Source organism: Cetorhinus maximus, chromosome 20 (assembly GCF_964194155.1).
Source record: "Cetorhinus maximus chromosome 20, sCetMax3.hap1.1, whole genome shotgun sequence".
Lineage (NCBI taxonomy): Eukaryota > Metazoa > Chordata > Chondrichthyes > Lamniformes > Cetorhinidae > Cetorhinus > Cetorhinus maximus.
Window position 1 is genome coordinate 54,568,042 of NC_135898.1, and position 120,884 is coordinate 54,688,925.

A 120,884-nucleotide genomic window follows, 5' to 3' on the forward strand; every position below is an offset into this window, starting at 1 on the left:
CAAAGCGAAAAGATAAGTCATCCATTGTTTAAGATTCTTACTGTTGGCTCCGACCTTATTGAATAAAGAAAGGTTACCTTTTAAATGTAATTAACTCAGGCTTGTTTTGCACTTTGGATGTTTTTTTATCAGTTTTCTTTCAGGTGTTGCTATTTATCTTACATTATAAAAAATCCAATTACCAGAATTATAAGTGAATTTCTAAAACATATGAATTATAAAACTAGGCAATCGCCAACACCTTCCTCAGGAACAAATACATCATCCTGGTGATGTGTTTCCATTTATTGTATTTAAATAGTATAACTTACAACATGCTATATATCTTAACAACTGTTTAATAATAATACATTTAATAATCCCCTCATTGGCCACTTAAAATTCACAAGTCCATTTTGATAATAGTACATTGCTGAATTCCATGCCTGAGCATCACAGTACACTTAAGATGTAAAATATTACTTTTTGCTGTGTTTTCTGAAAATTTTCACCTTACAAAAATTATAATCCAAAGTTCCTTCTGCAAGAGGAGAGCCCTCATTGCTGTTCATATGTGAAATTTTAAGTTCAGCTTTCAAAAGTTCAGCCTCCAGTTTTTGAATGTTATTTTCTTCCAAGTTTGTAGCTTCTTCATTATTTAAATCCAAAAAGGCAGCCCTGGTCAATTTCACATTTAAACTGTCTTCTCCTTGTTCAGCTGTAGGGGCATCTTCACTTCTAAGTTCATTTTCCAGACTCAGTCGTCTCAGATTGTCTTTTTGAGTTAACAAATTCAAAGTGGTTTCTTTTGTGCCAGCAGTTCGTTCCTTCATTGGCCAAAATATTCTTTAGTCATTTTAAGAATAACATTAAAATGCTTTTTATCTTCAAGCAGAAAGGTTTCATATTCCTAAACAGAAACAGAATTACCTGGAAAAACTCAGCAGGTCTGGCAGCATCGGTGGAGAAGAAAAGAGCTGACGTTTCGGGTCCACATGACCCTTCAACAGAACTGAAGTATAGTTAGGAGAGAGGTGAAATATAAGCTGGTTTAAGGTGGGGGGCGGGGGGAGAGAGAATTTGAGGGTGGGGTGGTTGTGGGGACAAGCAAGCAGTGATAGGAGCAGAGAATCAAAAGGTGTCACAGACAAAAGGATCAAAGAGATGTTGAAGGTGGTGATATTATCTAAGAAAAGTGCTAATTAAGAATGGATGGCAGGACACTCAAGGTACAGCTCTAGTGGGGGTGGGGTGGAAAGACTAACAAGGTATTAGTTGTAGATTTAAAAATAATGGAAATAGGTGGGAAAAGAAGAATCTATATAAATTATTGAAAAAAAAACAAAAAAAAACAAAAGGGAGGGGGAAGAAACGGGATGGGGATGGGGGGAGGGGGAGTTTAAGATCTAAAGTTGTTGAATTCAATATTCAGCCCGGAAGGCTGTAAAGTGCCTAGTCGGAAGATGAGGTGCTGTTCCTCCAGTTTGCGTTGGGCTTCACTGGAACAATGCAGCAAGCCAAGGACAGACATGTGGGCAAGAGAGCAGGGTGGGGTGTTAAAATGGCAAGCGACAGGGAGGTTTGGGTCTTTCTTGCGGACAGACCGCAGGTGTTCTGCAAAGCGGTCGCCCAGTTTGCGTTTGGTCTCTCCAATGTAGAGGAGACCACATTGGGAGCAACGAATGCAGTAGACTAAGTTAGGGGAAATGCAAGTGAAATGCTGCTTCACTTGAAAGGAGTGTTTGGGCCCTTGGACGGTGAGGAGAGAGGAAGTGAAGGGGCAGGTGTTGCATCTTCTGCGTGGGCATGGGGAGGTGCCATAGGTGGGGGTTGAGGAGTAGGGGGTGATGGAAGAGTGGACCAGGGTGTCCCGGAGGGAACGATCCCTACAGAATGCTGCCAGGGGGGGTGAAGGGAAGATGTGTTTGGTGGTGGCATCATGCTGGAGTTGGCGGAAGCTTTTATCTCTGTGTTTAATTGACTCTCACTTCTCTTCAAGAAATGCCCTCCCTGAAGAAGTATTGCTCTGTTCTCCGACAGGATTTCCGCCTGTCTCTTCTGCCCTGTTCACCTTCATTGCTTTCCATTTCTCTCCTGGTGTTTGACAAGGTGTTCACTAAAACCTGCTTTCACAGCCATATTTCCTTTCTCAGTGACTGTCTCCGTCTCCGACTCACCCCACGTGGATTTCAACTGAAATTCCATCCCTCTTGTTTCGAACCCACCCAGGATTACAGGTATCTCCGGGACATAAAACGTTTCTCGGACTGCTGTTCCCGTCACATTCTGAGATCCACACTCAGTGCCATGCGCCGTCATATGAACACACTCGATCTCTCCCTCCAGTAGCACCGCCGCACCCTTTTTCAAAGCTGCGCGTGCCCCCAGTTTCATTTTATTCTTCGCCTCATCCGACGCCTCAACAAGAAACTATTTCTCTTTCTCTCAAGTGCTAAGGAACGCAAGCTCCAACAACTCATTGACACCAACACCCATCTGGGACCCTCCACCCCTGCTTGTCCCTCTGTCCCCACCCCATCTTCCAATCCCAGCCCCAGCCGCGTATTCACTATACCCCCTGACCTTCCCCTCTCCGATGCTGAACGTTCAGTGCTCAGCAAAGGACTTAGTTTCATACCCTTACGCCCTCATCTCAATGAATTTCAGGCTCGGCATGATGCTGAACTCTTCTTCCGCCGTCTTCGTCTCCATGCTCACTTCTTTGGGCAGGAGTCCTCTCCCCGTTCAATGGATCCTTTTACCCACCTCCAATATTCTCCCTCCACCTGGACCCCTCCCTCTGGATTCTTACCTTCTCTTGATCTTTTCATTGAGAACTGTCGGCGTGACATTAGCCGTCTCAATTTCTCTGCTCCTCTCACACATTCTAATCTGTCTCTCTCTGAACTTACTGCACTCCGTTCTCTCAGGTCCAACCCCAACATTGTCATCAAACCCGCTGACAAGGGTGGTGCTGTTGTTGTCTGGCGCATTGACCTCTACCTCATGGAGGCTGAGCGTCAACTCGCAGACACTTCCTCCTACCTCTCCCTGGACCATGACCCCACCACAGAACATCAAGCCATTGTTTCCAGGACTGTCACTGATCTCATCTCCTCTAGAGATCTTCCTCCCACAGCTTCCAACCTCATAGTCGCCCAACCTTGGACGGCCCGCTTCTACCTCCTACCCAAAATCCACAAACAGAACTGTCCTGGCAGACCGATCGTGTCAGCCTGTTCCTGCCCCACGGAACTCATTTCTCGTTATCTTGACTCCCTTCTCTCTCCCCTTGTCCAGTCCCTTCCCACCTACATCCGTGATTCCTCTGACACCTTACGTCACATCAACAATTTCCAGTTCCCTGGCCCCAACCGCTTCCTCTTCACCATGGATGTCCAATCCCTCTACACCTCCATCCTCCACCAGGATGGTCTGAGGGCCCTTAGCTTCTTCCTTGAACAGAGGCCCCAACAATCCCCATCCACCACTACTCTCCTCCGTCTGGCTGAACTTGTTCTCACACTGAACAACTTCTACTTTAACTCCTCTCACTTCCTCCAAATAAAAGGTGTGGCTATGGGTACCCGCATGGGCCCCAGCTATGCCTGTCTCTTTATGGGGTATGTGGAACATTCCTTGTTCCAGTCCTACTCCGGCCCCCTCCCACAACTCTTTCTCCGGTACATCGATGATTACTTCGGTGCTGCTTCATGCTCTCGTCGGGACCTGGAAAAATTTATTAATTTTGCTTCCAATCTCCACCCCTCCATCATTTTCACATGGTCCATCTCTGACACTTCTCTTCCCTTCCTTGACCTCTCTGTCTCAATTTCTGATGATAGACTGTCCACCAATATCCATTACAAGCCTACCGACTCCCACAGCTACCTTGACTACAGCTCCTCACACCCCGCTTCCTGTAAGGACTCCACCCCATTCTCTCAGTTCCTTCGCCTCCATCGCATCTGTTCTGATGACGCTACCTTCAAAAACAGTTCCTCTGACATGTCCTCTTTCTTCCTTAACCGAGGTTTTCCACCCATGGTCGTTGACAGGGCCCTCAACCGTGTCCGGCCCATATCCCGCGCATCCTCCCTCATGCCTTCTCCTCCCTCCAAGAAACATGATAGGGTCCCCCTTGTCCTCACTTATCACCCCACCAGCCTCCGCATTCAAAGGATCATCCTCCGCCATTTCCGCCAACTCCAGCATGATGCCACCACTAAACACATCTTCCCTTCACCCCCCCCCGCGGCATTCCATAGGGATCGTTCCCTCCGGGACACCCTGGTCCACTCCTCCATCACCCCCTACTCCTCAACCCCCACCTATGGCACCTCCCCATGCCCACGTAGAAGATGCAACACCTGCCCCTTCACTTCCTCTCTCCTCACCGACCAAGGGCCCAAACACTCATTTCAAGTGAAGCAGCATTTCACTTGCATTTCCCCTAACTTAGTCTACTGTATTTGTTGCTCCCAATGCGGTCTCCTCTATATTGGAGAGACCAAACGCAAACTGGGCGACCGCTTTGCAGAACACTGCGGTCTGTCCGCAGGAAAGACCCAAACCGCCCTGTCGCTTGCCATTTTAACACCCCTGCCCGGCTCTCTTGCCCACATGTCTGTCCTTGGCTTGCTGCATTGTTCCAGTGAAGCCCAACGCAAACTGGAGGAACAGCACCTCATCTTCCGACTAGGCACTTTACAGCCTTCCGGGCTGAATATTGAATTCAACCACTTTAGATCTTAAACTCCCCCTCCCCCCATCCCCACCCCGTTTCTTCCCCCTCCCTTTTGTTTTTTTTTTGTTTTTTTTTCAATAATTTATATAGATTCTTCTTTTCCCACCTATTTCCATTATTTTTAAATCTACAACTAATACCTTGTTAGTCTTTCCACCCCACCCCCACTAGAGCTGTACCTTGAGTATCCTGCCATCCATTCTTAATTAGCACTTTTCTTAGATAATATCACCACCTTCAACACCTCTTTGATCCTTTTGTCTGTGACATCTTTTGATTCTCTGCTCCTATCACTACTTGCTTGTCCCCACAACCACCCCACCCTCAACTTCTCTCTCCCCCCGCCCCCCATCTTAAACCAGCTTATATTTCACCTCTCTCCTAACTATACTTCAGTTCTGTTGAAGGGTCATGTGGACCCGAAACGTCAGCTCTTTTCTTCTCCACCGATGCTGCCAGACCTGCTGAGTTTTTCCAGGTAATTCTGTTTTTGTTTTGGATTTCCAGCATCCGCAGTAGCTTTTTGTTTTTATCTCTGGGTTTGATATTCCTGTCTGGCTTAATCTTTAAACTATTTGTAATCTTTCAGTTTTTCCTGATCCTATTCAGAAGGAGCTATATTTTAATTTCTTTCCAGCAATGTTGACAGCCTCTTCATTTTGGACTTTTTTCTAGGACTTTGAGTCTTCCACGTAACTCACAAACCACATTGTCTCAATCATTTGGAGGCTTGGTAATGCTTTTATTAGTCTGTCCATTTGCCTGAACTTCTGCCATTAATATAGCTTTGTTGTTGCAACTAGCAGGCACATTTAATTCAGTGTTAGACGTCATTAACCCTTCAGGGTTACTTTGAGATCTTAGTCCCTTCTGTGAAACTTTTAAATTGAAATGCTTAAAGCACTTTTCTTGCCTCTGTGTTGTCCATTACTGAGGTGGATACATCAGTGCCTTTACTTGTGCCAACTAATTGCTTAACTGGATCACAAATAGGTGAAAGGATTTTACTCACAGGTACATCTTCTGCAGTGTGGCATATGGCCCCAAAAAGTAGAAATACACTATCCCCGCTATATAATTTCCCAATATAAAATACATATGATTAATGGATAATTTAGAAACAATATCAACAATAACAGACCGTTTTACTAAAGCACAGTTTAACTTCACTTTACACAATGGGATAGACACACACTTCCCATCAATACCCCATACCAATACATTTTTCTTCAGCAAACGCTTTGAAGAGAAATCTAAGGGTGGAATTCTCCCATGTTCCTGTCAGTGGGTTTAATGGTGGGTGGGGTGGGTGGGGGTGGGGGTGGGGGGGTGGAGAATTCAGTGGGAAGTCCAAAAACTGGTTTCAGACCGGTGTGAAGTGATGGTGGGATCTTCCACTACTCCCCGCCATGGTGGGTTGCGGTACCCACCAGACTCTGGTGTAAAACTGATTTGCATCCCGCTAATGGGATGCAGATGAAGGCCTGACTGGAATCGTTCCCCACGCCCGATTGTGTGTGATGCCAGTCGGAAATGACACCAGTCCGGAACAAGTCTGGACCAACATGGCATGCAAATTCAGGACTTACCTTAAGAAGGCCTTGGGCAACTTGTGGAGATCTGAGGAGAAGATGGAGGCCTCCAGCGACTGGACCCTGGAACACCATGTGCAGCACTGAATGGGTGGAGCTTCCACCACATGGAACTTCTCCTCCAAACAGCCTCCAGAAGGTGGGAATTCTTGCCCAGTCATTGGACCTACTTCCAGAAACTTCACCCAGGCAACTGCAAGTGGAAAGCAACAGGAGGTACTGTTGGGTGGTGAGGGTCTGCTGGGGTGTTGGGGGAGGTTGAAAGAAGGGTTGGAGAGGGGTCTTGTAAGGCAGCAGATGGAATGGAGCAGGAGGGTGGGAAGGACTGTGGAGGGTACCAGGCTGGCAGGGGGTGCTGGTTATGTGCATGTCTGAAGAAGCATGGGTGGGGATGTGGAGGTGTGAAGGGACATGGGAGGGTCTCGAGGTGTGAAGGGATATGGGGGTTGTTGAGGTGTGAAGGAACATTGGGAGGGGGGTCTCAAGGTGTGAAGGGATATGGGGTTGTTGAGGTGTGAAGGAACATTGGGAGGGTCTCGAAGTGTGAAGGGATATGGGGTTGTTGAGGTGCTAAGGGACATGGGGGGGTGTCGAGGTGTGAAGGACATGGGGGGGTTGTTATGAAGATATTAACGTATATTGTGTTGTTGGAAATTATTTTTAAATTGAACTTGTAGTAGGGTCTGTGTCTTTGGGTGTGTGTGTGTGTCTTAATTGGATTAAAGCCTGCTAGTCTGGGTGCTTTGATGTATAGTAGTTTGAAATGTCAATTAGATAAATGAAAGGCTAGAAGGTAAAGAGTACATTTGCATTTGTTGAATAAACCATTCAGAAAAGAGGGAGTAAAATCTTGCACCTAGCTAGGAGACACCAAGCAACATGTTTATATTATTAATAAAATTGGTGCTATGAAAGGAGTTTTATTGTTAGAAGAGGTGGAGTTCAAAGACCTAGGGACACCATGAGAATTTACAGTCAAAGGGAAAGCTAGGTATAAAGAAAGGAATTTTGTATGTGCAGGTCAGAGGTATGTAAGATTTAAGCAGCTGTCTGCAAAGGAAACAACTTCAAAGGAACCTCATTTTGAATTCATAAGGTTAACTGTGCTTTGCCTGGTACCTGTTTCAAATCTATGGGTTGTTGTTGCCATGGTGAAGGTTTACCTGGGAGTGATTAATTTAGGGATTTGTCTAAAAGTAATTATGGTAGTAATTTATAGATATGTATATGTGTTTAATTTCTTATTAAATTAATAAATGTTTAATTTAATTTATATATAAAACCTCTTGAGGCTTAGTGGTTTCATTCCTGAATTCAGAGCTGCATCTCAAACATACCAATTGAAAATATAGGTTATGACAGTTGTTCAAATTTCCCTCTGGGATTTAAACAACTCAGCCTTTACCAACTGCTGTGTCATAACAGGGGTATTGAGGTGTGGAGGGACATTGGGGGTGTCGAGTTGTGAAGGGATATGGGGGTTGTTGAGGTGCTAAGGGACATGGGGATGTCAAGGTGTGAAGGAACGTGGGGGGTGTCAAGGTGTGAAGAGACATGGGAGAGGTTTCAAGGTGTGAAGGGACATGAGGGGGTTGTGAGGTATAAGGGACATTGGGAGGATGTTGAGGTATTAAGGGACATGGGGGTGGTGTCGAAGTGTGGAGGGGTTCACAGCGAAGTGTTAGTGGAATCAATTATGAACTCCTGGGGTGCAAACTATGGGTGGCCATGATATGGAGGAATGGTAAGAGTTACAGGGGGAAGAGGGAGCCAGGAGGGTGGGAGGGTCATGTGAAGGGATGCTGAGGATTGTTGGTGGGGCACAGAGATACATTCAGGCTTGGGGGGTGGGCAGGAGGAGGGCGTGCAAGTCAACGGTAACGGGCGTGGGATTTTGGGAGAAAGGGTTCTTGGACATTGATCTGAACATTATCGAAGGAGAAGGGAGAGGGTTGAAGGGTACCTGTGGGGAGGATAAAAGTTATGCCAGGTGGTCAATGATTATGGGGGATAGAGTATGATGACTGGGGGAGGGAAAATGGTGCCGGAGTGTAAGAAAAATGAAACCACCACAATTGTTGGTCTGGTCAAAACTATGCAGAACCTCATGATGGAGATCTCGAGATACAGCATGGGAGTCGGGCCAGTGGGTGGGTGGAGATGCAGATCATTTCACTGAACTCAACTGAGAAAGAACCCAAGCGTGTAGTATTGACACTGCCTGGGCCCTGGGACACATGAGACTTTGAAGGATAAAGGCTCAGCATGTGCAGGACAGTGCTTGTACAAGGCTCGCAAGGGCCCTGGCACATACCCTTCTCCCTGCAGATGCTTCATTCCGAGTGTCAAGTGTCCACAGGCAGAGAAGGGGGTGGGGCATGATTGGTGAGTCTTAAGGTCCACACTGAAACAAGACAGTAGACGTTATTGAAGTTAAAGTGATTATATTTATAAATGTCCTCTAATTATGACATTCCATTGATCACCCGGCCAATGGAAGGTGCCTTTAAGTGTTGGTTATCCAGAAGGACACAAATCAAATTTTGACAATTAATGGGAGTTTCTTTTTAAAAGTCAATTACAGATGTTGACACATTGTGCTCTTGATATTCCTTGGCCTGCAACTTCCCCCCCCACACACCAACCCCCCGCACACACCATCCCCACACACACCATCCCCACACACACCACCCTCCCCGCACACACCACCCCCCCCCCACACACCATCCCCCCCCACACACCATCCCCCTCGCACACACCACCCACCCCGCACCCCATCCCCCCCCCACACCATCCGCCCACCATACACCAGACCACCCGCACACACCACCCCTCCCGCACACACCACCCTCCCCGCACACACCAACCCCCAGCACACACCACCCCCCCCCTCACACACCATCCCCCCCACAACACACCATCCCCCCCCCACACACCAACCCCCCCCACACACCACCCACCCCCAAACACCATCCCCCCCATACACCATCCCCCCCACACACCATCCCCCCCCAACACACCATCCCCCCCTCGCACACACCATCTCCCCCCACAACACACCATCCCACCCCCACACACCATCCCCCCCCCACACACCACCCAACCCCAAACACCATCCCCACCACACACCATCCCCCCCCCACACACCATTCCCCCCCAACACACCACCCACCCCCAAACACCATCCCCCACCACACACCATCCCCCCCCCACACACCATCCCCCCCCACACACCATCCCCCCCCCACACACCATCCCCCCCCACACACCACCCCCCCCACACACCACCCCCCCCACACACCATCCCCCCCCACACCATCCCCCCACCACACCATCCCCCCCACACACCATCCCCCCCCACACACCATCCCCCCCCACACACCATCCCCCCCACACACCATCCCCCCCCACACACCATCCCCCCCACACCATCCCCCCCCCACACCAATCCCCCACACACCATCCCCCCCCCACACCATCCCCCCCACACACCATCCCCCCCCACACCATCCCCCCCACACACACCATCCAACCCCCCAACACATCTTCCCCCACCACACACCATCCGCCCCCCACACCATCCCCCCCACACACACCATCCAACCCCCCAACACATCTTCCCCCACCACACACCATCCCCCCCCCACACCATCCTCCCCGCACACACCATCCTCCCCCCCACACACCATCCACCCCACACACCATCCCCCCCCACACACCATCCCCCCCCCACACACCTTTCCTCTCCACACACCATCCCCCCCCACACACCATCCCCCCCCACACACCATCCCCCCCCACACACCATTCCCCCCCCACACACCATCCCCCCGCCCCCACACCATCCTCCCGCCACACACCATCCCCCCCCACACACCATCCCCCCCCACACACCATCCTCCCCCCACACACCACCCCCCCCCACACACCATCCCCCCCACACACACCATCCCCCCCCACACACCATCCCCCCCACACACTCCATCTTCCCCCCACACACTCCATCTTCCCCCCCACACACCATCCCCCCCCACACACCATCCCCCCCACACACACCATCCCCCCCCACACACCATCCCCCCCACACACCATCCCCCACCACACACACCATCCCCCCCCCACACACCATCCCCCCACCACACACCATCCCCCCCACACACCATCCTCCCCCCCACACACCATCCTCCCCCCCACACACCATCCCCCCCAACACACCATCCCCTCCCACACACCATCCCCCCCCACACACCATCCCCCCCACACACCATCCCCCCCCACACACCATCCCCCCCCACACACACCATCCCCCCCACACACCATCCCCCCCCACACACCATCCCCCCCCACACACCATCCCCCCCGACACACCATCCTCCCCCCCACACACCATCCCCCCCACACACCATCCCCTCCACACACCACCCCCCCCCTCACACCATCCCCCCCACACACCATCCCCCCCTCACACCACCCCCCCACCCCCGCACACACCATCCCCCCCCACACCATCCCCCCCACAAACCATCCCCCCACAAACCACCCCCCCCCCACACACCATCCCCCCCTCACACCATCCCCCCCCCACACACCATCCCCCCCCCCACACACCATCCCCCTGCATACACCCCCCCCAACCAAGCACACACCATCCCCCACCGCACACCGTCCCCCCCACACACATCCCCCATCCCTCCCACACACCATCCCCCCCCAACACACCATCCTCCCCACACACACCATCCCCCCCACACACTCCATCTTCCCCCCATACACCATCCCCCCCACACACACCATCCCCCCCACACACCATCCCCCATCCCCCCCACACACCATCCCCCATCACCCCCACACACCACCCCCCCCCTCACACACCATCCTCCCCCCACACACCATCCCCCCCACACACACCATCCCCCCCACACACCATCTCCCCGCCACACACCATCCTCCCCCCACACACCATCCTACCCCCACACACCATCCTCCCCACACACACCATCTTCCCCCCACACACCATCCCCCCCACACACACCATCCCCCCCACACACCATCCCCCCCACACACCATCCCCCATCCCCCCCACACACCATCCCCCCCCCACACACCATCCTCCCCCCACACACCATCCCCCCCCACACACACCATCCCCCCCACACACCATCCCCCCGCCACACACCATCCCCCCACACACACCATCCCCCCCACACACCATCCCCCCTACACACACCATCCCCCCCACACACCATCCCCCCCCCCCACACACCATCCCCCCCCCACACACCATCCCCCCCACACACACCATCCCCCCCACACACACCATCCCCCCCACACACACACCCCCCCTGCACACTACTACCCCCCCCCCCACACCCCATCCAGCCCCTGCCGCTCGCAATGTCGGGAAACCCCTGACTGCATAATTAATGAGGTTGGCAGCACAAGGGATTTCCCGTCAGCCTCCGCACTGGGAAACACTCCCCATCCCCACCCCTGCCTCGGGACTTAGTCCCGGATGGGAGAATCCCACCCACAGTCTTTTGCTAACAATAAGCTCTGAGCTGAACCAATATCTCCGAGGATAAAAAATTTCCTCGGCTTGTCATTGGATAAAAATGGAGTAACTTCCCCCTTCAAATACGAGTCCTCCATAATGCATCCCATCTTTATTTCTCTCCATGAAACCATTCGAAGGGATGTGTTTCTCATGTTTCAATTTTTGGTGTAGCGTTTTCTGGAGAAACATCAGCCACTTAAACTAATGTCACCGGTTCAGTTTTTTAAAAAATCTCCAACAATTTGTTTTTAAATGTCCAGCTTTAAGACTGGGTTCTACCTTCTCCACTCTCTGTTTTACCACCTTGGGGAGCATCTGTTTTTTTTTTGTTTCTACTTTTCCTTTCCCTATAAAGTCTTGCTCATTTTCAAATGATTTATTTTCTACCCTTTTCCACTTAACCTTTTTTAGTCAGTGCAAGCTGAATCATTTTGTTCTCTTTTGATCTCCTTATCTCTCTCTTCCCTTGCTAACCATTCTGTCTGGAGCTCAATCTCAAGCCTTCATATTTCCTTTTCTTTTCCTCTTTCCCCCTTTCTGAGTTTGAGTTCTCATTTTTCTTTTTCCATTTCAAGCCATTTCATCTGCAACTGAATTCTAGCCACCTGAATCTAAGTATTGTTGCAAAAAGACATTTTGTTGAAGCTTTTCATCTTGCACTCGTCAGGACAATCACATGAATACCAATGTCAGAGGAAGCAACAACTTTATACTGTATGAGAAGAGAGTACTGATTCGTTGGCAAGTGGACTCTGATTGGCAGAGGCATTGCCATGAAGAATTAATGGTGACTGACAGTTAACTGCCAAGCATTATTTGAAATTTAAACCAGGCTGCTTGACCTTGATTGGTCAAAGCATTGCTCTGAGGAATGAACCAGTGAATGGCTATCACTTATTTTATTTAGCTAAAACAGGCACTATGTGATTTTTCGGTCTGCAAAGAACAGGGCTCTGTGTATTAACATAAGTAGCTCCCAGTGCATAAATTGCTTGTCAGTGTAGTTTTTAGTTCATTGAGGGTCATTTAGCAAATGTTGCCCAATCGCAGAATCACATTCTAATGTTGGACACTGTTTTGAGTTTTGTAAGCATGGGCTGGGTACGTACGGTCTGTACCTTGCCCGTTGTGAACAGCAGCTGGGACATGCTGCTTGATACGATCCACCAGTCTTTGGGATGTACAGCCTACATGCCTAGCATCACACTGGTACTGAAATTCATATACCACATTACTCATTGTGTGATAGGCTGATGTCTTTTTGGCTAAATGGCAGCACCCTGTTAGGGGTGAATACCATTTGTGTTGCTATTATGTAGTAACAGCTTGAAACAACTAGCTTCATGTATTGCTCACATTTCTGAGATAGCTTGCCCTTCCAGGGTAATCTGAGGGAGACTGGGTATTTTTCATGGCCAAAAGTCTCGGCCTTAGGCCCGTTCATGAGTTTGCCTGATATACAGTGTGAAATGATCTGATCAGGGCAGCCATTATCACGCAGAATGTCTTCGATATGCCCCATTTCAACATCAAGCTTGCAAGGGGAGCAAATGGCTCAGGCCCTATTTACAACATTACCAATAAGACTAACCTTATAAAACCAGGAACTGTAAGAATCCCAATGTGATCCCCATGAGATTTCACATTTTTACACAAAACAAATTTTGCCGTATATAAAAAAAAGCAAGCACCACTAGCATAACACTATAATTTATAAAGACTTATGCTATAAGCTCAGTTCTACTTTTTTACTTCCTCCCCCAAGCATTCCCTTATACTTTACACAAATCTTGAAGGTCTATTCACTCCTTTTCCTGAGACCAAACCAAGGTATGACATGGCGCTCCAGAATTCCCTTTAATTCTCCTCAGTATTCCAGCTAGTCCTTGAGAACAATATTTTTATGGGGATCCTTCCATTAGCTTTTGGCTAAATGACCCTACAACTTTCCCTTAAGACGCCAAAATTCTGGATGTCTCAGTTCAAGCATAGGGCCTTGCCGCATTCCTACTTAGTGGTTTAAAAATTAGGAACACCCCTGGTTCCTAATGGGTTCTATGCTTCTAGTCCCACAGCTGGTTCACAGCTTCTGGTCCCACAGCTCCTGCCTGCTAACTGACCAATATGACTGCTTGGAAGCTAACATCTCTATGAGCAAATGCACTCACACAGAAAAATTAAACAAAGGAATCATCCTAAATCCCACAGCCCATCTCCATGACAATGTGGCATTCTCTGGGATGCTCTTAACAGAAATGTAAACTTAATTTTTCTGCTTCAACATAACCCTTTGAATTTCTGATCCATATGAATAATGTGTCTCTCTAATGGGTATAATTGCCCTCTCTCTAGACTCCCTCGGTCCATGAAGAAACCCTAATGTTTAGAAGATAAAATTAAAATACTGCGGATGCTGGAAATCTGAAACAAAAGCAGAAAATGCTGGAAAAGCTCAGCAGGTCTATCAGCATCTGTGGAGAGAGAAACAGAGTTAATGGGCTGAATTTTCTGGCTGATGTGCGGGTGGCGGAGTCCGCACGTCAGCATTTAAAATGTTGCACGCTGATGTTGCGCAAGTGTCCCGATGTCAACACATGGGATCGCGATGCTTAGGTCAGTGGGCGCACACGCGCCCGCCATTAATTAAAGCCCATTAAGTCACCAATTGACAACAATTTTGAGGGTCCCGTGCGAACTTCAGCTCGGCGCACAGGCCCAACGGGCAGGTGGGTAAGTGATTTTTTAACAAACCTCATCCACTGGCGGGATGAGGTTTGATTTCGGATTTTAAAACGTTTAATAAAGTTTTTGTGTACTTCATTAACATATCCCATCTCGTGTGATATTTTCACATGAGGGGGACATGTTAATGATTTTTTTATTGTTCTATTTTTAATCTTTCACAGCCTTTCAGTGATCTCCCTGAGGCACCACTTAGCCTCAGGGAGATGTGCGCACTCTCACAGTTAGGGAATACCCACCCCCCTCCCCCTCACCCCCCCGCCCGCACAGGAAGCGCATAGCGCTTCCCATCGGGCGTCACGCTGGACAGGCCTTAATTGGCCCACTCACTTAAAATGGCGGTGGGGCCTGTTTCGGCGGCAGTGATCGGTTGCCCGCCCGCCCATCAAGGGCAAAATTCAGCCCAATGTTTCAAGTCTGTTTGACTCTATGAAGTATGAAACTAGACACGAATACTTTTCTTGATAATAGTTTATTCACAGAATGCAGCATCATATATGTCTATTTTCTACCTACCAATGGTGGAGAGGGTGTATAGTGGTATAGTGGTAATGTCACTGAACTAATAACCCAGAGACCCAGGCTAAGGCTCTGGGGACATGGGTTCAAATTCCACCACAGGTGTTAATGGAATTTAATTTCAGTTAATGAGTCTGGAATATAAAGCTAGTCTCTGTAATGGTGACCATGGAACTGTCACTGATTATTGTGAAACTCATCTTATTCACTAATGCCCTTAGGAAAGGAAATCTGCCATTCTCACCTGGTTTGGCCTACATGTGACTCCAGACCCACAGCAACATGGTTGACTCTTAAGTGGCCTAGCAATCAAATCAATGGCAATTAGTGATGGGCAACAAATACTGGCCTTGGCAGTGATGCTTATATCACACAAAAGAGTAAAGAAAAAAAACCCGGTCACCCAGCAGTTTCACTTCAAGTACTTAATTATGCAACGCCCTTCACCTCAGAGTCCAAACAATATAATTAAAATACCATTAACAGTAAAAACTTTATTATTTCCCCACTTGTTATGTTTATCCTACTCAATATGCCATACTCCCTCTCCTTAACCACAATGTAATTTTGTCCCTCTGTTTTATGAAAACTGACACAAAGGCTGGAATTTTCTGGATGGCTGACCTTCTCTGTGCTCTGGCGGCACTGACCGCTGCTGCCACCACTTCCCAGTGCAATCGGTGACTCTGGTGACCCTGCGGCCAGAGTGGGGGGTAGAGGGCATCGCGGCGGCCTTCCATTGCGTTCAGCAGGCACCCCCAGAGAGGGATCGTTAAATTTGGGGGCTGCCGTCTTCTTTGCTTTCGGGGCCAACTGGAGCAGTCCTGGTCTGGAGACATGAAGTAGCCATGTGCTCCGGTGTGCTTTAAATGTGGTGCCCAGAGCGAGGAAGTGCTGAGGTCACGGCGTGGCGGGGAAATCCAAGCCCACCCGCCAGCGATCCGGAGTGTTTCCCGTGAATGCATTGTTAATGAGGCGGGATGCGCTGGGAATGGGATGATATGGCGCGGCTGGTGGGTAAAATGACTTTTTTCATGCCCACTATCACACTTTGTGCAATTCTGAAATGATTCCGCCCAAAGTATTTATTAAGAACCATGTCCATGTCTTGCGCCTCCACCTATCAGCCCTAGTCTTTCTTTAGTTATCCCTTGGTTCTTTATGTATTTATAAAACATCTTAGGATTTTCCTTGATTTTACTTGCAAATATTTTTTCATGTCTCTGTTGCTTTAGCAATTGCCTTTTTAATTTCAGCCCTGCACTTTTTATACTGCTCTAGGCCTCTGCAGTATTGAACTCTTGGCATCTGACATAAGTTTTCTTTTTAATGCCTTATCCTACCCTGTATGTTTTTTGACACCCAGGAGGATCTTAGATTTGTGAGTCCCACCCTCTTTCTTGGTGGGAACATATTTGTTCTGTACGTTCTTTATCTGCTCCTTAAATGCCTTCCACTGGTCTGGTATTGATGTACCTTCAAGCAGCTGTTTCCAATCCATTTTTCACCATGACATTTCAACTCGGTAAAATGGGCCTTTTACGAATTTAAAATTTATACTCTTGATCTATCTTTATCCTTTTCCATTACTACCCTAAATCTAACTGAATTATGATTACTACCACTAAAATGTTCTTGTGCCTGCCTGGATTCATTCCTAAAACTAAATCCAGAACATCCCCTTCTCTTTTTGGGATTACCATGCACTGGCTATCAAGTCCTCCTGAATATATTTCAAGAGCTCTGTGCCCTCTTTACCTTTAATGCTGGATTTATGCCAATTGATATTAGGGTAGTTGAAATCCCTTATTATTACTGCTCTTTTGTTTCTGTGCTTTTCAGCAACTTGCCTCAATATTTGCTCTTATATCTCCCTCTGACTGTTTGGGGTCTATAGCATACTCCCAGCCCCCTTTTTGTTGTTAGCTCAACCCATATTGGCTTCATTTAATGCTCCTTCTTCCATATCATCCCTCCCCACAGCTAATAGTTCTTTAACCAATATTGTGACATCCCACTCCTTTTTTAGCCCCTTCTCTATCCTGTCTGAAAAGCCTGTAACCAAGAATGTTGCACTGTCGCTCATGCTCTTCTTTAAACATGTTTCAGTAATAACTGCTGTAACATAGCAGTTTAAGTATGTAGTGGCAGTAATAGCATGGTCCACATCTGCTCCTATTTCTTAGGCTCTATCTCAGAGCTTTACTCGTTTTTCTTCTTAACCAGATGTTCAACTTCCTTGAGAAAGTTGTTACTGAACCTGTAATTACCACCTGTAATTAATCAGGCAATGCGTTCCGGGTCATAACAATGTTTAATTTTTGGCCAAGTACAGGTGGAAAATAATTACCAAAAAAGAAATTGAAAAATTGAAACTTAATCACAAATCTTCGGAATTGTTTGACTTATTTTTTTAAAAAAGTGGGGCGGTGGGTTTGAATGGTAAGAGAAATAGAACTCAAACATTGTAAGATTGTGAATCTTGCACAAAAAGTCTTTGAAATTCATCTGATTAACTGGAACTTCTATTATGCCTATTATGCTTTGCAAATAGAATGAGAAGCCTGCTAGGAATGTTGAAAGGCAGGAATGCCAGGATCTTGCTCATACTTCCAGTTACTACACTTTGATTGTTTGCCTGTACAGGTATAGATATATTTCTACACAGTTGGCTTTTAAAATCTTTTTCCTTCAAAAACTTCAATTGTTTTCTGGTTTAATTAAAGATATAATAGTCCAGAATTTTGCTGTGGCAGGTCATGTTTGTCATTAAAAACAAAAACAGAATTACCTGGAAAAACTCAGCAAGTCTGGCAGCATCGGCGGAGAAGAAATCAGTTAACGTTTCGAGCCTTCATGGCCCTTCGGCAGAACTGCAGCATAGTTTCAACAAGGGAGAAATATAAATTGGTTTAAGGTGGGTGGGGGGCGGGGGGGGTGGGGGGGGTGTGGAAGAGACACATTGAGGGTGTGGTGTGAGCAGATAATCAAAAGATGTCACAGACAAAAGGGTCAAAGAGGTGTTGAAGGTGGTGGTCTTTGTCTGAGAAAAGTGCTAATTAAGAATGGAAAACAGGATATTCAAAGTACAGCTCTAGTGGGGGTGGGGTGGAAAGACTAAAGGTTTTAGTTTTAGATTTAAAAATAATGGAAATAGGTGGGGAACAGAAGAATCTATATAAATTATTGAAAAAAAAAAAGCGGGTGGGGGGGGAAAAGAAACGGGGTGGGGATGGGGGGAGGGGGAGTTTAAGATCTAAAGTTGTTGAATTCAATATTCAGCCCAGAGGGCTGTAAAGTGCCTAGTCGGAAGATGAGGTGCTGTTCCTCCAGTTTGCGTTGGGCTTCACTGGAACAATGCAGCAAGCCAAGGACAGACATGTTGGCAAGAGAACAGGGTGGAGTGTTAAAATGGCAAGCGACCGGGAGGTTTGGGTCTTTCTTGCGGACAGACCGCAGGTGTTCCGCAAAACGGTCGCCCAGTTTGCGTTTGGTCTCTCCAATGTAGAGGAGACCGCATTGGGAGCAACGAATGCAGTAGACTAAGTTAGGGGAAATGCAAGTGAAATGCTGCTTCACTTGAAAGGAGTGTTTGGGCCCTTGGACGGTGAGGAGAGAGGAAGTGAAGGGGCAGGTGTTGCATCTTCTGCGTGGGCATGGGGAGGTGCCATAAGTGGGGGTTGAGAAGTAGGGGGTGATGGAGGAGTGGACCAGGGTGTCCCGGAGGGAACGATCCCTGCGGAATGCCGTCAAGGGGGGTGAAGGGAAGATGTGTTTGGTGGTGGCATCATGCTGGAGTTGTCGGAAATGGCGGAGGATGATCCTTTGAATGCGGAGGCTGGTGGGGTGATAAGTGAGGACAAGGGGGACCCTATCATGTTTCTGGGAAGGAGGAGAAGGCGTGAGGGAGGATGCGCGGGATATGGGCCGGACACGGTTGAGGGCCCTGTCAACGACCGTGGATGGAAAACCTCGGTTAAGGAAGAAGGAGGACATGTCAGAGGAGCTGTTTTTGAAGGTAGCGTCATCAGAACAGATGCGACGGAGGCGAAGGAACTGAGAGAATGGGATGGAGTCTTTACAGGAAGCGGGGTGTGAGGAGCTGTAATCGAGGTAGCTGTGGGAGTCGGTAGGCTTGTAATGGATATTGGTGGACAGTCTATCATCAGAAATTGAGACAGAGAGGTCAAGGAAGGGAAGAGAAGTGTCAGAGATGGACCATGTGAAGATGATGGAGGGGTGGAGATTGGAAGCAAAATTAATAAATTTTTCCAGGTCCCGACGAGAGCATGAAGCAGCACCGAAGTAATCATCGATGTACCGGAGAAAGAGTTGTGGGAGGGGGCCGGAGTAGGACTGGAACAAGGAATGTTCCACATACCCCATAAAGAGACAGGCATAGCTGGGGCCCATGCGGGTACCCATAGCCACACCTTTTATTTGGAGGAAGTGAGAGGAGTTAAAGGAGAAATTGTTCAGTGTGAGAACAAGTTCAGCCAGACGGAGGAGAGTAGTGGTGGATGGGGATTGTTGGGGCCTCTGTTCAAGGAAGAAGCTAAGGGCCCTCAGACCATCCTGGTGGGGGATGGAGGTGTAGAGGGATTGGACATCCATGGTGAAGAGGAAGCGGTTGGCGCCAGGGAACTGGAAATTGTTGATGTGACGTAAGGTGTCAGAGGAATCACGGATGTAGGTGGGAAGGGACTGGACAAGGGGAGAGAGAAGGGAGTCAAGATAACGAGAAATGAGTTCCGTGGGGCAGGAACAGGCTGACACGATCGGTCTGCCAGGACAGTTCTGTTTGTGGATTTTGGGTAGGAGGTAGAAGCGGGCCGTCCGAGGTTGGGCGACTATCAAGTTGGAAGCTGTGGGAGGAAGATCTCCAGAGGAGATGAGGTCAGTGACAGTCCTGGAAACAATGGCTTGATGTTCTGTGGTGGGGTCATGGTCCAGGGAGAGGTAGGAGGAAACGTCTGCGAGTTGACGCTCAGCCTCCGCGAGGTAGAGGTCAATGCGCCAGACAACAACAGTACCACCCTTGTCAGCGGGTTTGATGACAATGTTGGGGTTGGATCTGAGAGAACGGAGTGCAGTGAGTTCAGAGAGAGACAGATTAGAATGGGTGAGAGGAGCAGAGAAATTGAGACGGCTAATGTCACGCCGACAGTTCTCAATGAAAAGATCAAGAGAAGGTAAGAATCCAGAGGGAGGGGTCCAAGTGGAGGGAGAATATTGGAGGTGGGTAAAAGGATCCGTTGAACGGGGAGAGGACTCCTGCCCAAAGAAGTGAGCACGGAGACGAAGAGGGCGGAAGAAGAGTTCAGCATCATGCCGAGCCCGAAATTCATTGAGATGAGGGCGTAAGGGTATGAAACTAAGTCCTTTGCTGAGCACTGAACGTTCAGCATCGGAAAGGGGAAGGTCAGGGGGTATAGTGAATACGTGGCTGGGGCTGGGATTGGAAGATGGGGTGAGGACGGAGGGACAAGCAGGGGTGGAGGGTCCCAGATGGGTGTTGGAGTCGATGAGTTGTTGGAGCTTGCGTTCCTTAGCACTTGAGAGAAAGAGAAAAAGTTTCTTGTTGAGGCGACGGATGAGGCGAAGAATAAAATGAAACTGGGGGCACGCGCAGCTTTGAAAAAGGGTGCGGCGGTGCTGCTGGAGGGAGAGGTCGAGTGTGTTCATATGGCGGCTCATGGCACTGAGTGTGGATCTCAGAATGCGACGGGAACAGCAGTCCGAGAAATGCTGACAAGGGTGGTACTGTTGTTGTCTGGCGCATTGACCTCTACCTCGCGGAGGCTGAGCGTCAACTCGCAGACGTTTCCTCCTACCTCTCCCTGGACCATGACCCCACCACAGAACATCAAGCCATTGTTTCCAGGACTGTCACTGACCTCATCTCCTCTGGAGATCTTCCTCCCACAGCTTCCAACTTGATAGTCGCCCAACCTCGGACGGCCCGCTTCTACCTCCTACCCAAAATCCACAAACAGAACTGTCCTGGCAGACCGATCGTGTCAGCCTGTTCCTGCCCCACGGAACTCATTTCTCGTTATCTTGACTCCCTTCTCTCTCCCCTTGTCCAGTCCCTTCCCACCTACATCCGTGATTCCTCTGACACCTTACGTCACATCAACAATTTCCAGTTCCCTGGCGCCAACCGCTTCCTCTTCACCATGGATGTCCAATCCCTCTACACCTCCATCCCCCACCAGGATGGTCTGAGGGCCCTTAGCTTCTTCCTTGAACAGAGGCCCCAACAATCCCCATCCACCACTACTCTCCTCCGTCTGGCTGAACTTGTTCTCACACTGAACAATTTCTCCTTTAACTCCTCTCACTTCCTCCAAATAAAAGGTGTGGCTATGGGTACCCGCATGGGCCCCAGCTATGCCTGTCTCTTTATGGGGTATGTGGAACATTCCTTGTTCCAGTCCTACTCCGGCCCCCTCCCACAACTCTTTCTCCGGTACATCGATGATTACTTCGGTGCTGCTTCATGCTCTCGTCGGGACCTGGAAAAATTTATTAATTTTGCTTCCAATCTCCACCCCTCCATCATCTTCACATGGTCCATCTCTGACACTTCTCTTCCCTTCCTTGACCTCTCTGTCTCAATTTCTGATGATAGACTGTCCACCAATATCCATTACAAGCCTACCGACTCCCACAGCTACCTCGATTACAGCTCCTCACACCCCGCTTCCTGTAAAGACTCCATCCCATTCTCTCAGTTCCTTCGCCTCCGTCGCATCTGTTCTGATGACGCTACCTTCAAAAACAGCTCCTCTGACATGTCCTCCTTCTTCCTTAACCGAGGTTTTCCATCCACGGTCGTTGACAGGGCCCTCAACCGTGTCCGGCCCATATCCCGCGCATCCTCCCTCACGCCTTCTCCTCCTTCCCAGAAACATGATAGGGTCCCCCTTGTCCTCACTTATCACCCCACCAGCCTCCGCATTCAAAGGATCATCCTCCGCCATTTCCGACAACTCCAGCATGATGCCACCACCAAACACATCTTCCCTTCACCCCCCTTGACGGCATTCCGCAGGGATCGTTCCCTCCGGGACACCCTGGTCCACTCCTCCATCACCCCCTACTTCTCAACCCCCACTTATGGCACCTCCCCATGCCCACGCAGAAGATGCAACACCTGCCCCTTCACTTCCTCTCTCCTCACCGTCCAAGGGCCCAAACACTCCTTTCAAGTGAAGCAGCATTTCACTTGCATTTCCCCTAACTTAGTCTACTGCATTCGTTGCTCCCAATGCGGTCTCCTCTACATTGGAGAGACCAAACGCAAACTGGGCGACCGTTTTGCGGAACACCTGCGGTCTGTCCGCAAGAAAGACCCAAACCTCCCGGTCGCTTGCCATTTTAACACTCCACCCTGTTCTCTTGCCAACATGTCTGTCCTTGGCTTGCTGCATTGTTCCAGTGAAGCCCAACGCAAACTGGAGGAACAGCACCTCATCTTCCGACTAGGCACTTTACAGCCCTCTGGGCTGAATATTGAATTCAACAACTTTAGATCTTAAACTCCCCCTCCCCCCATCCCCACCCCGTTTCTTTTCCCCCCCCACCCGCTTTTTTTTTTTCAATAATTTATATAGATTCTTCTGTTCCCCACCTATTTCCATTATTTTTAAATCTAAAACTAAAACCTTTAGTCTTTCCACCCCACCCCCACTAGAGCTGTACTTTGAATATCCTGTTTTCCATTCTTAATTAGCACTTTTCTCAGACAAAGACCACCACCTTCAACACCTCTTTGACCCTTTTGTCTGTGACATCTTTTGATTATCTGCTCACACCACACCCTCAATGTGTCGCTCCCCCCCACCCCCCCCCCCACCGCCCCCACCCACCTTAAACCAATTTATATTTCTCCCTTGTTGAAACTATGCTGCAGTTCTGCCGAAGGGCCATGAAGGCTCGAAACGTTAACTGATTTCTTCTCCGCCGATGCTGCCAGACTTGCTGAGTTTTTCCAGGTAATTCTGTTTTTGTTTTGGATTTCCAGCATCCGCAGTAGCTTTAAGCTTTTTGTTTTTATCTTTATGTTTGTCATTAGTTTGACCTGCTCTTGAACCCTTTCAGCTCAAAATAAATTTGCTGAAACCAGTTCAGCAAGTACAAGGCATCTCGGGGGTTTTTTCTCTCTCAGGACATGGACATCGCCGGCAAGGTCAGCATTTGTTTTCCATCCTTAATTGCCCTTGAACTGCCACTTCAGAGGGTAATTAAGAGTCAACCACATTTCTGGGAGTCACATGTGGGCCATGCCAGGTTCAGACAGCAGATTTCCTTCCGTGAAAGGACATGACTAAACCAGATGGATTTTTACAATCAACAGTGGTTTCATGGTCACCATTACTGAGAGAAACTTTCAATTCCAGATTTTCTTTAATGAATTTAATTTAAATTCCACCAGCTGCCATGGTGGGATTTGAACACATGTCCCCAGAGCATTAGCCTGGATCTCTAGATTATTAGTCCAGTGACATTAATGCTTTGTCATCATCTCCCCTTCGTTCTGAGTGGAGTGAACAGGGCAACCAGCTCGGTATTTTAATCAGTGAGATTGAAAGATTGAGAAGTAAACAGCAACAAAGGCTGAGGAGGAAGTAAATTAGAGTGGGTGAATTCAGTCAAATCAGGTACACAAAGAGAGGGAAGGACAGACTGGTTTAAGAGAGAAAGAGAAAGGAACAGACAAAGGAAAAATAAAAAAAAATAAAAGTGGGCATTTTAAAATCATCTCAGAAATTCAAAACCTGAGCCTCCATGATTATAGTGGCTACATGGTGACAGAAAAGTTGGTTGGCAGTAATTAACAATTAACCAGCTACTTACGCAATCTTATTCTGTGATGAATTTAATTTATATCTACCATACAAATAAAGTAACTTCATGAGGTTCAGTCCTTTTCGATAGTGGGGCAGACAGTGAAATACTGTTTTACATGAGGCTTACAGCAGAGCAGCACAATTCAGATAACAATTTGTGGATATTTGCATTTAACCACACATTTGTTCTTTGTCTAAAGTTTCTGTAGCATTTACCTATAATAACAGGGAACACTATTATTTTCAGAGCAATTCTGTCCCAATGTTGCCCTTCATTGTTCTGAAAGGGGTAGAGGTAATTTGTGGGTGTGATCTTGTATGCTTGGTATAACCAAGGTGATGATTGCTATAGCTATCTGTTACTGGGATGCTTTTTGAGGGAATTTTGCTGGAAGCTTTTGATGACTTGTGCTGATTAATGAACTTTTCAGAGGAGGTGAAGCATGCTTTTATGCAAAATCTGAGGGGTGTAACATAGTTGAGATAAAAGTTAATGCTTCGATAACATTTTTGCAAGTACATTATTTAATTTGGACTGTGAGAGAGCAAGCATGCCAAGTTCCCCTTAAAAAAGGCAAAGGTAGGAGTAGTTTCTCACTAAATTGAATTGAATATGGGGAATAGAGTCCTAGATAAAGCAGCTAAAGCTGTGAAAGTGAAAACCCTTCAATAAAACAGGATTATCCCTTGCATAGATATGCCTAAACAGCACTATTCTGTGGAATTTCATACCTGCTATTGGTTTACTCCAAAACACAGGATCAATAAACCTACAGACTCTCTGACTTCAGGCTTGCCATGTAACAAAGGAAGGCTAATGAGACTGAATATCCATAAGGAAGTGCTGAAACTATTATCTACTTTCTATTGTATACCAATGGCTTTTAACCATGTGACTGAAACTCCTTCTTCACTATGAAAGACTGTCATTTGCCTTCCATCGTGTAAAATTGGCCATTCATCATGTCATTGAAACTGCCCTCTGATTTTCAAATCCTTTTATCCAAAAACTGAGAGAGAGACCGGGCAGTCTTCAGAACACCAACACCAACGTCACAGCTGCAAAGAAAAGGCTGTGTCGTCTTGCCTTTTCAAAACCTGTGTTATGACCGATCCCAAACAAGGTGCCTAATTTGTTAAATTCCCGGACGAGATCCCCAAGTTGTTACGACCAGGCTGGGAATCCAATTTTGTTATGATACCGGGTGAGGAGGAATGAGTTGGCTCCTGTCTTTATTCAGCCCCCTCGGTTGGTCGCAACAAGGTTAGTTTTTAAAAAATCCTTTCCTTGTGGATACCTTTTCCCAATCCAAATGTATTTACTTTTATTAAGGAGCCAATTTAACCAGGCTTTCTTGGGTCAGAGAAAGAGTAAGTTTATTAGTTACTAAAACGTGAGGAAAAATAATAAAATGATGCAACACACACATACACACTCTGATCAGAAATGAGAAGTTAAGAGTCCAAATGAAAGTTTAAAAATATACCAATCAGTCCTTGGCTTGTCCATGAGGCATAGATGGTGGATATGTTGCAGCCATTAAGTTGGGTGATTTTGGTAGTTCTAGCTTTGGAAGATTCATAGTCTGTTGGAGATGCTTGTCCCAGGGGGAGGAATCCTGGTTCAATCTGCAGGGCAGCTGAAGAAGCTGCCTTGTTTCTTTTTACTTGTGGTTGCTGCTAGAACACACTTGCCCCTCAGCAAAAGAGAGGAAGAGAGAGAGAAATTACCTGCCTGCCTTTGTGGGGGTAACTGACTGTGCTTCTTCTTGTTTCTGTCATTCATAAACACCGGTCTGCAGCCAGCTTTTTAATCCATTTTTCTTTGTATTCCCAGAATAGGAAATAGTCATATCTGGTATTCATATTAGAACTTCTTACACATTCTGAGCTATAAATCAACAGGAGATGGATATTTGGATGGCTACTGAGACGTGGCAATCAATCTCCATTGTCTCACAAACACAGGAGGTTAAAAGTCCATCTTTTGCATTTTCCATATCTTCCTTTCAAGCGTCTGAGGTGGGCAATGACACCTTTTCAGGTGTGAAATTCCGTGTTCTCTCATGACCAGTCTGTCAAGTATAATGCACGTAGGAACTTTCCAGAAAGTGGTCACTTTACATTATCAGCCATCTTTTGATCAGTCTTTACTTGTATTTCTTTTTAAAAAACACAGGTCTTCCTTAAAAAAAAGTCTCATATGCCTCAAGGTAGTTGGTAGTTGTAGTCTGCTGCTGTGGCACCTGTGAGGCTTAAAGTCTTTTGGAAGCCTCCTCCAATCTGTTTCAAATAGCTCTGAGCTCACCTGTAAGATATTGGACTTTCCATTACAACAGTCCTCAGGGCCTGTTTACATGACCTGCCCAACAGCCTTTACTTCAAAGGAACCCCAAATTTAATCCGGGTTTGACTCCAACCATCTGAATTTACCTGAACTTCACTTTCAGAGTGGGAAAAGCTCCCTCCTTCACTGGACTGTCAAAGACATTTGAACTGCTAACTATTCTGTTTGGTTTTAATATTTATAGAAGTGCACTTCTGTCTTTAACTGTATCTTTCTTGGGCATGTGTTGTGTGATTGATGTAGCGATAGACCTTTCTGGGGTGAGCGTGTGAATAAATAATGTTCCTTTTGTAAATCCATAAAAGTCAGCTGCTGGTGACTTTTAAATTGACCATACACTAACAGAAGGGGTTTGGGAACACACATCAGCCTTATCAAAATTAAACTACACTGATTATGGACAGAAGGATAAAAGTATTGGGGTTTCAGTCCATCTCTCCCCCCTGCCGTACCACTAGTTATTAAAACTCCTAGTACAAAGAGGCAGATAATAGGTTAAAAGTTGAAAAGAAGTGTGAAGTGCTGGATGACAGTGTTACGAAGATCTTCCCCTTTATTTTGGAAAGCATGATTTTTCAACTGACTGGAACTTTTGCAACTTGAACTGAGACAGAACAAACTGCTTAAAAATGCAAGGCCACATTTCAAGTTGAAGGTGAGAAACTTACAAATCACCCTCAAGGGAGTGCGAAGAGAGAGACATTTCCAATAATGCAGACACCCATCGAAACTCATAACTGTCTAAGGAAGAGATATTAAAAATGCAAAGTACTGGATATTGTAACAATGGCTGCCACTGACAGACTTACCCTCTTGGAAATACACAATGGATGAAATATTTCAAGGCAAGGCTGCCAGCCATTGCAGAGAGATTGTAAGTGGCACAGGCGGTGACCAAGAAGCCTTCAGCAGAGGAAACAAACTGAGGGCTGCTCACTGTCTACCTCTCTCTGTTTTGGAATAAGCACGTTACCCAGTTCAAAGAGCCAACTCTACCAGAAACCAGTGAATCGAGTTCTCATAATAAATGCAACATCTTCTATATCTGACCACATCCAAGAAATTAGCCGCAATGTTTAAAAGGACATTGCCTCAAGGACAGTCAAAGGACATTTAACTACATATTATTTTATCTTTGTTTCTAATTGGACTAACTCCCCTTATTTCTGATAACTGTTTGTGTGTGTGTTTGTTTGTGTGTGTGTGTGTGTGTTTGTTTGTGTGTGTGGGCCCTAATGACTGCGTGAGGGCCGAATGCTGAACCTCGCATTGGGGTTAATAAATTTGCTCTTCCTTTGACTCAAGAAAACCTTGTTTGATTGACTTCTTATTGCTTACAGTTTAAATAGTTAAATGCATTCTGATTTGGAAAAGGGATACCCTTGTGAAAAAGAAACTTAATCATCTGTTGTGACCAACTGAGGAGGTTAAATTGAGGGGAGCATGTTCACTCCTTCTCACTTGGTCGTAGCAATAGGGAAAAGTTCTCTTAGTCAAACTGTGATAAGAGATTCGAAATGTTTAGTAAAGGGAAGAAACTAGCAGCAAAATGAAATAGCTAAGGGTTAAAATTGCTAAAGGTTAATGTTCTGACCAGAAGGTTGCAGAGTTTCCAGGGGGAAAGGTAAAGCATTACATTTGTAATTTCCATTCTTCACATTTTCAAATGGCTTCCATAGAATATTACATTAATTGAGAGAAAATGTCATGGAGAACTGTGAAGAAATGGAATGATTTATTAAAGCTCAGTATATGACCTTATAAGTTAGAAGTAAGAATAAAAATAGGAATAAAGGTCAGTTGATAAAGGGCTAAAAGTGGATCTAGCAAATATTGGCTTTAGATATATTAGATCTACAGAATATGCTTCCAGGCATATAAGTGACTATCTGAAACTAATGATGTTTGAAGGCACAAATTTCCACTGTAAGTATTGAATACCATAAGGGAAATGAGTCCAAATCGTGGAGAGGTGCTGCAAGAAGTTCTCTATTCTTTACATGCTTGTTCAAAATGAATAACAATGTGGATTTATTGAAAAAACGGCTGTGATAATGTTAAGATGATGCTTAACATTAACTAATCTATTAAATTAGTCATCTGAAGGAACTTTTGGAACAACAGGATAAGCAATATTGGGATTGAAAGAAATATTATTTTGTGCTGCAATGAACAGGTTATTTTCTGCTGCATTTATACTGCAGTTACCAATCTGAGAATGTTAGTGGGCTCCAGTTTACACTGCTTGGTTGGAATTCTATGACAGAGCACTATGAATGAATGGTTACACATGTGTGCAGTGCTCCTCTCCCAGTGATTTAAATTTAAAGAATAAATTCTCCTTGTCCTGTACCTAGGACTATTGGATTGTTTGGATGCAGTAAGTACAGGAAAGTCAGGTGTATTGTTCACACTCCCAGTAGGGAGTAAGTAATTTTTCCATTCTTTAAAATAAATGGGTGGCTATTCAGGCTCTCTTAGGAGCATGTAACCCTCCCCTCCTGATTTTCCTCTATCCATAATCACACTGGTGACCAAATTGTTCCAGGAGCAGGACCAGGAGCAGGAAATTTACTTCTAAATGTTTTGAGATTGCAGGTGTTAGTGTTCACAGCTTCTGAGCATTTACTTTAGCTGCAGGTAGATTTAAAAAGAGTTAAGATCTAAGCAACTCCCTTGGAGGGCCTTTAAAACCCATTTTGAGACTGCACTTGAAACACACTGTCCTCTGAATCAACCATAGTATTGATAGAGTATCCCCTGCAGAAAAACTCACACCATGTCTCTCTGCAGTCAGGTGACTCTGTAGTTTTAGTGCAATTATAGCAAAGGATATTTTCCAGAAATTCTAAAGTTAACAGTAGTGTAAGAAGATACATAAAAACCCAAGTTTAAAAATGAAAATAAAAAGTGAAAACTGCAAGTGTTGGAAATCCAAAACAAAAACGGACATTGCTGGCAATACAAAGCAAGGCAATCAGGATCTCTAAAGAAAAAACAAAAACAGAATTACCTGGAAAAACTCAGCAGGTCTGGCAGCATCGGCGGAGAAGAAAAGAGTTGACGTTTCGCGTCCTCATGACCCTTCAACAGAACCCTTCAGTTCTGTTGAAGGGTCATGAGGACTCGAAACGTCAACTCTTTTCTTCTCCGCCGATGCTGCCAGACCTGCTGAGTTTTACCAGGTAATTCTGTTTTTGTTTTGGATTTCCAGCATCCGCAGTTTTTTTGTTTTTATCTCTAAAGAAAAATATGTTTCAGGTAAATTAAATAGTAACTGAGAAAACAATGGTTGGTGCCTCTGAATAAATATCTGCGAAGAAATTTCACATAGGAATTACAAGTTGTGAAATGTCACATAGCACATAATATCGGAGGGCCTTTCATTCTGCACTGTAAGAGAAACCCATAAAGTCTGTATGTAAAATGTTTTAGTGTTACTGATGTGCAAGGTATATGTCTTTGTTTCATACAAATAGCCACCACTCCTCATCCTTCTGCAGTAGCACTATCAATCATATGGACAAAACAAAAACAAAAACAGAATTACCTGGAAAAACTCAGCAAGTCTGGCAGCATCGGTGGAGAAGAGAAGAGTTGACGTTTCGAGTCCAATGACCCTTCAACAGAACTGAGTGTAGTTAGCAGAGGGGTGAAATATAAGCTGGTGTAAGGTGGGGGGTGGGGTGGGGGGAGAGAAGTTGAGGGTGGGGTGGTTGTAGGGATAAGCAAGCAGTGATAGGAGCAGAGAATCAAGGGATGCCACAGACAAAAGGATCAAAGAGGTGTTGAAGGTGGTGATATTATCTAAGAGAATGTGCTAATTAAGAATGGATGGCAGGACACTCAAGGTACAGCTCTAGTGGGGGTGGGGTGGAAAGATTGACAAGGTATTAGTTGTAGATTTAAAAATAATGGAAATAGGTGGGACAAGAAAAATCTATATAAATTATTGAAAAAAACAAAAGGGAGGGGGAAGAAACTGGGTGGGGATGGGGGAAGGAAGTTTAAGATCTAAAGTGGTTGAATTCAATATTCAGCCCGGAAGGCTGTAAAGTGCCTAGTCGGAAGATGAGGTGCTGTTCCTCCAGTTTGCATTGGGCTTCACTGGAACAATGCAGCAAGCCAAGGACAGACATGTGGGCAAGAGAACAGGGTGGAGTGTTAAAATGGCAAGCGACAGGGAAGTTTGGGTCTTTCTTGCGGACAGACCACAGGTGTTCTGCAAAGCGGTCGCCCAGTTTGCGTTTGGTTTCTCCAATGTAGAGGAGATCGCATTGGGAGCAACGAATGCAGTAGACTAAGTTAGGGGAAATGCAAGTGAAATGCTGCTTCACTTGAAAGGAGTGTTTGGGCCCTTGGATGGTGAGGAGAGAGGAAGTGAAGGGGCAGGTGTTGCATCTTCTGCGTGGGCATGGGGAGGTGCCATAGGTGGGGGTTGAGGAGTAGGGGGTGATGGAGGAGTGGACCAGGGTGTCCCGGAGGGAACGATCCCTACGGAATGCCACCAGGGGGGGTGAAGGGAATGCACTTCTGTCAAATCTTAAACCACCAATTCTGATGGTTCCTCCCTACCATTCTGCTGTCAGAGTTATTGGAGGTGGGGAATTAAAACAATGTAAATGTAGATTGTCATGAGTATGTAATCACATCAATAAGGCCAATGTTTAACAGCAGTATGATATCAAGCATGTGTGTTTACATCAATTAGCCATGCTTGCTACTATAGGAAAACATATTTTGAGGTAAATTTTCTTAAGTGTCTTGTACGCTTGAGGTTAAGGTTGTAAACTTGAACACAAATGACCTCTCTCACTCATTCCATTGTGCGCCTGATTTTATTTGGGGTAGTTTGAAGATTTTAAGTTTTGGCATGGGCAGTCTCCTTTACACATGTTTACGCATCTGGTTCACTAATGCCCATTTGGGAAGGAAACCTGCCATCTTTACCTGGCCTGGCCTACATGTGATTCCAGACCCTTAGTAATGTGGTTGACTCTTAATCGCCCTCTGAAATGGCCCAGTAAGCTACTCAGTTCAAGGGCAATTAGGGATAGGCAGCAAATGCTGAAAATTGCCAGTTACAATCACATCCCATCAAGAATAAAATAAAATACTAATTTTTGGTCTCACATAGAATTTCTCAAGTTTGGGTACAGTTCTACGCACCATGTTACAGCTGCAGGTATGCCATGTCTTGGGCATGCACAGCCACTAGCTTTTACAGTTTTACATGGTCGAACTTGTATTTGCTAAGATAAAAGATTGATTCAAGCAGGATGTTCACCCCTTCATTATACCAAAATTATACTTTTTCTGTCCCAATTCTAGATCTTCTTTTACAATTCTTCTCAGGAGGTGGGCAGTTGACTTATTCCATGCAAGCCTCTGCCACTCATACGAGCTGGCACTGGGAGCTCACAGAGTGGGATAAGGGGGTCGATGAAGTGGGAGTTTGTATAATGGCCTTGAGAGGGCTAAAAGGCGATGGCAGGGGAATGAAGGTTTTTGGAGGTGAAGGAGGTAATTAAGTGAGGGGGAGGTGAAGAACTAGGGCTGACAAGTGGCAAGCAACATTCATGCTACACAAGTGTCAGGCAATGGCCATCTCTAGCAAGAGAGAATCTAACCATCGCCCTTTGACATTCAATGGCATTACCATCACTGAATCCCCACCACCAACATCCTGGGGGTTACAATGGGCCAGATACTGAACTGGACTCACCATATAAATACAGTGGCTACAAGAGCAGGTCAGAGGCTGGGAATCCTGCGGCGAGTAACTCACCTCCCGACTCCCCAAAGCCTGTCCACCCTCTACAAGGCACAAGCCAGGAGAGTGATGGAATACTCTCCACTTACCTGGATAAGCGCAGCTCTAACAACTTTCAAGGAGCTCAACACCATCCAGGGCAAAGCAGCCTGCTTAATTGGCACCACATCCACATTCATTCTGCCCAGTACTTACGCACTACTGAGTTCTTCGCCTCCCCCTCACTTAATTACCTCTTTCACCTCCAAAAACCTTCATTCCCCTGCCATCGCCTTTTAGCCCTCTCAAGGTCATTATACAAACACCAACTTCATCAACCCCCTTATCCCACTCTGTGAGCTCCCAGTGCCAGCTCGTATGAGTGGCAGACACTTGCATGGAATAAGTCAACTGCCCACCTCCTGAGAAGAATTGTAAAAGAAGATCTAGAATTGGGACAGAAAAAGTATAAGTTTGGTATAATGAGGGGGTGAACATCCTGCTTGAATCAACCTCTTATCTTAGCAAATATAAGTCTGACCATGTGGCAGCAGTGTGTACCATCTACAAGATGCACTGCAGAAACTCACCAAGGCTCCTTAGACAGCACCTTCCAAATCCACGACCACTACCTTCTAGAAGGACAAGGACAGCAGATAGATGTCAACACCATCACCTGGAAGTTCCCCTCCAAGTCACTCACCATCCTGACTTGGAAATGTATCACCGTTTCTTCACTGCCGCTGGGTCAAAATCCTGGAACTTGCTTCCAGACAGCACTATGGGTGTATCTACACCACATGGACTGCAACGGTTCAAGAAGGCAGCTCACCACCACCTGCTCGAGGACAATTAGGGATGGGCAATAGATGCTGGCCTAGCCAGCGATGCCTACATCCAATGATCAAATAAAAAGGTTATAGAAGAAACTAGTCATAAACTTTAATAGAGAGCTCAGGGCTAAGAAACACCAAATGCAACATACATTCCCTTACAGGGAAATAAAGCATTGCACTTTATTTCAACTTGTCTTGAGAGTTTCTTTATGTTCATGTACACAGGAATATAAGAAATAGGAGCAGGAGTAGCTCCCCCACAAGCCCGCTCTGTCATTCAATAAGATCTGGCTGATCTGATTGTGGTGTAACTCCACTTTCCTGCCTAAACTCCCCATAAGCCTCGACCCCCTTGTCAATCAAAGATCCGTCTAACTCAGCCTTGAATATATACAATGAGCTAGTCTCACTGCTCTCTGGGGAAGAGAATTCCAAACACTAGTGACCCTCAGAGAAGAAATTCCTCCTCATCCTCATCTTAAATGGGAGACCCCTTATTTTTAAACTGTGCACTCTAGTTCTAGATTACCCCACAAGAGGAAATATCCTCTTAGTACTTACTCTGTCAAATCCCCTCATTCTCTTATTCTTCGAAACGCTACTGAGTTTGGGTCCAACCTGTTCAAGTCTTTCATCCCAGGAAGTAGCCTCATGAACTAGTGTAGAACAAGACAGAAACATGGTAAAAGATAGGCATTCATGGTAGAGAATAATATAGGCGATATGTATACTGGGGTGCAACAGAGTGCACATGTGGATAAGAGAAATAGTTAAAGAGGTAACGTAGGTGCCAGGCTGAACATTGTCTCTTTAAGAGACCAGCATATCCTTCCACTACCTCTTCCATGGATGCTAACGTTATGCAGCATACAGTAAAGATTATGTTGGAGATCCTGGCAGAACTATATGGAAAGACACCTCTTCATCATCTGGACAGCTGAAAAATGCAGTTCTCTTATCATCGGGTTAGTGTTATGGGCCTCATTTATTCTGCACTCTTTTTTGCCATGGCTACAGTTGGACATCTTGGTGAGTCATATGTAGGAAATCTTGGAGAGTTAAGGGCTAATAATACTTCCCTGTATCTCGGAGCAACCAGCTTTCCAAGATAGCCAGGAGAGCAGCAGGGGGCTATGAAAAGAAAGCATAGCTTATCTTCTGTTTTTAATGTCGGAATATTCTCTACAAGAAATGCCATGGGTGATTAAAGTATGACATTAGTGGCAAGCGTAATATACATAGGCAGAGGAATCCATTAACTATAGTATAGAGACTTGTTTAGGGAGGTAAGCTGTTACTAAAACTATTCAGGAATCTTGTCTGAGGAAAGCATCTTTGAAGTCTTCTTCTTATCATGTCCACGAACAGTCTATACATGGCCCAGCCAGAACTGGACACATTTTTGCGCCTTGTTGTTGAATTCGGCAAGATCTGCAACAGTGCACGGTTCCTCTAGCGATAGGCATTGCAGGAGATGTTGCATAGTCTGTGGCTCAGTTCCACATTCACAAGTTGTCGGGCTGGTTGTATATTCCCATTTGCTTAGTGACACCTTTGATCGACCTACATCAGTCCTAAGTCTGTTAAGGCACTTCCAGGTTGCCCAGCTGCAATTAGCTCCTGGGGGAAGGCTTTCATCCGGTGGAATTTCCATCGCTGGGGGTTGTTCGAGACTGGCAAGCCGGTCTTTCCACAAGGCGATGCGGGCTTCAGATGGGGTTGAATGTAATGGAACAACACTGTTCATGAAGCTCTTCCTTGACTTTAGGCGGCTGGGTGTAGGTGTATGACCATGTAGAGGGTGCCTCTCATCGGATGTTTGACGGAGTCGCTCTGTCTTGCTGGCTACCATTCTTCTTTGAAGTAAACAACAACAATAGTTTATGTAAACAGATGTTTTCAAAGGATTCAGGAGCAGATACGTCATGAGATTTTATCTGTGACATGCAGCTTTGATGTAGGCAAACAAAGGCGTATAAAGGAGCATGGTTTTCAACAGTTATTTGGAGCTCAAAAAAAATAGAGAAACCTGAAAGCTATCCTCAGTGTGCGGTTAGATTGATCAGCTATGCTGTGTTTCATAGGCCAGAAGTTTTAGCTCATCAGGTGGGCGTGCACCCAACCCGAACGAGCGTAAAATGACGTGCGATATTTCAGTCGGTGGGAGCCGGCAGTGTGCCCGCTGACAATTAACGGGCCTATTAAGGCCATTAAAGTACTAATTAAATGTAATTTTTCGCTGCCCATCCAACCTTGTGGTTGGTGGGCAGGCGAAAAGACCAAGAGGCCTTTGCATTTTTAAGGAAACCTCATCCGCAGGCAGGGTGAGGTTTCTAACAGCAATTGAAAATAAAATAAAAATTTTAGCTTTTCACTAATAACATTTCCTTGCTCATGTGCAAGGAGTCACATGAGGGGACATGTTTTGAAACATTTTTAAAATCTTTATTTTCGATTTTTTACATCTGCAGCTCCCTGAGGCAGCTCTGTGCCTCAGGGAGTTTTTCCTGCACGCACTTGCGCACATGTGCGAAGTTCCCCCTCGCCCTCCTCCCTCCCCCCGCCCCTACCCCCACACAGGCAGTGCTGAGCGCTGCAGCGCACGTTTCACACTGGGCGGGCCTTAATTGGCCCACCAGCGTGAAATGGTGGTCCGGCCCCGATCGCGGGCTGTGGCCACGGACCTGTCCCACCCATCCCCGCCGGGCGCGCCCAGCGAGGGCAAAATCCTGGCCATAAAGCCTGTTCTATGTACCTCACCATCAAGTGTCTCTTTCTGATTTAAAGCGTGGCAATGCGGATCATGTACAGAGGGAGGTTGGCTAACAGCTTCTGTAAGGGTGTGTTAAGCAGGCTTGAAGCGGGTAGTTTTGGTGTTTATGCAATTATCCTTTCAGTATGTCATTGCTCCCAATGATTGATATACTGGTAAATGAAACATTGTGACCATCCCCTGGGTGCAACCACTTATGATGCAGTGTTACTGATTGTTAATCCATTGATGGAGTGGAAGCCCTTGAGTTTATTTAAGCCCTGGCATTTTGCCCAGTGGCCAGAAGCAATATTAGTGATACCCTGCTTTGATGCAAGTGGGAAATCATTTCTGTTGCTGTTGGTATTCAATGAAAAACCAATAGTAATTGGCTGAGAATACAAATGAAATCCCTATTAAGTTGGAAGGAGGCAGAGGGATCGGGTGATCGTCACTTGGCTGTCACTGATCATTATAGCAAATGGCACAGCTCTGTTACTGCCTCTGGGCTGACATGGAAACTGTACAGGCAGTTGTTTTAGGCCATTCCCAGCTAGGTGTGCCAGGCATGGTCGGGGCATTCTGGCTCTGATGCTAGCTGATTTTCTTGACCCTCACTTTAATTTCATACAACTTTAATCATTACATGTTGGTTCAGGGGTGCTTTTCAAGAAAGACTCATTAATAAAATAAGTAGACTTGCCAAAAAATATTTCTGCCTCGTAAGTGACTCCTGTCCCTATAATGCTTACCTGCATCAAGTGGGGACTGGGCAAAATCCCTGTTCCTGCATGATTAATTCACACTAATGGGAATATTCTCACAACTCAGAAATTGCAGTTTAGTAACCTCCCACATCCATTACTTTAAATTTTAAAAACGTGCCACAATTTTTGTTTGCCTCTTGTCCACATTGCTTTTCCAAATAGACTACAAATCTCAGTGTGGTAGCAGAACTTGTACATAGATCTATTCGACTCTTTTTAATCATGTCAGATGTTCTTCAAATACTTCAGGATCACCAAGTACAATGATGATGGCCAGATTTTATGGTCAGCAGTAAGTCGATGGCACTCTACTGATCTCTGTGGTAGGGATTTCATTTTTCTCAAACTTATCTTGAATCTGGCGCCAGCTTTGGGGATCATCGGGTGTCGCGCAATGGTGTTATTATCATCGGGCATCCAGTAACGGTGGTATCATCACCGGGCGTTTCGCAACGGTGGTATCATCACCGGGCGTCCAGCAACAGTAGTATCATCACCAGGCGTCCCGCAACAGTAATAAGACCATAAGACATAGGAGCAGAAATTAGGCCATTCGGCCCATCGAGTCTGCTCCGCCATTCAATCATGGCTGATAAGTTTATCAACCCCATCCTCCCGCCTTCTCCCCATAACCTTTGATCCCCTTACCAATCAAGAACCTATCTATCTCAGTCTTAAATACACTCAATGACCTGGCCTCCACAGCCTTCTGTGGCAATGAATTCCATAGATTCACCACTCTCTGGCTAAAGAAGTTTCTCTTCATCTCTGTTCTAAAAGGTCTTCCCTTTACTCTGAGGCTGTGCCCTTGGGTCCTAGTCTCTCCTACTAATGGAAACATCTTCCCCACATTCACTCTATCCAGGCCTTTCAGTATTCTGTAAGTTTCAATCAGATCCCCCCTCATCCTTCTAAACTCCATCGAGTATAGACCCAGAGTCCTCAAACATTCCTCATATGTTAAGCCCTTCATTCCAGGGATCATTCTCGTGAACCTCCTCTGGACCCTCTCCAGGGCCAGCATATCATTCCTGAGATATGGGGCCCAAAATTGCTCACAATATTCTAAATGTGGTCTGACCAGAGCCTTATAAAGCCTCAGCAGCACATCCCTGCTTTTATATTCTAGTCCTCTCAAAATAAATGCCAACATTGTACTTGCCTTCCTAACTACCGACTCAACCTGCAAGTTAACCTTAAGAGAATCCTGGACTAGGACTCCCAAGTCCCTTTGCACTCCAGATTTCTGAATTCTCTCCCCATTTAGAAAATAGTCTACGCCTCTATTCTTCCTACCAAAGTGCATGACCTCACACTTCCCCACGTTGTATTCCATCTGCCACTTCTTTGCCCATTCTCCTAACCTGTCCAAATCCTTCTGCAGCCTCCCCACCTCCTCAATACTACCTGTCCCTCCACCTATCTTTGTATCATCTGCAAACTTAGCCAGGATGCCCTCAGTTCCTTCATCTAGATCATTAATGTATAAAGTGAAAAGTTGTGGTCCCAACACTGACCCCTGCGGAACTCCACTAGTTACCGCCGCCATCCTGAGAAGGACCCCCTTATCCCCACTCTCTGCCTCCTGCCGATAGCCAATCTTCTATCCATGCTAGTACCTTGCCTCTAACACCATGGGCTCTTATCTTACTGAGCAGCCTCCTGTGCGGCACCTTGTCAAAGGCCTTCTGGAAGTCCAAGTAGATAACATCCATTGGCTCTCCTTTGTCTAACCTACTCGTTACCTCCTCAAAGAATTCTAACAGATTTGTCAGGCATGACCTCCCCTTGATGAAACCATACTGACTTTGCCCGATTTTACCATGCACTTCCAAGTATTCTGAAATCTCATCCTTAATAATGGACTCTAAAATCTTGCCAGCAACCGAGGTCAGGCTAATCGGCCTGTAATTTCCCGTCTTTTACCTCACTTCCTTCTTAAACAGGGGGGTTACATTAGCGATTTTCCAGTCTTCTGGGACCCTCCCTGACTCCAGTGATTCCTGAAAGATCACCACTAAAGCCTCCACTATCTCTTCAGCTATCTCCTTCAGAAATCTGGGGTGTAATCCATCTGGTCCAGGTGATTTATCCACCTTCAGATCTTTCAGTTTTCCTAGCACCTTCTCCTTGGTAATGGCCACCACACTCACCTCTGCCCCCCGACTCTCTTGAACTTTGGGGATGTCACTCGTGTCTTCCACTGTGAAGACTGATGCAAAGTACCTATTCAGTTCCTCCGCCATTTCTTTGTTCCCCACTACTACTTCTCCAGCGTCATTTTCCAGCGGCCAAATGTCCACTTTTGCCTCTCTCTTAGCCTTTATATATCTAAAAAATCTCTTGCAATCTTCTTTTATATTACTGGCTAGGTTACCCTCATATTTAATCTTCTCCCTCCTTATTTCTTTTATAGTTGTCCTCTGTTGGTCTTTGTAGGCTTCCCAATCCCATGATTTCTCACTGCTCTTCGCCGCATTGTATGCTTTCTCTTTAGCTTTTATGCTGTCCCTGACTTCCCTTGTCAGCCATGGTTGCCTCGTCCTCCCTTTAGTATGCTTCTTCTTCCTAGGGATGAAATTTTGCTATGTCTCCCAAATTACTCCCAGAAACTCCTGCCATTGCTGTTCCACTGTCTTTCCTGCTAGGCTCATCTCCCAGTCAATTCTGGCCAGCAATTCCCTCATGCCTCTGTAGTTGCCTTTATTCAACTGTAATACCGTTACATCTGATTCCAGCTTTTTCCTCTCAAATTGCAGGGTAAATTCTATCATATTATGGTCACTTCCTCCTAAGGGTTCCTTCACCTTAAGCTCCCTTATCAAATGTGCCTCATCATCATAATATCATCGCCGGGCATCCCGCAATGGTGGTATCATCACCGGGCGTCCCGCAATGGTGGTATCATCACCGGGCGTCCTGCAACGGTGGTATCATCACCGGGCATCCCACAATGGTGGTATCATCACCGGGCATCCCACAATGGTGGTATCATCACCGGGCGTCCCGCAATGGTGGTATCATCACCGGGTGCCCCGCAACAGTAATATCACCACCGGGCATCCCGCAATGGTGGTATCATCACGTAGGGCATCCTGCAATGGTGGTATCCTCACCGGGAGTCCCGCAATGGCGGTATCATCACGTAGGGCAAGAGAAAATCACATTGAAAAATTCTCAGACCGCAAATCTGGAAGTAAAATGCACTAATTAACCTTCATGTTTTATAAATTTACCACTGAGCAAAATGAAGATTGGGACATACACTTTAAAGCTGAATTATCATAAACCAGTTTTAAAATAAATATTTTTTATTATCTTAAAAAACTATGGGATTTTTCTCAATGGAAAATGGCATTACACAGATATAAACTTAGCTTTCCAGGACCAAAGTAATTGTTCAGTAGTTGTTAGTATGCCATTAAAAACCCAGTTAAAACTCACGAGCAAGGCACATTGTTTTAATGGGGTGGTGTTTAACAGTGGTATTACAGTGTAAAAGCAGGAGTACTCCTCAGTTCAGTGATTTCTAGATTGCCATCCGCTGGGACTTCAGCAGCACATCCCATATAGGAGCAGGGAATCATTGACAGCATCTTCTGCGTTTCTGTGTTTAACGTGCACATGTGGATTCCAGACATTGCTGTCAGTTTCATAGGTTAATGATGGCAATTGCTGGTAATTACACCATCGTTGCAACTGCAAAACCTGGTTAATGTTTAACATCCATTTCACCAGCAGTCCGCAACACCAACACTACTGACTCTGCATGTTAAGAAAACCTTTTGTCCACTCATAGCACCGTACTGCCATGACTGGCAGAGTTTTTGAATATGCATGATTCCTGACAGATGACACAAAATCTCCTTAAATCTTTTCTTAAAATGGTCAGTTAATCCATACGTTGTGGTTACACTCTTACATAAGCGCAACTGTTTCTGGAGGCTTAAGTGCGTGGCACAGTAATTTGAAGTATTTTAATTTTAAAATATTAATTTAAAAATATACAATTTTTAGTGATTTTATGAAGGTTTGAACTTGTCATGTCTTGCTGTCTCTTTTAATTAGTTATCAAAGAATCACAGAATTCTTACAGTGTAGGAGGCCATTAGGCCCATCATGTCTGCACCAGCTGCCTGAGCATTTTAACTTAGTGCCAATCTCCTGCCTTTTCCCCATAACCCTCCACATTGTTTCTATTTAGATAATCATTCAATGCCCTCTTGAATGCCTCAATTGAATCTGCCTCCACCACACTTCCAGGGAGTGCATTCCAAACCCTAGCTACTCACAGTGTGAAAAAGTTTTTTCTCACTTTGCATTTGCTTCTTTTGCAAAAAAACTTTAAAACTGTGCCTTCTGGTTATTGATCCGTTTATGGGCAGCAAGAGTTTCTCCCTATCTACTCTGTCCAGGCCCTTCATTATTTTGAAAACTTCTATCAAGTCTCCTCTTAGCCTTCTCCTCTCCAAGGATAACAGTCCGAACTTCTCCAATCTTTCCTCATAGCTGAAGTGTCTCATCCCTGGAACCATTCTCGTAAACCTCTTCTGCACTCTCTCCAATGTGTTCACATCCCTCCTATAGTGTGGCGCCCAGGACTGTACACAATACTCCAGCTGAGGACTAACCAGTGTCTTATATAAGTTCATCATAACCTCCCTGCTCTTGCACTCTATGCCTCTATTAATGAAGCCTAGAATACTGTATACTTTAGAAACAACTCTTTCTCCCTGTCCTGCCACCTTTAATGACTTAGGCACATATACACCCAGGTCTCACTGTTCCTGCACACCCTTTAGAATAGTATCCTTTATTTTATACCGTCTCTCCCACGTTCTTTATATCAAAGGACAGGATTTTCCCCCTGTCGGGGGCGAAGTTGAAGTGCGGGCGTGCACAGGCACGCTTCTGATTGGTGCCCTGATTGGGGGCGCGGCGCCATTTTATGTGAGCGGGCCAATTAAGGCCTGCCCAGCGTGACGTCCACATAGAAGCGCCTCAGTTGGCCATTGACAGGTCAGCGGGCGCGCAGCTGATGTCACTGCTCCCTCGCCTACCTGAAAATTTAAATGGGATGCGGTGATGTCGGGAGTTCCACCTGACGTCACTGCACATCATTTTACTCGTTGGCGAGCGGGGCCTGCCCCTGCTCGCTGACATGTAAAATCCTGCCCAAAGTGTATCACCTCACACTTCTCCGCACTGAACTTGATCTGCCGCTTATCTGCCCACTCCAACAATGTGTCAATGTCCTTTTGAAGATTTACACTGTCCTCCTCACAGTTTACAATTCTCCAAGGTTTTTCTGTCGTCTGCAAACTTTGAAATTGTCCCCTGCACACCAAGATCTAGATTATTTATATACATCAGGAAGAGCAAGGGTCCCAATACCGACCCCTGGGGAATTCCACTACAAACCTTCTTCCAGGCCAAAAATACCCATTAACCGTTACTCTCTGTTTCCTATCCCTCAGCTGATTTTGTATCCACGTTGCTACTGTCCCTTTTATTCAATGGCCTATAACTTTCCTCAAGTCTATTGTGTGGCATTTTATTGAACGCCTTTTGGAAGTACATATACACCACATCAATGGCCTTTCCCTCATCAACCATCTCTGTTACCTCTTGAAAAACCTCCAGCAAATTAGTTAGACATTATTTTCCTTTAACAAATCCATGCTGACTCTTCCGAATCAATCCAAATTTTTCCATGTTACGATTAATTCTACCCCGAATAATTGTTTCTAGAAATTTCCCCACCACCCAAAGTTAAACTGACGGGTCTGTAATTGCAGAGCAGATCTTTACAACCTTTTTTGAACAAGGGCGTAATGGCTGCAATTTTCCAGTCCTCTGGCACCTCCCGCAAATCCAGGGAACATTTAAAGATTATTGCCAGTGCCTCTGCAATTTCCATTCTCACTTCCTTCAATATTCTTGGATGCATCTCATCCGGTCCCGGTGACTTATCAACTTTAAGTACCGACAGCTTATCTAACATCTCCATATCAATTTTAAACCCTTCTAGTGACTGAGTTTCCTCCTCTGATTTAATATAGTAAACTAGATTTAACATAGTATAATTTAGTATAACATCATTGCATAGCTGACAAAGTTGTTCAAGCCAGCTAAAAAGATACATTGCACGCTCTTCTAGTTAACAAGTATTGCATGTAGAAGTTTTTAGATTTTTTTAAGCTCTTGAAACAGTTGCTTGATAATTGATAGGTTTGGAATGCAAAAACCGTGACCTCACTTTTTCACAGACAGCAAGAGTCATCTTTTTAATTTTATTCTGAATGAATTTTGTACTCCTCAGGGCAAAGCATCTTTGCAAGGACCTTGTGTCCCTTTTTGAAAGATATTTTGGTATCATGTGTTGCTAAATCAAGCAGACTATCTGTAGATTATCAGGTAAATCATCTACATCTGCATCAACATTACAGATTGCCCCAAGAGAATGGCTGAATTTCTATCTCAACTCTACTTTCCTGCCTTGCCCCATGTTCTGTGAATCCATAGTGTCCAAAAATCTATAGTTATATTAAATCTACATCAACTATTCACATTACGTGGCTGCAGAACAATTGAAAGGCTAGGGATAATTTCTTATACAGCCAACGAATATATATTTGCTTTGGATTTTGTTCAACTGGGGTTTTTTTCTGCTGGTTCTATCCAGCAGTCAATATTGGGTCATCTACCACACCCATCATAAGGTCTTATAGGAATTATGATTTTTATCTCTCAATTCAATCCTTAAAAATAGTGGGAAACAAAGATTCAAAAATCAACCTACCTCACAAAACCCAATCTTAACATAAATAATGAGCAGGAATAGGTCTCATGAGTCTGCTCTGCCATTCAATAATTCATGGTTGAATTTCTATCTCAGCTCCACTTTCCTGCCTTGTCCCAGGTTCCTTGAATCCATAGGGCAGAATTTTTCCGTCAGCGAGCTGGGGGTGGGGCCTTCTCGCCGACGTGAAAATGACGCGGGATTGCATTGGGGGAACCCCTAACGTCATCCTGCCCCATTTAAATATTCAGGAAGGCGGGCGGACAGCGAGATCAGCTGTCCGCCCGCCGACCTGTCAATGGCCAATTGAGGCCATTGACAGGGTAATTAAGCCAATTAAAGACCCTGCCCGTCCAACCTTAAGGCTGGGGGACAGGCCAGGAGCCCCAGTGGGCTCCTGATAATACATGAAACTGGCAGGATGAGGTTTCATGTCTGTTTTAAAAATCTTTAATAAAGTTTATGTGATATTTATTAACATGTCCCATCTCACGTGACATTGTCACATGAGGGGGACATGTTAATAATTTTTTTATTTTTCTATTTTTGAAGTTTATAAAACTTTCAGCGCTCTCCCTGAGACAGCACTTAGTCTCAGGGAGATGTGGACTCTTTAGTGCGCATGTGTGAAAGAGCGCACTCTGACAGTTGGGGAATCCCTCCCCCCCCCGCACAGGAAGCGCATAGCGCTTCCCATTGGGCGGCCCACTAGCTCAAAATGGCAGCGGGGCCCGTTTCGGCGGCGGTGATCGGCTGCCCGCCCGCCGCCGAGCTGGTGGGGCCCGCCCGCCCATCAAGGGCAAAGTTCTGCCCATAGTGTCCAAAATTCTATCAGTCTCATTCTTGAATATACACAGACTGCAGGCATCAGCAACCCTCTGTGAAGAAATTTCTCCTTTTTTGAAAGATATGTTGGGTCCTTGCAAAGATGCCTTGCCCTGAGGAGTACAAAATTCATTCAGAATAAAATTAAAAAGATGACTCTTGCTGTCTATGAAAAAGTGAGGTCAAGGTTTTTGCATTCCAAACCTATCAATAATCAAGCAACTGTTTCAAGTGCTTAACGAAGAACAAAATAGCTGACCTCTTATCCTGAGACTGTGACCACTAACTCTAAATTCTCCAGTCAGAGAAATAGACACTCTCAGCATCTACACAGTTAAGTCCCTTGAGAGTTTTAAACGTTTCAATGAGATTACCTCTCATTTTTCTCAACTTCAGAGATTATGGGCAGAATATTGGGCTCAGTGGGCAGGCGCGCTCCCGACCCGGCCAAGCGTAAAATAACGCGCGATGAGGTCGGGCGAGTGTCCCACGCTATTTCATTCGGCGGGAGCGCACCAGAGTCGGCAGCGTGCCCACCGACAATTAGAAGACCTATTAAGGCCATTAAAAAGCGAATTAATTTCAAATTTATGCTGCTCGTCCAACCTAACGGTTGGCGGGCAGGTGAGAATGCCAAGCGGCCTTTGCACTTTTTAGGAAATGTCATCCACGGGCGGGATGAGGTTTCCTAAAGCAAATAAAAGTAAAATAAAAATTTCACACTGGAATTAAAAGCATGTCCCTGCTCATGTGACAGAGTCACACGAGGGGACATGTTTTATGGCATTTTTATTCTCTTCATTAATTTTTTAAACAGTGCAACATCTCTCTGAAGCAGCTCCGTGCCTCAGGGAGATTGAAGCGTTCTTTCACGCACATGCATGAAGTTTGCGTTAGGCCCGCTCGCCCTCCTCCCCCCCGCATGCATAGCGCTCGGTGCTGCCACTTGTGTACCACGCTGGGTGGGCCCTAATTGGCCTGACCCTGTAAAACCGCGGTGCGATGCCCATTTCAGGTGGTAGTCGGTTTCCCGCCCGCCCCCACCGAGCACCCCTGCCCAGGGCAAAATTCTGCCCTACAGGTTCAATTCACTCAATCTCACCTTGTACAAAAACTGTCGCATTCCAGGATTTCTCATGTCAGGTATTAGCTTCAATGCTAATGCTATTTTAAGGATTATTCAACAGCAGGATAAATCTGTTGAAGATGTGTGCATCACACAAGAGGTAGATTACAATATTGTATTGTGTAGAATTTTATTATACTTAAACAACACATTTCAAAGGGTGAATTACTGAAGTGCATTGATGCAATGCTGACAAAGATAAGAAGGTCTAGATTGCATTCAGACTCATTCATCGAGTTAATAACAAATTGCACCCAATTTCAAAAAAGGTTTTTATTTTCAAGTTTATTAGACCAGGGCAGTGGACATCTTTTCTATCATGTTATTACTGATACAATAGCAAATACAATAGATTGCAGCATGGAGTGGGAACCAGATGGTTCCAATCATTAAAACATGATGACTTCATCCTGGACCTGGGTATTAATTCAGGCTAGTTGATAAGGAGTTGTTTTTTTGCTGGCTATTTGATTCACAAGTGAAGTCAGTTTATGCAGTCTTCCTGTAAGAATAATATGCAGCAATGCCTGCACCTTTGCAACCTTATTTAGAGGCTTTAGGAAAACCTGGGGCGGAATTTTAAGGCCCTGTTGCGGTAGGGGAGGGCCCGTAAAATGCAGCGAGCCATTCAAAAGTCCATTGACTTTGGCAGGACTAAAATTCTGCCCCAGGTGTGGGAAATGGGTACTATCACAACTGGCACATTTGGGGTGTTTTCTGCTCTTGGGGTAATCTGTAATGTTGATGCAGATGTAGATGATTTATCTGATCATCTACAGATTTAGCAACACATGATACCAACATATCTTTCACAAAATAACACAGGGTCCTTGCAAAGATGCCTTGCCCTGAGGAGTACAAAATCCATTCAGAATAAAATTAAAAAGATGACTCTTGCTGTCTGTGAAAAAGTGAGGTCACGGTTTTTGCATTGCAAACCTATCAATTATCAAGCAACTGTTTCAAGTGCTTAAAAAAATCTAAAAACTTCTACATGCAATACTTGTTAACTAGAAGAGCGTGCAATGTATCTTTTTAGCTGGCTTGAACAACCTTGTCAGTTATGCAATGATGCAGCGTTCCAATTATAACGAAGCAGTAATTATGGCTCACTGTACAGCAGTTAATGGATTTGAGAGATCTGTAAGTCAAATGGTTGTCATAACTCAGATTCTTTAGGAGACCACATTACAATGTTACCAGTTGACTCAAAAATATAGGACCACATTGAGACTGTACATTTGCTAATGACGCACGTTCAGCCATGGAGTTTTTATAGTGTTGTTGAACACAGAGCAGCTCAGATATTGGGAAATATATTGCTATCTGCCTTCCAGCATATGACATCATTTACGCTCAGCTAATGTAAATTAAGCTTATTTGATAAACACTTACGCTTAGGCGCCCTATCCACGTCTTTACATCGCTTGCCGATGTTAATACCTCCAGGAGTGACCACAGTTGCGTGTGACTATACAGAGGCCCAGGGCAAAATCTTGTATGAAATGACCAAATTCCATGGGATCAGCCAAGCAAGGAAATTCACACCACAAAGAATGGAGTCGGCTCAGATAAGTTGTTTGAATAGACGTTTGAATAGTCCAGAGACGTTTATCCATAAAGGCATCATTTGATGCATTAAGTAAAAAATACAACAGCACATGAAAAATGAGAAGAACAAAGAAAGCTACAATGCAATGCTAAAAACCATACCCAGCAACCAGGGATCTGGCATTCCACTGTAAACCCTTACCCAACCCACTGGAGATCAGGTTTGTGTCATATCCGGAAAAGTCTCTTTAGTTCCCGTGAATCAAATCCTAATTGTCATCACCAGCGAATGCACTTTGGATGGCCACCCTGGATTGGGGAGGGACATTGACTTCCATCCTTGATACCACCTTTCGCGGACTGCTGGGCTTTTGCAAGATGCTCATTGACTTTCCTCATGATTGTTGGCCTGGGTTGAGGCTTGTCCCTGGAAGTCCTGCAAACATGCGTATCTCCATGTACAGCCAATGCTGTATACACGATTACTTATCTGCAACCAGCGAAGTTGAACTTGGTGGTTGACTATCCAGGACTTTATTCTCAGCCAGTCGCCTTCAACAACACCGTATATATGCTAGCATGCAGTGGGACCTCATGGGGGTGCGACTCACTGTGGTATAGAACAACCAAAATTCCCACAGCTACAGTAACAAGGCCTCAACGTTAGACATTATTGAAATGACAGAGGATGCATTGTAGCAACCTCTGCTCTGGGCGCCGAATGACCTTACTCAGAATGAATGGTCTGAAGGCATTTCAGCCTATAGTTCCCCAGCTGTAGGTGGCCATCAGTGGGAAATACCAGATCTAAGAGAGGCATAGTTACCTCCACCAGGGCTTAATGCCTAGTTTGCATTACAGATACTGTCCAATTAACTTTACACAATAACCTCCTCAGTCCGGAAGGCAAAGTGGCTGGGGAGCTGTTGGCTGAACCAGTTGCCTCTGCAGTCAGTTTCCCAACTAAACTGGTCTACCAGCCGCCTTCACCACAATACAGAAGGTCTTCCAACCAATATTTCAAAGGCATTCCAGTGTCAGTGTGGGTGATGCCAAAGAACGGAAATGCTTAGTGGTAGCGCTCTCCCCTCGCGTCAGAAGATAATGGGTTCAAGTCCCTTTCCAGGGATGATTACAAAGTCTAGGTTGATACTCCAGTTAGTACTGCACTGTCAGTGCTGCCATCTTTCCAGTAAAACATTAAACCAATGATCTCTCTGCTCTCCCCAGTGAGCGCAAAAGTTCTCATGGCACTATTTCAAAGCAGAACAGAGGAGTCATCGCTGGTGCCTGAGCCAACACTTAACCCCAACATCACTAAAACCAGACAATCTGATCATTATCACATTACTGTTTGTAGGACTTTGCTGAGACCACTTTTCTTTCAAAAATTCGTTCATGGGATGTGGGCATCGCTGGCTAGGCCAGCATTTATTGCCCATTCCTAATTGCCCTTGTTCAGAGGGCATTTGAGAGTCAACTACATTCCTGTGGGTCTGGAGTCAATGTAGGCCAGACCAGGTAAGGACGGCAGATTTCCCTCCCTAAAGGACATTAGTGAACCAGATGGGTTTTTCCAACAATTGGCAATGGTTTTGTGGTCATCATCAGACTTTTAATTCCAGATTTTTACTGAATTCAAATTTCATCATCTGCTGTGGTGGGATTCAAACCTGGATACCCAGAGCATTACCCTGGGTCTCTGGGATATTAGTCCAGTAACAAAATACTATGCCACCACCTCCCCAACTGCATTTCCTGCATTGGAACAGTAACTGCACTTCATAGGTTGTAAAGCACCTTCTGACATCCTGAGGCTGTGAAAGACGCTATGGAAATTCATGTCTTTTTTTCCTATCATTCAATGTGCTTTTCTTCCTGCAAACATCAAGGGCAGAATTTTCTGCATGTCGGGCGGGCCAGTCGGGACCGGGCGTGGAACCGTTAATTAAGGCCCACCCAGTGTGACGCACAACCGGTAGCGCTCAGCGCTACCTATACAGGTGGGGGGAGGAGGGAGAGTTAGACCTGCGCTCTTTCACAGGTGTGCAAAAGAGCGCAGAAATCTCCCTGAGGGACGGAGCTGCCTCAGGGGGATTATTATTTATGAACTTTTATTATGTACTTAAATTAAAATTATTTAGACAAGTCCCCTCATGTGACCGTGTCACCTGAACTGGGACATGTTGATGAATTGTGCAAAAATTATTTATTTATTTAACAAAACCTTCAGGAAATCTCATCCCGCCCATGGATGAGGTTTCCTGAAAAACGCAAAGGCCGCTTGGGCTTTTTGCCTGCCCCCCAACCTTAAGGTTGGACGGACAGCGCTGTTAATTATCTAAACTGCTTCCCTGATAGCCTCAATAGGCCGTTAACAGTTTGGTGGATGGGCAGCCACCTCTGGTGTGCGCCCACCGAACGAAAGATCTAAATGATGCGCGATGACTTCGGGAAGCACATCCGACGTCATCTTGTGTCATTTTGCACGTGGGACTCGACCCCACACACCGACGTCAAAATTCTGGCCCAAGTAATCATCAAATGTGTGAAGGTAAAATCTTCATAAACAAAACAGCTCAATAAAAGGTACTTGTCACATCTAGAAATTAGTGAACTGCACTCATTTTTGTTTATAATAGTCCTGTATCAATGCTTTTCCCATGAGGCATGTAACCAATCACATTCATTTTTAAATGAAACTGAAACCATCATATGAGTTGCCCAATATCTTGTTGCTTCCCCCTCTCAAATGTTTAGCCACATACGATGTTCCTGCAGTCTCCAAGTTTACGTCCTTCCCTGCACACAGTAGCTCTCTGTTTGCCGGGTAATCAATATGAGAAATTTGATACTAACTTTTTTTTTTACTGTCATACAATATAACCATGTTAGATAGCTTCTGTATTTTGTGGGCCTTAAATTCCTGGGATGGGAGAGGGCATAAGTTGGGCAGATAGCCTAGTGAGGTAAAGGAATCTGAAGTGGAACCTGGGTTTCACCTTGTAGAGCAAACTAGAGAAACTGAGGTTGTTCTCTTTAGAGCAGAGGTTAAAGGGAGATTTGATAGAGGTGTTCAAAATCTTGAAGGGCTTTGATAGAATAAGGGGAAACTATTTCCAGGGCCAGAAGGGTCATTAACCAAAGGAAACAGATTTAAAGTCATTGGAAAAAGCAGAGGCGATGTGTGGAAAAGGCAATACACAGTGATTTATGATCAGTGGTGATTGCAGATTCAATAATAACTTTTAAAAACAGGAATTGGATACATACTGACAAAGAAAAAAAATAATGCTGTTCTATGGAGAAAATGCAGGGGGTAAACTCATTGGATAGCTCAAAGAGCCAGCAGAAGCACAATGGACCAAATGGCCTCTTTCGGTGCTGTTTCATTTTATGAAGTCTTCTCCTCCTCTGAAAAGCCTCAATAATCGTTTTGAATGTGTCTGGGGCCATTCCCAGACTACCCTGGAAATTCCACCCCACACAGGGCGCATTGGCCCTACCTGCTGAGGGTCTGAAGGCACCCCAAGGAAGTTGCAGAGCAAGATAACTTCCCTCCAAATGCAACCTATTGGGCAGAATTTTACGGCCCCGTTTCGGCAGGGACCGTGCCGTAAAATGCGGCGAGACATTATAAATCCCATTGACGACAGCGGGAACCTAAAATCCCACTGTGGTAAAATTCTGCCCATAGTCTTTGCTTGGGGAATTAAAATGTCCTCTATCCCAATACGGGTCCTGTGGCTCCCTTCCACTGGAGCTTCAGGAGACTGCTGCGATTCTCTTACCGCACACTTGGGCCAGGATTTTCAGCTCAGCGTGTGGGTGTGTGCCCGACACGCCCGAGCGTGCGATGACGTCAGGTGAGCGTCCCGACATCATCGTACGATATTTCGGTCAGCGGTCGCATGCAAGAGTCGGCAGCGCGTCCACCAACAATTAAAAGGCCTAGTAAGGCCCTTAAGCAGGTAATTAAGTTGAATTTTTCACTGCCCACTCAACTTTACAGTTGGCGGGCGGGTGAATAGGCCAGGTGGCCTTAGCATTTTTTGCAAAATCTCATCCACGGGTGGGATGAGGTTTCCTGCAGTGAATAAAACATTTTTAAACTAATTTTCAGCATGCCCCTCTTCACGTGACTGAGTCACATGTGGGGACATGTTTATATTATTTGTTGATCCTTCATTTTAAAAACCTTCAGCTCTGAGGCAGCTCTGTGCCTTCGGGGGAGCTTTCGGTGAGCGCACCCCTGCGCGTGCGCAAACTTCAGCGCTTGGGCTCCTCCCGCCCCTACCCTGGCAGCGCTGAGCATTTCAGCGAGCGTTTCATTAATTGGTCAGCCAGCGTGAAATTGCAGGCGGCGGACAGTTTCACTGCCACTCCCGGGCCCGCCCGTAGAGGGGAAAATCCTGCCCTTGCTGAGGGAGGCCTCGGCTGTGCCTCTGTGGGCATAGGCTGCCAGCCTGAATATTGATATCACACCAAACTCAGGACTTGGGGCAAAGTCAACAAACTTTAGAGTCAGCGGTCAGAAGTCCTAGCCTGTCACAATTTCTGGCCACAGCTCGAGTCTCCAGGGATCTTGGTCCTCATATTTGTAAATGAGATCATAAAAAAATGCATACGATTTACACATCTTTCTGCTAGCCTGTAATTAAAAATAAACAATGATACAGCTTTTTTTTTCAAAGGAACAAGGCAAACAGTGAAAATGCAAATCAAACATAGCTCCAAATTCAGTGGATGGCTGATACTTCTGTTTAATCTAACAATACAAGCTACTTCTGGTGCAGGAGAAAAATATCAGTGCCAGAGCCACCAGTGAACTTGAAAATACGCAGCCAATATTTAAGTTTTTATAATATCGCCATTCGCTCAGTAATGAGATGGAACACTGAGCTGCCCTAATGAGATTTCCAAGCAAGATTATGGCTGAGCATTAGCAGCTGTATACTCAGATTGTGGCCATCAGGTCTGATACAACAGCAGCACTCGTTGCTTTGATCTGGCAGACTGAAGTTATTCATTGAATTTAAAGTGATCAGGTCAAGTGCACAATTTTAAGGTCATGATTACAGGCTTAGTTATTCTGAGCATTAAATATGTACGGCTCGGAAATCTAACCCTGTCATTCATAGGTATTGGTTGCCATTAACCGGATAAATTATTTCTTTCCTGTCACATGTTTCCTAGCTATTATATTTGCTTCCTTATCAAATGACTCAAAACTCTTCACACAATTAAATTTTTTTTTGCAGTGAATGGACTGCTGCTATGTGAGCAAATAATTTGGATGTTTGCACTGGCGATGTCCAACAAGCAGCCATGAGATAAAAGAGCAGTTAGTCTGTTTTGGTGTTCACCAAGACGACAGTGCCACACAGGACATCAACGTGTACATGTATTCCTTGTCCATTAGGAAATCAACAGTTCAAAGAATGATAGATTAAATTTTGTTAAAATTAGGTTCCAAATTCCACTGCATGCTTGATATTCATCAACATGTTGTGAAACACAGGAAAATCCATTAAAAAGGGTTCAAAGTCAGTGAAAAGTATGCTTAAAAAAAAAAGTTTTGTTTCTCATAAGTCATGCAGTCAGCCCCAAGTACAAGAGTTTGATAAAATAAGTTTAAAAAATACATCAACTTTGGTTACATAAATAGTGTATGAGATACTGCATTCTTTGCTTATTGTAGAGAATGGATTTTCTTGATAAGAAAGGAACTGAAAAAAAATTGCATTTGCTAAAAATTGGTGCACATTAGAAAGGTATATGAAGGATTTAAAAAAAAAATAGACCCCATCCCAAAAGTTGATTGAGAAACATAAATCAAATATATTTGATTAATATTTTTTTTCAAGTTTAAAATTCATAGTTCATGATGCAAACCGTACCGAAATTCACACAGCCAAGGTTGTAAAAACAAGCGTTGTAAATTATACCTTAAAACAAGAAATCATAACAACTGAGACAAATCCATATCAATCATACTTTGCATTTTGCAATTTTACAGTGCAGCCATTTATAAGCTGCATTGTGAACTGATCCAGACAATATCAGAGCAGACAGTTCATTACCTTTTTTATGCTCCAGAGCATGAAACACAAGATGATCAATTACAGAGATAGCAAATGGTTTTCCTGAATTCTGCACTTTGCTTCAGCTCAACTCTAAACCTCCACTCGAAAGTCTGACCTAAAGAGCAACTTAAGCCTTACAATTCAAAACTTCCCTGAAATGTAAACCGAGATGTTGTGCTTTATTTCTTTTTAAAGTAAAGTTCTTTAGTCAGCATGGAGACAATGCAGGGTATCTGCTTCTTCTCGCTGAATCGTGGATCTTCGGACCAAGACTCAAAGTGCATGGCCACCATGTAGTTGACTCTGGTTAGGATCTGCATTATCTCAAATTCTTTACCATATTCTTTGAAGGCATTGCACAGGGCCTGTGCAAACCAAGAACCCTTGCCTGGATTCCTCCATGAGTAGTAGCCTGCAATGACAGACATCACATTTTACAGTTCTCAAATATGTGTTGAGCAAGGGTACAATAATTCAAACAGTCAGTCACTTGGCAGCATAGAACTTGAGTATTGCTGAAAAAAAGAGACATCCTGTCAAAACTTTTCATCTTGCACTCATCAGCACAGATTCACAAGAATACCAAATCTCAGAGGGAACACAATTTATATTGCATGAGAAAAGGGTGCTGATTGATTGGCAAGTGGACTCTGATTGGTAGAGGCATTGCCATGGAGAACGTACCACGAAACAGTTAACTGCCAAGCTTTTCTTTAAATTCAAACCACGTTGATTCTGATTGCCAATACCTTGACCATCGGGAATGAACCAGGAAACAGCAGTTCCCCCAAGCATTTATTTAGGTCAAAAGGGCATAATGCATGGATCTTTTTTTTTTTGTTTGCAAAGGACTGGGCCCTGTGTGTGAATATACATAGCTTCTGGCACGCATAAGTGAGCCACACTTTGAGCCCAACTGATTAAACTGGTTGTTAATCTAATTCTTAGTATGACCGGGATTGTTTCATAAGTATTGTCCAACGGCAGAATCACGTCTCATGTTGGACATGGCCTGGTATGAGTATGGTCAGTACTTTGCCAGCTGTGAACAGCTGTAGGGATATGCTGTTTGATATGACCCACCATATGGCCTACATACCTGGCACTGATATTCATATACCAGATTTCCCATTTGTGCAGAAGGCAGAATGTCATTTTGGCTTGAGGGCAGCATCCTGTTAGTGGCAAATACCACTCATGCTGCTGCTGCATAGGAGCAGTGTGAAACGGCTATATTTGAATCTGCAGCTGCATGCAAGAATTTTCTTACACACCTTAATGGGCTCCATCCTATGTTTAAGTGCACCTTTGAAATGGGACTATCAAATGAGCTCCCTTTCCTCGACGTGCTAGTTGAGAAATCTGCCAGGGGGTTCTCTACTATGGTCTACCACAAGCCTAGCTTCACTGGTCAATGTACACAATTGGATTCCTACAGTTCCAAGTGCTATAAATTTGACCTTATCAGCAATCTCGTAAATAGGGCCCGAGTCATTTGCTCACCATGCAAGCTTGATGCTGAAATAGCCAAAGTCATCCTGCGAGATAATGGCTACCCCATGAATGGGCCTAAGGCTGCCACCTTTAGCCCTGAAAAGTGCCCAGTCTACCTCGGGTTAAAGTGTCTCAAAAATTTGAACAACGGGTTATGCAGCTACTATGTGGTAGCAACACAAGTCGGTACCTATCATGCAGGTGAGTAACATGGTGTATGAATTTCAGTGCCGGTGTGATGCCAGGTATGTAGGCCGTGCATCCCAGTGACTGGGGGATCGTGTTAAACAGAACGTCTCTTCGGCTGTTTGCAACAGGCAAAGTACTGACCGCACCCAACCAGCCCATGCTTCCAAAACTCAAAACATGGGCCAGGATTTTCCGGATGGCGGGGTTTCCCTTCCCGTTATCCAAGGAGTCAGCGGCCTCCACATCGCTGCCGGTCCTGGCTTTCCCGCAGGCACTTAAGGCTCCAACGAGCATTAATTGACTGGAGGCAGGATTTTGACCCTTCAGTTGGGAGGAAGTCCAGCCTCAGAGAGCAGCCAGCCAATCTGATGGGCTGGCAGTTCTCTAGCCCCAGCAGTGCCAGAAGCTGAAGTGGACAGGACTGGGACTGCAAGCAGTACACAGAGTCTAAGTCCCAGGAGTCCAGGACCAGTTAAGTTTTGGGGTCTCAGGGCAGGAAAAAGAGGTAAGGCCCAGGGGGTGGGCAGAGGGAGTTGGGCGTATTAGCGAAAGGTCGCTGGGGGGAGGAAGCACCTGCAAGGGCCAAACCTTTTTTGTGGGGGGAGGGGGTGTGTCCGATGGTTAAAAGGGCCATAAATGGTGGCATCCCCCCACCTTCCTGGCCGAGGCCTGAGCAGGGTTATTTTTTGGGCTTCCCCCCCGCCCCTGAATTTCTCCTGCCAGCCTGAAAATTGAGGCCAGGCAGGAAACTGCCCATAAGTGGTCAATAATTGGCCACTTAAAGGGCCTCAATTAGGGCAACAGCGGACCAACCACCTAGACCTTGCCCACCCCTTGGTAAAATTGCAGAGAGGTCAGGGCGAGAAAGAGCCCAGTGGGGAGGCCATCCGAAAGGTTTTATGACCACCCCCCCACCTACAAACCAGTCGACGAGGGAACGCAAAATTCTACCCAGTGTCCAACATTAGATGTGATTCTGTGACTGGACAACACTTACTAAACAATTCTGACTGTGAATATATGTAGCCTCTCGCACACAGGGCCCTGCCCTTTGCAAACAAAAAGAACATGTACATGCATTGCACCTTTTTCAACTAAATAAATGCTTGGGGGACATCCATTCTCTGGTTCATTCCCTATGGCATGCCTTGACCAATGAGAGTTGACATGCATCTTTGAATTAAAAAGCCTGGTAGGTAACCATTCCCTGGTACATTCTCCATGATAACACCTCTACCAATCAGAGTCCACTTGCCAACCATTCAGCACCCTCTTCTCATGCAGTGTAAATTGTTGCTCCCTTTGAGATTTGGTATTCTTGCATCTGTCCTGATGAGTGCAAGACTAAAAGCTTCAACTGCATTTTTCTTTTTTTAGCAATACTCAAGTTCAAACAATAGTTTGAACCTTCACTTTGGACCTACAATTAACAAAACAAGCTCTTACTATAGTCATATAAACAACACCAACTTCAAGTGTATTATTTAGTTTTAATATTGTTCTCATAGAATGATTAGAATGTACAACCTTTTTAATATTTATTTTTAAATAGGAGGAAAATATACCAAATTCTAGGAACTTGTTTTAATTGTCCTTCATTTTCACTCTCTACAGTTAGCACCAGACATCGACTACACCTTCAAGTTAGATGGGTGCGTCAATTCATCAACTATATGTCTTCAAGATATTCTTCAATAAACTGGCTAGATTGTGCACATGAACATTGGGAAAAAGGCAACTACTTTTCATACTGTAGTTAATCCATCGAAAGTAGACAAAGATGTGTTAGGGAATGAAACAATTAACTGTTAAGAAGTTTTTAAGTGGTAATTGTAAGTTAGCAAGCTAAGTACTTCACTCGGTGTGTATATAAAGGCAAAGCAGGTGAGACAATTGTGGGGTTGTCCCAGATTTGCACAAAGTGCGGTAGCAGGTGAGAAAAAGAATGTTTTACCCGCCGGCTGCAATGGCGGCTTCTCATGCCTCATTAATCCTGCATTTCTGAGTAACACACTGTTTCGATGGTGAGTGGGCTCCAGTTCGCCCGCCACACTGTCACCTCACTGCTTCATTTCACCGGGTGCCACATTTAAAGTGCACCTGCACACACACCTCTCAGTGCTTCCAGGATTGCTGCAAAGAAGACATGGCATCGAAAGGCAAGACCCCAGGTTTAGTGACACATCCCTCGAGTGCCTTTTGGAGGCCCGCTGTGATAACCTCTATCCCCACTCTGGCTGCAGGAGGGACAGCAACATTACACTCCGGCTTGGTAGGGCGATGGTAGCGGTGATCAGTGCAAATGTTGCACAGAAGAGGTTGGCCATCCAATGCAGATAGAGGATGAATGATCTCATCCGTGCAGCCAGGGTATGGCAACCATTTCATCACTCTAAACTCACACGCTCGAGCCCATCACACATTCACTGGCATCTCACTCACTGCCAGCTCAAGGGACATCACCACTCTCTCTCACACACACACCTGCACATCCCCATCTGGCATCATCTCCTCTGGAGACTGACTTCTCAGCCCTCACCATCTTGTGACCACTTGTACAGATCAACTTGTGCCCCTACACACACCCCGGGATGCCCCACCTTCCGCAGTACAGCCTTCATCCTGCAGCCTCTTCCCTTGCCTGAGGCCACTTCTCCCCCTTCCCCAAGCAAGGCCTTGCCCTGCAGCTGTTGAAAAGCCACCCCTCGCCTTATGGCAGGTCTGGTAGGTAGAGACCTGCCAGTGAGCCCCCCTAAAGGTGCAGTGGTCCTGTCCGTGAAGCCTGGCGCTGATGACTGTAAGTGCTGCTCGAAGCAAGGTAGGCAAACAAACCTCAAAGTCCCGAGCGAAGTGCAGCTCGCTGGATGCACATCGTTTATGTACAGTTGTGAAACAAGTCGGCGTGGTGCACAGGTGATCCAGTGTGGGGGGATCATTCCAGCGGGCTGGGCTTATGATGATATGCAGATGTATTACAGTGAAGCTCCCGACGTCCGGCAGTGGGAAACGTGGCCCGCCATTGTTGGGCAGAGCGGATGATTGCAAACGACTTTCACGATGTCATGAAACTGATTTTTGGCCTTCTCGCCATATTGCCTGCTCATACCACCAGACACGTCCGACACCAGCAGGCAGGGAAAATTCCGGCCAACGTGTCTGTGGAGTTTTATGCATTAGAATAAAACTCTGTTTGGAGAAGTCAGTCTTGGTCTCTGTCTCCGTTATCAAACAGCTATTGGAACGTAACAAAATGTATCTGAATTAGAAGCTAAATTATCAGCCAAGATTGCAACTGCAACTCATATCCACTACCTTAGGAGTCTGATGCTGTATCATTATGACTATAAGTAGCAGCTAAAAACTACTGAGGGCAAGACAAAGATTGCATTATAGCATCTTAAAGTGTAATCACCAATTCACATCAGGTCAAAATATACTGTGAAGAATTGTGGGGGCAAAGGTTATTGTTCTTTTTTAAAGGCTCTAATATAATTTAATTCATTGATAAAACATGAAAATATTATGCATTCAGGACAATAATCTTTGCATTACCTGGTACAGTGGAGTAGGCGTACAAGAAGTCAGCTTCTACTGGGATTTTGTGTCGAGGATTTGCATCTGTTTCTACATCACCAGTAGGACCTGAATCAGTCTGTATCCCTTGATCAAATTCTGAACCTCTACAAGCCTGAAGCAAGCCAGAAAAAAAAAGTGTTTAGATTAAGTATGTATGAAATGCAATTGAACAAGGCACTAAGGGCTTGAATGTACACTGTATAAAGATTGGAATACAAATACTTAAAGCTGGAATACCACTCGATTGCACTAGTTTTCCCAGATCAAAGGTCACAGACTGGAAACATTAACTCTGTTTCTCTCTCCACACACAGTGCTAAATCTATTGAGTATTTCCAGCATTTTCTGTTTTTATTTCAGATTTCCAGCGTCTGCAGTATTTTGCTTTTGACACTAATACGTATATCTTGAAAGGTTTGAAAGTTTAAAAAAAAAACTTATCCAGGAACTGGCCACTTTACCAATTGTTTGCATACCCCTACAGGTAGTTTCATTCTTAACTACCCCTCTAATAACCAAGTTTTGTAAAAATTACAACTAAACATGTTCCAAACATGTTCCAAAAGGGGCAAAAAGTTTGACGTCATGTTGTACGATTATTGGATACAAATGGTACACCTAATATTTTTCTGCATTCACTGTGTACAGTTGAAAATAATTTAAGTACTCCAGTTAATCTAACCTCCCCCCACTACAGAATCAACCAGCAGCTCTCTCACAACCCCTCCTCCCACTCACTCACTCAGAAACCCCTCCCCTTACCCCCACTCACTCAGCAACCCCTCTTCACAACCCCCTTACCCCCCGCTTACTCCTTTGTGCCTTTCTGAGGCAGCTCCGCCAGGGTGATGGCCACAGCCAGGCATCCGCCCAGCAGTCTGCTGACCTGCTGGTCAAGCAGATGCCTCCCTTGCTCGGACGTGTTTTGCAGCTGCTGCTCCCGCGCCATGCAGTGCTCAGGCGCAGGTGCCACCACTCACCTTCTTGCTGCTCCTCCAGTCACAGGTTGTTTCCCTCCCGCACTTGCTGCAAATAGGCACAACTGCATCTCACTAGTGTGAGCAGCGGGATGGGGAGTGGCAGCTCATGAGCCTGGGCACCAGAGCCGCTTGAATTCGGAACCCCTGAACTAGGGAGAGGGGTGGGCGAGGGTCGGAAAAAATTCTCATTCCTGAGAATCTGCCATGCAACAATTAAGAGAAAGTAGACCCCAGATGCCCTTCCATATGAACATACATACAAACAAAATAAATAGGAGCAGCAGTAGGCCATTCGGCTCCTCAGGCCTGCTCTGCAATTCAATAAGACCATGGCTGGCTTGTTTGTGTTTTGAGTTCCACATTCCCAGCTACCCCCAATAACCTTTGATTCCCTTACCTAACAAGAATCTGCCTTAAAAATATTCAGTGACCCCGCTTCCACTGCCTTCTGAGGCAGAAAGTTCAAAAGTCGCACAACCCTCAGAAAACATTTCTCATCTCTGTCCTTAAAGAACAGCCCCTAATTTTAAAACAGTGCCCCTTAGTTCTGGACTCATTCACAAGAGGAAACATCCTTTCCACATCTACCTTGTCAAGGCCATTGAGGATCTTACATACTTCAATCAAGTCACCTCTCACTCTTCTAAACTCCAGTGGAAACAAGCCCAATCTGCCCAACCTTTCCCCATAAGGCAACCCGTTCATTCCAGGTATCAATCTAGTAAACCTCCTCTGAACCGCCTCCAATACATTTACATCCTTCCTTAAATAAGGAGGCCAAAACCGTACAGGGTGTTTGAGATGCAGTCTCACCAATGCCCTGTATAACTGAAGCATAACATCCTTACTTTTATGTTCAATTCATCTCATAAAGGATAGCATTCCATTAGCCTTCTTAATTACATGCTGTACCTGCATACTAACTTTTTGTGACTTATGCACGAAAACACCTAGGTCCCTCTGCATCTTGGAATTCTGCAGTCGTTCTCCATTTAAGTAATACTCTGCTTTTTTATTCTTCCTGCCAAAGTGAACAACTTCACATTTTCCCACCTTATACTCCATCTGCCAGATTTTTGCGCACTCACTCAACCCATCTATATTCCATCTGCAAACTCCTTATGTCTTCTTCACGATATACTTTTCTACCTATCTTTGTGTTGTCTGCAAATTTAGCTACCATGTCTTCACTCAGCTCATCGAAGGTCATTGATGTAAATTATAGAAAGTTGAGGCCCCAGTACAGACCTCTGGCAGGATGTGACGAGTGGAGTCCCACAATTAGACAAAGACCCATTTATGCATACCAATCTTCTATTCAGGCTAATATGTTACCCCCTGCACCATGAGCTTTTATTTTCCGCAATAACCTTTGATGTGGCACTTATCAAATGCTTTCTGGATATCCAAGTACAGCACGTCTACAGGATCCCCTTTATCCAAAGCGCATGTTACTCCTTCAAAGAGCTCTAATAAATTAGTTAAACATGATTTCCCTTTCATTAAACCATGCTGACTCTTCCCAATTACCTTGAGTTTTACCAAGTGCCTATCACCTCTTTAATGATCGATTCCAACACCATCCTCACAATGGATGTCAAGCTAACTGGCCTATGGTTTCCTATTTTCTGCCTCCCGCCCTTCTTGAATAGAGGGGTTATATTTGCTACTTTCCAGTCTGATGGAATCTTTCCAGAATCTAGGGAATTTTGGAATATTAACACTAACTACCTCATTAGCCACCTCTTTTAAGACCCTAGGATGAAGTCCATCAGGACCCAGAGACTTGTCAGCCCGCAGCTCCATTAATTTGCTCAGTACCGCTTCCCTAGTGACTGTAATTTCACCACGCTCCCCTCTCCCTTCCAACTCCTGATTTACAGCTATTATTAGAATGTTTTTTGTATCTTCTATGGTGAAGACAGAAGCAAAATATCTGTTCATTTCATCGCCATTTCCTTATTAGCTACTATTAACTCCCCGTTCTCACTCTCTAGAGGACCAACACTCACTTTACTTACTCTTTTCCTGCTTAAATACCTGTAGAAACTCTTGCTATCTGTTTTTACATTTCTAGCTATTTTCCTCTCATACTCTAATTTCTTTCGTCTGATTAACCTTTTAGTCATTCTCTGTCCTTTATATTCTGACCAATCATCTGACTGCCGCTCATCTTTGCGCAGTTATATGCTTTTTCCTTAAGTTTGATGCTTTCCCTATCTTCTTTATTTAACCACGGATGGTGCATCCTCCCTTTAGAATTTTTCTTTATAGTAGGGATATACTTATTCTGAGTATTCTGAAATATTCCCTTAAATGTCTGCCACTGCTTCTCCACTGATCTATCCCCATAGCCTAGTATCCCAGTTCACTTCAGCTAGCTCAGCTTTCACCCCACATAGTTGCCCTTATTTAAATTTAAAATGCTAGTCTTAGACCCACTCTTCTCCCTTTCAAACTGGATGTAAAATTCAATCATATTGCGTTTGCTGCTACCTTGCGGTGCCTTTACTCTCAGGTCATTAATCCTGCCACATTACACAATACCAAGTCTAATATAACCTTTTCACAAGGATATGCGTTTTCCACTCTGGGGATCACTGGTATAGGGGAAAAACTCATCCACTAAAGTACTGAATGTACAGGATTAGAGAAAATTGAGGAAGCCTTGGAATGCCCTCTTCAGCTTCATTCCAATGTGAATGCTGGTTCTGCATGTACTACAGGCACAGGGCTAATGACAGAGGTTGGGGAAGTCCCCAGGAATCCTGGATAATGCAGTGATATGGCTGATTCTGCCTCTTCCTCTTAGATATTCCATTTGGGAAATATAAATCCCTCAGGTACAGGAAAGGGAAAAAATCTACTCCCTATTAAAAAATAAGACCCTACTTTCGAAATGGATTCAAAGATTCCTCAAACTGATTCCTGAAAATTTTCTGAGCATGCCCATTATCAAAGCAAAATTCTGGAATACCATGAATGATATTACCTGAATGAAAAAGAGTTTTGGTTTTCCCACAAGCGTCTTGCACATATCCCCTCGAAAGAGAGAAGTGAGTCTCTTTATAGGCATTGCTCCGTCTGTGCCATAGATCATGCCTTCATCACCATGGCTTAAAAGGATGCATGCAAAACACGCATTGTTGGTGTGGTTTTCCTGAGAAACTAAAAAAAACGTAACAATATTTAAATACAACATTGTGGCATTCCAAAGCAAATATATTCTTTGGATTAAAAGATCTTCCTGTGCTATCATTCACGTTGATCAGTACAGAATTGAGTAGTATAAAAGCAAAATACTGCGGATGCTGGAAATCTGAAATAAAAACAGAAAATGCTGGAAAAATCTCAGCTGGTCTGGCAGCTTCTGTGGAGAGAGAAACAGAATTAACGTTTCGAGTCCGTATGACTTCTTCAGGACTAAAGGGAAGTAGAAATGTGATGGACTTTATATTGTTCGAGCGGAGGTAGGGCAGGTGTAGCAAAATAGAAGGTCAGGGAAAGGTGGGAGCCAAGGAGAAATTTGACAAAGATGTCATGCACACAGGAGAAAGGGAGTGTTAATGGCAGTGTTAAATACTAGAGAAGGTGCTGATAGTGGCATAAAGGTAAGATAGCAGAATATGTTAATAGCAGAACAATAATCAGCGCTCTGTGAAAGCAAAACATAACAAGTGACAGATGACTCTGTGGGGGTTTGGGGAAAGAATATCTTTAAAAAATTGGATTAAAAAGAGGGTAAAGATGGAGGAGAATGTTCATGGTCTGAAGTTGATGAACAAATTAGAATTAAAAAGTGACTGTTGAATTACTCAAAATTAAAGCAGCAGAAGTATTTGTATATCATGGCCCTCCCCAGCACCAGATGACAGACATGCCACAAGAGATACCATAACTGCTATGATACCCAATTGCCCTTCTCATTTCACCGAGGACAAGGACAGGACACCTGCTGCATCCTTTAGAAGGTCATCATGCCACGCATTTGCAGACAATGACAGCACCGTAACCAATATACATAACTCCCAAAATGCTTCTTTTAAGCCAAATAAATACTAGGAGATTTTTATTCGTTCATGGATGTGGGTGTTACTGGCTGGGAGAGCATTTATTGCCCATCACTAAATGTGCTTGTTCAGAGGCCATATAAGAGTCAACCACATTTCTGTATGACCAATGTTTAATTGTTACTTTATCCCCCTGATCTTTTAGATAAATTTGCATTTATTTATATTACATAAGTGACTTTATTGTAATACCTTCCACCCACTTTTAGCTCAAAAATAAATCATTACGTACATAACTTCTTTCAATAACTGTAACATGTGAAATGTAATTAGTTCAACTTCACTGTTCCTTCATTGTCTATGAATTCTCCATCCGATGATGTCACCATTTTCTTTCTCCCTTCTTTCCCCTGCTCAGCGGACTGCCCTGACTTATGCTGGTGTAGAGCTCCATAGGTACCAGTAACCATTAGACTCTTTGACAATTGGCCACTCTTCAAATGTGTGATTAGACAGTACACAACAACAGAAGGGCATCACAGCTGAACTCAATCCTGTCCTCATCCAATATATCTGCACTTTTCGAAAACAGCGTGATCTGAACATTTACCAATTTCCCCCCATCTTGAACCAATTTTCAATAACTACATTTGTGTCCCAGTGCAGATGCACTGATTTATCCCTTTTTGTAATGCTTTGTGAGAAAGTATTTAGCAAACAATTTTACTTTGTTTGGGGAAAGTGAAGAGACATAAAAATATTGCTGTCATCAAAGCGGACTCATAGGCCTGAATTTTTCAGTTGGTGGGGTCTCGCTTCCCGCCAACTGAAGAGCTGCCCCGGCGACTCAGTGCTCTGCAGCCATTTCACGCTCGAATGAGCGTTAAGTGGCTGCAGTCGGGAATCCCACTCGGGAGGTGGTCCCGGTTTAGAGAGCTGCGGTGGACTGATGAGGAAATGCAGGAGGACACCCGAGACTACATCTGGACTCCAGAGACCAAGGTAAGTTCAAGGGTCCCAAGGCGAGGAGAGTAGGGAAGGCCTAGGGGGCATGGAGGGGGTGATCTGGGTCTTGGTGGAGAGGCCAGGGGTGGAGGAGGGAGGTCCAAAGGCCCTAGAGCTTAAAGGGTGGGGTGCACCTGAATTCAGAAGAGTGCTTTTGATGGAGGTGCCCAACCCCCACCCATCCCCACCTCTTCTCGCCCAGGATCTAACTCCGTTGATTTTTGGACTTCCCCCATGCAAGTTCACTCCTCCCACCAGCCTAAAAATTTGGGCTGGGCGGGAAATGGCATTTAAGTGCCAATAATTGACCACTTAAGGGCCTCAACTGGGGCAAGGGTGGGCTTTCTGTCCAAGGCCTTGCCCGCCCCAGCGTAAAGTCGCTGCATGGTCAGGGCAGGCGGGAACCCCGTGGGAATCCCTTCCCTTCAATTTCAGACTCCCACTCCACCCCTGCCTAAACCCTGCTGGTGGGGGAGCGTAGAATTCTGGCCATGGTTTTGAGCACATCTGTCATTACCCCATCATCCAAATTTCTATCCAACTTCTACCGTAAAAGGAACAATTTCGTGTTTTCTTCCTCATCTAATAAGCACAGATCTAAATGTGCCCTGTTCATTTTGCCTGGAGACTAACTTTGCATTTTCTTAGAAAACAATCAGGGAATGTAATCTTAGCAAGGATGTGTTTTTAAAGTTCTAGAATAAGTTGGAATATCAATCTGATATTTAGAAGAGGAGATTTTTGATGACTAAAACTAATTACAGAACATTGTATCATTGCAAAAAAGAAAATGAGATAGAGATTAAAGTTTAATTAAACTAGACCATTTTATTTAAATATTTACTCACCATCTTGCAGTATCTTCTCCATTTGAGAACAAGTCTGATCATTTAAAACAACAACGTTGAAACCCAAAGAGCTAAAACACGTAAACAGATTCCCAGCATCAATGTCAGTGCCGTTACGCACGTTCATGTCTGGAACAAACAATATAAGGTCAGAACAGTTGATATAATCCCTTTCCAGAGTTACTTCAGTCAGCAAAATAATAAACCGTTAAATTGAAAAGGTTGTTGCCAGCAGGTGTACAGTTTTACTAACCCGTGTCTCTAAGGTAGTGTAGTTTGGGCAAGGGACATGGCTTTGGAAAAAAGTATAATAGATCAGCCAGACTTCTAGAACACAGGTTAAATTGGATAGCCCCCAAAAATGGGCACAGGGATCATGATGCCAATTAACTCCTGTCCTTTCAGTGTAATGCATGTGGGAGGTGGTGGCATAGTGGTATTGGCACTGGACTGGTATTCTAGTGACCCAGGGTAATGCTCTGGGGAATCCCACCGTGGGATTCGAACCCTGGTAAAATTTAAATTCAATAAAAATCTGGGATTAAAAGTCTGATGACGACCATTGTCGATTATCGTAAAATCTCATCTGGTTCACTAATGTCCTTTAGGGAAGGAAATCTGCTGTCCTTACCTGGTCTGGCCTACATATGATTCCAGACCCACAGCAATGTGGTTGACTCTTAAAAATGCCTTCTGAACAAGGGCAGTTAGGGATGGGAAATAAATGCTGGCCTAGCCAGCGACGCCCACATCCCATGAACGAATAAAAAAAATGCAGTATATAGTACACTGCAGTAAAATGCCGTAAACTGTAGCACTGTAGTAAAATGCAGTACACTGCATGTTGCCTGCTCATCTGAATGATTGTTGCATGCAGCCAGTGCTAGCCATGCTGTTCATTGGGCCCAAAATTATAATTCACCACCACCCATTAAAGCTAGTCTGCAATTTCTTTTGGAGAGAGAGAGAGAGAGGAGAGATTAAGATGCATGGTCAGTGATATAGGCTTGTTTTCACAGTGTACGTTTGTTCCTCAAATTACTTATGCCAAATAATAGTGCATTGTTACAAGAAAGATTTACTGTTAATGGTCAGAACCAGTCTAAACAGTTTAGCAAGTGAGTCACAGCAGCCACAAAACAAAATGCGGTGAGTCATGAAAGTGATACAATACCTGTTTTGTCATCAAAATTCTTATTATTGATAATAATGCATTTTCCTACTCTTTTGAAGTTCATATCATACAAGAATGTGGGTGTAACAACCCGCGTGTGACAATCAGATATTTCAGGATCCTTTCCTTGTTCATCTTTTGTTTTTTTCTTGCTATATATGGGAAATAAAAAAAAAAAGATGGTGATACCTGTAATTTACTACCACAAGACTCAATGCTGTTCTTGCTTGCAGCTCGTCAAAGTTAACTGACCTCTTTCGGCATTGCACATGAATAGCACGGGGACTGAAACCTGTTTTGTGATATTTAGCTGCTCCTGTGGAATGTACTTAACCCAGACCATTTCTTTTAAGCTCAGCTTCCTAATTTGGAAAGTGCTCCAAATCTACATATCTTGAGTCTAAGTGCTGTCTTTCAAGAATATTTATCTCTAGATTGGCAGCCACCTGTAAATTTCATTAGGAAAACCCCAGATGAACATGATAAGCAGAATGCAATAGGAAATAGCGGACTTGATTGCAATCTTTTAAAATACTTGTTTGTATTGTCATGCTCCAGTATATTATGAACTTTCAGTTAATACTTTAAAAATTTTGAACACAGTCTTTCAAATATCCACTGCAAATAATGTGACCTTTTGGTGTCTGAGCTCCAAGTCTCAAGACAATACCTAATTAAATATGGACCTTCACAGCCATCTGGAGAATTCACACATCCCTTTGTTTAAGGATGGACCATCATCAAAAGAACTATAGCATTCCGGCTGGCTCATCTTCTGTTACACCATGGACAAAAGAACTATTGAAACTCAATGTGTATTAGATGATTGTGAATTGATTCCCAGTGACATTCCATTGTACTATGATGGTCTCTCATCCAAACTAGACGATGAATTTCAAAGTGTCAAAATGACAACACAGGATGTGTACTCAGCACACCGCCCCTTGTTGAAAAAGAGGACTTTGAACTTGCACAAGTCACATGGCGAAGAAGCCATTTTGTGGTCTACTTTAAAAATTCAGCAAGAAGATGTTCAGAGACAAATCCATCAGATTCCACCAAAAGCCATCGACCAGCTGCAAGACATCCAAGCAGCCAGGGTAATAACCAGCAATACCTTGAAGGTGGGAGATTCTTAACAAAGAGAAGGACTCTTCCCAACCTGTTCCAACTTCAAGTTCACCTGAGAACCAACCTCCTGGAAAGTCAATTACAAGACACTTTGCAGCTTATTGAAAATCCTCTGCTTTATAAGACCTTCAACCAAAACAACTCATCTGAGAAACTACAGGCCTACAACAAAAGAGACTGAGACAATTGTAATTGTATTGTTTTTTTCCTCATCTGTGTCTAATCTTTGTGTGACTGATAGTGTGCATGAGTTGAGTGAGTGAGATGTTGTGTTTTTAAACTTCCAGGGCAAGTGTATCATCATAATGCATTTTCAAATTCATAAAAAGCTTGCTGCTGGAATTATTTAAATTGGGACAATCACTCTGAGGATAAGAAAACGCCCACTTCCAACATATAAAACATGCTGATCACGGACAATAATAAAGCCCATAAACTCTGTCTAGGACAGTATTTGTCTTTAAATGATTAGGCTCATAAAGCCAATTTCTTGATGGATTCTTTAGTTGAGGGAATTAAGTCCTCTAACATCTTTCCTGCATTTTCACAGACAAAAACATGAGCTGCAAGGCCCAATCACTAGGCCCAAGAGTGCAGAGTTCAGAGGTTGTTGGAATGGGACTGTAAAATGACAGAACTGTTGCGGTTTCAAGGGACAGTGCTAACTCCATCAGAACATTGCCATGTGGAGGCCCTGGGAGAAAGAAAATTAAAGGAATAAAAATTTTCAAATTTTATCAGCAACTCTAGAAATCTTGCTGTGACTATTTTCCACTCCAATTCTGGCAGGTAAACCCACCTTCACTATGTTAATGACCCTGTGGCTGGAAATTCAGCTGAGGTCAGGAGAATTTCTCATGGCATTGTTTGCAGAAAGTGGAATGATGCCCTGTTTTATAAAGGCCTTGTTGTACCATATAATGCAGACTAAATTATTCTGCTGAAGGTACAGTTTCCCTCCATTGAGGATAAGAAAGTGAGATAGCTAGTAAATGAGGTCGGAGTTCGATTGCTCTTCAGGCTGCAGGTCACAATCCTTCAACTTTCCTTTTTTTTAAAAAAAGAAAAAAAAAGTGAAGCAAGGTCACTCAGAGCTTACCAATATTTAGACTCCTACATTAAATTACTAATTTTATTTTTAATTGCTTTTGCTAAGGTTATTGAAAAGGTTATAGACATTCTGCCAGCTGTGTTAATGACTGCTAACAACAAATTCGCTTTGGTTTCCGAATTGTTCAAACATTTGTTTATTGATTTATGACGAGATAGGAGGCAGGAAATATTCACTAGACTTACAGGATGCAAAATTTGTGGTTCTGGGAAAACAAGTGTAGTGCCATACAATGTTAAAGGGCACTTAGAATTTGGGCAGGACCCAGTTCTGCCAGGTCTCCTCCCTTTTCTAAGATTGTGAAATTCTTTTGCAAGTGGGTTGGGTTTCTTGTGGCCACTCTTGCTTTATGATGATGTCAGGAGAGGGTGTGGGATTTGTAGGATGATGTCACCTGCCGGAATTCTTCCCTCACTGCAAGAGTGCACCTTTATTGTGCGCCAGAGTAAGACTTTGAAAAAGAGAGCCCAATATGCCAGATTCCCAACAGCAACTATAAAATTAAGGTGTTTTATTTTAAATTCACGTTTCCACGTTTCTTTATCTGGAATTAGTTGCTCCCTAGATGGAACAGCAAGATGTCATTGAGAAATTATTTAACACCCAGGAAGGAAGATGTCCAACAAATTCTGGAAATAGTATGGTCAACTCCTCACTCTGTGCAAATGTTCCTAGCACTGAGATTTGGGATGCAGTCAGGGAAGAAGCAGACTGCAAAGCCTAGGAAATCCAGGCCTACTATCCCCAACAATGGGACACAGATTATAGGCAGATAGAATTGTCATTCTTGACCACAATTCCATCAATACGAGCAGCATTGGAGATAAGGGACAAATATTCAGTGTTCTAGGTGGTATAAATTACAAATGTCACGTTTATATTTGGAGTTGAAACACTTTCACGTGATTTTACTTACAATTTCTAACCTACAAGCTGGTTTAACACTATTTTTCACATATTGACAAATGTTTACGTAATTGACACACACACACACACGCGCGCACACGCGCGCACACGCACACTCCGATTTTACTGTCACTTGAATAACAGCCAGTATGAATACAACATTTGTCTGAAGTCACATGCACAGTCCAGAAACAAACTACATATTTGCTGACTTTGTTTGGATATTAATAGCTTGCTTCATTTGCTAGATAGCTGGAGGAAAAAAATTTACAATCAAATATTCCATCTGTTTAGTTGCCTCACCAATTCTGATTTTTAAAGTATGTCAGGGTGCTTTCCTGCAAGGACCAGCACAACCACTCTTTGTATGGGCATGAAAGTGTTGCCACATACTTGAGTAATGAAGACCTAGACCTGGGTGTGCAGAGCACAATTTCAAAATCTGAAGATAATACAAAACTTGGAAATATGGTTAACTGTGAGAAGGGTGGTGATAGACTTCAAGAGGACATAGACAGACTGGTGGAATTGGCAGGCACGCGGCATATAAAATTTAATGTAGAGAAGTGTGAAGTGATACATTTTGGTAGGAAGGAGGAAGAGAGGCAATATAACAGGATATAATTCTAATGGGGTTTCAGGAGCAGAGGAACCTGAGGGTATATATGCACAAATCATTGAAGGTGACAGGTCAGAATGCGAAAGAGGTTAATAAGGCATACTGGATCCAGGGCTTTATAAATAGTGGCACAGAATATGAAAGGAAGGAAATTATGGTAATCTATATAAAACACTGGTTCAGTTGCAAATGGAGTGTTGTATCCAATTCTTGCCATTACAATTTAGGAAGGATGTGAAAGTATTGGAGAGGATGGGGAAAAGATTGACGAACATGGCTCCGGGGATGAGACATGTCAGTTGTGTGAATAGATTGGCAAAGCTGGGCTGTTCTCCTTAAGAGAAGGTTGCTCAAAATCATGATGGGTCTGGACAGAGCAAATAGAGCAAAATCGTTCCCATTGACAGAAGGGTCGAGAAGCAGAGGACACAGATTTAAGGCGATTGGCAAAAGAACCAGAAGTGACATGATGAAAACCTTTACACCCCGCAGTGAGTGGTTAGGTTCTAGAATACACTGCCTGAGAGTGTGGTGGAGGCAGATTCAATCGTGGTTTTCAAAAGGTGTTTGGATAATACCTGAAGAGAAATCATTTGCGGGGTTATGAAGTTCTTCCTATAGGGAGCTGGCACGAACATGACAGGCTGAATGATCTCCTTCTGTGCTGTAATCATTTTATACTTCTATAATTCAAGGAAAACCTCTGCTTGCGTTGATGCATGGCACAATGCAGGGTGTAAACTTTTTAAAGTAGGGTGCAATTCGCAAGACTGACAAATAGCGTCAAAGAATGTATTATTATGTATTCAGTACTTTGAAAACTTGCCAGACAACTTAGCAATTATTTTTAAATTATTACATTTCGATGAAGATATATATTAATCTATACTCCTTGGATATTCTGGCAGTTTGATTTTAAACAGCGCCAATGTTGAAGATCATTTTATTGCTTTCGAGGTGAGACTGCTTTATCAATTAAAAATTATCACTGTACTAACTTTTCAGACCTGCTAGCTGCCAATAAAGTTCTTTAGAAGTAAGTGAGTAATTTTTTAATTCACATCCGAGACTATATTATGGAGGATCCTCCCATGGACTATAGCTGCTCCTTGTTCAGGTATCTATTCTAGCCTGTGTATTTTTGTGCTAAAAATCTTTGGCATGCAGGAACATCCTGTTGATATAAAAGCATGATCCAAAATTATGACAAGATTTAACATTCAAACCACTTGTGTATAACTCGGAATCTCCCAGATTTACACTTCCCATAGGTATTTTCTATACTTTTCCCCACTCCCTGCATTTTATTTCTTCCCTATTGTCAAGCGTAAATGTTTCAAATTCTTCTGGTATAAATACCAGGCATTGAGATTTGTGCCAGGATAAATGGATTCAACAGGGAACTACTTGAAGTTACCCTCTTGACCCATTCAAAACAAGGTTGTCCATGTAAGGCACAGATGCAATGAAAAGCAGAAAATGTCTGTGCAGCTTCATGGCCAAAGTTGTGCCGTATCTCCGTGAAAATACTCAAGTTTAACAAAATACTCAGAATTATTTCTAGGCACATCAATCAACAGTTCAACCTTTTGAAAAGTTGCCTTACATAACAGTTTACATTATGTACATTGCAGGCATAAAGTGCAAATCCGGTAAAGCACAAGGAAATATTATTTTCGTATTACTGTACAAGAAGTGCAAGTATCCAAGGTTAGCAGATCAAATATGGAAGCAGGCCATGTTCGAAATTAATTCAACAATTGAATGCATTCGAGGGGGAGGCGATGGCATAGTGTTATTGTCACTGGACTGGTAATCCAGAGACCCAGGATAATACTCTGGGGACCCGGGTTTAAATTCTGCCATGGAAGACAGTGGAATTTGAATTCAATAAAAATCTGGAATTAAGTCTAATGATGACCATGGAGCCATTGTCGATTGTTGTAAAAACCCATTTGGTTCACTAATGTCCTTTAGGGAAGGAAATCTGCCATCCTTACCTAGTCTAACCTACATGTGATTCCAGATCCGCAATAATGTGGTTGACTCTTAAATGCCCTCTGAACAAGGGCAATTAGGGATGGGCAATGTTGGCTGCTGAAAGCCACCTTCCTGCCCTCGCCCCTGACACCTGTCTTCCCCAACCCCCACCACACAACCCCATCCCACTTTGTCCCACGATAATCCTGAGCCTCAGCTGGGTCTATTGCTGCCAGCAGCTGCTGCTCCCATTGGTGCTGGCAGCATGAGGAGCTTCTGGCCTCTGACTTATTCAAATACATATTCTAGCCTATATATTTCTGTAGATAATCAAAAAATCCCAATCTATGCTAAAAATCTTTGGTATGCATGAATATCTTGTTGACATAAAAATGGGCAGGACTTCCACCACTGGGGACCTCAATCGCAGGGAAGTGGTGGCTGATGCTGGCTACTTAAATGTCTGAAATGCACTTGATTCCATTGGGCCTCCCCCATGGAACTGAAGAGGGTTCCCTGCCAGTTCTGTGACTGGTGGGCGAAATCCCTATTGACACCCCCAAGATTCCAATCATTGAACAGGACATTATCCTATTTTTGGCTCCACTGAAAAGGAACATACGGTGTGGCAACGTTCCTTTTTAATAAAAAAAGTTACTTCTAATATGGCACAAATTGTAGTCTTAACTATTGCCATTATATTCAAGATTGTGTACATTGCAAGAGTGTACAATGCAAATCCATTAAAGTAGATTTTATCACTTGATTATTAGTACATTGCTTGCTTTTTAATAAACAGTATGCTTTTTAATATCTCAAGCACCCACAGTATTGGCCTGGATCTTTTGAGTTTTAGATGGTCAACTTCAGTGCTTACCATTGTTATTCCTCTGATACCGAGCACAACTTCAGAAATTAGCGCTTGGGCAGATTAAGGTAGAAATCCCCGAGGTGCAGTCTGTCATTCACTGCTCTGCCATAGGCTGCAGTGTACCTCCCACCCCACCCCCAGAGCCAGCAATCACTGAAATCAGTAGATGTGGTGAGAACTTTGCCTTTTCCACTCTGACCTGGCCATTAGAATCTGGTTAAAAGTTGCACCCTGTTAAGTCAGGTGTAACTGAGATTTTAAAATGATGATTTGAATAATAACTATTTTTAAAAAAAATCTGGCTCTGAAAATGTAATTTCATATTTGAGGAGTGTTAAGTGTCTTCTCGTTATAATTAATTTTTGATTTTTTTTAAACTAAATTTAAAATAATTAAAAAAAAAACCTTTTCAAGAATATTTCAGCTTTTGTCTTCATCCCATGTGTAGGTCCCAATTTTTATCTTTCTCTTTGTAGAATTTTTAAAAAGTGGATTGACTTTAGTACTTTCATTTCCTGGTTGGTGGTTTGTGAGAATTCTTTAACGTGATTTGGCTGCTTGGACAGCTTGAGGATATCACTGCTGCTCCATGGTGGGAACCCCCATTAAGGAATGCTGCCCAGCAAGAGGAGGTAAGTCCCCTTGCTGGAGAGGCAGCCAGAAGAAAACCTTGCCGAGAGATCAAGGTCAGCAACGCACGTCCTTGCTTCACTGCTGACCACGGGGCCATTGTTTGCTTTCTTGTTACTTTTGTTCTTTCACACAATTCTTTAGTTAATGTCACCTGCTATTGTTAACTTACTGCCCTCCAACCATCTCCATCCAATGCGTCTAATCTCTCCTTATTTTAATGTGCATTAACTTTGTCACAAGCTTCTTATGTGGTACCTTCACTGTTTTTTTTGAAATTCTATATAAATATAACCATTGTTTCGCGTTTATTTGTTGTTCAACCGGTCAGCAGGTTAATATGGCAATTACAGATTTTGTGACAACAGTAAATATTTTCTGCCACTTTAAACTTGAGTGGATTTTGCAGTGAAAAGTCCTATAAGCTTAATTCTGCACCTCATCCAGTTGCTTTAGGCTTCTAAACCTGCAGATTCCGACTGAGTTCCCCTGCTTGTTTATGCAAAAAAAGAACAATGGAAGGGAAAATTTAGTGGAAAAACTAAATGAAGAAATAGTTTTAAACCAGATTGGAATGTACTTTGCATATTGGTGTCAGCATGGCTCAGTTGGTAGTACTCTCATTTCTGCAACACAAGATTTTCAGGTTCAATTCCCACTCGAGGGCTTGATCACAAAACTCAAGGCTGACATTCCAGTGCAGTACTGAGGGAGTGCTGCACTGTCAGTGGTGCTATCTTCTGGATGGTTAAACCAAGGCCCTGTCTGCTTTCAAAGATCCCATGGGGCTACATTGAAGAAGGGCAGGGCTATTAACCCTGAAGTCTAGGCCAATATTTATCCATGAATCAACATCGCAAATTCAGATTATCTGGTCATTATCACATTGCAGTTTGTAGATGTTTGCTGTGCACAAATTGGCTGCCATGTTTCCTAAATTACAACAGTGACTACATTCTCAAGAAGTACTTTATTGGCTGTAAAGTGCTTTGACTTGTCCAGTAGTTATGAAAGGCAAATATATAAATGCAAGTCTTTCTTTTTTTGAATTTAGAGTAACCACTGGAAAAAAATCAAATCTTTGATTTTGACAAAATCCTGATTATTAAAATATTGTGCATGTGTGAGGAAAGCTTCCAGTCTGAATGGGTGAAGTCAAGTTGCAGAAACTATTAAATACTTTTATGTGCTACCTCATTACACTGTCTGTAGCAAAATAAACACAATGTACAGCACCATGACATACACAACTGGTTTGTTAAACAAATATACAACATGGGCATAGGCTGGTGTATGCAACAGACACAACTGCACAATGTTTTGCTGCAACTCTTGATCAGAGACATATTCACATTTATTCTGATCAGGCGTACTTCATTAAGTGGGCACTTATGCTCATTTTCAGGGTTGGGAATCTAGCAGTCACACTATTAGAAATATGATACAGTGTGAGGGTAGGGTAATTTTATTTGGGGCAGAAGCTTACTTTATTGAAGGAGAGAGATTGCGAGGGAAGAGACTATGCATGTGGATGAATTTACCCGAGGCAGATCTGCTGATACAAAAGTGATTATATGCATGCGGACTGGTGGCTGATGTCATTAGTGTCAGACCACATCATTTACGCAGCTTGGCTACTAGAATAAAACCGTGCATTAAGGCTATTTTAATTCAGTAGACAGCAACATAGAGAAGTAAGCATATTATTTTTACAACTATCTGGAGCCAGTAAAAAAAAATACCACAAACCCTTAAATATTTCAGGGATTAAATTCTCGCACAACTTCCTGCTTTGTAATCACCTCCCTATTGAAATAGAAGTTTGATCAAAAATATGTAAATATTTCACTTGCTGGGAAAGCTCAAGTTTGAAGCATGCAGTTTTTTTTAAAACTAGAGACACACCCAGCTCCAGTCGCCCGAAACATTGCATTATGAATAGAATGAGAATGTTAAGTAAATTTTGTAACATTACACAGCTGCAAAAATAAATATTTTACTTAATCCTATCAGTCAGCTATTTCTGCAAGTACTTCTCTGTACGAGGTAACTGAAGAAATGAAGGACTGAATTGCAAAGTCAACACCATGTGTTTTCATGTTTGGCAATAAGTTTCAATGCAGCCTAGACGGATTCCGAATTATCAATTTAATGCTAAGTTTACATTGCCAGTTTGTCAATGTTGGCAGTTTTGCCTCCTATAGCAAATTAAACTCACAAGCTGTCAAAGTCGAATTATTAATGATGCAGAAGTAATTACCATATTGTGACATCGCAGTAGTGCTTCACCAGAACAAATTGATCCTACACAACACATTATAATGGCCTTGTGGTCTGCTAATCATGGTACAGTAAATGGATATTCATCAGTTTGTCCATTTTAATATTACTCCTCTTTGGCTCTGACAATACCACAGACTAACCAATCATCAAATTTTCCCTCCCAGTGTCTCTCATTTACTCCTAAAACTGTTTAACCCCTAGTTTGAGACATGGGTCCATGGGTTAATATGGGCATCTTAACGCTCCAGGGGGGTGATAAATTAAGATTCAGTTATAGCGCCAAATACAAAAGGTTGAATTTTCAGCCTCTGCCAGGGCTGGGACCAGAGGAGGGCGGGCATGGAATTTCATGCCATCAGCCTGCATGCAAGTTCCCTGGCCATCCTTAACCCAGGCCATTTTCGCACAGATGGAACACTGGGGCTGTGTGGAGTGGGGGTTGGCAGGGGGCTGGCGGTGGCAGTGGGACATTGGTGCAGGGGGACAGAAGGCAGGACCTTTTGGCAAGTGGCAGGTATCCAATGAAGACAGCTAATGGGCTATTAAGGCTTATTAAAGGAAGATGACTGAGATTTTTCAGTCAGTCAGTCTCTAGGTTCCCGAAGGCAATAGGAGTCAGTTTAGCTGCCGTGGCAACCCCCCCGCCCCCCAGCAGCATTCTGAGGGGCCTGTATTCCTTGCAGGCCTAGAAGCCTTCCCTGCCTGCCTGGCTGCAGCAGCAGCGGAAGGCTGCCCTGTGAAAAGGATACCCCCTGTCCAACGCCTCTGTAGAGTCGTGGCCCAGCTGTAAAGGCCGTTTTTCATTCAAAGCTTGGAAATGTTGGACATTCATTTTGAAGTGCCCTTCACTTAACGGCCATGATATCCTGCTGCTGCTTTAAGTCTGGAAGGCCTCTGATTGGCCCACCAGCTTCAAGAGCCCATCCCCCATCCTTAATTGAACGATGAGCACACCTCCTGGCCATTAATTGGCCGTCTCAGGGGAAATCACATTGCGTGGCCATTAACCCAGCGAATGTGAGCTTCTGACCCCCATTTGGGCCTGATGCCAGGGTTCGGAAACCGGCAGGGAAAGTCCTGCCCAAAGTGTAGAATCTATGGGCAGAACGTCAGGTGGGGTTGTACCCGACCCGAACGAGGGTAAAATGACGCGTGATGACGTTGGGCAAGCGTCCCGACGTCGCTGTGCACTCGCACGATATTTCGGTCAGCAGGCGCGCGTGGGAGTCAGCGGCGTGCCCGCCGACAATTAAGTGGCCTATTAAGGCCATTAATCAATTAATTGATTAGAAGTTTTCGCTGCCTGTCCAACCATTCTGTTGGCGGGTGAGCGAAAAGGCCAAGCGGCCGTTGCATTTTCCACGGGAAATTCACGGGCGGGATGAAGTTTCAACATGTCTGTGCTCATGTGACAGGTTTTAAATATCTTTATTTTGATGGTTAAAAGTCTTCAGCTCCCCGAGGCAGCTCTGTGCCTCAGGGAGCTTTTACTGCACACACTCGCATGCATGCACCAACTTCAGTGCTCACGCTCCTCCTGCCCCTGCCCCTGCCCCTGGCAGCGCTGAGCGCTGCAGCGCGCCACTCACGTTGGCTGGCCATTAAGTGTGAAATGGCAGACAGGGCCCGATCGTGGGCGGCGGTCGGCTTTGTGACCGCTCCTGGGCCCGCCCACTGCGCCCGACAAGGGCAAAATTCTGCCCTATGCCTGAAGTTTAGGCCCAGTATCCTCGGGGAGAAAAAAAATCCTTTTTCACTAGCTATATATTGCCAAGGGTAAGTTGCAAATAATTTGTATAAATTTTACACTAATTACGGGAATGGCTCCAAAATAAATTGCAGGATGATCAAAGTCCCTTCAGATTATACAAAATGGTGCAAGTTAAATAGGGATTTAGAGTCATAATGGCTCCATCTCGATGAGACTGGAACTGTCAGCTTTAGAAACATTGCATTATGCAGTAGCTACACTCGTAATAGATATTCCTAAATATTGCTATATTCTGTTCTGCCTTAAATCAATTTCTGTAGGAAAAAAGCAGTTAAAAGTTATGAAATTATACCTCAAACATGAGAACAAATGCTGAAGAATTTACTTCCATGTCAACAGTGAAAACAGTAAGCACCATTAGGAAATTATTAGAATTAAAATCTGACAAGTCTCCAGGACCCAATGGCCTGCATCCTAGACTCTTAACGAAGTGGCTGTGGATGCATTGATTGTAATTTTCCAAAATTCTCTAGATTTTGGAAAGGTGCCATCAGATTGGAAATTAGCAAATATAACTCCTCTATTCAAGAAAGGAAGGAGACAGAAAGCAGGAAACTACAGGCCAGGGAAAATGCTAGAATCTATTATTAGGGAGGTAGAAAATCTTAATGCAATCAGGCAGAGTCAACATGGATTTATGAAAGGGAAATTATGTATGTCTAATTTATTAGAGTTTTTTGAGCAAGTAACAAGCAAGGTAGAGAAAGGGGAACCTGTAGATGTGGCGAACTTGAATTTCCAAAAGGCATTTGATAAGGTGCCACATCAAAGGTTACTATACAAAATAAGAGCTAACAGGAAGCAGGGAATAGGAATACATAGGTCATTTTCAGGTTGGCAAACTACAACTAGTGGAGTGCCATAGGGATCAGTGCAGGGCCTCAACTATTTACAATCTATACCAATGACCTGGATGAAAGAACGGAATGTATAGTTGCTAAATTTGCTGATAATACAAAGATAGGTAGGAGAGTAGATTATGAAGAGAACATAAGGAGTCTGCAAGGGGATACAGATAGGTTAAGTGAGTGGGAAAAAATTGGCAGATGGAGTATAATGTGGGAAAATGGGAACTTGCCCACTTTGGCAGGAAAAATGGAAAAGCAATGTATTATTTAAATGGAGGGAGATTGCGGAACTCTGCAGTACTGGGAGATCTGGGTGTCCTGGTACATGAATCGCAAAAAGTTGGTATGCAGGTACAGCAAGTGATTAGGAAAGCAAATGGAATATTAGCGTTCATTGCAAGTGGAATCAAATATAAAAGTAGGGAAGTTTTGTTATAGTTGCACAGGGCATTGGTGAGGCCATCTGGATTACTGTGTTCAGGTTTGGTGCCCCCGCTTAAAGGCTTCAATTGGCAGGGAGCAGGAAGGCCATCCACGGGCCTTCCCACCATGGACTTAAATCATGGCAGTGGCGGGAAGGTGGTGGGGTCTCCGCTTGTTACCAAACTCGCCACAGGGGAGGGCATTCAATTCTGCCCTAACTGTGAAACAGTTTCCCCATTCTGTATATCAGTCGCGTTTTATTAAAAATCCAATTACTGGTTTTATTGCAACTGTAAAAGCAAATCTTTAAAGCAGGCATAACATTCACACTTTCAATTTATGCTATCATGTGTCACCCTAACTAGATACAGTTTTTACTCATAACTTCCCAAACTTCTACAAAAAAAAAATTTCGTACTAAAAATTACAGACTGTCTCAAGTCTGTTTTCACAATTCACTTGTGCAGCGCCACCCACAGGGCAGAATTTTACGTTCAGTGTGCGGGCTCACACCTGACATGCCCGATTGTACTATGACATGCGATGATGTTGGCCGTGCATCCTGATGTCATCGCGCACTCGTTAGATATTTCGTCTAGCGGGTGCGCGCCAGAGTCGGCTGCGTGCCCACCGATAATTGAAAGGCCTATTAAGGCCATTAACTAGCTAATTAAAATCAAATGAACGCTGCCCATCCATCCTTAACAGTTGGCGGGCAGGGGAAAAGACCAAGTGACCTTTACATTTTTTTTAGGAAACCTCATCCACAGGCGAGATGAGGTTTCCTAAAGCAAATAAAAATAAAGCTTTTAGTTAATGTTTGAATTAAAAACATGTCCCAGCTCATGTGACAGAGTCACATGAGGGGGCATGATTTTTTTTCCAAATTTTTACTGTCTTAATGAATTTTTTTAAACAGCGCTTCAATCTCCCCGAGGCAGCTATGTGCCTCAGAGAGACTGAAGTGCTCTTTTGCGCGCTCGCCCGACGGAGAGAAAAATTCTGGCCATAGTTTCTGCTGGGAGGTGGATGTCCTTCAGAAAACGGTTTCATTTTGCCTATTTTTTTTTTTGGGTTCGTACAGCTAGACACCAAAATGCTGACGGAGGGCAGGATTTGTTACCTGGAGGTAACCAGGCGAAAAATTCCACTCCCTGGCTGGCTGTGGGATTGACACACTCTGCAGAAGGAAGTTGCTGCTATTCTGGGTGCATCGGTTGGGGAATTCCATAGGTAAATAACAAAGCAAATCCTGTTGACCATAATCCTCATTTTTTGCGTAGCAATACCTCACACCAGTTGCAAATACCTCTGAGCAGCTCTTTGTTAATGGGTATCTTCCAAACCTCAAATACCAAGCAGCTCCACAACATAGTTTGCAGCTATCTTTTGGTATAAATCCAAAGTTTGCTCTCTCAAGATGTTTAGCTGAATCTTTAATCAGGCAGGAAAAAAAATCCTCCTTAGAGGGCGGCATTTGACGTCAGTCAATATGCAAAACAAAACTGGAGTTATTCCAGCATCTTATCTCACAACAGTAATGTCACAAAGAGCTTCGTACAATTAGATTTATGAACAAACACATGAACATATGAATTAGCAGCAGGAGTTATTGTTTTATCCTCACCGTTTATCCTATTTTCAATCTTTTTTCCCACCACCGTCCCCTCCCCCCACTCCACCCCCACAAGGGCCATCTATCACTTGTACATACTGTTCTTTCCAGGCTGCTTACCCTTGTCCTGCCATTATCACATTCTGCTTTCTGATCTTAATGCCATCATCAGCACCTCCTTTAGCCAGTAACACTAGTATCATTAACACCCCTTTGTCCTTTTGTCCATGACATCTCTGGCAATCTCTCCTTTGCCTCCACCGGTCTTCTGGTCTTCTATCCAGCTTCACCTGCTCCACCCTCCTTCAACAGTATAAATTTCATTACATTTTTACTTCTCTTTAGCTCTGAAGAAGAGTCACAAGGGCTTGAAACATTAACTGTTCTTTTTTCTCTCCACAGATGCTGTTAGACCTGCTGAGTTTTTCCAGCATTTTCTGTTTTTGTTTCAGATTTCCAGCATCTGCAGTATTTTGCTTTTATTTAAGAGATGAATCAAGATTGTTGGGCCCTTTTGACCGAGGGAAGGACCTCCTCGTTTCTTTTAAAAGCTCCCTGCTAGGATCTCCAGTGTTTCCCTTAACTGACTTACATGATTAGAGTATTGCATGCCATTTAAAAGACGACAAATTTGTACCATGCAGCATTGCTGCTCTACTAATGTCATGCACCAGCACAAATGAGGTGCTTGGGCCCAGCACAACCTTCTGATAAAGAGATCACGGGTCAACTGAACCCAATTGATGTACTGCAAGTCTGTCTATAGAATTATGCTATCAATGTATTCCTCTTATTAAAATAAATTTATGTCTTCCTTCATTAGAAACAGATAAAGACATGGAAACTACAACAATTATACATTTCAGGACTGAAGCAGGACTTTGAAACTAAATAAAATGTGATCTTACAGAAATAGAAGACAGAATTTTGAGCCCCCACTGTGGCCCGAAACAGAGGTGGGAAAGTGCTAAAATTAGCGCCACTAACCTGCGTGCCGGTTCCCTAGCTCCATTCTGCACCCCCCCACCACCTCCTCCCCGCTTCCAGAGGCGGGATGGAGTGGGGGTGGGGGTGGTGACAGGGTTACCTGCCCACAAGAGGAGGGTAGCTAATTGTACTAGCTAATGGCCACTTTAAGGTCAATTGTTAGAGGTGGACTGGGATTATACAGTTTGCCTGTAGGGAGCTGACCGAGAGGCACCACTCCAGGCAGGCTTAGAGGCCTTCCTTGCCACAGTGGTGGCCTAGCTACAAAGGCAGCTTTTTATTTTAAACTTGAAAAATTTGGAGATTTGGCATCCTGCTGCTTTCAAGTTGGAGGGCCTCCTATTGGTCCTCCAGCTTTGAATGGCCACCCACCATCCTTAATTGAACAGTGAGCCCAACTTCATGCCATTAATTGACCAGTTCAGGGAAAATCACAATTGAGTGACTTTCCCACACAATGGGGGCTTCTGACCTCCCATTTGAGACTGATGGTTGGGTTCAGATCGTGCAAGAAAATTCTGGCCATCGAAAATTCTGCTCACTTTAAAAATTCATAAACATTGAGTGAAAATAATGCCCATTACAGATTATGAAAATTGTATGACAAAATCTAAATTTTCCCGTACTCTCTCTCTTTATACTGCATTATTTCATGGGGCACGTGTACTAAAAGCTCAATTAAATGCCGAGGTGCCATCCTCACTTGGTCTGTCCAACATTTGGCTCCAGACCCACAGCAGTGTGGTTGACACTTAAATGCCCTCTGAACAAGGGCAATTAGGGATGAGCAATAAATGCTGACCTAGCCAGCGACGCCCACATCCCATGAACAAATAAATTTAAAAAAAAACAACAGAAAACACACTGCAGTCTGTATTGACACTACACAACTAGAGTGGAGCATGGGTCTGAATGTATGATCCTCATTTATGTAATATATTACATATATCATCATGGAATACCATAGATAGAATTACATTGTAATACAGAGCACCTTTTCAAATTTAATTGCCTAATCATTCATCTGATAAAAGTACTCCTGTCTGCGAGAATTTAACCCAGCAAGGAAGTGTGTACCTTACTGGAAGTTTAGATTCTGATCAAACCCTTGTTAGTTTCTACAATGGATTGATGGTGAAATCTATACTGAAAAGGCTCCTTTCCTGATCTTTGCAGACTTAACAGAAAGGTATCACAGCAGCTGGTTCAGTTAGTCTGCTTCCAGGGTGTTTGGGAGACGATACCTTCCCTTCCCTGCTAAACAGTGCTTTTCCATATTTTCTTACACTTACATTCAAAGTACAAACCTTACTATTACTGTGTTTAGCTACGCAAGCCTTGAAAGCCAGGCACTCCACTCATTCAAAATACACTCCTTTAAGAGGGTGACAGCAAGCAGCACTATTGGATTGTGTACTGTATTACCCACTGCTGGTAGGAAAGTGGTACTTCATCAACAAGAGTTCCTGCTTTTTTAGGTGAACAAACTTAAAGAAGGTAATAAATATCTTTTAAAGCGGAGGGGAAATTTCAGGTTTTTACTACTGGTATCTAAAGTTTGAAACTATGAAAATTGTAACATAAAAAAAGTCACTTTTTTATGTTTAAATGACTTTGGTGGCAGCCACATTTGCTAAAACTTAAATCTTGTTTAAGGCAAGAAAAAAATTAAAATTATTTCAATATGTGTAGATTCAAGCAGGGCAATAAATAGCTACCACTAGACGTTGGCCAATTCAGGTTCAAAGGGCCTTACAATCACAATCATAATTGAACAAATTACTTTGCTACTTGGACTCTTGCGATCAACAAGATCATAAAACCTACTAATCATAAAACACGCTCAAAAAACTGACGATTTGAAGCGGGGTTTAGCAATCATTTAAAATAGCAATTCTTCTGATGTGTTAGGCTGATTATCATTTTAGTACAGGAGTTTGGCAAAATCCTGGCAACATGACTGCATAATGCATGTGACTAGGCTCATCTCATTTTGAAAAAGTGAGGAAGAATGAGATGGACAGGAGGACCGTCGGAGTCAGGCCTCACTATGAACTGGCGTCGGTCCAGTTCAGTTTTGTTCAGAGGAATCCATGTGTGCCCGGAGCTTATAACGCACTGTGAACACAGCATCGATTTAAGAATTTTAATATGAACTGAAGTACATCTATAGGTGCCATACTCGCAAAGTTGAAGGTCATTTACCTGGATTCCACATTAACTGGCACTCCACACTGCATCTGCAAATCTTTATCCGACTATTTGAAACAGCAACAGGCCAGAAAACTGTCATGCTCCACCATTACTCTGTGTGACACTGAATAGTGGTGCAAGTGAGGCCATTCAACATGTTCAAATCCCCCGAGTCAGCAGCAGGTCATGCTGGACTTTTCTATAGGACTATTCAGAGGGCTCCCTGTGACTTAACAACCTGCTGAGGTCATCCAGGCCTCTTACTCCTTTGCTGACAATCACAGTGCTGATTGAGACAATTTTCTCAACAGTAAACTGGGTGAAGAAAGCCATAAATGTTGCTCACACCAATTTATCAGGTAGGGAGGATACATAGGGCTTTTTGTTCTCTTATGAAGAAGCACTATACAATAAAACAAACTGCAGAGATAAAGGGGGGGAAGGCAACTAACCCACTCATAGGAGGACAGTTGTCAGTTTAAATATTGTAAGGATGCATGTCTCATATTTAACCAGTGTTTTAAAATTTAAACCTGATTGGCTGAGTTTTCCTGGATTTGCGAAACGTGCTAGCTGAGAGAAGGCAAACACTGCTGGTTCCAGGAGGTCAGTGTCCTTTCACTTTTCTGTTGTAACCAGTCTTCCTTCTTCACCAATCCCACCCATTGCCTTCCCTCCCAGCCCGTCCTATTGCCTCCATTAGGCCTCTGATCACCTCCGCCTTGAATCTTCCAATCTCCTTCACAAGGCCACTGCCTCATCTCTGGCCTTTGACCTCACCCCCGCGCCCCCCTCAGATCCTGGCCTCCCCAGTTTTGTCTGGCTCTGTATCTCTTCCCCATTGCACCGACTTGCCTGATCTTTCCCAGCTTCGAACACCAATTTCCCTCCCCCATTCACCTTGTGATTTTCCACTTCCCTCCCCCTCCCCACCCTGGCTCTGGACTCAGATCCTCCCCACCCTGCAACAACTGTGGCCTCCCAATCTTCCCTGGCTGCACCCTGATGCCAAAGGCCTATGGCCAGTAGCCAGCCAGCCACTGGCTGCGAGAATCAAATGGAGGCAAATCATGCTAATCAGGCCCTGCCATTAAGTAACACAGGGCCTTCAGGGTTTCACAGTGTAAAAAACAGCAATCTCGCTCCTTCCCTGCCTCCAATTTAGCAATCAGCCCAAAACTTTTCAAAAGCCCTTGAATCTACCCAAGGGTTAACAGTAGTGACTGGACTTCCAAAATGTGGCTGACAGATGTAAGCAGATGACATTACTGAACTCACAAATGTCACTTTCCCTATTTCCACTAAAAAGGAGGAACACCCAAAAATTACTAACGAGATAAAAAAAAACAAGTACTCTTTCATATTACAGCAATTAAATTTGGGAACTGTTTATATAGTACAATGATTTCCAATGGAGTTAGTGAAAATTGCTAATAGTAACATTACTGTTCAATAGTTGCTTTAATTTTTTTGACACAATAGAAGTAAAATAATAAATTAAATCCCTCACCAATTCTTTGTATTATTAATACAAAGATGATTGAAAGGGAACAATACTTGATTAGGGGTCAGGGATCACAGGAAGATGAAAGGAGGTCACGTGGGTTTTAATGGTCATTGTCTCAGATGAAGCAAAGCAGCCGAAAAACCATTTCTGGTGAAGCATCATTACTCAGTGTGTGGATAAAGATACTTGTCCAGATCTTCCGATCTCTGGATAATCAAAGACTGAATGTACCCAGGAAGATGCGCTATGGGGCTCCTCGGAAGTCCCAATGCAATGACTTTGGGAATTGCCCGGCAAGTTTGAACTTCCGGTGAGCACTTCCCCTACTCCAAGACCTTCCATAAAAGTCTCCAACTCTGAACTAAAGTCAGAAACGTTGGACAGTTCCGACTTACTTACATGGATAGTGACCTAGGAGATATTAGATGGATAAATCCTAGTCTAACTCCTGGGCAACTATACAACAGACCCCCCCCCCCCCAACAAGTCACTCACACTGACTCCTCCGACTACCCCCTCAACACTCAAACTCTGCCCCGATTATTCCCCACAACCCAAAAACCCCCCAGACCCCACAACTCCCCCCCATTACCCCCTCAACATCCCCCGACCCGACTAGCCCCCACCACTCAACACCCCCGCTGACTCAACTCCACCACCCGACTCCCCACTGTTTAGCCCTTGCCACCCAACTTGACAACCTCTCCCAACCTGACTACCTGCCCGACCCACCTACTCACTCACCCACCTGCCATCCTTCCACCCTACCCACTTACATCCTTACCTTCTCTCCATAGCTTTTCGTAGAAGCATTGGGACATTTAAACTCTTACTTGCCAGAATAGGGCAGCTGGTGCTGTAAAAAGAGGGCATGGCTTGTCTTCCCTGGCAATCCAGCGCTACGAAGAAACAGTTCCATTTCAGGCACGCTCCGCATTTCAGGAGAAGCCGGGATTGGAAGACCCTGCCCGAAATGCAGAGCTCTGAAACGTAGGAGCAGAGTGGCAATCCGACGGGAACCGTCACTCCATGGAAGATTCGGGGCATTGTGTAGTGTGGCTTTTTGTCAACCTCGTGTGGCCTCTGCGCCAGAAATACAGGGTCACCCTGGCCACATCTATTCATACACATTTCAGTTTAACCAGCCTAAAAGCAGACAACAGGCACTGTGACAAACATGTCCTACTCAAGAGTAGGTGAAAATATCCCAAGAGTTAAGACAATTAGGTCAGAACACTCAATGGAAGGAATTCAAAAACCCTCCCATGTCTTGTGCATCATTGATACAAGTATTGAACAGATTATTGATTATTTTCCAAAACATGAACTTGCTGGGTGGAGCTAAGCAAAGAGAAGACAGACTTGTCGGGGGTACCTCAAGATATCAGGTTTTAAAATAGTTTTACCTGTGCACAGGATGGGTATAGGTTTAAAAACAAAATGTGACAGTGTAAATGCAAAAGTAACTGAGGTGTTCTGGTAAAGGAATCTGGTTATTAAAATGCAAAATGTGATTGCAGCCTTCTCATTAATGGCCTAAGATGTGCGAGTCTGACGTTCACATGCATTCCAAAAATGTTTTAATCAAGTGGATGTGGTGTTGCCATTTCTAATGGTACATTCCACTTGTTATCATCCAACCAAATTTCCCATAAAAACTTTACCCAATATCTGCAGCTCTTTTCTGGTGTCCGACAAGCTATTTGGCTGTTTGTAATAGGAATTCCAAATCCTTTTAGAATTTCATCTAGTCTTTAGTTCACGACAGTTAAATAAGCAAATCACCATGAACAAGGTGTTAGCACAACAAGGCACTGGAGGCTGAAATTTACAGGGCCTTTGGGGGTGGGAAGGCAGGCAAAATGGGAAAGTGTCCAGGGAGATGCCTGATGCCTTCGCACTGCCATGCCACTTTTCTAGAGGCAGCAAAGTTGGTGGACAGCCTACCCATCTGCAGCTCAATTGAGGCACTTAAGTGGCCACTTAAGGGCCCTCCTCACCCCCGATGTTATTTTACCAGAGGCAGAGGGACCTCTGCCTCATGGGGACATGAGGAGACCGCCAGGTAAACCTGGTGGTAGGATTGCCGACTGTGATTAAATGTATTCCTGGAGGCTTCATCACATGATTTGCCCCCACGCTCCAGCCATTAGTCAGCCAACGCATCCAGCCTTGTGACATACTGCCTTCGTAAGCCATTTGGAAAGCACAAGACTCATGCCCCAATTGGATGATGCGTGACTGTCAGCCAAACAGACTTTTTCACCCCATCTTCAATACTTTTATATCTCGTGAAGAGAAATTTTCAAAGGATTTTTAAAAATAAAAGCTATCTTTTTTAATATCCCTATATTTTTCTCCAGGGTTGCACATAGCAATGCCCCAGAAATTGATATTCAATTCCGAGAGACTCCAGGCCAATCCTGGGAGGTTGGCAACCCTACCTGGTGGCCCTCCAGTGGCTTTGGGGGGTTGCAGGGTTGGGGGAAGGAATAAGTGTGGAGAGGCTTTTGTTTGGTCCACGAAGGGGCCCACCAAAAGCAATGGCTGCCCTTGCGGCATCAATAATGCCAGCCTTCGGCGACCCCCATCCCCCACTTTCCATTACTGGCCCCGTTGCCCTGAATCTCACTTACCTGGCTGTGACGACACATGCGACCTTGTGGCCCTGCTGAGGTTCTTGAGCTGCCAGCCCCCTGGTTGGGCCAGCACTCTCGGTAGGGGGGGGGGGGAGGGGGGTGGGCCACCACCTTTAATTGGATGGTTAGCCTGGCAGTAGCCACTTAGCTGACTGCTGCCAGTAAAACGTGGTCCCGGGTCCCACTGCCTGACAAAGCAGGGTCGCCCCCACTTTCAGCCCTGATGGCAGCATCCCTGTCACCTTTGGAATATCCCCGCCTAGGAGTTTTTATAAGCAGTAGAGAATGGATATTAAAGCAATACAAAGTAAAGATTATACCAAAATTATAGTTAAGAAGAGAGAATTAAGATAATCGGGACTATTTCAACTGTAGTAGGGAAAAGAGGGGAAATTTTGAAAGTTCTGATATTCAAAATAGTGAAAACCTCTTCTGGTCGGAGAGTTGGTGATGGGAGATCATCAATTTAAAATAATTACTAAGAGAGCGAGTGGAAAGGTTAGGAGAAATTTCTTTACACAGAGAGATGTTGGAGCAGCAATAGAGAGGAGTTAAGATTAAGGCAATCATATTTTAAGGGGAAAACTGGATAAGTATTTGAAGCTAAGGAAGGGAAAGGGCGAAGGGGAGAGAGAGCAGTAAGTTTGGTTCTGGATTGCCCTAGCAAAGATTTGGCACCAACATAATGGATAGAATGAACTCCCTCTGTGAACTTTTAGAATTTTATGTTTCTCCATCCACTTCTATTCTCTATCAACCCAGAAAGCCTTTATGTAAACGGCTTTTTGGCTTGGCAATGCCATCTAACTGATACACAGCCAAAAAAGAAATCAGTTAAGCTGCTAACAAAGTAGAAATCTTCAATAAGCTCAACCACATTTGTCACTCTTAGCAACTACAGTGCTCTATAAAGCTTATGTCGTAGGGTTTATAACCCTATTGAGTGGCTTTATATTTTCCTATTTTCACTCTGGATTCTGAAGAATCCAAAGCAATGCAGAGAAGTCAACAGAATAAGGAATTCTACCATAAGCCAGCATTTAGTCTGTGCAGCATTGGACAGATATAGCCAGATCATCTCTGAACACTGGCCAACAGAGCCTAGCAAGGAGGTCTGGCAGTAGGCATTCCACAAAGTGCAAATGCCAGGAAATATGGTGGAAGCCAAGTTGACCACTTTTAAAGTTAAAACTTACTTGAAATGTAGCAATCTTGATGACCTGTCTGGCCTTGCATCAACAGTATCTCCCAATGCTGTGTCATCTTCCTCTGTTCCTGGTACATCAGAGGATCCACCTTCCTTTTCAGTCATATCTAGTGCATGACAAGAGTTATTGGTATAATTTGTTGAGTGTACCAGGATGCTTAAAAACTTAATGTAAACATTCAGTAAAGCTGAATCACTGAAGCTGGTAATATTTAACTTTCTGAGAAATTGAATAAACATGATCATCCCTCACTAAACGGTTAAATAATTAAACATATTTAAATGTATAAGCAACCAGTCACCGTTAACAAACTCAATCAATTATTTAGGAAGTTTATCAAAAAATATATTAGTCATATTCATAACAATTTAAATGTGTAATGCACAGATTTATATGCTACATAGTACATAGTTCATAGTCTCTTCAAATAAAGTTTGGTTCAGTTTGTTCTTAGGCTTAATTCCCCACACATCCCCAACCTTCTTCTCGGGTTTAGTTTTACTGTGAACTAACATCGACTTACATACTTCCAGCAGGTACCAATGGATAGTAAACAGCTGGGGATCCCCATCCCTTCCTGACCCACATAGTGTGGCCCAGTCAATAGCACATGGGCTCTGTATCAGATGATCAATGACTGAAGCCCCCCAACAACTCTGCGATTTGAGTCCATAATCGTTGCTATAACTTGGCTTAAGGAGGGGCAAAAATGGCAGCTCAACATCCCTGGATATAGAGTTTTCAGACAGGATAGGGAGGGGGATAAAAAAAGGTGGGGATGGAGCATTACTGGTTAAAGAACCAATTACAGCTGTGAGGAGGGATGATATACTAAAATGAAGCATCAAATGAGGCCATATGGGTTGAGCTCAGAAATAAAAAAGGGGCAGCCACACTGCTAGGAGTGTACTATAGACCCCCAAATAGTGGAAGAGAGTTAGAAGAGCAAACATGTAGACAGATCGCTGAAAGCAAAAACAATAGGGCAGTAATCATTGGGAACTTCAACTACCCTAATATCAATTGGGACACAAACAGTGTGAAGGGCACAATGGGCACAAAATTCTTGAACTGCATTCAAGAGAACTTTTTAGGCCAGCGCATAACAAGCCCAATAGGAGGGGTCACAATTCTAGATTTAGTTTTAGGAAATGAAGCTGGGCAAGTGGATGAAGTAGCAGTGGGGGACCATTTTGGAGATAGTGATCATAATACAGTTAGATTTAGCATCATTTTGGAAAAGGACAAAGATAGAACAGGAGTAAAAGTTCTAAATTGGGGGAAGACAAATTTTACGAAGCTCAGAGGTGAGCTGGCGAATGTGGACTGGATACAGCTATTAGAGGGAAAAACTGTCTCAATTCAGTAGGAGGCATTCAAAGGTGAGATTCCATGGGCACAGTGCAGACATATCCCCACAAAACAAATGGGTGTACAGCCAAATCTAGAGCCCCCTGGTTATCCAGAAGCATACAGGCCACGATAAAGCAGAAAAAGAAAGCTTATGACAGTCACAAAAGACTTAATATTGTAGAAAAGCTAGAGGAGTGTAGAAAGTACAAGGGTAGAGTAAAAATAGAAATTAGGAAAGCAAAGAGAGGATACAAAAAAATATTGGCAGGTAAAATCAAAGAAAACCCAAAGATGTTTTACCAGTACATTAAGAGCAGGAGAATAACTAAGGAAAGGGTAGGGTCTATCAGAGATGTACATGGTAACTTGTGCATTGATGCTGAAGATGTGAGCAGGGTTCTTAATGAGTACTTTGTCTCTGTCTTCACTAAGGAGAGGGATGATGCAGACATTCTATTTAAAAGAGGGGAAGTGTGAAACATTAGATACATTAAGCATAGTGAGAGAGGAAGTACTGGAGCAACTGACATCCTTAAAGGTGGATAAGTCACCAGGGCTGGATGGATTGTATATCAGGCTGTTAAAGGAAGCCAGGGAGGGAATAGGGGATGCTCATTTTCCAATCCTCACTAGCTAAAGTGAGGTACCAGAGGATTGGAGGTCTGCAAACGTTGTACCATTATTCAAAAAGGGTGTAAGGGATAGGCCAGAAAATTACAGACCAGTCAGTCTGAATTCAGTGGTGGGCAAATTATTGGAAAAAATTCTGAGGGACAGGATAAACTGTCACTTAGAAAGGCACAGGTTGATCAGGGACAGTCAGCATGGTTTTGTTAGGGGAAGATAGTGTCTTAATAATTTAATAGAATTTTTGAGGAGGTAACAAGGAGGAGGATAGTGCAGTGGATGCTGTCTACATGAATGTTAGTAAGGTATTTGACAAGGTCCCAAATGGCAGACTGGTCAGAAAAGTGAGATCCCATGGGATACTGGGGAAGGTGGCAAGTTGGATCCAAAATTGGCTCAGTGACAGGAAACAAAGCGTAATGGTCAATGGATGTTTTTGAGAATGGAAAATGGTTTCCAGTGGTGTTCCACAGAGCTCAGTGTTGGGCCCTTGCTGTTTGTTGTATATCACAGAATCACAGTGCAGAAGAGGCCCTTCGGCCCATCGAGTCTGCACTGACACGTGAGAAACACCTGACCTACCTACCTAATCCCATTTACCAGCACTTGGCTCATAGCCTTGAATATTATGATGTGCCAAGTGCTCATCCAGGTACTTTTTAAAGGATGTGAGGCAACCCTCCTCCACCACCCTCCCAGGCAGTGCATTCCAGACCGTCACCACCCTCTGGGTAAAAAAGTTTTTCCACACATCCCCCCTAAACCTCCTGCCCCTCACCTTGAACTTATGTCGCTGACCCTTCAACTAAGGGGAACAGCTGCTCCCTATCCACCCTGTCCATGCCCTCATAATCTTGTACACCTCGATCAGGTCGCCCCTCAGTCTTCTCTGCTCCAATGAAAACAACCCAAGTCTATCCAACCTCTCTTCATAACTTAAATGTTTGATCCCAGGCAACATCCTGGTGAATCTCCTCTGCACCCCCTCCAATGCAATCACATCCTTCCCATAATGTGGCGACCAGAACCACACACAGTACTCCAGCTGTGGCCTCACCAAGGTTCTATGTAACTCCAACATGACCTCCCTACTTTTGTAATCTATGCCTCGATTGATAAAGGCAAGTGTCCCATATGCCTTTTTCACCACCCCACTAACATGCCCCTCCGCCTTCAGAGATCTATGGACACACACGTCAAGGTCCCTTTGTTCCTCAGAACTTCCTAGTGCCATGGCGTTCATTGAATACTTCCTTGTCAAATTACTCCTTCCAAAGTGTATCTTTCACACTTTTCAGGGTTAACTTCTGCCACTTATCTGCCCATTTGACCATCCCGTCTATATCTTCCTGTAGCCTAAGACACTCAACCTCACTGTTAACCACCTGGCCAATTTTTGTGTCATCCGCAAACTTACTAATCCTACCCCCCACATAGTCATCTATGTCATTTATATAAATGACAAATAATAGGGGAACGAGCACAAATCCCTGTGGTACGCCACTGGATACTGGCTTCCAGTCACTAAAGCATCCTTCTGTCATCACCCTCTGCCTCCTACAACTAAGCCAATTTTGAATCCACCTTATCAAATTACCCTGTATCCCATGTGCCTTTGCCTTCTTTATAAGTCTCCCATGTGGGACCTTGTCAAAGGCTTTGCTGAAATCCATATAAACTACATCAACTGCACTACCCTCATCTACATACCTGGTCACCTCCTCAAAAAATTCAATCAAATTTGTTAGGCATGACCTCCCTCTGACAAAGCCATGCTGACTATCCCTGATCAAACCTTGCCTCTCCAAGTGGAGATAGATACTCTCCTTCAGAAATTTCTCCAATAGTTTCCCTACCACTGACATGAGACTCACTGGCCTGTAGTTCCCTGGCTTATCTCAACAACCCTTCTTCAATAGCGAAACCACATTAGCTGTTCTCCAGTCCTCTGGCACCTCCCCCGTGACCAGAGAGGAATTAAAAATTTGGGTCAGAGCCCCTGCTGTCTCCTCCCTTGCCTCCCTCAGCAGTCTGGGACACAAATCATCCGGACCTGGAGACTTATCCACTTTTAAGCCTGCCAACACCTCCAATACCTTGTCACTCCCTATATCAATTTGCTTAAGAGCCTCGCCGTCTCTCTCCCGGAGTTTGATACCTTCATCCTCATTCTCTTGGGTGAAGACGGACGTGAAGTATATATTCAGTGTATATTAATGATTTGGACATAAATGTGGGAGGTATGATTGGGAAATTTACAGATGACACAAAAATTGGCCGTGTAGTTGATAGTGAAGGGGATAACTGTAGACACCAGAATTATATCAATGGTTTGGTTGAGTGGGCAGAAAATGGCAAATGGAATTCAATTCGGAAAAGTGTGAGGTAATGCATTTGGGGAGGGCCAACAAAGCAAGGGGATACTCAATAAATGGGAAGTTATTGAGAGAGGTTGATGAAGTGAGAGACCTTGGAGTGCATGTCCACAGATTCCTGAAGGTGGCAGGATAGGTGGACAAGGTGGTAAGGAAAGCATATGGAATGCAATACGAGGTATTGAATACAAAAGTAGGGATATAATGATGGAACTATATAAAATGCTGGTTAGGCCAAAGATGAAATTTTCTGTACAGTTCTGTTTACCACATTACAGGAAGGACATAATTGCCTTGGAGAGAGCACAGAGAATATTTACAAGAATGTGGCCAGGGCTTGAAAATTGCAGCTATGAGGAGAGATTGGATAGGCTGGGGTTGTTTTCCTTGGAACAGAGGAGGCTGAGGGGCGACCTAATTGAGGCATACAGAATTATGAGGGGCCTAGGTAGGGTAGGTGGTAAAGTCTTGTTTCCCCTACTGAGGGGTCAATTACCAGGGGGCATAGGTTTAAGGTGATTGGTAGAAAGATTAGGGGGGACATGAGGAAAAACTTTTTCTGCGAGGGCGGTGGGTGTTTGGAATTCACTGCCGAAATCAGTGCTTCAGGCTGAAACGCTCAAATCATTTAAAAGGTACTTGGGTCTGAATCTGAAGTGCCACATCCTGCAAGGCTACAGACCAGGCACTGGAAAGTGGGGTTAAAATGAGCAGCTAGTTTCTTTTTCTGGCCAGCACATACATGATGGGCTGAATGGCCTCTTTCTGCACCGTAACTTTTCTATGGTTCTAAGCTGACTCTGCAGTGCATTACTGAGGGAGTAACGCAACTGCAGAGATTCCGCCTTTTGGATGAGGTGTTAATTTGTCTGTTCAGATGAATGCAAACAATCCTACAGAGTTATAAAGACAAGCAGGGTTTTTTTTTCTGCTGCCTTGGCCCACGTTTTTCTCTCAACCCAAAAGTAGTAAAACAAATTAAGTGGCAATGGAGCATTTGTTCCTTGTGGGACTTGCTGTTTTGTACAGATTTAAAATGGCTGCCACAGTGGCTGTTAAAACATGCTGATTTTGTTCAGGCTGAGGGCATATTTTTAATATTAATTTCATGTAATAGAGAAAATGGAAGATCTATTAGAAGGACTTCAGCTAAGTGAAATTTACCGATAAATAGCCTGCATTTATATGGGGTCCACTCTACTCGATTTGCCCTAAATGGAGCTAGATGTACTTAATAAGTGACGTGGTCAATAATCACACCCAAACCAGACTTCTTTTTCATCTTTGTTGGTAGAGCAGTATCCATTACGAATACACCAGTTCAGAACATGTTTATGAAATTTGCATATGAGTACAAAAATAACATGAGAATAAACCCACTGTGGACAGCTATGCAGGAAGTAATTTTAAGTAACCAAAATAGCTGAAACCTACAATAATATACAACCTGGAAAAACTCAGGAGGTCTGGCAGCATTTGCGGAGAGGAACACAGTTAACGTTTCGAGTCTGCATGACTCTTCAACAGAACTAAGGAAAAATAGAAAAGGGGTGAAATATAAGCTGGTTTAAGGTGGGGGGGGGGGGTGTTGGGACAGGTAGAGCTGGATAGAGGGCCAGTGATAGGTGGAGATAACCAAAAGATGTCACAGGCAAAAGGACAAAGAGGTGTTGAAAGTGGTGATATTATCTAAAGGAATGTGCTAATTAAGGGTAGAAAGCAGGACGAGCAAGGTACAGATAGCCCTGGTGGGGGTGGGGTGGGGTAAAGGAATCGAAAAAGGCTAAAAAGTAGAGATAAAACAATGGATGGAAATACATTTAAAAATAATGGAAATAGGTGGGAAAACAAAAATCTATATAAATTATTGGAAAAAACAAAAAGGAGGGGGAAAATCGGAAAGGGGGTGGGGATGGAGGAGATAGTTCATGATCTAAAATTGTTGAACTCAATATTCAGTCCGGAAGGCTGTAAAGTGCCGAGTCGGAAGATGAGGTGCTGTTCCTCCAGTTTGCGTTAAGTTTCACTGGAACAATGCAGCAGGCCAAGGACGGACATGTGGGCATGAGAGCAGGGTGGAGTGTTGAAATGGCAAGCGACAGGGAGGTCTGGATCATGCTTGTGGACAGACCGCAGGTGATCTGCAAAGCAGTCACCCAGTCTGCGCTTGGTCCCTCCAATGTAGAGGAAAACGCATTGGGAGCAACAAATGCAGTAGACTAAGTTGAGGGAAGTGCAAGTGAAATGCTGCTTCACTTGAAATGAGTGTTTGGGCCCTTGGACAGTGAGGAGAGGGGAAGTAAAGGGGCAGGTGTTACATCTTCTGCGGTTGCATGGGAAGATGCCGTGGGAGGGGGTTGAGGTGTAGGGGGTGATGGAGGAGTGGACCAGGGTGTCATGGAGGGAACAATCCCTACGGAATGCCGCCAGGAGGGGTGAAGGGAAGATGTGTTTGGTGGTGGCATCATGCTGGAGTTGGCGGAAATGGCGGAGGATGATCCTTTGAATGCGGAGGCTGGTGGGGTGATAAATGAGGACAAGGGGGACCCTATCATGTTTCTGGGAGGGAGAAGAATTTGTGAGGGCGGATGCGCGGGAGATTGGCCGGACATGGTTGAGGGCCCTGTCAACCACTGTGGGTGGAAAACCTCGGTTAAGGAAGAAGGAAGACATGACAGAGGAACTGTTTTTGTAAGTGGCATCATCAGAACAGATACGACGGAGGGGAAGGAACTGAGAGAATGGGATGGAGTCCTTACAGGAAGCGGGGTGTGAGGAGCTGTAGCCGAGGTAGCTGTGGGAATCGGTAAGCTTGTAATGGATATTGGTGGACAGTCTATCACCAGAAATTGAGACAGAGAGGTCAAGGAAGGGAAGGGAAGTGTCAGAGATGGACCATGTGAAAATGATGGAGGGGTGGAAATTGGATTTATTAATTTTGCTTCCAATTTCCACCCCTCCATCATTTTCACATGGTCCATCTCTGACACTTCCCTTCCCTTCCTTGACCTCTCTGTCTCAATTTCTGGTGATAGACTGTCCACCAATATCCATTACAAGCCTACCGACTCCCACAGCTACCTCGGCTACAGCTCCTCACACCCCGCTTCCTGTAAGTACTCCAACCCATTCTCTCAGTTCCTTCGCCTCTGTCGCATCTGTTCTGATGATGCCACTTTCAAAAATAATTCCTCTGACATGTCCTCTTTCTTCCTTAACCGAGGTTTTCCAACCATGGTGGTTGACAGGGCCCTCAAACATGTCCAGCCCATCTCCCGCGCATCTGCCCTCACCTTCTTCTCCCTCCCAGAAATATGATAGGGACCCTTGTCCTCCCTTATCACCCCACCAGCCTCCGCATTCAAAGGATCATCCTCCGCCATTTCCGCCAACTCCAGCATGATGCCACCACCAAACACATCTTCCCTTCACCCCCCCTGGCGGCATTCCGTAGGGATCGTTCCCTCCGGGACACCCTGGTCCACTCCTCCATCACCCCCTGCACCTCAACCCCCTCCCATGGCACCTTCCCATGCAACCGCAGAAGATGCAACACCTGCCCCTTTACTTCCCCTCTCCTCACCATCCAAGGGCCCAAACACTCATTTCAAGTGAAGCAGCATTTCACTTGCACTCCCCTCAATTTAGTCTACTGCATTCGTTGCTCCCAATGCAGTTTCCTCTACATTGGAGAGACCAAATGCAGACTGGGTGGCTGCTTTGCAGAACACCTTCGTTCTGTCCACAAGCATTACCTAGACCTCCCTGTCGCTTGCCATTTCAACACTCCACCCTGCTCTCATGCCCACATGTCCGTCCTTGGCTTGCTGCATTCTTCCAGTGAAGCTCAACGCAAACTGGAGGAACAGAATCTCATCTTCCGACTGGGCACTTTACAGCCTTCCGGACTGAATATTGAGTTCAACAATTTTAGATCATGAACTCTCTCCTCCATCCCCACCCCCTTTTCAATTTTCCCCCTCCTTTTTGTTTTTTCTAATAATTTATATAGATTTTTGTTTTCCCACCTATTTCCATTATTTTTAAATGTATTTCTATCCATTGTTTTATCTCTACCTTTCAGCCTTTTTTGATTCCTTCACCCCACCCTCACTAGGGCTATCTGTACCTTGCTCATCCTGCTTTCTACCCTGTATTATCACATTCCTTTAGATAATATCACCACCTTCAAAACCTCTTTGTCCTTTTGTCTGTGACATCTTTTGGTTATCTCCACCTATCACTGGCCCTCTATCCAGCTCTACCTGTCCCAACCCCCCCCTCTTAAACCAGCTTATATTTCACCCCTTTTCTATTTTTACTTAGTTCTGTTGAAGAGTCATGCAGACTCGAACCGTTAACTGTGTTCCTTTCCACAGATGCTGCCAGACCTGCTGAGTTTTTCCAGGTATTTTTGTTTTTGTTTTCGATTTCCAACATCCGCAGTTTTTTGCTTTTATAATATGCAACCTCTTTAGTTCAGTGTCGATGCAAGGTGGCTTTGGACATGCAATGATTTAAGCTTGGAAATCATGCAAATGAATTGACTCCAAAGTGCACTAAAGCCGACAGGTGTGAGGCCACTTCCAAGAGTTGGTCCAGTATAAAGCTAAGCTTAATAGAGCTTTTATTTTAATGATCATCATTTAATTTTATTAAGTTTAACAGGCCATTTATTCTCATGCTGCTTGGCCACGGGACCGAGTGTGACATGCAGGCAGAAACATAGCTCATTCTATTGGACCCAATCTGTGAACTGTAGCTTCAGCGTAATGACTGTTTTAATTTCTGAGCCAAAACTCCTGCCTGTGAAGCACACATCAGCTCATTACATAAGCCCAGGTGCTTTTCATTTACTGATTTTTTATCTTGTCAATCATTTTCCGTTGCATTTTGCCTGAAGATAATGGTTCATTGCTGGGCAAGATTTAACTGACAGTAATTGTCAGCAATTTAACCACTCTCCCAAAACATCACAGCTTAATAGTGTGTTTCTATCCTCACCTGAGCTTTCGTCACGATCCCCGAGGGACCGATGTTTGTTTTTTAAAAAAAGAAATTTGAACTTCCAGTGACTGAAAGGATTATACAGCAAGCTGTCAAGTTTTAAGACTTTCACTGTAACAAACAAACTAAAAGCAATCTTGACTAAACATTCTTTCGATAGACAATTTATACTCTAAGCTACAGAAAAGTTTCTCGTTAACTTTTAAAACGACCGAAATCCCCCTCCATGGTTATACTTAGTCCCTTAAGTGGATACTTCATTGTACAGGAACCAGTCCAAGGCAATTCTTAGCTCCAGAGGATTACTTCTTTTTCCTTTCCCATCAGGTTACTCCTAATCCCAAAACTGACTTTCATGGTGAGGGACGAATTAGAAGATTCTACCCTGTAGCCAAAGCTAGATGAATCTTTGAGCCTCATTTAAAACCCTCATGAACTTGAATAAGAGTGAGAGTTCCCATTTGCATCCTGTGTGGTGAGCAACAGAAACTTGCTACTTTTATCTCTGCGCTCTATCTCAGATTGTAGCAGACTCATCATGTCTGAGAGGTTCAGTGATATTTTAAGAAAACCTGCAACCCAATCCTACAATGACTTCCCATGGACTTCTCCATTCCCAAAGCCCATTTCCACAGCAATGTGAATCACATGGCCCTTTTATCCAGGTAGAAATTATCTATCCTTTAGACCCACAACTCCATCCTATTTTGAAATGAAATAGACAGTCTAAAGAACAACCGTCCACAAAACCAGCTATTTCCCAACACTTTCCTGTGACCCAGAGAACAAGAGTTCATCTACCGTCAGCATGACTGCCCCGGTCATTGTTTACAGGTGTGAATATCTTGCACCTTCTTCCCAGCAAAACAACCTGGGCCCCCCTCCAACCTTCAAACAACCAAGCCACTCAGGCTACTTGGCAGCAGAATTCAGGGCAGGCCACACGACCATGCCCCACCCCACTCCAAACCAAAGACAGTCCCAAAACATATCAATCCCACAAACTTCACATCTGCAATAGTTTAAACACATGCATTTCTAGTTTGGGTCACTGAATATCAATTGAAAATGGGAGCCCTGAACAAATTTCCACTCCTTAACTCAGGGCACTGAGATAAATTGTCGTATCATATCAGAGTCCAGGGGTTGAATGCAAATAAGTTTTTTTCCTAAAGAGATTAAAAGGATATATGAGACCAGCAAAGTTATTTTAACAGACAACTTCAAATCAACATAATGAATTAACTCATATGATGTGGACATTGTTGGGAGTTGTGAACATTCAGTATAAACTTTGGGACTGGATAAGAAATAGACCAAAAGCTAGAAACAATGGGTACTTGTTAAGTTAGTAAAACTGGGTGGTGGGAGGAGGGCTGAACGAGATGCCGCTGAGATAATTACAGTTTCTGATTTTCATCAATGAATTGGAAACTCAATACAAGTCGGGCAGATTTGCAGATGAAACTAAACTAGGAGGGGTAGTAAATTCTGAAGGCAGCTCAGAAAATGCAAAGTGAGTTGATTAAAATACCTAAAATGGTGCAGGATATTAACACCTTAGGGAGGGTGGAGAGCAGATTTACTAGAATACTGGCAGGGATGAAATACTTCAGCTACATGAAGAGACTAGACAAAACTGGGGTTGTCGTTCTTAAAGCAGAGAAGGTTAAGGGGCGATTTGATCAAGGTGTTCAGAATCTTGTAGGTTTTTAATAGTAAACTGTTTCCAGCAGCAGAAGAATTGGTAACAAGAGGATATTGATTAAAAAGGTAATTGGCCGAAGAACCAGAGGCAACATGAGGAAAACAATTGCATTGCCTGAAAGAGTGCTGGAAGCAGTAAATAATGACTTTCAAAAGGGAATTGGATAAATACTTGGAAGTGGAAAGATTGTAGAGATATAGGGAATGAGCTGGAGAGTAGGGTTGATTGGATAGCTCTTTCAAAGAACTGGCATAGGCACGATGGACCAAATGGCCTTCTTCTGTGCCTTACATTCTATAATCAAAGTGGGGAAAACAAAGGAAGCTGAAATTCAAAACAGACAAGTATAAACTACTGCCTATAGTGGAAAAGTTAGGCAAGAACTGGCTAAGGTGGAACTTGAAAGATACCCAGGAGGCCTAATAGATTTAAAGCTTTTCATGTCTAGTCACAGATGTGCTGCAATTAAATAAATAGAATACTGAACTACATAGCTAAAACAATGGGTGACAAGTCAAGGACAGTTATGCCCAACTGTAGTGCTTTGCTCAGACTATCCCTAGTGTACAGCATCTGATTCTCTCTGAGACACTGGGGATATGTTCAAGCACTGGAGGTAGCTCCTAGAAAAAGCACAAAATGAATCTCTACCATTAGGGATCTGATAGGCATGGAAAGATTGGAGGAAGGCTTCGACTTCTTATCCTTGAAAATGGGAAAAGCTGACAGGGCCTTATAAATATACATATGACACTACATATGATACGATAGGTATGGACCCCATGAAGTCTCATGGCATTAGGTCAAACATGGGCAAGGAAACCTCTTGATTACCGCATACCGCCCTCCCTCAGCCGATGAATCAGTGCTCCTCCATGTATAGCATCACTTGGAGGAAGCACAGAGGGTGACAAGGGCTCCGAATGTTCTCTGGGTGAGAAGCTTCAATGTCCATTACCAAGAGTGGCTTGGTAACACCACTGCTGACCAAGCTGGCAGAGTCCTAAATGACATAGCTGCTAGACTGGGTCTGCGGCAGTTGGTTCCCTCACCACCAGGAGGGAAAAACATACTTGACCTCATCCTCACCAACCTGCCTGCCTCAGATGCCATGACAGTATCGGCAGGAGTGCCCACTGCACAGTCATTGTGGAGACGAAATCCCGCCTTCACATTGAGGATACTCTCCATCGTGTTGTGTGGCACTACCACCGTGCTAAATGGGATAGATTTCGAACAGATCTAGCAGCTCAAGACTGGGCATACATGAGGTTCTGTGGGCCATCTGCAGCAGAATTGTACTCGAACACAATCTGTAACCTCATGGCCCAGCATATCCTCCATTCTACCATTACCATCAAGCCAGGGGATCAACCCTGGTTCAATGAAGAGTGCAGCAGGGCATGTCAGGAGCAGCACCAGGCATACCTAAAAATGAGGTGTCAGCCTGGTGAAGCTATAAAACAGGACTACTTGTGTGCCAAACAGCATAAGCAGCAAGTGATAGACAGAGCTAAACGATCCCACAACCAACGGATCAGATCTAAGCTCTGCAGTCCTGCCACATCGAGTTGTGAATGGTGGTGGACAATTAAACAACTCAATGGAGGAGGAGGCTCCACAAATATCTCCATACTCAATGATGGAGGAGTCCAGCACAGCAGTGCAAAACATAAGGCTGAAGCACAGGCAACAATCTTCAGCCAGAAGTGCCGAGTGGATGATACATCTCAGCCTCCTCCGGAGGTCCCCAGCATCACAGGTGCTAGTCTTCAGCCAATTCGATTCACTCCACGTGATATCAAGAAACAACTGAAGGCACTGGATGCTGCAAAGGCTATGGGCCCTGACAACATTCCAGCAATAGTACTGAAGACTTGTGCTCCAGAACTTGCCGCGCCCCTAGCCAAGCTGTTCCAGTACAGCTACAACACTGGCATCTACCTGACTATGTGGAAAATTGCCCAGGTATGTCCTCTACACAAAAAACAGGACAAATCCAACCTGGCCAATTACCGCCCTGTCAGTCTACTCTCCATCATCAACAGTGCTATCAAGCAGCACTTGCCTGCTCATTGATGCCCAGTTTGGGTTGCGCCAGGGTCACTCAGCTCCTGACCTCATTACAGCCTTGGTTCAAACATGGACAAAAGTGCTGAACTCCTGAGGTGAGGTGAGAGTGACTGCCCTTAACATCAAGGAAGCATTTGATCAAGTGTGGCATCAAGGAGCCCTAGCAAAACTGGAGTCAATGGAAATCAGGGGGAAGACTCTCCACTGGTTGGAGTCATACCTAGCACAAAGGAAGATGGTTGTGGTTGTTGGAGGTCAGTCATCTCAGCTCCGGGACATCACTGCAGGAGTTCCTCAGGGTAGTGTCCTTGGCCCAACCATCTTCAGCTGCTTCATCAATGACCTTCCTTCCATCATAAGGTCAGAAGTGGGGATGTTCGCTGATGATTACACAATGTTCAGCACCATTCGCAACTCATCAGAGACTGAAGAAGTCCATGTCCAAATGCAACAAGACCTGGACAATATCCAGGCTTGGACTGACCAGTGGCAAGTAACATTTGTGCCACACAAGTGTCAGGAATAACCATCTCCATCAAGCGAGAATCCAACCACCGCCCCTTGATGTTCAATGGCATTACCACCACCGAATCCCCCACAATCAACATCCTGGGGGATTACCATTGACCAGAAACTGAACTGGACTAGCCATATAAACACTGTGCCTACAAGAGCAGGTCAGAGGCGAGGAATCGTGCGGCGGGTAACTCACCTCCTGACTCCCCAAAGCCTGTCCACCATCTATAAGACACAAGTCAAGAATGTGATGGAATACTCCCCACTTGCCTGGATGAATGCAGCTCCTACAACACTGAAGAAGCTAGACACCATCCAAGACAAAGCAGTCCACTTGATTGGCACCACATCCACAAACATTCACTCCCTCCACCACCAATGCACAGTAGCAGCAACAGTGTGTACCATCTACAAGATGCAATGCAGGAATTCACCAAGGCTCCTTAGACAGCATCTTCCAAACCCACGACCACCACCACCTAGAAGGACAAACGTAGCAGATAAATGGAAACACCATCACCTGGAAGCTCCCTTCCAAGTCACTCACCATCCTGACTTGGAAATATATTCCCGCTCCTTCACTGTCGCTGGGTCAAAATCCTGGAACTCTCTTCCTAACAGCACTGTGGGTGTACCTACACCACATGGACTGCAGCGGTTCAAGTAGGCAAGTCACCACCACCTTCTCAAGGGCAACTAGGGATGGGCAATAAATGCTGGCCCAGCCAGCGAAGCCCACATCCCGTAATGAATGAAATAAAAGTGACACTAAACAGGAAAAGATAAACCAAGAAAATTGTGCAAACTAGATTGTGAGAGTAGAGCAAAGGGGACACAGCAAACTATTAAAAAGAAAAGTTAATAAATCCAATCAATATCAGGAAGTTCTAAAATAATGTTCAAGATGTGACCTCTTGTATATGTCCAAATCCTGTGCTGTGCCCCACCGTACCCATATACTGTGACAGGAGGGCTCACCCATATGCTACAACTCAGAGCAATTACTTACAATAAGATGGGGCATACTTGGGGCATATTTAGGAACAGGAACTGATCAATGCCAATGCTGAGCTTTTTAACAAGCAGAACATAACCATCAGTACTTAAAAACGGGGAACAATTATTTCCATTAATATACACTAGATTCCTTAATCTACACAGATGGGCATATTGTTGTGGAACTAGCACAACTAGGAGTTGTGGCATCCTGTGGTTGAACAAAGATGGATGTATCGCTAATCCTCACTTAGATAAATCCCCTCTCTCATTTTATCAGCCTCAAGCAGTTGTTTAAAGAAAAAGATGTACAGAAAACACTTAACCTTAGAAACTGAAAGCATATCAGAAATCTTGGTAGTTTTAATTTCTGCAGCTTTTTCAACTTTCAATGCAGATGACACATGATCATTTATTTTTTTGATCTGTAATATTTTACTTGCAAAAGCTTCCCAAATGTTTATGGGGTAGTATCCTCCCTTTGAAACAGCGATATCGCAGGTCACCACATCAAACTGAAAATGACTGTGTAAGTTTCGATTTCGAATCTGCTAGACGGACTCATACAATTCTCATCTAAAACAAAAAGTGTATTGTTTTCTTTAAAACAAATCTTACAATTCCAAGATCGAGTTCAACACAATGAGAAAAGAGAAAACTTTTACCAGTACCTTCGGCCTAAAACGATTAGAAGCGGAAGAGAGGAACAACAGGAAGAAACTTTCTGAAATTAACACAAATTGTATTCGACGCCGCGAGCTGAGGAAATGATTGGACCTGAAACTGAAGGGTTCAAGTGCCCAGTTCCACCCCCTGCACTCACTTCAGTAAGATTATAGATTTGGGCTCTGGGTAACATGTGTACATATTTTAAATTGTTGGCCAAAAAAATAAAGGCGCACGATCAGGATCGGCTCCAATTCTAGCATTTAGTGGCGGAATCCCGAATCTCGCACATTTGACTGACACTTTTGCTCAGAGTTCTCATCACCCACCCTACATTTCCTGTGCAGGACGCAAGGGATACACTTTGATCCCTCGGCTCACAGTCCGATGACGCGGCGGAATTTCGAATGAATTCAGAAAATCTCCTTTCGGAAAGTCCAGCTTCCTTTTCCCAATGAACAAAGGAAATGAAAGGGACGCCCTAGGAAGATGGCGCTTTCGGTGCTGCAGTCCATCCAGGGCGCAGGTTTGATGAGGTCTACACATTCACTGAAACTCGGCCTTTGGTCCCTCTTCAGACTTTTTGAAAGGAGATACACATCTCATCTACAGCAGGATATCGATTAGAAAGCCTCACCTATTAGAAGGCTGCACATATTTCATATAAAGTGTGATAATTATACAATTAGTACAGCATTAATATATAGTACCTTTGACAATCTTCATGAGCAGCTTTATAGCGGCCTAATCAGACAAAAATTGACTCCCAGCTAATGAAATATGTTAGAAGAGATGATCAAAAACTTGCTCTTGAGGTAGGTTTTAAACTTAAAAGAGGGAATTGGAGTATGGAGCCTGGATGACAAAAGCCAGAGCTTCCAATGGTGGAGCTAAGTTGTATCAGAGACTGGTCTAGGAGTGTTGTAGGGCTGAAGGAGGTTAGGGAATGTGAGGTTATGTACTTGACCTCACCCTCACCAGCCTGCCTGCCTGCCTCAGATGCATCTGTCCATGACAGTAAAGATTGGAGTGACCACCACACAGTTCTTCTGGAGATGAAGTCCCGTCTTCACATTGAGGAAACCCTCCACCGTGTTGTGTGGCACTACCACCGTGCTAAATGGGATAGATTTGGAATAGACCTAGCAACTCAAGACTGGGCAACCATGAGGTGGTGTGGACCATCAGCAGCAGCAGAATTGTACTCAAACACGATCTGTAACCTCATGGCCCAGCATATGCTCCACTCTAACATTACCATCAAGCAGGGGATATCAACCCTGGATCAATGAAGAGTGCAGGAGGACATGCCAGGAGTAGCACTAGACATACCTAAAAATGAGAACTACTTGCATGCCCAACTGCATAAGCAGCAAGTGGTAGAGTTACATGCTTCCATAACCAATGGATCAGATCTAAGCTCTGCGATCCTGTCACATCGAATGGTGGTGGACAACTAAATAACTCACTGGAGGAGGAGGCTCCACAAATATCCCCATCCTCAATGAGAGGAGCCCAGCACATCAGTGCAAAAGATAAGGCTGAAGCATTTGCAACAATCTTCAGCCAGAAGTGTTGAGAGGATCATCCATCTTGGCCTCCTCCAGAGTACCCTAGCATCACAGATGCCAGTCTTCAGCCAATTCGATTCACTCATGTGATATCAAGAAATAGCTAAAAGCACTGGATACTGCAAAGGCTATGGGCCCTGACAACATTCCAGCAATAGTACTGAAGACTTGTGCTCCCAATAATACTGAAGACTTGTGCTCCAGAACTTGCTGCGGCCCTAGCCAAGCTGTTCCAGTACAGCTACAACACTGGCATTCCCCAGCAATGTGGAAAATTGCCCAGGTATGCCCTCTACACAATAAGCAGGACAAATCAAACTTGGCCAATTACTGCCCCATCAGTCAACTCTCCATCATCAGTAAAGTAATGAAAGGGGTCATCAACAGTGCTATCAACCGGCACGTCCTTAGCAATAACCTGCTCACTGACACCCAGTTTGGGTTCCACCAGGGCCACTCAACTTCTGAGCTCATTACAGCCTTGGCTGAAACATTGACAAAAGAACTGAACTCCAGAGGTGAGGTAAGAGTTGACATCAAGGCAGTATTTGACTGAGTGTGGCATCAAGGAACCCTAGCAAAACTGGAGACAATCATGCAGAAACTCTCTGCTGGCTGGCATCATACCTAGCACAAAGGAAGATGGTTGTGGTTCTTGGAGGTCAATCATCTCAGTTCCGGGATATCACTGCAGGAGTTCCTTAGGGTAGTGCCCTAGGCCCAACCATCTTCAGCTGCTTCATCAATGACCTTCCTTCCATCACGAGGTCAGAAGTGGGGATGTTCGCTGATGATTGCACAATGTTCAGCACCATTAGCAACTCCTCAGATACTGAAGCAGTCCATGTCAAAATGCAGCAAGATCTGGACAATACCCAGGCTTGGGCTGACAAGTAATGTTTGTGCCACACAAGTGCCAGGTAATGACCATCTCCAACTGGAGAGAATCTAACCATTGCCTCTTGACATTCAATGGCATTACCATCACTGAATCCCCCATTATCAACATTCTGGGGGTTACCATTGACCAGAAACTGAACTGGACAGGCCATACAAATGCTGTGGCTACAAGAGCAGGTCAGAGGCTATGAATCCTGTGGTGAGAAACTCACCTCCTGACTCCCCAAAGCCTGTCCATCATCTATAAGGCACAGGTCAGGAGTATGGTGGAAAATTCTCCACTGGTCTGGATGAATGCAGCTTCAAAAACTCTCAAGAGGTTTGACAGCATCCAGGACAAAGCAGCCCGCTTGATTGGCACCACATCCACAAACATTTACTCCCTCTACTACTGACACCCAATAGCAGCAGATGCTCTGCAGGAAGTCACCAAGCCTCCTTAGACAGCACCTTCCAAACCCACGACCACTACGACCTAGAGGGACAAGGGCAGCAGACACATGGGAACATCAACGGCTGGAAGTTACCCTCCAAGCCACTCACCATCCTGAATTGGAAATATGTAGCTGTTCCTTCACTGTCACTGGGTCAAAATCCTGGAACTCGCTCCCTAACAGCACTGTGGGTGTACCTACACAACATGGATGCAGCATTTCAAGAAGGCAGCTCACCACCACCTTTTCGAGGGCAGTTAGGGAGGGACAATAAATGCTGGCTTAGCCAGCAAACCCACCTCCCATCATTGAATAAAAAACACAATCTATGGTCAATGACCAGCAAGAAAAAATAGACCATAAATTATGGAGGTCAGCTGTTTCAGCATTCCTCATCATATCACAAGCACCCCGCTGGGTGGTAGGACATCACTAATTTTGTGACTGGAAGCCTGTGCCCAGTGGTGTACCGCACTGTTCGGTGCTGGGTCCCTTGCTGTTTGTAGTGCACATTAATGATTAGACATGAATGTAGGAGGTATAATCAGTAAGTTCGCAGATGACACAAAAATTGGTGGCGTGGTAAATAGTGCGGAGAAAAGCCTTAGACTACAGGGCGATTTAGATAGGCTGGTCAGATGGGCAGAACATTGGCAAATGAATTTAACCCTGAAAAATGTGAGGTGTTGCATTTTGGGAGGACTAACTAGGCAAGGGAGTACATGATGAATGTCCTAGGAAGTACAGAGGATCAGAGGGACCTTGGTGTGCATGTCCATAGATCCTTGAAGGCAGCAGGACAGGTAGATAAGGTGGTTAAGAGGTCATATGGGATACCTGCCTTTATTAGCCAAGGCATGGAATACAAGAACAGGAAGGCTATGATGGATCTGTGTAAAGCGTTAGGCCACATCTGGAGTACTGTGTAGTTCTGGTCGCCACACTATAGGAAAGATGTGATTGCACTGGAATGGGTGCAGAGGAAATTCATCAGGATGTTGCCTGGACTGAAGCATTTCAGCTATGAGACTAGATAGGCTGAGGTTGTTTTTCTTAGAGTAGAGAAGGCTGAGGAGGGACCTGATTGAGGTGTACAAAATTATGAGAGGCATAGATAGGAAGAAACTTTTCCCATTAGTTGAAGGGACAATAACCAGGGGGCATAGATTCAAGGTAAGGGGCAGGAGGTTTAGAGGGGATTTGAGGAAACATTTTTTCTCCCAGAGGGTGGAGGGTATCTGGAACTCACTGCCTGAAAGGGTGGTAGAGGCAGGAACCCTCACAACAATTAAGGTGTACTTAGATGAACACTTGAAACACCATAGCATACAAGTCTATTGGCCAAGTGCTGGAAAATGGGATTAGAGTAGATAGGGGCTTGGTGACCAGCATGGACACTGCAGGCCACAGGGCCTCTTTCCATGCTGTAAGACGCTATGACTCTAAGAGCAAGAACAAACTGATTTAAGCAAGCCTCATACTCATCCCAACACTCAGTCATGTGAAGGAACCTGGATGTAACAATCTATTATGCTTAATCATTGTAAATTCAAAGCGTACATTGGCTTTTTATTTTATGGGATGTGTGCATTGCTAGCTAGGTCAGCATTTATTGCCTTTCCCTAATTGTCCACAAAAAGCTGGACAAATCGATACCGATCAATTACCACCCCTTCAGTCTACTCTCAATCATCAGCAAAGTGGTAGAAGGTGCTATCAAGCTACACTTATTCAGTAATAACCTGCTCACTGACACTTAGTTTGGGTTGCACCAGGACCACTCAGCTCCTGACCTGATTACAGCCTTGGTCTAAATATGGATAAAAGAGCTTGACTCAAGAGATGAGGGAAAACCTTTTCACCCAGAGGGTGGTGGGCACCTGGAGTTCACTGCCTAAATTGGTGGTTGAGGCTGAAGCGCTCAACTCATTTAAAAAGGTACCTGGATCTGCATCTTAAGTGCTGTAACCTGCAAGGCTACGGACCAGGTGCTGGGAAGTGGGATTAAAAGCGAGCGACTAGTTTCTTTCTTTTGGCCGACACAGACACAATGGGCTGAATGGCCTCTTTCTGCGCTGTAACCTTTCTATGGTTCCATCAGATCAAGGCAGCATTTGACCGAGTGTGGCATCAAGGAGTCCTAGCAAAACTGGAGTCAATAAGAATCGGAGGATGGGGGTGAACTATTCACTGGTTAGAGTTATACCTAGCACAAAGGAAGATGGTTGTGCTCAATGGAGGCCAATTATCTCACTCCTAGGACATCACTGAAGGAGTTCCTCAGGATAGTGTCCTAAGCCCAACCATCTTCAGCTACTTCACCAATGACCTTCATAAGGTCAGAAGTGGGGATGTTCACTGATTGCACAATGTTCAGCACCATGCACAACTCCTCAGATGCTGAAGCAGTCCGCGTTCTTATGCAGTAACATTCATTCTAGGGCTGTTAAGTTGCAAGTAACATTTGTGCCACACAAGTGCCAGGCAATGACCATCTCCAACAAGAGAGAATCTAACCATCGTCCCCTGACATTCAATAGTGTTACCAATGCTGAATCCCCACTATTAACATCCTGGGAGTTACGATTGACCAGAAACTGAACTGGACTAGCTATATAAATACTGTGGCTACAAGAGCAGGTCAGAGGCTGGGAATTCTGCAGCGAGTAACTCATTTCCTGACTCCCCAAAGCCTGTCCATTTACAAAGCACAAGTCAGGAATGTGATGGAACACTCCACTTGCCTGGGGGAATACAGCTCCAACAACACAAGAAGCTTGACACCATCCAGGACAAAGCAGCCCACTTGACTGGCACCACATCCACCACTTTAAACATTCACTGTCTCTATCATTGACGCACAGTGGCAGCAGTGTGTACCAGCTACAAGATGCCCTGCAGGAACTCACCAAGGCCTCTTTGGCAGCACTTTCCAAACCAGCAATATCTACCACCTAGAAGGACAATTGGAGCATACACATGGGAACACCACCAACTGCAAATTGCCCTCCAAATCATACACCATCCTCACTCGGAACCATATTGCTGTTCCTGGATCAAAATCCTGTAACTCACTCCCTAACAGCACTGTGGGTGTAGTTACACCAGATGGGCTACTAAAGTTCAAGGCGGCAGCTCATACCACCTTTTCAAGGGCAATTAGAGATGGGCTTCATAAAATATGAATATACGCAAAATTGGAAAACAATGTTTTTACTTATAATAGTGAAATTTTATTCTACTAAAAATAAAAACTCCTTGTACCAATCCAAATAGAAGGAATGGATAGATCAGGTTCTTGAAAATTTTAGACAGCTAAAATCAGTAGGTATTCACATTTGCATTTGTACAATTTATTACTGAATGATATTATGGCCTTGACCCCGTGCCCATCAGACAATAGAAAACTCGTAGTTTGGACATCAAGCTTATTTTAATTATTCTAAAAAAATACATTGTCTGCAAATAGAACTGAATTATCTTAAAGAACCACTCAATTTTATAAATGCATGTACAAAATAGATCAACTCTGCATACAAACTACAACTCAGTTAAAATTTTACAATACATTTGAGGCAGTTTTGTGCAAGGAGATGCTGAAGTAAAATAAATGATTTTTTAAAGTAAAGGATAAAGAGTAACTTATGTTCTTGGACAGTGTTAACATGGACTTCTACTATCTGGTGTACTAGTAAGCAAAGCTGCAAGTGGTCTGAAATCTTCCAAGAGGGGATCTCCTTCCCGTTTTGGCTTGTGGGAAAGATTTCTTTTTACAGCTTCAGCTACTTTTTCACATTTGAGTTTTTCACACATTTGTCGCTCCACAGCTTTTTGATTATATGCTGTAAACCTTAAAGAGAACACATTTCAAAAGATTAGATTAATTCCACTCCATTTTATTACTGCCTTCACAATTGACATTTTATTTTGAACTTCTCGCTAGGAGAACCCTGTTTAAATATAAAAGCCTTTCAGGCCACCTGCCTCAGAATCCTGACCAGCTCACTTTGGGATGTAAACACCCAGTGCAAAAATGGCTAAAAACAGTCACCCTTTGAGTATGGGCTACACCAACGTTACTCATGTCAGCCATTAGAAGTGGTCTCATCCCATCTCTTAAAAAGCAGATGATGTGGTTAAGAGGGATGCAAGTGAAGGGAAGCCATGTGTAAAAGATGTGCTAGCTATTCTTGTTAAGCAATTTGATAAGGCTGAAAGTATTTCAGTGAGGCAGTAGTTTCTCTTTCCACTCACAAATCCCAGTTAGAAGGGAGATGAGATGAGATTCAGGAAGAAAAGCTGCCATTTCATTGATCCAATCGTTAGTGATAAAGTTCACTTAACTTCAGCAAGCGTCACCTACAACTACCAAAGGAGCTATTGCCGTATTGTCACACTGAAGATAGTTTGAAATGCACCCTGGCACTAACTTAATCTCCAGTGTTGGGTGAACAGTTACAAAGAAAAACCATGAATAGGATTTCAAAAGACACATCAAAACTGCAGCAAAACTGCTAATGAGATTTGCTCAGGTTCCTTAGGTCAGGAAAAGGTAAACATGCTTAGAGTACAAACATTTGTTTTTACTGCTTCCTTAAGACAGAGGAGAATAAGTTTCAGGGCGAAAACAAAAATCACAGGGCATAAGCAACTCCAGACAAGCAGTAAACTTTCTTTACATGCTCCAGTACAGAAATGCAAAATGAACTAGGACCAAGGGCCCAACTTGGGTTTTGAATAAAGCCAATTATAATCAATATACCCATTGAGTATATTAAATGCTAGCCATGAGGTATAAATAATTTTCGAAGCCATTTTTTTGGGAAGACAAACATTTCAAAAACACATACCTCATTTTAAAAAAACTTTGTCTTAATCAACGTTTCTCTTTTTCAGACTGATGATTATTTCACTTAAATTCTGATCAAGCCGCTGATATTCAGATACATTTGGACGTCTAGTTCTTCTGGACCCATTTTTCTGACACAAGACAGTGATCTGGAATGAATCAGATACATGGTATAGATAGTTCTGTTTAAAACTTAGTCTGTGACCATTACTGAATGAAATAACCTGTCTACATGACATAATGCAACTTAAAAGATTTAACTTTTTAGATCTGAAAGCTGAGTTTTGAACAACCAAGAGTAATTTTAACATCTCACCAGGTGGACACTGGTTTTCACCCTGCCAACATTTTACACTCCATTGGACTTCAATGGACTCAAAACAGGTGGGGTATTGTGCTTAATGGTTGGTTTCCTGATGGGCCTGTTAAATGACTCTGCCCCCACCCAAACACTTGTCATGGCCCAGTACAGGCATGAAGATATTACAAATTTTGAAGCTGTATTTTAAAAAATGAACACAAAAGCCGATAAGATGTCTGTAGCATACCATGTGACATTTGGCATTTGAAGTGTGGGCAGTAAAATCTGGGTAAATATGGACCAAAACCTACAGACAGTGGGCTTTGCAGACATCTGGTCTCCATGTTTCATCAGGAACACTGAAACTCAATGGGTGTTAGACGAAGGTGAAATGGATCCCATTGACGTTTCATATAATTGCGATGGCCCCTCATCCAGACACACAGACCTTGGCTGCCTCAAACTCTCAAAAGTGTTGAAAAGCCACAACGCAGGATGTTTATTGGCCTAACACACCATCTTTTTAGAAAAGGATGTTGGACTAATAATAGGACACATGGGTGGGACAACCTGATAGTTGCTTGCTTTTTTAAAAAAAACAAGCAAGAAGCAGCTCTGCAGAGACAAAGATGCCATCTCAAAGCCATCAAACCAGCTGCAAGACAACTGTGCACCCAAGGTCGTAATAGCTATACTCAAAGTGGGAGAAGGACTCTTCCCAACCTGTTCCAACTTCAAGTTCACCTGAGAACCAGTCGCCAATTCAACTACAAGAAGCCTCACAGTTTACTGAAAATTCTCTGCATTTCAAGGCCTTCACTCCAGCCAAAGCATCGACTTATCTAAGAAACCACAGGCCTGCCACTAAAGAGGGACTGAGAGAATTATACATTGTAATTGTATTGTTTTTTCCTTCAACTCTTTCTAAACTCTGAATGCGCGCACGTGCGAGTTTTTTTTAAACCTCTAGGGCAAGTGTGGGATACTAAATAACCTTTAAAATTTAAACAGGCTTGCTGCTGGGTTTATTTAAATTGGGAGAACCAGAGGATAAAATACACACAAAACACTGAGCACAGACAATAAGAAAACACAGTTGACACTTAACACAAGTCAGTTTGTACCCAAAGAACTTCACCCCACTTTGGGCACAGAAATGGTGCAATGTGGGTGGGTGGGTGGGTAAGAAGAGGAGGAATAATGAGGCATAATCCATTTCTACCCATGTTCTAACAATCTAACAAGAAAGTCCCCATAAAGGGCCTTCTTCCCTCATGAGGGATTGGGGGTTGGGATGGTTGGGAAACTAGCATGATATCCTTGCCAGTTGTACTCAGCATATAGCCACAGAAAGTACACCTGCAGTACTCTAAGTGGAGCCCACCTCCCTGCCCGTGACCATTAAAACATTTATTTCCAAAGTTTTAATTTCTGCCAGCAGTTTTATTTTATAAGTAACAATTCACCAGTCCAATTGTAGGCACTGTTTAGACCATACACACTAAATTTTATTGTACAATGACTTGATAGAAAGTTTGACCCTTCACTCTACAATATATAAGCAGTGGAATTGTGGCTTTCAAAATGAGCATGACTAGGCATTAAGTTGCATGCTGTGTTTTGGAGAGTTCACACTTGCACCATTTGATTCAATTTAAATTTAAATTAATATACATGTGCAATTTTTCTTCCTCTCAAAAATGCATTCTGTGCACAAGAATCACCAGAAAAACTTGACCCAGTATACTGATTATATACTTGACATTTATACTAAAATTATTGTAGTTAGTACAGAAAAATCAAATCAATGACAAGCTTACCTTATTTTTGTTGTAGTAGAGGATATACACCACTGCGAGAAGCAATGAGCCGGTTAGTAGATAAATTATGAAGTGATGTTCAACGACTTCTCCTGATTGTACAGTTCGCCCCTCATCTGCTGGGGCGGCCGCAGCTCCAGGCGCCTCGCCTGCTGGGGCGGCCGCAGCTCCAGGCGCCTCGCCTGCTGGGGCGGCCGCAGCTCCAGGCGCCTCGCCTGCTGGGGCGGCCGCAGATCCAGGCGCCTCGCCTGCTGGGGCGGCCGCAGCTCCAGGCGCCTCGCCTGCTGGGGCGGCCGCAGATCCAGGCGCCTCGCCTGCTGGGGCGGCCGCAGCTCCAGGCGCCTCGCCTGCTGGGGCGGCCGCAGATCCAGGCGCCTCGCCTGCTGGGGCGGCCGCAGCTCCAGGCGCCTCGCCTGCTGGGGCGGCCGCAGATCCAGGCGCCTCGCCTGCTGGGGCGGCCGCAGCTCCAGGCGCCTCGCCTGCTGGGGCGGCCGCAGCTCCAGGCGCCTCGCCTGCTGGGGCGGCCGCAGATCCAGGCGCCTCGCCTGCTGGGGCGGCCGCAGCTCCAGGCGCCTCGCCTGCTGGGGCGGCCGCAGCTCCAGGCGCCTCGCCTGCTGGGGCGGCCGCAGATCCAGGCGACCCGCCCGCTGGGGCGGCCGCAGCTCCAGGCGCCTCGCCCGCTGGGGCGGCCGCAGATCCAGGCGCCTCGCCCGCTGGGGCGGCCGCAGCTCCAGGCGCCTCGCCCGCTGGGGCGGCCGCAGCTCCAGGCGACCCGCCCGCTGGGGCGGCCGCAGCTCCAGGCGCCTCGCCCGCTGGGGCGGCCGCAGCTCCAGGCGACCCGCCCGCTGGGGCGGCCGCAGCTCCAGGCGCCTCGCCCGCTGGGGCGGCCGCAGCTCCAGGCGACCCGCCCGCTGGGGCGGCCGCAGCTCCAGGCGACCCGCCCGCTGGGGCGGCCGCAGCTCCAGGCGACCCCCCTGCTGGGGCGGCCGCAGCTCCAGGCGACCCGCCCGCTGGGGCGGCCGCAGCTCCAGGCGACCCCCCTGCTGGGGCGGCCGCAGCTCCAGGCGACCCCCCTGCTGGGGCGGCCGCAGCTCCAGGCGACCCGCCTGCTGGGGCGGCCGCAGCTCCAGGCGACCCGCCTGCTGGGGCGGCCGCAGCTCCAGGCGACCCGCCTGCTGGGGCGGCCGCAGCTCCAGGCGACCCCCCTGCTGGGGCGGCCGCAGCTCCAGGCGACCCGCCTGCTGGGGCGGCCGCAGCTCCAGGCGACCCGCCTGCTGGGGCGGCCGCAGCTCCAGGCGACCCGCCTGCTGGGGCGGCCGCAGCTCCAGGCGACCCGCCTGCTGGGGCGGCCGCAGCTCCAGGCGACCCGCCTGCTGGGGCGGCCGCAGCTCCAGGCGAACCGCCTGCTGGGGCGGCCGCAGCTCCAGGCGACCCCCCTGCTGGGGCGGCCGCAGCTCCAGGCGACCCGCCTGCTGGGGCGGCCGCAGCTCCAGGCGACCCCCCTGCTGGGGCGGCCGCAGCTCCAGGCGACCCGCCTGCTGGGGCGGCCGCAGCTCCAGGCGACCCGCCTGCTGGGGCGGCCGCAGCTCCAGGCGACCCCCCTGCTGGGGCGGCCGCAGCTCCAGGCGACCCGCCTGCTGGGGCGGCCGCAGCTCCAGGCGACCCGCCTGCTGGGGCGGCCGCAGCTCCAGGCGACCCGCCTGCTGGGGCGGCCGCAGCTCCAGGCGACCCGCCTGCTGGGGCGGCCGCAGCTCCAGGCGACCCGCCTGCTGGGGCGGCCGCAGCTCCAGGCGACCCGCCTGCTGGGGCGGCCGCAGCTCCAGGCGACCCGCCTGCTGGGGCGGCCGCAGCTCCAGGCGACCCGCCTGCTGGGGCGGCCGCAGCTCCAGGCGACTCGCCTGCTGGGGCGGCTGGCTCTACAGGCCCCTTGCCTGCTGGGGCGGCCGGAGCTTCAGGTGCCTCGCCTGCTGGGGCGGCCGTAGCTCCAGACGCCTCGCCTGCTGGGGCGGCCGTAGCTCCAGGCCCCTTGCCTGCTGGGGCGGCCGGAGCTCCAGGCGATTCGCCTGCTGGGGTGGCCGGAGCTCCAGGCGACTCGCCTGCTGGGGCGGCCGCAGCTCCAGGCGACCCGTCTGCTGTGGCGGCCGTAGCTCCAGGCGCCTCGCCTGCTGGGGCGGCCGGCGTCGATGTCGGTGTTCTAGGTACATCGTCTGTTCCGATGGCCAGCGCTCCACAGTTCAAGAAGTTCCCTATATTGCAAAAAGATCGGGGGTGGGGAGAAAGAGCAAAAAAGAGGAGTGAATATATACATAATATTTATAGAGATAGATATTTTTTATATATATACTGCACTGCCTTTCAAATTTCAATTGTCCCATAACATTCCCAGCAAAATGTACCACTTATTGTAATGGTGACAAACACAGCAATTTACTTATGCCTGCTGAAATCCCCAAGGAAGCAAATGAGATTAGCGACTCAATACCTTAGTGACGCTGTTTGAGGAATAAAAGCTGGCTATAAAACAAAAAAACTCTGAATTATGCTGCTGTATTATAATATAGGTGCATAAAAAGATGTCTAACTGAAAATATCCAAAAGATTCATAACCTTGTCTTTACTTTTACAAACTAATTATTGTCTCTTCAAAGGAAGAGCATGAAAACACTACTCTTATAGCTGCAGTTTCCTTACTGCCAAAGCAGGTTTGCAATATAAATACCCCAGGGTTGGAGCAAGAGAAGGCATGAAATCCTCCATAGAAAGTGGAGTGTCTCTATGTATTTGGACACCTTGTCAAACAGTAAACATACAATAATGCCATTAGTGGCACTTGGTCTGCTACTTTGACTTGGCCACAAACTTGGGTTGGTGTACAGGCCAACAGTGCAACATGGTCTGTAGAGATTGTCCCCAAAGAGGATCCAAGTTAGAATGACAAGCCATAAAGTGAGACTGTGCTAACTATCGACTTACAGCATTCACTGCATCAGTAATCTATCAGACAGTTTCTAAACATTAGAGCTAGAGGTAAAAAAGAAATTAAACTCTCAGTTCCACCTTAAAGAGCAGTAAAAAGAGACAGCTATCAGTGCATAGTCACTAGAATCCCCCTGCTTCCAATGTATTGGGACCCTTGCTAGCAACATGAGCGGTTGATGAGTGAAGGCCAAGATCTTAACTTTGTAAAGAGGTTCCCCTTTTTACACTGTTAGGAGGGCAGGAAGGTAAAATCATAGAAATATTTAGAAAAGATTGACATGATAAAGGCCAAGAAGGTTAAAAGCAATTGAATGAAGGAAACCCAAGTTAGAAAGACCAAATAGCAAGTAGTGCATAAGTATTATATAGCAAAGACTAGCTCTGCCCCACAAAATAACTAAGAAACTAACTAGATGGGAGCTGCGGCTATGATAGTAGTGTTTTCATGCTCTTCCTTTGAAGAGACAATAACTTAATAACTAAAATGTAACTGTATTAATGTTAGGACCAATTTTATTTAGGTACGTCAATCAAATAAGATTTACTGAGGCTACAAAAAGATACCCTCATGTTCATAAGTACTGGACAAACTAAAGTACTCTAGTGAAGGACTAGTTTAGATTTTCTTCATTGGGCACAACCCAGAAGTTAGACTTGAAAAATGCACCCATTCCATTGATGTTAAGATAAAAGCAAAATACTGCAGATGCTGGAAATCTTTTTGAAGGGTCATACGGACTTGAAACGTTAACTCTGTTTCTCTCTCCACTGATGCGGCTAGACCTGCTGAGTGTTTCCAGCATTTTCTGTTTTTGTGCCACTGATGTTAAGGTTGACTCAAGTTTCCTGCGAATCTCATTAGAATACTCCCAAATGTGGGGATGGGTGCAAACCGGTGTAAACAATAAGACACCAAAGGAAGATTAAAGGCCTGGAACTTCCTAGCAGCAGTTCACTAATGCCCTTTAGGGAAGGAAATCTGCTGTCCTTAGCTGGTCTGGCCTACATGTGACTCCAGACCCACAGCAATGTTCTTGACTCTTAAATGCTCTCTGAACAGGGGCAGGAATAGGCAATAAATGCTGGCCTAGCCAGTGATGCCCACATCTCATGAATGAATAATAATAATTTAAAAAATGATCCTTGTACTGCTGCTATTGAAAATTCCCAAACTGGACTCGACGCTGCTCTCCATTTCTGCTGAGGTCTTCTAAAAAGCCCAGTTTTCCCTGAAACGCACAGCGCAGTGTACCTCAGGAAACGGTGCTGAACATTTCCGCCTATGTACAGTACTAGTTGTCAATATGGCAGGTTTAAGGGTCCACTCTGAATATAAACAAAAAGGGGGGTGTGGGGTTGGGTGTGAGGTGTGGGGTGGTTTGAGCAGTGGATAGGGGATCAGAAGGAGTCAGTTCTGAAGTTACCCAGGTGTTAGACAAGGATTTTTCTGTCTAACGTTGCCTGGGTAAAGGACATCGAAACTGTCCAAAGTCTTGTCTCCGACCTTAACGCAAGTCAGAAACATTTGCCGGGTGTCCAGGGCAGCAGGGGAATTGCCCATCAGAAGTGGAAACTTTCCGCTTGTCAGGACTTCCACTGACACACACATCTTCAGTTGTGTATCTGGTCTCTGGAAGAGTTGGCGCCAAGTAGAGGAACTAATGTTTCAGCTCCGTTAACTATCACCCATGCAAATCAGGAGCAGCACAAATACCCTATAATCAGGGAAGTTTTTCCATTTTTAACTGCAGTATTGCATTGCTTTTAAAAAAAAATCATTCATGGGATGTGGGCTTAGCCAGCTGTGCCAGCATGTATTGCCCATCCTTAGTAGCCCTGTTCAGGTCTCAAGTGAGGATGACTTTAAGACGCTCAAAGATAGCAATGAATTACCAGAAAAATGATGCTTTTCTCTAACACTTTAAGAAGCTGAATTTGAAGAGAGCCCCTGAACTATTGCATTCGGGAAACTCCTCTGTGAAACCTTGTCATTTAAGGGGAGGGACCATTTTTAAGGTCAGAGGGATTGATAAATGATCAAAAGGTTTAGGAGATTTGAAGTATTGCACTTAGGCACGAATTTCATTCGAGACCAAATCCCACCACCTCCCCCCACCACCATTTTTTAGGTTGCGCATTTGATCTGAGACTTTCCGTGTCCCTCAATACAAATACGCCGCAAGATTCAAGGACCACGTCACAAAAAGCGGAAAAAAAAACCCCTTCCCGCCTGAAACCAGGAAGACACTACAACGAAAACGAAGGCGAAATTAGTGTCGGTCACATGGAGCTGGTTCCTCAACTCTCCAGTCAACGTCCCATGTGCCCATGACCGGGGTCGGTCCACAGGGAATTTGTTCACATTAACAGAAGTTCATACTTCACATCCAAAAAGTCCAAGTTAATATATTCTGCCCACTCACTATTTAAATTATTGCAATTTCTTTCGTCTCTCACTGAAAGGGAAAGGGCTTCATTTTGGCCACAGTGCACCCAAAACTTCCTACTTTGGGCATTTGAGTGAAGTCTTTACAATATCACACTGGAATCACGATTCCCAATAACTTTGAATAGCGCTACGACTTTCCGCTGGGACACTCTCATCTAGACTGTTTCTTTCGTTCCGACAGGACTTGAATTTGTGCACCTGTCATTTTAAGAACTTGAACTTCCCACAGAAAGGGCGACAGCTCACCCCAACACCAACTCCAGTTTTACATGTAATGACTTACCATTTATGATGAGACACAATGTAACAATTGCAAGGCAAGCGACCTTCCACGCCATGTTGCTTTATTGCGCCGGATCAGTTTAACCTAAAGCACAATGCGGAAACCCGCACAGTTTATGCAATCGAAAGAAACTAAAGTCTAGCACCGCCTTCTACATCCGTTTACAGAGCTCCTCTCTAAATACACACACATATATATATATACACACACACACTGAGCTGTGATCAATACCATTGGATAAAACTAGGTCGTTTCGCTTACGGCTAGATTTTCCTGTTTCAATTCTTAACTGGTAGTGACCTATTAACAATTACTTCACCGTTTGGCATTTATGCGACCAAACGAAAATTCTTTGGGGTGGAGTTTTTTTTTGGTTCATGGGATCTGAGCGTTGCTGGCAAGTCCAATATTTATTGTTCATTCCCCAATTACCCTTGAGGTTGTGGTCGGTGAGCCACCTTCTTGAACTGGTGTAGTTACCCCCACAGCGCTACTAGGGAGACAAAAACAGAAAATGTTGGAAAAACTCAGCAGGTCTAACAGCATCTGTGGAGAGAGAAACAGAGTTAACATTTCGAGTCCATATGACTCTTAAGGGTCATACAGACTCCAAACGTTAACTTTGTTTTTCTCTCCACAGATGCTGTTAGACCTGTTGAGTTTTCCAGCGTTTTCTGTTTTTGTTTCTGATTTCCAGCATTCACAATATTTTACTTATATCTTAATGCTACTGGTTGGGTGGGAGGGGGCGGTGGCTGCAGTGGTGTTCCTGGATTTTGATACAACTATATATTTCATAAACAGGGTGGTGCATGACATGGAGAGGAACTTGTAGGTGGCGGGGAGAACAGAACTTTAAAAACAATTTATTCCATTGTGACCCCAGTTTATACACAAGTTAACAATTACTTGATCTCAGTAAGAGTTTCAAAATAGAGTTCTTCTTGAAAATATGACTTATTCATCCTTAATTAGTCTAGATCACATGATGCCCATGCCTGTTGGACACAAGAAGTGTGGATGCTGCACTTCCAAATGCAACTGTATTTAACTGGTAGCATCACAAGATATTTACAGATGAAGAGGGCCAATCTTATAGTTCATGCATCCACTGCAGTATCCATTTCGTTCTGAAATGATTTCAGGG

At 44.7% G+C, this 120,884-nt stretch overlaps 1 protein-coding gene across 3 annotated transcripts; it reads right to left on the reverse strand.

Annotated features, from left to right (window-relative positions):
• Window positions 1-51,382: 51,382 nt before the first annotated feature.
• Window positions 51,383-104,756, reverse strand: casp7 (caspase 7, apoptosis-related cysteine peptidase). 3 transcript variants are annotated; one of them, XM_078564708.1, is made up of 7 exons: window positions 104,481-104,756; window positions 88,819-88,936; window positions 66,109-66,260; window positions 64,935-65,063; window positions 62,064-62,239; window positions 58,068-58,203; window positions 51,383-53,244 (listed from the first exon to the last, which is right to left on the reverse strand). In XM_078564708.1, the coding sequence occupies exons 2-7, from the start codon at window positions 88,932-88,934 to the stop codon at window positions 53,012-53,014; spliced, it is 942 nt and encodes a 313-aa protein (XP_078420834.1). In that variant the 5' UTR covers window positions 88,935-88,936; window positions 104,481-104,756; the 3' UTR covers window positions 51,383-53,011. The 3 variants fall into 3 exon arrangements, with proteins under 3 accessions (XP_078420834.1, XP_078420833.1, XP_078420835.1); XM_078564707.1 differs by lacking the exon at window positions 104,481-104,756 and adding an exon at window positions 90,542-90,636; XM_078564709.1 differs by lacking the exons at window positions 51,383-53,244; window positions 104,481-104,756 and adding exons at window positions 57,353-57,747; window positions 90,542-90,636.
• Between the last annotated feature and the right edge of the window lie 16,128 nt (window positions 104,757-120,884).

Excerpts from the sequence above, each read along its gene's own strand:
- casp7 (XM_078564707.1), bottom strand. The coding sequence starts at position 90,635 with ATGTCTGCATCATCCCTCTCCTTAGTGAAGACAGAGACAAAGTACTCA. Across the intron at positions 65,064-66,108 it reads GAATTTTGATGACAAAACAG|ACATGAACGTGCGTAACGGC; the intron begins GTATTGTATCAC and ends TGTTTGTTCCAG. Across the intron at positions 53,245-58,067 it reads CGCCTACTCCACTGTACCAG|GCTACTACTCATGGAGGAAT; the intron begins GTAATGCAAAGA and ends CTGTCATTGCAG.